Here is a 121,896-nt window from a genome sequence, read left to right on the forward strand (position 1 = left end):
GAGGAGGTTCTGGGCTCCTGACTTCAGATTGGCTCAGCTCTGGCCATTGTGGCCACTTGTGGAGTGAACCAGAGAACAGAAGATCTTTCTCTCTGTCTCTCCTTATTTCTATAAACCTGCCTTTCCAATTAAAGTAAATAAATCATTTTTAAAAAACCATAGATGTTGGGCCCGGCGGCATGGCTTAGCGGCTAAAGTCCTCGCCTTGAAAGCCCCGGGATCCCATATGGGCGCCGGTTCTAGTCCCGGCAACTCCACTTCCCATCCAGCTCCCTGCTTGTGGCCTGGGAAAGCAGGAGAGGACGGCCCAAAGCTTTGGGACCCTGCACCCGCGTGGGAGACCCGGAAGAGGTTCCTGGTCCCGGCATCGGGTTGGCGCGTACCGGCCGTTGCAGCTTACTTGGGGAGTGAATCATCGGATGGAAGATCTTCCTCTCTGTCTCTCCTCCTTTCTGTATATCCGGCTTTCCAATAACAATAAAATCTTAAAAAACAAAACAAAACAAAAAAACCTAGATGTTGCAGGATGAGGAAATTTGAGGTTAAAATTTCCAAAAGTTTCTCATTTGCAGAAAAGAAGACAAAGGTATTCCATGGAGAGCTGACTTGGGGAGGGAGGCACGATGAGTTATAAAAGACATCTTGGTAAGGGAATTAACTGGTATCTTATTTTCAGAAATGGTAGGGAAATGTGTATATAATTATGAGAAGCAAAAAATACATATACTGGAAAAGCATAGTACTTATCAAAGGAAAAAGAATGAATTGCAAGTCAATCAAATTTCACCAAAGAAGAAAAAAGAGAAAGCAACAATATTCAAAAATAACAAATAGAAAATCTAAGGAATGTAACATAATACATCGGTCATTACACTGCAAAGCAAATAATGTCTCATTAAGTTAGGAAATATCCTACTTCAGCCAAAGTGATAAAGAAATATTTGTCCTTATAAAGGTAGAGAAGTGCATCTAAATTTAATTTTTCCAAAAGCTACATCAAATAACTTTGCAATCAAATGTACACAGAGCCTTAAGAACATGGAGAACTGCACTTGAGGCAAAACAAAGTTTGGTTTTGGAAAAAAAGAATAACAGATGACTTAAGATACTTGAGGGCTCACCTCTTCAGTGAGGAAGCCCAGAAGACCAGGAACAAACATGATGTGCAAATACAGATTCCTTCCCAGGTTCAGGACTTAGGTCAGGATACCACTGGAAGTGATAGAAAAGTGAGAAGGTATAACAAGGATGTCTTTTTAATCTAACACACATGAAGACCTGATATCCCATTCTACCCCAGCCCTCTTTACTTGCCAGAGAAATAGGAGGTACTTTCTTCCCAGGACATAGGGAAAAACAGACTGTCTTCAAAGACCAGCCCAGCATCAAGAGGGATTAAGCAAAGCTAAATGGTCCTCTGTTTCCAGTATCGAAAATGTTGATAGTCAAGCCCTTACCCTTACTCCAGCCAAGAAGCTGAACACGTTTCTTAGGGCACATCTGTCAGAAACGCAGATCTGAAGATGCTGATGTGCTGAAGGCTCGGAGTCCACTGACAACTCTACAGAGATCACACTATTTTCAGAAGCCTACTAGTTCACTCAGAACTGCCGACCAGCATTCTGTCTTTTTACCGTTAATAAGCAGCTCACCCCCAAGATCACCAGGCACCCAAAGGAACAGAGAAAAGAGAAAGAAACAAAACAAGAGGTACTTAAGAAACCAAGTGTTTCACTTAGAAGTGAAGATACCTGCATCCCACGTTGGAGCGTTCAGGTTTTATTTTCAGTTCTGACTCCTGAATGCAACATTCCTATAATACAGTTTATCGAACCATGTACCACTTTGCCTAGGGCCAGTTTGAGATGAAACAATTTGTATACTTTTGTCCCCAAATGATGAGTAATTTTCTCTTATAGATAAATAAGGGAACTTCAGAAAGTACATGGAAAATGAAATTGAAACATACAAAAGCAAAATTTGTTTTTCCACATAATTTCTATCAAGTTCAAGACAGTTTTGAAAGCGATGATATCAAATATTTCACCCCTAAACAACTGAAAATACAAAGATGTGGCTATATCCATGGAAATTTTTTATACTGCTCACTCAAGTAAAATAGTGTCATTGAAAGATTTGCTAAGCTTATGAAACAAAAAAAATCAACACTCTGATGTGTATTTATATTGATTTCCTGTTGAAAGTTGCCAAATTTCCCATGCTTGATGAGAAGAATGGGCAGGAACATTGTGATGGAAAAGGACTGGTCGGTGAAGCCTTCTTAGTCTAAACTCTATGGTAACAAGCAAATGTTGTTCTTTGGCCTAATGGGAAATCAACAAGCATGATGACTTGAGCAATTAAGTTTCAGAAGTTGTCATCTCTGCTCTTGACTGCTTTTGGCTGCTCTTGCTTTGACTAGACCACTTTAACTTCTTAGCAGCCATTGCTTTATCTTCTGTCATCAGGATGGTACTGGGAGAGCCATTGTTTCCATTTCTGTGACAGTTCTTCAAAGAAATGCTTCAGGGTCCAGATTCTACCTGTCTAAAATATCCATTAAAAGCTCTGCTCTCATCTACAGCTGTTCTGAGAACCAGAGTTTTACAACCCAACAAGTGGAAAGTATGTTCAAGTTTAATTTTTCAGATAAAGTTGTATCTGCTGAACCAGCTGATGTATCTGTGTTGTTGATAACTACTTCTGTTGATTACTGGTTCTCCTCAATTAGGCCGCAATATTTATTTTTCTCCTCACGAATTGGTGTGGACAATCTGTGATCGCAGACTTCATCTTTAAGAGGAAGGGCTATGTTGTTCCTTCCGATAATTAGTTTTAATTTGTAAAGGGTTATTTTTGAGGGGGGGGGCGGGGAGACTTGTGCCCATAAACTTTTCATATAGCATCATTCTTCCCCCTCAATCTGTCCATTAATTTGGTGCTTGTTGTTCAATTTTAGAAAAATTTGAGTAGAACAAGTAAGGGGAAATTTCAAACCGGTGTCTTATTCTTCCTAGTGCTTCAAACTATATCATATTAAGACATGCTATAACAAATTAGTATTATCCTAGGAGTAAAAATAATTCAAAAATCATGCAGAATTTTTTCATTATATACACTTTGCACAAACTTGTTGAGGTCTCTCATACATTAGTGCTACTCCAACTTTGAGGAGTAAAAGAATGTCATTTAAATTAAGTATTTTTGATAAATACATAAAATGGATTTCAGTGAAGTAAAAGACCTGTGGAAATACCAGTCAGAACAGGTTCCTATATCTATGCTGACAATTATTGACAAAGAAAACAGCTAAATGGTGGTGCAAGATTTTGCCAAAAGTCTCACACTTACAAAAACCTTAACACCTTCTGGCCAAGTAATTTTTAAGCTCTGTCTGATTACAAGGGAAAATAGATTTAATCAATTTTCTTATTACTAATTAAACTTAGAATAATGACTAAAGACAATGGTGATAATTTATTAATGAAACACGCACTGTCTGTACATAATGAAAGCTCTTTTGCCTTGGCATCCTAGCATTTTATGCACATCCAGGTATCTCCCTGTGTCCACACCCCACAAGAGTTGACTAAAGAAATGGAAGTATGGAAATAACCAGGGTAAAGAGTTAGGGGAGGATTAGAGAAGCAAGATTTTCAGAGAAGGAAAGAAAAGAAGCAGCCTTTTCCAGGTCAGGACAATTCCCATCATTTGTAAATGTGATGATGAAGGCTCTGTGATTGGATGGAGGGAAGGTTAGAAACATCTGCCTTGCGACATCTCCATGCCCGAGTGCTGATACAGTGTGACAGCAAGGAGCAGTGCACTGAATCATTGATCTCGCCCTCCTTCCTCTTCAACCCCAACCCTCTCCAACCTAATCAGAAGCCCACATCGGTCTGTAACCCTCTCATTTTTATAATCAATATTAAAATAAAATTTTAAAAAAGGAAAAAGAAAAATCTACCTTGCAGGATGCTACAAAGGAATGTGATTCTTCAATAAAAAAAAAAAGAATAATTCATGGGCTCATTGGAACTACGTTTCTTAGAGTCAAAAACTGCCTCCCACACCCCTATACTGAATTAAGATTCAAGATGAACTTCGGGATTCTAACAAAAACATTCACATAATTTTTTTTTCACTGCTTTCTTACCATCTGAGTTGACTAAACATAGTGACTTTGGCTTCATTGGACCCCCTAAATATGATGTAGTTTGTCCTACTGAGATAATAAGATGAATAACACTAACACTGTGCTTTATTTTGTATTTTACAAAATAGCTCCTGCTCTCTTTGGCACTCTCAACAACCAAGAGGAAAGCCAGAGACATTGCAAAGATTACGATAATGATGCTAATTCAACAAGTAAGGCAACTGAGACTCAAGAGAGTGTTTTGTCCAAATATCCCAGGTGCTAAAAGGTACACTGCAATTCAAACTCAGTTTTTTAGAGTTACTTTCAGAATTGCTGAGGGCATCTGTGTGGGCTGCATAGTGGAGTTGGTTAGATGGAACAAAGCTTCAATATCCATTGACATGTACGAGAGTAGAATGGGGTGTGGGACAGACTGGACTACTGCTACACATACTGGCAAACCAGGGTAGGGGCGGGCCTGGTTGGGGTTATTGTGGGTCGCTCAACTAGGCTGCAGTTCCCACGGGTTTATGCGAGGGCTGAGTATGTGCTGGGCAGAACCAAGCTGGCCTGCAACACCCATTGGTTCCAGTGGAAGTCGGTGTTGAAAACAGAACCAAGCCAGCAGTTGCAACCACCAGCTGATCAGAGTGATGGACTGTGCTGGGCCCTCTAGTTGCTAGTACATACAAGAATCTGGTCTGAGAATACCTCAAAGTTTCTTTGGAGATCTTCCCAATTGAAATGCTGGACTCAGAACCCTAACCGAGAAAAGGCAGAAGACAGAACAGGTTAATCAACCATCTCAGCTATATGTTGGCAGTGAACTATGAGGCAAACGGAGACTCTATGATGGACTATGTCAATCAGTGGATTCTTCAAAGACCTCATCATGCTTGGACTGGCAAGATTGGCAGTGATTCATAATTGGTGAACCATCAAAGCCACTTGAGCAAGAACCTCGGAGCATGCCCTACATCCAGGACCTAGGAAGGGTGGGAAATTGGGTGGGCCTTCTCCTTTAATACCCCCCTTTAAACATGAAGGAAACAATATGGAAATAGTAGTCTTACCCACTTCTCTATACCCCTTTACCTTTTTTACCCTAATTAACTATGTAAAGATTGTAAAAATATATATTTAAAAATAAAAAATAAACATAAAAAAAAAACAGAACTGCTGTAGGAACAGGCAAATGGGAGGAGGGGCATAATATGCTACTGATGGGGGAGCTGATCGGTACTATTCCTAAAGTATGTGATTCGGTCATCTCAGGCTGCCATAACTGAATGACTTAACCAAGGAGGTTAAAAAAAAACAGAAGTTTATTTCTCCTAATTATGAACTGGGAAGTACATATCAGGATGCTAATTGATCTGGTGTTTGTTAAGGACCCTGTTCCTGCCCACTTTCTTGTTGCTTCCTCATAGAACCTCTTTGGGCACAGAGGAAGTAAACTCCCTGGTATTTGTTCTTATAAGGGAGCTTATCACGTTGGCTGTGATCTATCTCCAACCACAATCACAATTAGAAATAGCACTTTAGCATACAGATTGAGGAGGCGGGGGTGTATAAACCAACATTCAGATCATAAAATTTTCCAACCCTTTCGAATCAGCAATTACTACTCCGTCAACATACTAACTCAAGAAAATAACTAAATGTATTCACCACAATATATACACAAGAATGAAGCTTGAGCAAAAGAACTTACATTTCTAAACTTTGGTTTACCCAAATCTAGAAAAAAAAAGCAATAAAACAATATATGCTATATAGAGTTATTAAAAATATTGCAAAGATCTAGCACAGTGCCTAATAAATGTTTTCATACTAGTTAAAATATCATCATCCATGAAGATAATGCACATAAAAACAATTTAGAAAATATACATCATCCGTTTATGTAAGACTCATTAATTCAGAAGTTCAATAAAACCAGTGTGTGCTCTCAGCTTCCCTGTTGGTTTCACAGCTTAATTTCCTCATGCTCTCAAGATGGCTGCTTCAGCTCTACATATACCCTATGTCTGCATGACAACTTCCAAAGGCCACTCAAGCCGCTAGGGAAGCAAATACGTCCCAGAAGTCCTCAGCAGTCGTCCCCAGAGCTGGTCTGCATCTACTCTAAGTCACAGCCAAAAGAAATAAGATTATCATACTTAGCTCTTTCCCAATAGAAATGTTTAACATTTTTTAGTGGAACAAAATAGGAAAACAAGCAGGGAAATCACATTTAGCTAGCTGATGGGCAACATCCTTCTCCTAAGGTGTGGTCTTCCATCTCAGAATTTGAATGCCAGCCACCCTCCTCCTCCAGCAGTCCACCTTAAAGCCCTACATGGACCTAACTTCCTTCTGTTGGATTAGGTAAAGCAGAAGTGACTCCAGCACGCTGCCGAAGTCAAGCAGACACTCCCATCCAGGAATGTTTGGAATGCTGAATCACCCTAACCTTGTCGATGCGCACAAGAATAATTATCCCTCACTACGTATCATACGCAAGCGCAAGCCAAGGCTCGGCCGTCTTCTCGCATCCCCCACATGGACGGTGTGTATCAGCCCAGCGCTGCACACCCTGGGTGGCCATTGCCCTGGCATACTCGCTCTGTCCTGTGGAAGTGGCCCCAGGCTGTCTCCTACCGGCCAGCAGTAAGTCAGACTCTCTCCCTTGACTAGTGAAAAAACGCTTTAACTGAACTGGAACTCTTTCTCTTCCTCAATCGCCTCTTAGCTTAACACTTTGTTCCCCACACAAAGCCACAGCTTAAGTAGGACTGGATAAAGCAAGCATAAGGAGCAAGGTAGGATGCGCTGAGAACAAACAGAATAAAACACTTCTTTTAATGGGGTTCAAGAAGGAAAGATAGGGCCCGGTAAGGTAGCCTAATGGCTAAAGTCCCCACCTTGCACATGCCAGGATCACATATATGCGCCAAATCTAACCCCAGCGGCCCTGCTTCCCATCCAGCTCCCTGACTGTGGCCTGCGAAAGCAGTCCAGAATGGCCCAAAACCTTGGGACCCTGTACCCTCATGGGAGACCTGGAAGAGGTTCCTAGTTCGTGGCTTTGGATCGGTGTAGCACCAGCCATTGGGGCTACTTGGGCAGTAAATCAGCAGAGAGAAGATCTTCCTCTCTGTATATCTGAATTTCCAATAGAAATAAACAAATCTTAAAAAAAAAAAAAAAAAAAGAAAGATAGCAAGTTAGAAACCTGCTCAGAGTGGCCACCTGGTAGAGTCTAAGTCCCACTAACCATGTGATAGAATCAAAACAAGGCAAGGACTTAGCTGAGACACAGAACCAAAGCCTGTCAACCAGAGCTGGGCAGCGCATCACTGGACACCTGTGGCAGTAGAGAAGCGATTCTACATTTCGTAACACCAAACTCAAACCTGATCCTTAAAACTCCATATCCAGAGGTCATGCTACAAGGTTGCCACGCATGCTTGGCAGATGGGAAGCAATGCTGGGACCCTACACCCTACACCAAGGAGAGTAGGTGAGGCTCAAATCCAAGCTCAGCTCTGCTCTCCAGGCTATGACCTCACTTCTGAATGTGTCTGCCTTGTTAAAGAGATGTCCTTTTCTTTAGACATGCCACTTTTTTGGTTCACAAGGAAAGCTTTAGCCTTGCCAAATCCACGACTACTCAAAAACAGGTGCGTTTCCCTATTTGTGTGGTGATGCCGTATAGATTACTGGCTGTCAAGGCCAGCTTGATCCTAGCCAACGCTTTAGGGTCAGAGAGAACAACACACACAAGAAGACAGGATGGCTTATGGGACCCCAATTCTGAAGAGAAAAATTTGAGAAATAGGTAAGTCCTTCTTTAGATACTTTTGTTTTTATTTTCATTTCTTCCAAATGGTTTCTTCTCTCGTCAAATTCCTTGCTGGCTCATGGATTGCATAATGGTGTCATTTTACCCAAGAAGCCTTTGTGTTTTCTTTTTCATTTCTTCACCAATGTGTTGGTTATTGAGTGGCATGTTTTTAGACTCCATGGTGCTGTAAATTCTTTGTTTTAACTTCATACCTATTGTTAACCTTGCTTCGTGGCTTCTCATTTACGGGAATGTATAGTGATGAAGTAATAGAGACTACCATATCCAGATGTGAAGATACAATGCAGCATACATCTCTACTTCCAAATCAAAGATGGATTCCCAGTGAAACTGTTGGACATATCTAGACAATAGGATGCTGGACTGTGACATTGTCTGTACCAGCAATTTCAGCACACACTTAGGAAATGACTAATGGACTTATGACTGCTTATGAAGGACTATACTATTGTTATAATATAGGGAAAAATCAGTTCGGGGTGGGAACTTGGGGACAAGGTAGGGAAATCCCGACCCTATGAATTATGCCACAAAATTGAAAGTATTTTTTTAATTTTTAAAAAGAAATATTTCAGAGAATTTCTTGTGGTCCTACCTGAAAATAAAGTCTGTCTCCTTTTTGTCCTCACCTAATAGATGGCAGGATCATCCACATCCTATCTAACTCAGGAGTAGCCCTGAACAGGGTCCATCCTCAGCTGTAAGCAATATGGCTAGGCAATGCAACATGCACTCAGCCCTTACCACCCATCCCCACACTGGCTGCTCCGCACAGCACTTCCACCACAAGGTCTATGAAAAGGTAAGGAATCTCTTCCCAGGGCCATTTGGATATTTACATCATTCATGGGACACACAAAATTGTCAACTTAGAAATTAACCTACTATAGACCTATTTGATTTCAACTTCCACCTGTGAATGCCCTGGCAGGGCTAAGACCAAATGATTTTATGGACCTTGTATGGGCCATGGAACAGATGTTCCCCATCTGGTGAATTGGGCCTCTTTAAGCTCTTTCCCACATGATTTCATGCCCCTTGTGCCTCCAAATGTGATATTTGGTTCCACTGCCTGAACTCTCCTGCCTCTATCCTCCAGGCAAAGAATTAAATGCTCCTTTCCTGAGCTCCTATACCACTTAGATGTCCTTTAGACCAATAAGCCTGCCTCCCTGAGATTATCAGTTCATAATGATGATCCAACAACTAATGAACCCCCTCTGCTTCTTTCTGGAGACCTTGTGTGATCATCTTGGTTTACAGCTCAAAAGCTGAAGAAAGAGACACAGAATCTGATGTGTTGAAGGTGAATCATTAGCATGGTGTGGGAGTAGGATGGAAAAGAAGGGACCAAAACCTAGAGGAGTTGAGAGAGGTCATTGGAGAAAGACTGCCTTTAAACAAAGCTTTGGGGCAAGCTGGATGGTGGAACCTCAGAGTCAGAGACTGAAGAATAATTAGATCCAACACTAATCCAGAGCTAGATAAGTCGGTTAAAATCAAATGGCTCCTAGTGGCATAGGCTGCTTCCAAGGATAGCTTTGTCTCTGCTCAGGGAACTCTTGCTTTCCAATAGAAGAATCCCTTCTGTAGCTCTCCAACTCCTCATGCTGGACCAGCAATGGGATGCAGACTCTCATTGGAGAGAGCAAGTTGTGGATGAATAACTATTACATAGGTCTCAGAGAGAAGCAAGTCCAGACCGGTGAGGCATCAAGGCATGAAAAGACTGTGGTCTTGATGGCACGGTGGCCTACTGGCTAAAGTCCTCATCTTGCCTGCGCCAGAATCCCATATGGGCGCCGGTTCTAATCCTGGCAGCCCGACTTCCCATCCAGCTCCCTGCTTGTGGCCTGGGAAAGCAGTTGAGGGTGGCCCAAAGCCTTGGGATAATGCACCCGCGTGGGAGACCCAGAAGAGGCTCGGACTGCTGGCTTCTGGCTTTCAATCAGCTCAGCTCCAGCCATTGTGGCAACTTGGGGAGAGAATCAGTGGACAGAAGATCTTCCTCTTCGTCTCTCTCCCCCTCTATATATCTGACTTTCCAATGAAAATAAAATGAATCTTTTTTTTAACAAAAGGAAAAGACAAGACTGCAGGAAGGACACCATTTAGAAAGGGTGGTATGCACAGGAGGAGACGCTGCTATTCAGCTGATGAGGATTAGCTGGAGGACGTGCTATGGTTCATAGCAGTCGTACCTTATGGGTGATGCTTCCTGGAGTGGTGTAATTAGAGCTGGCTGCACACACATTCTACCAGTTAGGCAGCTCAACAAACACGCAACCCTTTCCTGTGTGTCATTCCAAATACTTCTGGCTCAGGGCAGTGTCAAGTTTCTGGGCAGGACCTTTCTCATCCAGACAGGCATTCCCTGCTCGAGCAAAGGAGAGTCTCAAATGTGTGGTCTGTGGGTCAGGTGGGGCTGCGCAGAGTTCAGAGCGCGGAACGTGCCTTCCTGTGGAGGATTAGCTTACTCTTCTCTGTCTCGTGCAGCTAGATATGACATAACCGCAGTAAACCCGACCCTTCCCTTTAAAGGGAATAATTGCTGGGGGCCAACAATTATTCACCTGTCTTGCAGAGCTGTTGCTGCAATGAGTGGAGAATATTTCTGAAAGCAGAAGAGAAAAAATTTCAACTGTCTGTTGTCATTACAGGGTGCTGATGCTGCTGACCCCAGTACTGCCCTTTGAGTCGTAGGACACTGAAGGACACAGGCCTGACTCTGGTTAGCAGCAAAATGTTTGCGTCAAGAATAAAGTAGAAATGAGCAGCCTGGTGGGACTTTGATGTGATAGGAACTCCTAACACGAGTTAAAACTGAGTGCGCACAAGAAGAGTACAGCTACGGATCCCCAATCTGGAAAACCTGCCAAAAATTCCCAAGGCAGACATATAGAAATACTCTTCCTAACTTGCCTTAACCATCCAGGACCATGGAATTCATGATCTGTTAGCAGGCAAGTCAGGAAGTGATGAAGTATACAAAAGCAAAATCTCAGAACTGTTTGTGTCAAAAGCTAACCCAAGCAATGAAGAGACAAAGTGCACATGGTTAGACTAAAGACCAGTACCTACAACAGCCCCTTTCCTTTTCCTTGCCCTCTCATGGTTTAAAACAAGGAACCACAGGAGCTCTGGACAGGCCACACACGCAAACACACACACAGCGCAATGTGTGTGCATTTGTCCCTCTTCCAGGTCACCAGTATGTTGTAAGTGGAGACACCACGAAGGCTAGTGCCCAACACACATGCTTTGACGCTTCTTCAGCTTGTACAATGTACCAGTTCCACTGACAGATTCCCCAGTTGCATATTTTTCACAGGAGTCTAGCTTCTTTTGCTTGCAGGGCTACTTTGTTCAAGTAGACAATCATATAATTACGATGATGTTTGCTATAAATGATCAAAACATTAACTCCAAGAAGCAAGGCAACAGGGAAACTGAATGTCTGGAGTGCTCCAAAAAGCAGATATAAGGAAGCTGCAGGGTTTATTAAGTCAGTTCAGGTGTCATAACTAGCTGTGAAAAAAATCAACATGCAGAACAAAGCAGCTATTCTTGCATGTTTCTCATAGAAACCTCTGGCACATTAGCAGATATCTATTTCAATGTAAATATACTTCCCACATGTTAGCATCCTAAAGAGAATTCACAAACTTTCTATAAGACAGAGCCCAATAGTAAAAATCTTAAGCTTTGTGAATCATGTAATCTACCACAATAATCCAACTCTGCTCTTAGGGTGGGAAAGCAATCGAAACAATATGGGAAGCAACAGACATGGCTGTGTTGCAGTAACACTTTATTTACAAAAATAGGAATCCGGTTGGAAATGAGTCTTTTCCATTGCACACTCAAGAGAAGGAGACTTTGCCCCATTGCTGGATGGGGAAAACACTGAAACAAGAAGGTGACAGAATCAAGTAAGTCTGATGCCCTGGTCAATGTGAACTCCATGATTTAACCTTATTCCTTTTCTAAAAGATGTATTTATCTTTATTGCAAAGTCAGATTTACAGAGAGGAGGCAAGACCAAGAAAAATATCTTCTGCCTGCTGTTTCATTCCTCAAGTGACCACTATGACCAGAGATGAGCGGGTCCAAAGCCAAGAGCCAGGAGCTTCTTCCAGGTTTCCCACATAGGTGCAGGGTCCCAAGGCTTTGGACTGTCCTCTACTACTTTCCCAGGCCACAGGCAGGGAGCTGAAAGGGAAATGCAGCAGCTGAGATAAGATCTGACATCCAGAGGGCATCCCAGCACATGCTAGACAAGGACTTTAGCCACTAGGCTACAGTGCCAGGCCCTAGCCTTATTCTTAAAAACCTGTTCCTATCATGGACTTGTTTTTGCTGTTCCTTAGCTCTCATGTAAGTCAATGAACCAGAAACTCCAAATATTCTCATTGCTACTAGGCAGTTACAGATCTGGCATGCATGATTGCATACTTTGTACATTATCCAGTGGGTATAGGAGAGAAGCACAACTCACTCTTAGTTCACCAAGTTTTGTTCCAGGACAAGGAGATAATGTTTGTCATTTTCCTTTCCAGATGCGGCATCTATTCAAGGATCTGCACAAGGTGACTTATGTGTCAGTGATAACTCTGGGATGTTCATTTTTTCCACCGATCGTGGGATATGGTTTAGGTCCTGACACTGACACCACCAAATTCTACACATCTCACTCACTTTCTCTCTCAGGAGAGTGTGTACGCCAAAGAGTATATAAGACAATCTTTTGAGACTCACAAGATAAAATAATGACACTAAGTATTTGTGACTTCTAGGAATTTAAAGCAAGAAAGATATTAAGCCTTATTATTGGTTAATAGATTAGTACTGTCCGCTGCCTGTAATTTTTTTAAAAGATTTATTCATTTTTATTACAAAGTCAGATATTCAGAGAGGAGGAGAGACAGAGAGGAAGATCTTCCATCTGATGATTCACTCCCCAAGTGAGCGCAATGGCCAGTGCTGCGCCGATCCGAAGCTGGGAACCAAGAACTTCTTCCGGGTCTCCCACACCAGTGCAGGGTCCCAGAGCATTGGGCCGTCCTCAACTGCTTTCCCAGGCCACAAGCAGGAAGCTGGATGGGAAGTGGAGCCGCTGGGACTAGAACCGGGGCACATATGGTATCCTGGGGCGTTCAAGGCGAGGACCTCAGTCGCCAGGCCACACTGCCAGGACCAGCTGCCTGTAATTTATAAATAAATACACATTCAGAAACTTTCCCAGATTCATGATCAAAAACACAGGAGCCAGCCTCATGGCCTTGTGGGTTAAGCTGCAGCCTGTGAAGCTACCATCCCATATGGGTGTCTCTTGGTGTCCACGCTGCTCCACATTCAATCCAGCTCTCTGCTAATAGCCTGGGGAAAACACTAAAAGATGGTCTGAGTGGTTGAGTCTCTGACATCCACTTGGCAGATTTAGAAGACGTTCCTGGTTCTTGCTATGCTCCAGCGCTGCCCTGACCATCGTGGCCATCTGGAGAGTGAACCATCAAATGGAAAACCTCTCTTTTCTGTATATGTGTGTGTGTGTACCCCTCTCCTTATCTTCCTCTTTCTGTGTCTCCTTACCTCTGTGTTTCTCTTCCAAATAAATAATAGGAAAAAAGAAACTATTGTTTTATATCTTCATCTTAATTTCTGATAAAAACTCCAGGAGAGGAGCAGGCATTTGGCATGTCCTGGGAATGCCCGCATCCCACATCAAAGTGCATGAACTGAGTCCCAGATCTGTTTCCAATTGCAGGTTGCTGTTAAAACACGTCCATGGAGATAGTGGGTAATGACCCCCGCCACTCACTGTGGGCAACTGAGATTGGGTTCTGACCTGTTGAGTCAACCCCAGTTCAGGCCCAGTTTTTCAGTACATTGAGATAGTAAACAGGTGGATGGGAGATTTCTGTCTGTCTACTTCTCTCTTCCTTTATCTTTTGGCACTGTTTCTTTTTTCTTTAATTTCTAAATGATACCAGGCTGAGAACAGAGCCTTTACGTGAGTGTCAATCCAATTTTCTTTCTGGATACCATGACAGTTAGACCCAGGAACTCCTCCTAAATCACTCACTGTGACCAGGTACTCTAAGCTAGACACCTGGAAAGGTGCTCTCCACTGATTCTGCCTTCTCCTTTTTCACACTCACATAAATGACATTTTGCATGAGGTGTCTCGGAGCTTGGTGACAGTTTCTGAGTCAGAGGTATGCAGCTAAACCATTTTCTGTGGGTTCCATGCCCACAGAAGCTATCAGATTCAAAACACTAGCTGTTTTACCAAGTTTGGGATAATTTGTTTCAAGGCAATAGATAGCTCTGCACTCTTCTAGGTCATGGGTAATATATACTTCAAAATTTGAAACAACCAGCAACTCTGAAACCCAGCTATTTTCAATCTCATTTCACAGATGAACAAACAAAGACTTGGAGTATTTAATGGATTTGCCAAGTTCGAAGCAGCTAATATATGATGGGATTAGAACTTTAAATCCAATTTGACTTCAATTCCACATTCTCTTCCACTCACAATAGAGTATTCCTGCGTCTAGCTATTATATGATATTACAACATTAAGCACATTGTTCCAACCCCTTAGCAGTCAAGTTCCCTCAGTAAAATTAGAAACCAAATTTTTTTATTCATCTTTTATTAAAGATTTGTTTATTTTTATTGCAAAGTCAAATATATATACAGATGAGGAGAGACAGAGAGGAAAATCTTCTGTCCGCTGACTCACTCCCTAAGTGACTGCAATGGCCGGAGCTGCGCCGATCCAAAGCCAGGAGCCAAGAGCTCTTCCGGGTCCCCCATACGGGTGCAGGGTCCCAAGGCTTTGGGCCATCCTTGACTGCTTTTCCAGGCCACAGTCAGGGAGCTGAATGGGAAGCGGGGCTTCCGGGATTAGCACCGGCGCCCATATGCAATCCCAGTGTGTTCAAGGTGAGGACTTTAGCTGTTAGGCCACCCTGCTGGGCCCTACTCATCTTTAATATTCTAATCTTTCATATACTCCCCCTACTTCATCTAAATCCCAGGAAACAAACTTAAATGATTTTGAAAGATAGAACAACAGAGAGAAGCAAAGAGATAAAGAGAGAGATCTTACACCTGCTAGTTTAGTCTAACTACCCAAGAAGCCAAGGCTAGCCGAGGCTGAAGCAAGGAGCCAGGAACTCAGGCCATTCTCCCAGGTGGGTAGCACTGAATTGAGCACAAGGGCGATTGTCGCACTGCCTTCCCAGGCCCATTAGCCAGAAAGTGGACTGGAAGTGGAATAGACAAAATTAAACCAGAAATCTGATATCAAATGTGGACATTTCAAGGGGAAGCTTAATCTTGCCCTTTAAATAGTTTTTGCACTGAGGAATTTTGCTAGCATTTGAAGAAAATTTGGTTTACCTGAAGTAATTCAGCCAAATTGGAACCCACTGAGACTTGTGTGAAATCACCATTATTTCAGGGAACATCAAAAAGTTCATGGACAGTATAAAGGTGGATTTTGAGCCCTGTAGTAAAGCCAGATACTGAGACAGTGTTCACAATAGCTAAGACATAGAGTCAGTCATTATGCCCATCGTCAGATGGGGGGATAAAAAAATTATCTCTGCACATAATGGGAAAACAAGTCAACCATTTTAATCAATGAAATCTTATCATTTGCATAAAATGGGTTGAACTGAAGAACATCGTGTTGAGTGAAATAAGCCACACAGAAAGACAAATACCATAGATTGCACCTCACGTGTGGCAGTTAGAATAGAATTTTAAAAATGTGCCTGGAAACAGCTGCTGATTACTAGAAGCTAGGAGACACGAGAAGGTTACAAGGAGTCTGGATGAAACAAAATAGGGGAAACTGGGTGTGTTTTGTTCATTGTGACAAATATATTACAATATGAGATGTTCCTAGGGAAATGGAGTGAAAGTATGCAGAAATTATTTGTGTTCCTAATTTAACAATTTTTGTTTTATAAGTTAAAACGTATTCCAAAATAAAATGTTAAATCTTTTGAGATGCCAGGACTGTGGTATAATACGTTAAGCTTCCAGCTGCGGCACCAGAATCCCATGGGGGTGCTAGTCTGAGTACCAGCTGCTCCACTTCCAATCCAGCTTCCTGCTGGTGGCCACGGAAGATGGGAGGATGGCCCAAGTGCTTGGGTCCCTTCAACCACATGGAGACTAGAAAAAAACTTTCATTCCTAGCTTTGGACCAGCCCAGATCCAGCCATTGCAGACATTTGGAGAGTGAGCCAGCAGATGGAAGATCTCTCTCTCCACGTCTGTCCTTCTCTAACTCTGATTTTCAAATACAATAAATAAATATTATTTAAAATGACTACAAAAATACGTTTGGAAATACTTGCATAGTTTTTTCATAATATACATTTTTCATGAGTGTTTTGAAAACCATTGTCTTTTTTTTAATTTCTTTATTTTTGACAATCTTTACATGGTTAATTAGGGCACAAAGATTCAAGGGCTACAGAAAAGTGGGTAAGACTATTATTTCCACATTCTCTTTTTTTCTATATCTGGGGTAAAGGGGGAGATAAACAGAGAAGCCCCCCCCCATTCTCCCACCCATCCCAGGTCCCCAATGTGGGGCATGCTCCGAGGGTCTTGCTCAAGTGGTTTTGATAGTTCAACAGTTAGGAATTACTGCCAATCTCGCCATTCCAAGCACAATGAAGTCACTTTAGAATCCACTGATGGATTCTAAAGTCCATCTTAGAGTCTCCGTTTGCCCAGTTTTTCACTGCTAACACATGGCTGGGGTAGTTGATTGATTTATTCTGTCCTCTGTTGTGGTACCAGGTATCCACTGCAGGTTTCAATAGACTGCCATATCCTCCATGGAAACCTGATTAGGCTGTCCTCTGCTCCATGTGAGCCTCTGAGGAGGCTCGGCTCTGGCATTTGCACACCATGGAAGTCCATGGAACCTGCACTTCTGAGAAGAGGAATATTTCATAGGGTTCTTTTTTTTAAATTTCCTTTATTGTATTAATTACATTGCATTATGTGACACAGTTTTATAGGCACTGGGATTCCCCCCACCCCTCCCCAAACCCTCCCCCCATGGTGGATTCCTCCACCTTGTTGCATTACCACAGTTCAAAGTCAGTTGAGATTCTTTCATTGGAAGCATTTACCAAGCATAAAGTCCAGCATCTTTTTGTCCTGGTAAGTTCAACAGTTTCTTGGAGAGACCATCTCTGGTCTGAAGGTAGAGCCGGTAGAGTATCATCCTGATCAATTAAAAGCCCCAACATAACATCAACAACAATTTACAATGTTGCGGCATTAATTGACATGGTATTGATTACCAGTATGTTAAAAGGAAAATGCAGGTTCTTAACCACATCCTGTGACTTCTTCACAGACATTTCAATTTTGGTTTATATACAACCGGGTTCTATACACCTTAAAATGACTATAGATTACTATTCAGCTGTCTTGTGTCTATTTTTATTTTAGTATTTAGCTGTTCATAGTGTTGAAGCATGATTTTGATGAACCTGGTTGTTTTTCGGGTGGTCTGAACTGGCTTATAGCTCTGACAAGACATGTGTCAACAGTTTAGGTGCAGAACATTTTTAGGGGGGGTGTGCAGAGAAATCCTCAATACCCCAGTGAAGAGTAACTAATCTTTGTGTCCCACCTAGTGAGGTATGAGTGAATCCACGCTGACCATTTCCTGTCTGATTCTAAGCTTTCCTTGTTGTTGTCTATCTATTCTAGGTTTTTTTGTTTGTTTGTACGGAAAACCATTTTCTTATGAATGGATTTCAAAAATTCTGCACCAAATTAAATTTGCCTTTTAATCCCATTTTCTATGAACTATTTGAAGCTCCTGTGTATATACAGTTAATGCCCGCAATTTCATATGTATTCAGTGCTGCCACTCACATGATAAAAGGGGGAAAATATTTGTTTGTTTTTTAATTATTATTTAAAAAATACATCAGAGGGAGGGGTTATAGCACAGAGGGGTACGCTGCCACCTGAAACACCTGTGTCCCATATTAGCATATCTGGGACTGAGTCCAACTGCTGCTCCTGAACCAGCCTCCTGCTCACGTAAATCCTAGGAGGCAGCTATTGTGGGTCTTTGCCACACATGTGGAAGATCAGGGGAAAAGCCCTGGCTCTTGACTTCAACAATGCTCAGCCCTAGCTGCTCTCTGGCATTTTGTGTGTGAGTTGTCTTCAATCTTTCAACTTTCCTTTCATTTAAACCTTCAACATCTGTACTTTTGAAATGGTGCCTCAAACCCCTTTCTCTGGGACAACACACCCACTTTAACACAAGTGAGAACCCTTTCCCTCTAGGCTGTGCCAAAATTCTGTCACTCTGTTATCAATGGGAGTTAAAGGAGCAGAGATCTTCAACCTCACCTAATAGAGAGATCATTATACCAGAGCTGAGGGTGTAAAGTCCAACCAAATCACCAGATAAGGCACATAAAAGTACAAAGGCATCCCAGCCTCCTCAGAAGAAAGAAGCCCGAGGCAGGCATCGTGGTGCACTGGGCCCAGTGCCCCTTGAGAGGCCCACAGTCCATATTGGAGTGCGGGTTCCAGTTCCAGCTGATCCACATGTCCGGTCCCAGTTCCTGCTAATACACAGAGAGTCAGTGTTGAGGGCATGAATGCTTAGGCTCCTGCTACCCATGTGGGAGACCCAGACAGATTCCAGCTGCTGGTTTTGGCTTGGCCAGCTGCAGCTGGTCATTTGGGCAGTGCACCAGCTACTGGAAATGTTCTCACCCTCTCCTCCCCTCTCCTCTTTTTCTCTCCCTCCCCCTCTCCTCTCTCTCCCCCTCTCCCTCTTTCTATCTTCCTTTCTCGGTCACTTTGCCTTTCCAATAACATCAAGTTGTCTTAAAACAATCCAAATAGTCCATCTCCACTAGGGCTTTTAATGTTTAGCAAGGCAACCAAGGTGAAAAATTAAGAAGTTGGATATCTGACCATTTGTTATTTTCTTCAACAGCTCTTACACTTACTAGCTAGATGAAAACAAATAAATCACTTACCTTCTCTGCTTTACAAAGAAGGAATTACTATTCCTCCCTCATACATTATTGTGAAAATTAAAAAGTTATCTTATTTGAAAGAACAGAGCGAAGTAGTACAAATAATGGTCATTTAAGAGATACTGGTTTTTTTAATTATGTTTTAATAATTTTATTTAGTTGTTTAGGGAACAAAGGGTCAAGGGCTACAGGGTGAAAGTGGGTAATACCATTGTTTCCACACCAATATTATTTTTCCCTGTATCTGGGGTCAGGGAAAAAAAACAAAGGGAAAAGCCCCACCCAACCTCCTACCCATCCCAGATCCCCAACGGGAGGCGCGCTCTGAGGGTCCTGCTCATACAGTCTTGATAGTTCATCAGTTCTGGATTGCTGCCAATCTCTCAGTTCCAATCTCAATGAACCCTATTCAGAATCCACTGGCTGACGGTCTCTTCATGGTTGGGGTTCTAAGATCAGCAGTTCAGTTGGAGGGATCGCCAAAGAAACTTCATCTGAGATGATCCCAGGCCTGATTCTTGCATGAGTTTGCTATTACAGAGTCCGGCACCATCCGTCACACCAATCAGCTTATGCACATGCTGCTCGTTGGGATTGCTGGGTGTGTTCTGTTTCCAGCCCTGTCTTCCTCTTGAACCAACGGGTGTTGTAGTCCAACTCGATCCTGCCCACTTCATACTTGGTCCTCATGCAAACCAGTTGGTGCTGCAGCCTAGTTGGGGCGACTCTCCATAACCCCCACCAGTTCTGCCCCTTTGCCTGGTTCCCATGCTTGCCAGTATGCACCGCAGGCTTGTCAAGTCTGTCCCACATCCTGTTTAGCTCTCGCACATGTTGATGGGCATTGAAGCCCAGTTCAACCCAACCAACCTACTATCCAGCCCACACACCTACTGGCAGGTGCCCTTTGTACAGCCACCCCTGCCCCCGTCCTGGTGTTCGTGCTGTCCAATGAGAGTGGTAGCCCCGAGGGAGGTGCCCACTATTTCCCTTCTAGGCCACACTCACTCCAAGAAATACTGTTTTTATCTTCTGTGTTTCTAATTTTTTTTCTCAGCTAGTACCAAAAAGGCAAATATCATGTTTTCACTAATTTGCAGTGATCACTATCACAAACAAATGTAATACAACTGAGCAAAATTGAAATTTGAAATTTGATGATTGTTTAGAGCCCTTGTCTATACTCTTAAGAAACAAAAGGTTTTCCACCTACTACTTGTTGAATTCTTTATCTGGCAGAGGATTAGGCTGCTGATTATAAAATAACCTGAGGGCCTGGCACAGCAGCCTAGTGGCTAGTCATTGCCTTGCACACACCAGGCAGGATCCCATATGGGTGCTGGTTCTAATCCCAGCAGCCCTGCTGCCCATCCAGCTCCCTGCTTATGACCTGGGAAAGTAGTCAAGGACAGCCCAAAGCCTTGAGATCCTGCACCTGCATGGAAGACCAGGAAGAGGCTCCTGGCTACTGGCTTCGGACTGGCACAGCTCCTGCCATTGTGGCTGCTTGGGGAGTGAATCAACGGATAGAAGATCTTCCTCTCTGTATCTCTTCCTCTCTGTATATCCAACTTTTCAGTAAAAATAAAATAAATCTTTTTTAAAAAATAATTTAAAAAACTGAAAGCATATCATAGTAAAAATTAAGAGAAAATAAGAAAGGAAGGATGGGGGAGGAGGGGAGCATGGGCAGAGAGAGGGCAGCATGGGAAGTATATTATATAAAAGGAACATTAATTTTAAAAAAATAAATGAGATGTCTGCCTTTTAAAAAATCACTTCAACTGGAGTTGAGTTGCCACTGCCAGGGTTAGTGTGTCACAACGGGATCTAGTAACTACCAGCCGACATCCACGGCCCCCAAACAGATGAACTTGGCGATTCAAACAGGCTCAGACTGAATCTGAACAATAGCGCTGTAGAGGAAGGAGGGCAGAAAAGGGGCAAAGACGTGCTGGCACTGGGAGTTCTGTGGCAAGTTGCTGCCAGGACATGAAGAAGGAGACCTGGGAGAAGAGCCTCCCGCAGACCTATTTCTGGCAGAACAATGGATGGATCCTCTGTCAGCCTCCATCTCTGTCATTCAGTCAGAGGCCGTAAAAACTACCACCTACTTGGATAGAATGGAGTGGCCTGTTTTACAGCTTGGCAGTTTTAATGTCTTCATGGAATTTGAAGAGTTAGAAGTTATAGCCTTATGAAAAAAAGTATTAAATAATTTCAGCATATTACAAAATAGGTCTGTCTCCTCAGTGGAAAAGCTGAAGGAAGCAGCGCAGAAATGGTACCTTGCCAGGGGAATTAAAAGAGGGAAGAACAGACCATCAGCCGTGGACCTCAGGTGAAGGCGAGAACGCCTTCGGTGTCTGCCACGTCTTCGTGCCCTTCCATGACTCCTTTGTCCACGTCACTGATTTTTCTGGTGAAGACTCTCTGTCAAGAGATGGGTAGCTTGAAGATGGAAGGCTGATGGAAAGGAATCCTCACCATGCCATGCGCTGCCAGGTTGGCTGCTCCAGATGTGGCCCTGAGGTACAATGAGCCAGACATCACTACCCTACACATCTGGGCCACAGAAGGAAATGGAACCAAGACACCTGGTGCTGGAGCCCAGTGATCTTTCAGAGCCCTTGTCCACCTGGGCATGCAAAGCTTGTGCACTGAGGATGCCCCCCTCAGCCCCTCTGGCAACACTCACAGGAGAGGAGTGTGAGCAGGCCTCCCCAGACCAGTTTCTGTTAATAAATGGCCATTATATAAAAAATAATAACCATAAAGTAGTTCTCATCACCTTTTGGACAGTAGCCAATCCAGTTGCCTTGTACAAACTTAGCTCTTTCCCCAGAGATTTCTTTTTTTAAAACTTCATTTTCTAAGAAAATTAATGAATATGTACTGTCTGTTTTCCTATGGATTTTAACCCCAAAAAAACTACAAATCAGTGTCGACTTTTTTCTTACAACTAGTAGGAAAACTAAAATAAGCTAGTTCTCAGAAGTAAAGATTAAATTTTTTCCCTCTTTTATATGTTTTTATGATCAAAGCGCCCTCAGATGCCTATGAAGAGTAGAAAATATTTATTTGCAACCTGTATGAAGGAGCTTCTAGCCTTAAAGTAGCCCATTTTCAGCTAACGGTCAGAACAATGAATACCAGTACATTGGTTTGGCTGTTTTTAGATCCTTATCAATGTCAGATGGTAGAATTTAAGAGCTTGTGGATGTAGCAAGAGTCATTTTAAAATAAAGATTTTTTTTGAGTGTGTTGACCTACATATTCAAAGAAATCACTCCAGCTTCTCAATAGAGAAGCAACAGTAATGCGAACAGTGAAAACAGAGTGATGAGTCAAGAGGCTAGTGAAGTTATCCAGATAGGAGATTATTAGTTCACTACCTGTTGCTGTAAAGAAGATGCCTCTCTATGGCAAGGCCAGACACTTTGTAAAGAAAAGAGGTTCCTTTTTTTTTTCCTTTCTCCCAAGCTAACATGTTTTTGAGTTTAACCTAAATCACAGTGGCACAGGAACAGTGGAAGCATCAACATGATGCTAAGTTGGTACTTAGCTGTTATATATATGATGGATGGAAAGAGGTTTCTTTGGCTCACATTTGCAGAGACTCAAGAGCCTGGTGCTAACATCTGCTCAACTCTGATTAGGCCCTTCTGCCTACCTCCTGGTTCTGCAGATGACATCACCAGGAAGTCCCATGGTGAGACAGGAACCAGAGGGATTCAGGAGCCCACCCTAGTCATTTTATGACAAGCTACCACTACAGGAAATAACTAGAGTCCTGCAAGAACTATATTAATTCATTCCAAGGGTGGCACCTCCCACTAGGCCCCGCCTCTTAAAGAGTACACTGCCTTCTTCGGGACTAGGGAGGGGAGCTTTCTCTGGTGCTTGCCCGGTTCCAACTTTGGGTCCCCACCCGCTCTCGCAATGACCTTCAGGATCGTTCCAGAAACCCCTCAAAACAAACAAACAAATAAACAAACAAATTTAGATTAGATAGAGAACAACAAGGAAAGTTTAGAATCAGACAGGAAACGGTCAGTGTGGATTCACTCATACCTCACTGGGTGGGACGCAAAGATTAGCTACTCCTCACTAGGGTATTGAAGATTTCTCTGCACACCCCTCCTCTGCACCTAAACTGTTGACACATGTCTTGTCAGAGCTATAAGCCAGTTCAGACCACCCGAAAAACAGCCAGGTTCAGCAAAATCATGCTTCAACACTATAAACTGCCAATTACTAAAATTAAAATAGACATGAGACAGCTGGATAGTAATCTATAGTCATTTTAAGGTGTATAGAACCTGGTTGTATATAAACTAATAATTGAAATGTCAATGAAGAAGTCACAGGATGTGGTTCAGAACTTGCATTTTTCTTTTTTTTTTAACATGTTGGTTACTCAATACCATGTCAATTAATTCCATAACGTTGTAAATTGTTGTTGATGTTATTTTGGGCTTTTAATTGATCAGGATGATACTCTGCTGGCTCTACCTTCAGACCAGAGATGGTCTCTCCAAGAAACTGTTGAACTTACCAGGACAATAAGATGCTGGGCTTTATGCTTGGTAAATGCTTCCAATGAAAGAATCTCAACTGAATTTAAACTGTGGTAATGCAACAAGGTGGAGGAATCCACCATGAGGGGAGGGATGGGGGGTATCCCAGTGCCTATAAAACTGTATCACATAATGCAATGTAATCAATAAAAAAAAAATAAAATAAAGAGTGCACTGCCTTCTGATATCACCGGTCTAGGACCAAGCCTCCATCACAGGACCCCATGGAGAACACACTCAGGCAATAGCCAAGCACTAGGAGGAATGAACATGGCTTACGTGTATAGAATAACAATGGAAAAGAAAGAAAGAAAGTGACTACACAGGCAGGCATCCTGAAGGCAGAGTTGACCGTTATTACTGTGATACACAAGGAAAGGAAAATTTCTGTTGAAGTTTTATTCAGCTTATTTTACTAGAAAGAGTATTGATGTAGCAACACTGTCTATAGCACCACTGTCCAATGAAAGTCTGGGATAACAGAAATGTCCATGACAGGAGCTATTCCACTTGAAAGACACTGGTCAAGTGTGCTTACTGAGCACTTGGCATGTGCCCAGCAGGAATATAACTGAGGGACTGGATTTTTAATTTTAGTTAATTTTAATTAACTGAAATTTTTGTAGTTACCATATCAGATAGCACAGTTCTATGCAATGCATGACCTAAATGCTTACTCCTATAATGCCTTCAACTGTAGACACTATAATTCACAGAACCCATGATGTGTTTCTGTGAAAGTTCTTACGATTTTCTCCAAGCTTAACTGCTTAATTTATGTTAACTGAGCTGCAATGTTAAAAAAAAAAAGATTCTTCCCACTTCTATTAATCCCAATATTATGACATTTGTGGATAATTCAATTTGGCCAATTGCAAACATTATATGAATTATATCCTTACATGTTTTAATTGAGTCAGAATACTGCTCTTCTGCCTAATTCATATGAAATGAATTGTAGTAGCCACATATCATGTTACTTGACCATAATGACTCGAGAAGAAAGGATTAATCACAAAAATACTCAGAAGAAAGCCTGTAACTGAAACAAACTAATCGTAAATCTATCTGCTAGCCTAGGAACTGAAGCTGTCATCGTGTTTCAGAGACTTACAGCTATCTCAAGGCCAGCTCAAGGGTAACGGCAGTGGCAGTAAAAACATCGAAAACACATTTTAATTGTGTTCTTCCTCCTTACGATTTAGACACGAGAGTGGCATTTTCAGTTGTAAAAGTACTTTCCCCTGTCTGTTTCTCTTCTCATTTCCCTTAAACAAATTCTGAATGTCTATCCATACTCAACAATGTATTCAGAACCGAGTTTATCACCTAAACTACAATCAAGAAAGAAGTCCATGATCTTACTGTGGCACATCTAATGTCTTAAAAATGTATATTTTTGGTTCTGCTTACCTAGCAACACTTTCCCCTCTTTTGGGGGGGTGGACCTGGTAACTGCAACTTTAGCCCCCTTTTGCTCCTGCTTTTAAGAGGACAGCCTACCGCAATACTCAGTCTTGAAGAATCATACCTGATGTTCATCATCTCAAGTCAAACCCACATTCTCTGTCAGAATTTTTACATTCACTTTGTAGGAAAGGCGTCCATACTTTCCTTTGCAATAGATAAACTAGGATACTGCAAACCCTACGCTTTCTGTAACCACACCCTGTCATTTCCCAACCACGTGGAGGAAGCTGTCCTATGACAGGAATGAATAAGAACTACACATACAGGGAAGTAGAGGAGAGGAAGAGAGCGAAGAGAGCCACGTGCTGATTTCATTTCACTATGCCTGAGGCCAGCTCCACCCATGAACTTCCCACTTCAGTCAGCCAACAGTTTCCCTTTTATACATAAACTCCTAGGAGCTGGCTTCTGCCACCAATAACAGTGTGTTCCTTTATGTATATTCCCAGTTCTCAGGGGACCACGCTTCCCTCAGTTTCAACGCCCAGCCATATTTTAACTCTTTGTGGTGATCATGCTTTTTCAACACTTTGACTTATCATGCCCTTGCCTGAACATCACTTCCTTGTTGAGGCCCTACCTCACTTTCAGACAACGATCATTCACTTGCTGTTAGCTCCCACAGAATTCTTTGTCTCCTTATAATAAGCCTCATTCTGAACATTATTGCATTTTTGATGTGTGTCTTTACCTCCAGACTCCAAGTTCCACGAGCCCAGGGAGCTGCTTCTGTCCTACTCATTGACGCGTCCCCAGAACACAGAACAGGGTGTGGCCAGGAGCAGGTATCTAATGAATATTTACAATGAGCACACAAGTAAATGAGGTTTTCTCTTGTCCTAGCTCATTCAGAATTGAAAATTCAAATTCTTTAACATCACTTTAAACCTTTTTGTTCAGAAAATGTGTGAGTGGAATTCAGCAGTTTGCACTGCGACTTTATTCTGCAAGGCGCTGTTCTGTGCATTTTGGGATGTTTAGAAAAGTTCCTGACCTCCACCTACTAGACTCTAGTACCATCTCACTAGTTGTTACCAGAAATGACCAGTGGGTTCTTTCATCAGCTTAGTATAGAAATAAAAAGCCGGGAATCTGTTGCAGACAGAAAAGCTTTTTTGTGAAGGGACCAGGTGAGCAGGGAAGGGAGGGAAGGGGAAAACACCCCTGGAGAGAAAGCCAGGAGATGGGGTGCCTCTCGAAAGAGGAGGGAGAGACACCAAAGGTTTGAGGAAAGGTCTTGGGATTTTAAACATTCCCTGACCCCTCCTTGTTGGGCGGGGCACCTACAGGTAAGATGTTCCCCAGTGGTGGTCTCTTAATCAGTTAGGAAATGGGTGGGCGTGCTGGTGCCGCCCATGAGAAGGTGTGGCCAAGACTTCAGCAGACCTGGATGGTCTCAATTGAGACTCTCCAAACTATCTCCAACCATTGTCAACTGTTCCGTGATTGTAGCAAAATTTTACAGATGAGAACAGTCCCTGAATAACAGCAGCCCTCATTGGCCCAAGCCCAGCTCACAATACACACAAAAAGGGCTAGCTTTTTTTAAATGTTCACAGCTATGAAACCATGAGACATAAACCAACAGTTGAGTGTTTAACTGTTCCCGGAGTGCTTTTGCAGAGACTTTTCTTTCCCTACAGTAATCCTATGAGAAGGCAAATATTGTCACAAGTGGGTTTTTTGGTTTTTTAGGTTTTTAGGTTTTCGGGTTTTTTTCTGTTTTTTTTTGTTTTTTTGTATTAAGCATGTGTTGTGTATCCCTGATTCAGGTAGCCTCATAGATGTTGGTGTAGGCTGTAATATGAGCTATTGTTTTTAATTGTCATTGTGAGCCTTAGATCTGTACTCAAATCGGAGATATATAAACAAAATGGACGGGCACGGCGGCGTGGCCTAGCGCCTAAAGTCCTCGCCTTGAACGTCCCGGGATCCCATGTGGGCGCCAGTTCTAGTCCCGGCAGCTCCACTTCCCATCCAGCTCCCTGCTTGTGGCCTGGGAAAGCAGTCGAGGACGGCCCAAACCTTTGGGACCCTGCACCCGCGTGGGAGACCCGGAAGAGGTTCCTGGTCCCGGCATGGGATTGGTGTGTACTGGCCCGTTGCGGCTCACTTGGGAAGTGAAACATCGGATGGAAGATCTTCCTCTCTGTCTCTCCTCCTCTCTGTATATCCGGCTTTCCAATAACAATAAAATCTTTAAAAAACAAAACAAAAAAAAATGTACAAACAAATTCGGAATCATCTTTCTCCTTCAAACCTCATCTCCTTGGTGGAACAGAAATCTACATGCAAGGCCTTGTTTGAATGAGAGCTATGGAGTACATCCGGGACATCGAGAGGCACTCTCTGCACTGAGCCAGGGCCCTGAAGAAGGAAGGCTTGACCAACCAGTGTAGGCTCCACTGGAGCAGTGGGTATAAATCTCCAAAGTCCCCAACTTGCAGAGGTGAGCCGGGGATTTCCACAGGCCCAGTAATAGACATTGGCTTCTGAGTGAGTCTCCGATCTCCAGGAGCCAACTTTCTGACCTTTGGATGGTCCTCCAACATGGCCAAACTTGTTACAGAACACAAAACCGAAATGCTAAATATAAAGACTAAGGCCAATTCAAGGTCATGATGAGACAAATGACCCCACATCAACCTTTTGGTGTCAGTTCTCCTTTTTTTCCTGGGAAGAATTTGAAACCTCCTGCCTCCTGCTTAGAGGGGGCTGTTGATGATCCTATAAACTAGAGTTTAAATCTAGCAACATTTCTATTAGAGGGAAAAAGCTCTGGGCTTGGAGTCAGGAACCTGGTGTCTCAATGGAAAAACCATTCAGCCTCCCTTAGCCTCAGCTTTGGGTTCTGCTTTTCCTTTAAAATAAAGATGTTAGGATTTCTACCACTTCCAAAATCTTACTCTTTAGTAGCATCTTAAATTTACAGTTGATATACATACTGCTTGGGAGATACCATGGGAAATGATTTTTTAAAATAGCCAAGATTCAGAGAGATATAAGCTCAGCTTGAATGCCTAGCTCTACAGTGTCGTGGCTGGCTCATGGAGGATAATACCTTGGATGATCCCCACCTCCATTTCTTCCTTTTGAAAAAGAGGTGAGCGGGTAGGCATCGTGGAGCTGCCACTGAGCATGTGCTTGGAACACCCCCATCCACTGTCATATGGACAGTGCATGCCTTGTTGGAGTCCTGGCTGCGCTGCTTCCCACCCCACCTTCTGCATGCACACCTTGGGAGGCAGAGCTGATGGCTCAAGTCCTTGAGTTCCTGTCATCCACATGGGAGATCTCAATGCAGGTCCAGGCCCAACTTGGCACCTGCACATGTCTGGGGAGTGAACCAGCAGATTAAAGATCAATCATTTTGTCTTTGTTTCTGTCATTCTATCTTTCAAACAGAAATGGAATAGAAAAGTTACTAATAAGGTCAGCATGGTGAGACAACACACTCATCCTCCATCCTGTGGTGCTGGCCTTCCATATGAGCACTGATTGGCATCCCAGCTGCTCCACTTCCCATTCAGCTCTCTGCCTGTGGCCGGGGAAAGCAATGGAGGATGGTTCAAGTCCTTGAGACCCTGCATGGGAAACCCAGAAGAACCTCCTGGCTTCAGATCAGCTGTATTGCAGCCACTTGGGGAGTGAACCAGCACACAGATCTTTCACCCTGTTTCTCCTTTTCTACATAAATCTGCCTCTCAAATAAAATTAAATAAATCTTTAAAAAGATATGAGAGAATAGGTAATAATAGTACCCAACTCCAAGGACTGTTGTGAATATTAAGTGGAATTACATGTATATCTCCTTCATATAGGAAGTACTGAAAGGGCAGTAGTTCTTATCACATATTTGTGAACAGAATAGACACTCAGAATATTGAAACTGGAGGCTTTTTAAAAATGAAATCCATACCTCATAGAGTGATAAGGGGATTTAGAGCCACTAAAAATTGAATGGCTATGACACAATTTTTGTCTGAGACCTGATAAATCCCTAAAGGAACACAGGCTATTTCTCATGTTCCCTACCTGATCCTAATTGGTAGATAACTAGACACAGCACCATTAGTTTGCTACTAATTTTGTTAGAAAAAGGGAAATCATGAATGGAAGTAAGAAGATATAGCACCACTAGTCCCATGCAGCTAAGAAGCACTTTGAAGTGTGGCCAGCCCACGTCCTGTAAGTATACATTACACCTGGCATTTTACAAACTTGGTCTTTGAAAACCAATGTGCCAGTCTACGGCCATACCACCCTGAACGCGCCCGATCTCGTCTGATCTCGGAAAACCAATGTGCCTCATTTATAGGCAACTGCCCAGCTTGTCTGACATGGACACTGCTGAGGGAAAGCAGCCTATAGTTAGCAGGGGTTCTAGGTGGGTCTGGTTAATGCCAAATCTGTGTTAACTGTACCAGTGTGCCAGCATAGCTGTCTGCTCTATTTTTTTAAGGATATGCTGGGTACTCTGTGCACCATGGCACAGGCTGGTCAAGGTAACAGCACACATTGGCATACATGTTTGCCAGATTTGGGGGCGGCTCAGGCTGAACTAAGTTGCAGCGCCCTATAGGTGTTCATGAGAGCAAGATGGGATGTGGGATAAGCTGGGCTAGGCCACAGCATGTGCCAGAACACACTAGGCCACAGCACAGGGGTCAGGTTGGGGTTGTTGGAAGTCACTCCGACTAGGCTGTAGCACCTGTTGGTGTGCATGAAGACCACCCTGTGGTAGACTGGGTGGGATAGCAGGCAGCACCTGTCAGTTCACATGAGAGATGTGGCTGGGGCAGACCTTACAAGGCAGCTGCAACTATTCACATAGGCACTGACTGGTGCAGGTGACAGACTGAACCTGACCCTACAAGCTGGCACACACAAGACTCACCCAGCAAAGGTTGTTGATTGGGGGACTCCTCAACTAGATCTTTAACTCAAGTCCCAGCCCAGCCACAGGGAAAGTCACAAGCTATGTGGTCCAACCTTGGAGTGCATGCATTGGGGCTGTGCCTCCTCAGCTGCTGATGCCTGTGTGGTGGGCAACTGGTCAAGAGGCACAATGTGGCACATGACAGCTAGATCACCCAGCCAGCAGAGGGTGCTGACGGCCTTGACAAAGGATGGAAAGCAGAACAGGTTGGACCCCTCTCCTGACCAGACTTGGCATCTTGTTCCTGGACCAGGGAGGCACTAAGGGGACTTGATCAGCCCATCAACCTTGGAATGATTTTCTCAACACTGTTGCAACAAAGCTGACAGTGTCTGGGAATTATCAAAACCACTCAAGGAACACCCTTGGAACATTCTTCCCCACATTGGGGTCCCTAAGGCATCACAGGTGACCATCCCCCAACCCCAGGAGCTGATGTGATTTGACTTCAAGGAGTGGCTGTCTCTCCTCTCTTCTGGGGACCCAGGAAGAAAAAAAAACAAACTGAAACATTTGTCCCCCCTCCAGCTTCCTCCATACCTCCATCTTCCCCACCTCAGTCGAAGGCCCGCATGGGCATGCATCCCTCTCAACTATGCAAACTGTATTACAGATAAAATAAAATGTGAAACACTTAATTTTTTTTTACCCTGAATATACATGGAAATGGCAAAATGTGAAGTAAAAAGTGTATTAAAATTAATTTCATCTGCCTTTTTACTGAGACTATTAAAAATTGTAAGTTATACTCACGGCTTTATTTATATTGTACAGTGCTGGTGTAGAACGGAAGAAGAATATGAGCACACATACATGTCCACACAGGTGTGTGACCACCTATACACACGCATACACACACACCCACAGAAGACAAAAAGGAACCCCTAGGAATGCAACGTTGAAACATCATCAGCTCACAAGGAACACAATAGACTTTGCTGGTATCTTTGTATGAGCTCTGCATAAAGAAAGGAAATCACCAAAATGCATTTCCGCTTGCAAAAAAGATAAAAATATATTGCATTCCTTATGCCCTTGACATGTTCTGTTTAGTAATACTTGATAGAGAAAAGAAGTTATACACATTTTATCTCTTTCCATTGAATTAATAATTTTTAATCTTAGAGAACATATTGTCCCTGTCTTCAGTAACCATCTGGGAAGACATAAAAATAAGGAACGGGCGCCCTCTGCTGGTTACTTAGTAATTATTTTCAAAGGAAAGAAAAGCGCAGCAAAGTTTCATAAAAAGTAATAATAATAATAGTAATAATAATGCAGAATTAATAAATACATAAACAAATAGTATTACCATATGTTTCATCTATTACTTTCAGCACTGACTCAATATTCATGAAAATGAAGCCCAAAAGCCGTGTTTAGTCATGTGGCACCTGCTGTTGGACCGTATCAGCCCTCCCTGCCTCCCTCCTGCGCTCTCCCTGCCTCCCTCCTGCGCTCTCCCTGCCTCCCTCCTGCGCTCTCCCTGCCTCCCTCCTGCGCTCTCCCTGCTGCTCCTTCCCTCTGCTGCCATCGCCTTCCTGCCTTTCTTGCACCTCCTTCCTCCCACTCACCCTTCCTCCATCTCTTCCATCCATATGCTTCATTTCTTCATTTTTTTCAACACCTTAAACACACCTTTCTGCCAAACTGATGAAGACAAACAGAAAAAACCTGTAGGTGGCTTATTTTTGTACAATATCTATATGAAGCTAATATTGCATTCAAGTATCTAAATCCAATTGATAAACTAAAGATAGAAAATGACCCTGCCACAAACATTTGCCAGCTACAAACTTAATGGTGTCAAATTTGAAATACATATATCCTTCAATTTAGGAATGAGTTATCTTCTCAAAGATAGTCAAAACGCTCATGTTTATACTTGGAAATCTTTTCTCTTTCTTGTTTTTTTAAAATTTTTATCTTTAATATTGTTATATAATGGGTAGGACCTCTAATCATAGTGAAGAGGGTCAAGGTATGGAGGCAAATGGGAGGGACAAATGTTTTAGTTTTATTTCCCCCGTGACACAGGGGTAAGATAGGGAGGCAGCCACTCCTTGATGGATGGTCACCTGTGATGCCTTAGGGACCCCAATGTTGGGAAGAATGTTCCAAGGGTGTTCCTTGAGTGGTTTTGATAATTCCCAGACACTGTCAGCTTCGTTGCAACAGGGTTGAGGCTCTTAGTGCCTCCCCTGGTCCAGGAACAAGATGCCAAGTCTGGTCAGGAGAGGGGTCCAACCTGTTCTGCTTTCCATCCTTTGTCAAGGCCGTCAGCACCCTCTGCTGGCTGGGTGACCTAGCTGTCATGTGCCACATGTGCCTCTTGACCAGTTGCCCACCACACAGGCATCAGCAGCTGAGGAGGCACAGCCCCAATGCATGCACTCCAAGGTTGGACCACATAGCTTGTGACTTTCCCTGTGGCTGGGCTGGGATTTGAGTTAAAGATCTAGTTGAGGAGTCCCCCAATCAACAACCTTTGCTGGGTGAGTCTTGTGTGTGCCAGCTTGTAGGGTCAGGTTCAGTCTGTCACCTGCACCAGTCAGTGCCTATGTGAATAGTTGCAGCTGCCTTGTAAGGTCTGCCCCAGCCACATCTCTCATGTGAACTGACAGGTGCTGCCTGCTATCCCACCCAGTCTACCACAGGGTAGTCTTCACGCACACCAACAGGTGCTACAGCCTAGTCGGAGTGACTTCCAACAACCCCAACCTGACCCCTATTCCAGGTTTATGCCAAAATGTGCTGTGGCCTTGTCTTGCCTGGCCTGCTCCTAACCCTAGCTTTCATCAGGTCCCAGATGGACCTGAAGCCTAGTAGGGGACTGCTCACAGCTCCCCTAGTAGGCCTGCTCCCAACCCCAAATCTTGCACTAGTCAGGGAGTACTGCAGTCCTATCTGATATGACTCATACCCAGTTCTAGCTCTTGCCAGCAGGTGTAGCAGTCTAGTCCAACCTGGCTCACCCTCAGACCAAGCCCACTTGCTGGCGGATGGCTGCTTCATCTCTTCCCTGACCATCCCATTCCCAGTCCCAGCTTTCATGCTCACCAGGAAAAACAGCAGCCCAGCTGCAGAGTCCCTGAAGTTCCCTTACCAGACCCGCTCCCAACCGTGGGCCTCATGTCCCAGCAGGTGCTGCGGCAAAATCTGTCATGGGGTACACTCAGTGTTGGCTTTCACCAGCATGTGCTGTACTCTGCTTCAGCCTGGCCCACTCCTAGTTCCAGTTCTCACTGGTGGTTGTAGCTGCTAAGTCCAGCATAGCCCACACCAGGCACAGCCCTCGTGTGAACCTGCAGGTGTTGCAGCCCAATCCCAGCCTGCACCTGAACCCCAGCCAGGCTCTCACTCATGCCAGTATGTGCTGTGGACTGGTCAATCTGGTCTGCCCCAGACCTGGCCTGCCATAGACCCAGCATGTATAACAGGTGCTGCAGTCCACCCTGACCTGGCCTCACCTGCTTCCCACCCCAGCTCACCAATGAGAGCTGCATCCTAGCAGCGGAGTTCCCCGTGCTTCCCTACCAGGCCTGCTCCTAAACTAGGATCTCACATGTAGCAGTGGGTGTTGCATCTAAACCTGACATGGTCTTTCCCCAGTCCTGGCATTCATCATCTACTGCTGCCTAACTCAACCAGCCTGCACCAATTCTGGCTTTCGCTGGGGGTGCTGCAAGCTAGCCTAGCCTAATCTACCCCAAGACCTGGCTCTCATGTGAACTGGTGGCTGCTGTAACTTAGCCTGGCCCGTCCCACATCAATTCTGGCTCTCATGAGTTCCAGCAGGTACTGGGGCCTAGCCCAGTCTGGCCTGCCCCCACATCCTGCTCATACGCATGCCAATGGGTATTGCAGTCTTGCCCAGCCTGATCCACTTCCAGCCCTAGCTCTGATGCTCACCAGTGGGAACTGCAACCTAGCAGAGTCCCCAAAGTTTCCCTACCAGACCAATTCCCAGGTGTCCCATCCTGTAGGACACGACACTCAAATCCTGAGGGTGGACTGGGAATGCCAGGCTGCTAGCCCCTGGGCTGCTGGCCCAAGAAATCCACGGACACACGTACTTGGTGAAAGAGTGTGTCAATGCCCTTTATTCTACTCCTCATATACATACCTTCTTCTCTAGGGGAGGAGGAGAAGGGGAGGGGTTTCCTTGAACTAATTATCTTCATTGAATCAGGGAGGAACTAATCATCTCTACTGAAACAAGGGAGGAACTAATTATTTGAACAGGAACAAGGGTGGAGGTTCTGTTCCGCTTGCTTTGAATGGAATATTCTGGCCACAATATCCTACTTGCTGTGGTCCTGTTTGCCCAAGGCAGGCTGTACAATGCAGCAGGCTGTCAGGTAGGCCAACAAGTCTAGGTCTGTAGCTCCTAACAGCCAGGCCCAGGTCTTGTGCATGCTGGTGGGTACTTTAACCCAACCTGACTTGGCCTGCCCTAAGTATCAGCTCTTCCCAGCACATATACACAGCCTGGCGTGGTAAATACTCCAACCTGGCTTTAACATGTGACAGAGAATGCTGTGGCCTGGCCCAGCCCAGCTTGGCCTGGCCTAGACCCATCCCACACACATGCTGTTGAATGCTGCAACCTTGCCTGGCCCAGCCCAGCCCAGCCCTAACCCCAGCTCTCATGCTCCCCAAAGGAACTATGGGCTAACAGGTGAATCACCCATGCTCCCCTACCAGAACCATCCCCATCCCCAGATCTCACAGGTGCTAGTGGGTGCTGCTGTCTGACCCAGCCTAGCCTCCTCACAGCCTCAGTTCCTGTGAATGTCAATGAATCCCTTGGTCAGCCTGGCTTGTTCTGTCACCAACCCCAGCTCTTGCATAAATCCTGAGGTGCTGTAATACTTCAGAATTAAGCCCACAAATTCCCTACAGAATACTTGATTGATTTCTCTCACATTCCAATGCATGCTATGGCCCAGCCTGACATGGCCTATCTCCTGCAACAACACTCACCGAAGGTTACTGAGGCCTAGCCCGGTCAGTCATGCCCCCCAGCCCCAGCTTCTGTGTGCACCAGCAAGTGCCAGGTGATGCTCCTTAGCCTACCCCAGGTCTCCCACGTGGGTGGGTGCCTCGGTGTGACCCAGACATGCCCTCTGGCTTTCCTCCTGTACACCACTCCATCTCAGCTCCCTCACTTACTTACAAGTGCAGTGGCCCAGTCCATAAAAGCTCCCAGAAGTCATTTCTCCCCGTTAAAGATGCCCTCAGTGGCTCTGACTCCAACACATCCCCAGACCACCTTATGACAATCTGCAGCTTCCTCATCATCCCTGGGGGTGAGACCAATGTGTCCTGGCCCCACACACCCCACTTTCCTAAACATCTTTTTAAAAAGTAGAATAATTTAATGCTGAGTCGAGTCTGTTGTCTATGAATATAAGATGCTGGACTCTATGCTTGGTATATGATTGCAACGAAAGAATCTAGACTTAATTTGAACTGTAATACTGCAACTAGGTGGAGGAATCCACCAAGGGGGGGGAGGACATGGGGAGGGGATGGGGGAGTCCCAGAGCCTATGAATCTGTCACATAATGCAATGTAATTAATAATAATAAAAAAAGTAGAATAGGCAACTATGCCAGCACACTGGTAGAGTTAACACTGATTTAACCCAGAATGCCCACCAGCTATTGGCTATCTTAGTCCCAGCAGTATAACTCTTGGCTAAGTACAAGACAACCTGGAAAATTGCCAACAGCTAGGGGAAATATACAAATATACAACTGCTAATACTAATATGGACCAATACCATATCTGAGGTAGATTACTAATAACATTATTATTTCTACTCTGTCCACTCATGATACTCATATGAAACAATATTATCATGGGAAAAGACAAATGTATGACCCACTTTGGGCTCCCAGGAGATGATTCTTCCTTCATGCAGTATGAGATGCTGTTGGAAGACCATGCCAGATACACCTAGGAGCAGTATCATGTGAGCTGTCTATGCTGCCAAAAAAAGGAATGCTACTGCCCTGGGACAGTCATGCTCGAGATTTCTGAACTGGCGAAAAGGTGATGCCAGAAAAGAGTGAGAGCGGGCTAGCCGGATGTTGCCAGTGTTCCTCACGCACACTCACACACTTTTCTGTGTCACCAAAACTCATTACAGGGGCTTAGTCCGAGGCTGTCTGTAGCAATAACAATAACAGTTCTTTAAATAGCCTCCCAAAATAAGGCGCTGTATTATGAAATATACTTTCTATTAGCACTTTAATTATTTGCAACATAATTTATTTTTAAACCAATTTAATTCATCTTAACCTATTAAGTAAAAGTAGTATGGCTAAATTAAGCTGTGTAATATGGGAAGAGTACTTAAGCAGAGCTTATGGGAAAGATTTTAGAAGCATCTGAAGATCGTGCTTATTTTTTCCTGCGTAACTCAAGTCATGACAAATATATAAGAAGCTTGTAAGCTTGTGTGCTGTGTGTCAAATATGGATTGCATATTCCAAAGTAAATCCTTAAAAGGAAAACATAGGATAAAACGATAGCATTTATTATTTACTTTTTCTATCTAGTCTATCCATGTAGACTAGGATGGAGTTCTAGCTCCTGGATTCAGCCAGGCCAAGAACCAGCTGCTGCAATCACTTGGTTTTGTTGGGTGCTATTCTTCTCTGTCAAGAGAACATCTTTAAGCATCCTTTGAAGGGCAAGTTTGGAAGAGGCATATTCTTTTCACTTTTCTTTACTGTGGAAGAATTTTATTTCATTGTCAAAGACAAAGGAAAGTTTTGCCGGATATGTTATACTGGGTTGGCAATTTTTTGCTTTTAGAATCTGGAATATGTCACTCCATTCTCTTCTGGTCTGTAGAGTTTCCTTTGAGAGGTCTCCTGTGAATTTATATGTACATTGAATTTCTTCACATGCACATTTCAGGATCATTTCCTTGTGTTCGACTGAAGAGAGCTTGATTATCATGTGTCATGGTGAAGATTGCTTCTGGTCAACCCTGTTGGGAGTTCTACGACCCTCCTGGATGTTGTTTCCCAGTTCTTTCTCCAGATTAGGGAAATTTTCCTTCTTTGTTTCATTGAATACACCTTTAATCCCAGTATCTCTCTCTGCACATTCTGGGACTCCCACAACTCTTATATTAGGCCTCTTGATAGTGTCTTTCAATTCTTGAATACTTTTTTTTTTAAAGATTTATTCAGTTTATTACAAAGTCAGATATACAGAGAGAAGGAGAGACAGAGAGGAAGATCTTCCATCCGATGATTCACTCCCCAAGTGAGCCTCAACGGCCGGTGCGCGCCGATCCGAAGCTGGGAACCTGGAACCTCTTCCGGGTCTCCCACGTGGGTGCAGGATCCCAATGCATTGGGCCGTCCTCGACTGCTTTCCCAGGCCACAAACAGGGAGCTGGATGAGAAGTGGAGCTGCTGGGATTAGAACCGGCGCCCATATGGGATCCCGGCGCGTTGAAGGCGAGGACTTTAGCCGCTAGGCCACTCTGCTGGGCCCGAATACTTTCTTTCTTTTTTAACTTAACCCAGATCTGTTTCCAGCTTTTTGTTTGCTTCCCCCTGGTAACAGGAAGTATCTTTCCAATTCTGAGATTCTTTCTTCTGCTTCATTCATTCTATTTTGGATACTCTCCACTGTACCTTTAATTTGCTCTACTGTATTCTTCATTTCTAATGTATCAGCTCATTTGATTCATGTCCAGTGTGACATATTTTTTAATCCCTTGAACACCTGCTTTACATGCTTCTTGTTGTTGATAAGAAGCACTTAATAACAAAACACTTTATAACAAGTGTTTTGAATTCTGTATCCCCCATTTTATTGATGTGTTCCTCAGTTAACTCTGAAGTTGGCAAAGGCTTTTGCTCCTTTGCAGGGAGTCTTCAGTAATATTCACTGTGCCTTTGTCTCTTCTTTTGCTCTTGGTCATTGTACTTCTGGTTATCAGAGTCTTCTCCTTAAGGCAAGTTTCTAAGCTGTGTCACTCATAGGTCTACAGTTCGATTTTACTTATTGTGCTTGGTATACTACTTTTTGTTTGCAGTCACTTGTGCCACTCCCTCCAGCAAGTTCCAGGTCTGGGGTTCTGATGTTAGACTTCTACCATGGTCTCCGTAGCCCCAGCTCCTGGCTCACCACTTTCCACCTCCTGTTGTACCATGCTACGGCTGCACCCTTGTCTGTACAACCTTTCTCCCACTTCTGGTTCAAGCAGTTCTCAGGATTAGGGAGATACCAGGTGACCTATATAGCTAGTAGTTGGTGGTGATGATCTTGCCAGAACCTGTTGGCTGTTAGGTCTGAGGACCATACAGACCTATTTAGACCTACATGATGCCAAAGTTGGTATTATTTTCCCTATGGGACCAGTGTAAAGTACTGAAATCAGTGTGTTTGCTTCCAGCTCAGCACATGCACAGCTCACTGTTGTCCCTGCAGTCTTAAAGCCTTTGCCTCACTGTACAAAATGGCACCCTATGTGCCACTGCTAGAGTTGTTGATCTACTGGCCTTCAGGTCTGAGGGCTACCTGGATCTGTCTTAGGTAGAAGTGTTTTGCTGGTGCAGGCCCGATCATTGCTCACTGAATTCTGCTGGGGCATCGGTCACTGCAACTCCGGTGTGTCCACTGCCAGCAACAGTTGTGTCCACTGACTTCCCTCATCTGTCAGTCTTCAAGTTCCCCTCTGCTTTCATTCTGTCCTCTCCCACTTCCTGGAATGTGCCCTCTCTGCTTCACATTGGCAAATGTTTGTCTGTTTAAACCAAAATTAAATCTGGAAGTAATACATAATTCTTGCACATTTTTAGGGCACAATGCAAACTTTCAACACATTTACTTGGGTTAAACTGCCTACAATAAGAACTGGGCTTGCCATTTCCTCATCTTTTCTTTGTAATTGGAGCCCACAATTTCCTCTGATTCTGTTTTTCATACATAGAAACCAAAAGACGCTGTGTAGAGATAATTACAGGGCCCAGGGTGATGGCCTAGCAGTTAAATCCTCATCTTCCACACACTGGGATACCATGTCGGCACTGGTTCATGTCCCAGCAGCTCCACTTCCCATCCAGCTCCCTGTTTGTGGCCTGGGGAAGCAGAAGAGGATGGCCCAAAGCCTTGGGACCCTGCAGACAGGTGTGGGAGACCCAGAAGAAAGTTTTGGTTCCTGGCTCCTGGCTCCTGGCTTCTGGCTCCTGGCTCCTGGCTCTTGGCTTCAGATCGGCTCCACTCTGGATGTTGCAGCATTTGGGGAGTGAATCAGTGCATGGAAGACCTTTCTCCCTGCCTCTTCTTCTCTATAAATCTGTCCTTCCAATAAAAATAAATAAAATATATTTTTTTAAAAAACTAGAATAATAAAAGAGACTATTACAACTGAATTCAGGGAGAGAATGGGGAAGGGACTATCATATTCTACAATTGTATCTATGAGCTATATTGAGTCTTTATATTTTGACCAAAATTTTAGAACATAAAAACCTTAAAATAAAAATATATCTGACATTGCATAATACAAAATGAGTACTCAAAAATTACTGACATTTTTATACACCAACAACAAACTCACTGAGAAAGAAATTTAACAGCAAGATCATTCACAATAGCTACAAAAATAAATTTGATGCTTTGGAATAAATTTAACAAAGAACACAAAATATCCTTCAAGTGAAAATTACAAACTGGGGCACGGTGAGGTGGCCTAGTGGCTAAAGTCCTCGCCTTGAATGCGTCAGGATCCCATACAGGTGCCATTCTAATCCCAGCAGCCCTGCTTCCCATCCAGCTCCCTGCTTGTGGCCTGGGAAAGCAGTCAAGGACAGCCCAAAGCCTTGGGACCCTGCACCCATGTGGGAGACCTGGAGGAAGCTTCTGGCTCCTGGTTCCGGATCGGCACAATGCCAGCCGTTGCGTTCACTTGGGGAGTGAATCATCAAACAGAAGATCTTCCTCTCTGTCTCTGCTCTTCTGTATATATCTGACTTTGCAATAAAAAAGTAAAATAAAAAAGTAAATAAATCTTAACAAAAATAAAATCACAAACTGGGAGGTCTGGGGCAACAGCACTGTGACATAAAAAGCTAATCCACTGTCTGTTGGTACCCGCATCACATATCATATGAGCAGTGATTCAAATCCCAGCTGCTCCACCTCCAATCTAGCTCCCTGCTTATGGTCTGAGAGAGCAGCAGAGCATGGCCCAAGTGCTTTAGTCTCTGCACCCACCTGGGAGACCCTGAGGAAGCTCCTGGCTTCCAGCTTCAAGCCATCCTAGCTCTGAACCAACCCTGAATGACTTGGTCATTTGAGGAATGAACCATAAAAGCGAAAATCATTCTTTCTTTGTCCCTCCTGTTCTCTCTATAACTCAGTCTTTCAAATAAAAATACATAAATCTTCTTAAAAACTACAAAAATGTTTATGAAAGAAATTAAGCAAGACCCCTCAAAATGGAAAAATCTCCCATTTTCATGGATTTATATTATTAAAATATTCATATTAGAAATGGCTGCTTTGATATATGATTGTCAGATTTAGCCCATGTTTGTATTCCAATGGAAATGTGGTCTTGTAGTCATCTAATGGTATTTTCTTCTTTAATATTATGATTAGTGGCAAATTAAGCCTGTTAATATACTGGGTCCAAATTCTGTCATCAAATTCTATTAAAAACAGAGAAGAGAGGGAGGAGTACTGGAACTTCATCTATGTTATACATAAAATCTGTTGCATCCTAGTGGCTAAATCCTCACCTTGCATGCACCGGGATGCCATATGAGTGCTGGTTCATTCCCTGGTTACTCCCCTTCCATCCAGCTCTCTCCTTGTGGCCTGGGAAAGCAGCAGAGAATGGCCCAGAGCCTTGAGACCTTATAGCCACATGGGAGACTCGGAAGAGGCTCCGGGCTCCTGGCTTTGGATCTGTTTAGCTTCGGTTCACCTCTGGCTGTTGAGGACACTTAGAAGTGAACCAGAAGATGGAAGATTTTTCTCTTCATATCTACTTCTCTCTATAAATCTGCCTTTCCAATAAAAATAAATAAATCATTTTTTTTAAATCTGTTCTCCTTATACTAATAAAAATATCCATACTACCCAAAGCAATTTATAGATTCAGAGCCATCTTCATGAAGATAACCAAAAATACTCACAGAACCAGAATAAAACCTGAAATTCATATAGAAACAAAAAAAAATCCCAATAACCAAAACATTCATAAAAAAACCCTCAGAGGCATCAGCATGCCAGGTTTCAAGACATACCACAGAGGTTTTGTAATGCAAACAGTTCGATTTTTATTTTATATATAATGCAAAGGTATTATGTAGTTTTCATTGGGTGGCTGTAAAAGTTAAATGGAATAATGTTCAGGAAGTGCGCACCATAATTTGCAAAAAATAAACACGCAGCAAGGGGTTTTAACAGTGTCAACATTTTAAACAAAAAAATATTATGAAAACTCAAAAATATTTATTGTTAAAAATTTAGGTCAAACCCAATATGGTAGCCTAGTGGCTAAATCCTCATTTTGCATGAACCGAGATCCCATATGAGTACCATTTCATGTCCTGACTGCCCCACTTCCTATCCAGCTCCCTGCATGTGGCCTGGGAAAGCAACAGAGGATGACCCAAAGCCTTGGGACCCTGCACCCACCTGGGAGACCCAGAAGAAGCTCCTGGCTTCAGGTTGGCTCAGCACCAGCTACTTGGGTATGAGTCAGCAGACAGAAGATCTCTCTCTCCTTCTATCACTTCTTGGCTTTTTGGGTAAAACCAATATAGTATCTCTCTCTCCTTCTCTCTGTAAATCTGACTTTCCAATAAAAATAAGTATGTCTTTAAAAAAAATTTAGGTCAAGTCATTGCATGGTTGATTGAATGAGGATAGGGGCTAGGCAGAGAATGGGAATCCATTGCCTACGCAATTGGTCAAGTTGTCATTATTGTGGAGCATGCATTACCGTATTGCATTTCTTGTCATTATTATTTTTACCAAAAGTAATATCATCAGTGAACTCTAAGTGAGATCTTAGGCCTGCACAATTCATCAAGAGAAGTCGTGACCTGCCAATAGCAAAATTAATCCAAAGGAACAATAATAAACGCTATGATCATTATAAAATGACATCAACATCCACTAATTTCCCAGAGTGTCATTGGGTAAGCAGCCTTCTCATTTGCCAAGTTGATTGAGAACTCTCCCACCCACTTTCCAGAGCAGGTGGGCTCTGAACATCAAGAAGTACACTTCAGGTGGGAGCTCTCGTGCATGTGCCAAGGGCTTTTCCTGGCCACGCATTATGATCTGCACCCCTCCCTCTGTAAGAGCACTATTTAAAGCGATTCTTACCCCACGGATCATCCAGTTTACTAAATCATGGTTTATTTTTTCCCGAGGATATCACACACTATTTCAGAGTTGCTTTTCAAAGGTCTTAAATGGCTTGGCTCAAAACTGGTTTTGTATTAAGGGAATGAAAAAATGTCCCAGAGTTTCAATCAGCACCTTAATAAATAGACTACTGACCTCCCACGGACCACTGGGAGTGCCCACAGCACCAGCTAGCCGAGAGAATTCCAAAGCCTGTTTCTCTCGGCTGCTTTTCCACATTTTTGCTACTCTGATTTCACTGAAAATGGGATGAAGGAGTACACGCATTGTCAGCTCCCCCGCCTCATCCCACATGACTTCCACAGGTGCAGAGAGCTGAAACATGTGAACCTTTGTCAGGGCAGTAATTTAACTATCCTGAGTTAGTCACAGGATGGATTAGAGTTGGGATTCTTATCAAAGTCCTTGCTGCATTGCTTCAAACACTAACCATGCATTCAATGAAAGTTAAAAGCAGTGAGATGTTATTCGTATACAAAGATACTTCCATAAACTCATGGAAAGGCACATTACCCTTTAATTCAATTTTCCACAAACCTTTTGAAATGTCTTTGCACAATATCTGAGGGAATGGGACCTTCTACAAAAAGGAATTTTCCAGATAATCAAAGCTCACTCCATCCAGAACCAAAAACTTTTAATCGTTGATAGAATTTAAATGTACTTTACATGTTTTATAGCTGCTGAAATTAGGTGGATGGGTCTTTATTTTCTCATTTACTGTGTTTATTCATAACTAATAATCTCTTCAAGTGTATTGCACTGGTGTTGACCAGAGCTTCCAACATAAATCAGCCCCACTCTGTCTTCAATCTCTGAGTGCTTGTGTTGGGCCCACGTCTTCCTGGTCCTTAGTTCTAATTCTCTCCTGTTGTGCAGAGGTCTGAGGGCTCCTAGCTGGTACATCCCACACCTCATTATTTGCTTGGTGTGAGAAGCCAGACAACGACATGTGTGAGAGGGAGTGGCACCATTTTTCAGTTTCCAGTTCAAAAAGCCCCAGTCATTACAGCCAAAAAGTGATTCCATATCTTACATTCACACGAAAAGAGCATGTGTTGGGCATGGCTTAGCGGCTAAAGTCCTCGCCTTGAAAGCCCCGGGATCCCATATGGGCGCCGGTTCTAATCCCGGCAGCTCCACTTCCCATCCAGCTCCCTGCTTGTGGCCTGGGAAAGCAGGAGAGGACGGCCCAAAGCTTTGGGACCCTGCACCCGCGTGGGAGACCCTGCACCCGCGTGGAAGACCCGTAAGAGGTTCCTGGTCCCGGCATCGGATCGGCACGCACCGGCCCGTTGCGGCTCACTTGGGGAGTGAATCATTGGATGGAAGATCTTCCTCTCTGTCTCTCCTCCTCTCTGTATATCCAGCTTTCCAATAATAATAAAAAAATCTTTAAAAAAAAAGCATGTATTGCTTTTTCTTTTGGTATTTTTTTCCTTTTTCACCTATAATTTTTGACAAAATGTGAGCATCATCTTGAGATAAATGGCTATGTATTATCACACAGTCTCAATGTACTCGTGCTCATCACTCATTTTCAAATCTGAAATAAAGTTTCTGTTCATCTCAGAAAATTGATTTCTGCTGCTGTTGTTGTATTTTCCTAAGTTGTCAAAAACATCACTCGAAGAGGAAAGGATGTAAAGCAGGGATGGGGTGCATCTGGCCCAGGGGCATGTATAAGCCCCACAAAATCATTCTGTCTTGGCTCTGCCAAGGCAACCACATGTAGGATTCAAAATCCAATAAACCTATAGAAAGCAGCCAATGCCAGCTGCCAACTAATATGCACCCTAGGAGAAAAGCAGCCAATAACTGGCAGGCTTTCTGGGCCTGATTAATGCCAACTTTGTATTAACTATACCAGTATGCCAGCATAGTTGCTGGCCCCCCACTGGCATGTGTGAGATCCAGGGCTAGGCTAGGCTGTAACACCCACCAGTAATAGCTGAGACCGCATATGTTAGGCTGGGTTGAAGTACCTTCCAGCATGCCATCAGCATATGTGTGAGCTGTCTGGAGGCAGGCCAAAGGCAGGGCTCCAGCACCTGCTGGTACTTGCAAGAGCCAAAATGGATGTGGGACAAGCGAGGCTAAGCCATGGCACCCACTGTATCATAGCAGAGTCAGGTCTTGGGGTGGACCAGGCTGGGGTAGGCTACAGCACTCACTGCTGCGAGCTGGGCCTTGGGGGCAAGCCAGGATGTAGCAATTGACGGCAAATGCCAAAACTGGGGCAGGCCATCTCAGACAGGGCCACAGCATGTGCTGGCACACACAGGGCTAGGAGCAGCCTGGTAGAGAACTTCAGGGACTCTGTTGCTGGGCTTCTGCTCCCACTGGTGAGCGTGAGAGCTGGGACCAGGGGGTGGCCCAATCGGTGCATGGGCCACGCTGGGTTAGGCTTCTGAACCCACTGGTACGCATGAGAGCCAGAACAGATGTGGGCCAGCTGAGCCAAGCCACAGCACCATCTGGCAATTGCCAGGACTGGGTGTGAGTCATGTAAGGCTGGATTCAATATACCCTGGCAGGCACAAGATCTGAGGTTGGAAACATGCTTGGAACTTTGGGCACTCCCCTGCCAGACTGTATCTATCACCTGTGAGCAAAAGAAACAGGGCTGGGGGTGGGCTAGGCTGGACAAGGTGGTAGCACCTGGTGGCATACTTGAGAACTGGGTCTAGTGCCAATCAGGATAAGCTAAGTTGCAGAACCTGTGGATGCGCATGAGCGCCAGATGGGGTGTGGGCTGGGCCAGGCTAGGCTGCAGCAGAGGCAGGCACAAAAAACAACCAGGTGGGGGCTATGGGGTTTGTCCCAGCTAAGCCATGGCACCTGCTGGAATGCATGAGGACCAACCCCGTGGCAGGCTGGCTGGTCTGGGCTGCAGCATCTGCCAATTCGTATAAGATATAGGGCTGAGGCAGAGCTGATCAAGCTGCTTCTGCCAGTATATGTGTTGGGTAGTGCAAGCTACAAATCATACCTGACCCTGCACTGGGTGTCACACGTAAGAGTCAAGTGTGAGGTCACCACAGGCAAGGTTTCTTGGGGGACTCACTGACTAGACTCAGACCCTGGCCACAGGAAAAATCACAGAATATGTAGTCTAACTTTGGAGTGCACATATTGGGACTTCGTCTCCTCAGTTGCTGATGCCTGTGCAGTGAACAGTATGTACAGATGCACATGGGAGACATGACAGCCAGCTCATCTGGGCCAAGAGACATCAACTGCCTCATTAGAGGACGGAAAACAATAGGTTGAACAATTCTCCTGGCCAAGCTTTGCAGCATGTTCCCAGGTCTGCAGATTCACTAGGGTGGACTTTGTCAACCAAGAGACCTTGGAAATATTTTCTCAACCCTGGAAACACAAAACCAACAACAACTCAGAGAGATTGAAATCATTCAAGTGGGCCCGGCGTGATAGCGTAATGGTTAAAGTCCTCGCCTTGACACTCCAGGATCCCATATGGCGCTAGTTCTAATCCCAGCAGCTCCATTTCCCATCCAGCTCCCTGCTTGCAGCCTGGGAAAACAGTCAAGGATGGTCCAAAGCTTTGGGACCCTGCACCCATGTGGGAGACCCACAAGAGGCTCCTGGCTTTGGGTTGGCTCAGCTACAGCCATTGTGGCCACCTGGGAGTGAACCATCTGATGGAAGATCTTCCTCTCTGTCTCTCCTCTCTGTATATCTCCCTTTCCAACAAAAGGCAAACATAAAGCAGAATGGGTAAGGGTTGGTTGGGCTTTGCCACAGCATCAGCTGGCAGATGCTGGCACCAGTGACTAATTGGTCAAGTTAAACTACAGAACCATCCAGAAAGTGCATGATCCAGGAGTGGGAGTGACCTAGGGGGGAAATAGTGGGCACCCCTCTTGGGTTACCACTCCCACTGGAGAGCATGAAAACCAGGACTGGGGTAGGAGTGGCTGGACAGAATGGCACCCACCAGCATGTGTGTGGACTGGATAGTGGAGCTGGTTGGGTTGAACTAGGCTTCAATGCCCATTGACATGTATGAGAACTGAATGTGGTATGGGACAGACTGGACCAATCTGCTGTACATACTGGCAAGCACGGGAATCAGGGCAGGGGGCGGGCCTGGTGGGATTTATTGTGGGTTGCTCCAACTAGGCTGTAGCTCCCACTGGTTTATGTGAGGCCCGACTGTGTGCTGGGCAGAATCAGGCTGGACTGCAACAGCCATTGGTTCCAGTGGAAGACAGGGCTGGAAACAGAACTGACCCAGCAATTGCAACCGTCAGTTGATTGGAGCGATGGACTGCGCTGGGCCCTGTACTTGCAAGTACACACAAGAATATGTTGTGGGATCGCCTCAGACCAAGTTTCTTTGGGGATCACCCCAATCGAACTGCCAGACTCAGAACCCCAACCATGAAGAGAAGTGCAGGTTACATGGTCTGACATGGAGTGCATGTGTCAAAGCTGAGCCTCCACAGAGGCTCAGATGGAGCAGTAGACAGCACAATCAGGTGCGCATGGAGGATATGGCAGTCTATCAGAACCTGCAGAGGATACCTGGCATCACAACAGAGGACAGAACAAATCAATCAACTACCCCACCCATATGTTGGCAGTGAAAAACTGGGCAAATGGAGACTCTAAAATGGACTATGTCAATCAGTGGATTCTAAAGCAACTTCATCGTGCTTGGAATGGCGAGATTGGCAGCAATTCATAACTGTTGAACTATCGAAACCACTTGAGCAAGATCCTTGGACCATGCCCCACATTGGGGACCTGGGATGGGTGGGAGGCTGGGTGGGACTTCTCCCTGTATCTCCCCCTTTACCCCAGACACAGAAAAAGAGAATTTGGAAATAATAGTCTTACCCACTTTCCTGTAGCCCTTGAATCTTTGTGCCCTAATTAACCATGTAAAGATTGTCAAAAATAAAGACATTTAAAAGAAAAAAGATCTCCGCTCAGAGGGCAACGTCTTAAAATACAAGTCAGTTACTTCCTCCAGTCTACACCCTGTGCCTCTTATTTAACAAAAAGAAAGAAAGAAATAAAGAAATCATTCAAGTAACATTCTTGGAATACTCTTCCACGCATCAGGGACTCTAGGGGGTCATCAAAGGATCGTCCCTATCCCTGGGTGCTGATGTAATGTGACAATAGGGAGCAGCCCTCTACCCCTCTTCCCTGCAGACACTGGAGGGGACAAAAAGACTGAAACATGTTCCATCTAGCTTCCACTGTACCTGACCTTCCCCACCCTAACCAGAACCCACAAATGCATGCATCTCTGTCAACTGTGCAAATAATACGAAAAATAAAATTTTTTAAAGTTAAAAAAAATCTTAATTTCAGTAATGTTTTGTCCTGGTGAATCTTGTAAAGTTTATTCCTTCCAATGTTCTCCTAAAGTAATTTTCTAAATGAAATTATTTGTGAACACAAAACAAGAGAATAGTGTAAAATTCTCATCAAACAAATGAGTGTGGTTTTATTGTGGCTTTGTAGACTGAACTCAATCTTTAAGTTTTATTTACAGTCTTTGGTACTGCACCCCTATCCCATCACTGATGCTTAGTTTGACCATGTGACTTATTTGTGCCAATGGAAGAGTAGCAAGTATGATACAACACTTGTACATTTCTGCTTGGTCCTTTGAAACCCTCCATTTTCATGAGAACAAGCCCATGTAGCCTGCTAAGGGATAAAATTGTGTAAGACAGAAGCAAATTATTCCAGTTAAAACCAACTGGCTGCTAAACAGAAACGCACATGCCAGTATTTATCTGGGCTGGGTAGAGGGCTGGTTGGGTCGAGCTGGGCTTCAAAATGCATCAGTAAGTTCCAGAGTTTAATGAGAGGTGGGACAGACTGAAGAAGACTGCGGTAACTCACTCACATGCATGGAAAGCAGGGACGGGAGTAGATTGGGTGGAGGTTGTGCGGAGTCGCCCCAACCGGGCTACAGCTCACGTTGATTTGTGTGGGGACTGAGTGTGAAGTCGGTAGAATCGAGCCAGAACACAATGCCTGTTGGTCCAGGTGGATGACAGAGCTGGAAACAGAACTGACCCAGCTGAGTCCGGTCACCTTAAGCAGGGCTATGACATTAACAACACGCTAGAGAAACATATCGGGGGAAGATTCAGTTGGGGAGGCGAGGGCCAAACCCTATGGAAATTCTAGCCCCACAGGTCACTTCTAGAGATGGAATGGTGATGGACTAAGCTAGGTGTGACTGGGAAGCATGCCTTTGACCACAGATTGGAGAACCGACGGCAATCTGGACTAGTTGGGGCAGCGGTGCTCGAGTGTGCATCCTGAGGGTGTGCGGGGTGGGCCAGACTACAACGTTCACCAGCTCAAGCAAGGCAAAGGGGAAGGCCGGATTGCACCGGCACTGGCCCAAAGCGCAGTGGCATGTAGGACAACGGGATCCGGAAGGGGCTCAAAGGGGAGAAACATGAGGTTCCCCAGGTGAATTATATCTCCCACTGGTGAACTGGGGGTCGGAAAGGCTGGGCAAAGCTGCATCAACAGCTGGTCAATGTATCAAAACGGCAATGGAATGGGCGCTCCGGGCAATACAGAGCACACCTTAGCCCACAATTACGATTGGTAACCAGGGTGGAGCACAGGACATGCCCAGCTAAGTTTTTATACCAACTGGTCTGCGTGAGCCACGGACGCTGAGCCACAGTGTCTAAGGCTAAGGTTGTGACAGGTGAAGGGCTATGCCAAGCTGAGTCAGAGCAACCACAGGCATGCAGATGAGGGGCTAAGAGAACACTGTAGCTGGGTGGAGGTTCCCACCAAGGGGCACATGAGCTGGAAAGGGGCTGCGTCTGGTCAGGATACAGTTGTCTCCCTTGGCACAAGTGTGGACTGGGACAAGACGCACAGGGCCGGGCCAGACTGCAACACTTCCTGATGCTGTGAAGGACCAGGTTGGATGAGGGACGGACTAGGCTACGTCTTAACCCCAACTGAGCCCTATATGTGGGTATGGACGAGCCGTGGCTGGGCTGAAACATCCAACAGCAAGAACCAGAATGGGTTGAAGGCCAGTGGGGAAAATCCACTAATCCTACTAGGAGAGGAAGTGAAATGAGCAGAGCAGGCTCATGGACCCACTGGTATGCGCAAAATCTGGTATTGGGAGGGGCTCTGATGGAGGAGCCTAGGCAGCTCCCCTGCAGGACACAGACCCTGCAGGTGGGCGCAGGAAGCATTGAGGGAAACAGCCAAGAGGTCATGGAAAGAATCCCACAGGCATACATTTGGCATGGGTTGGGGCAGACCAGGCTGAGCCACTTCACGTCATCCACTGGCAAATCTGAGTACCAGAACAGAGTGTGGGTCAATCCAGGTCCGGACGCTACAAAAGCAGTGAACAACTAGGAATGTCAAGTAGAAAACAGGGATGGAATACGGAACCAGCCCAGCAACTGCAACCACGAGCCGATAGGGGTGATGGACTGCCGGGCCCTGTGCCTGCTGGTGCATACAGGAATCTCACAAAGTTTCTTTTGGGATCCCCGCAATCGAGCCTTCGGTCTCTGGATGCTAAACATCAAACGACAGGACAGAACAAGTCTATCGACCACTTCAGCTATATATTGACAATGAAAAAATGACCCAACTGGAGACTATACGATGGACTATATCAATCAGTGGATTCTCCAATGACCGCGTCGTGCCTGGAGTGGTGAGACTGGCAGCAATACAGTTCTGTGAAAACTATCAAAACTGCTTTGCCGGCTCTACCTTTGGACCAGAGATGGCCTCCCCCAGAAACTGAAGAACTTCTCTAGACAATAAGATGCGGCACTTCTTGCCTGGTAGATGCATGCAATGAAAGAATCTCAACTGAATCTTGATCTGTGGTAATGTAACAAGGTGGAAGAATGCACTATGGTGGTGGGGGGGAGAATCACAGGGCCTATAAAACCATGACACATAATGCAATGTAATAAAAAAAAAACACAAAAATGTAATACAGCAACGGGGTGGAGCAATCCACCACGGGGGGAGGGTACAGGGAGGGGTTGGGGCATCCCCAGAGCCTATGAAACTGTCACATAATGAAATGTAATTAATAAAATTTATATTTAAAAAAAAACCAACTGGCTAAGACCAACACCATGGTATATCAAGTTAAACTTCCAACTGTAGGGTCAGCATCCCAAACCTGCCCTGGTTTGAGTACTAGCTGCTCCACTTCTGAGTCAGCTCCCTGCTAACACGCCTGGGAAAATACTACAAGATAGCCCAAATCCTTGGGTCCCTGAACTCACAGAAGAAGCTGCCAGCTCTTGGCTGATACCTGGCCCCTTCCCAGCCATTGCAGTCATTTGGGGATTGAACTAGCAGGTAGAAGATCTTTCTCTTTTTCTGTAACTCCTCCTTATAAATAAATAAATAAAATGTTTACCAAAAAAAATACTATCTGATCTGCCAGTGTACCCAGTCCAGCACCCACTTAACAGTGGATCCATATGCAATCATCATGGGACACAGCAGAGCTTGTTCAGATCAGGCAAATTACTCAGTCTTAAGAACATGAGAAATACTAAGCATTTCTTGTTTAAGCCATACAGTTTGGCACGGTTCCTTACACAGCAATGACAAATATATGCCTGAATTCAAGTCATTTCATGTTATAATATTTTTAAGGCCAAGAACTTTTAAAGTCATTTCTAAAGCTTGATAATATTATTCTGTTTATTCTCCATGGGAGTAGGATAAGACTCAATAGGCTCAACAAAAATTAATATTGAATATCACAGGTGAAAAGAAACAATGAGATGAAAACATCTCCTTTTTTACTCTTTCTGAAATTTTCATTTAATGACTTCTGTAAAATCCATATCTTTCCACTGATATAAGATGTAAAAACTACATAAGAATCAGGAGGTGGATGTTTACCTTAGTGGTTAAGACTTACCTGCCTTCCACATCAGACTGCCTGGGCTTCATTTCCATTTTGGCTCCTGACTCCACATTCCTGCCAGCGCAGATCCTGGAAGGCAGCAATGCCTCAGGGAATCAGGTCCCTGCTACCCACACATGAGATTCAGATGGGGTTCCCAATTACTAGCTTTAACTGGCTCACCCCCAGCCTCTGCAGGAATTTGAGGCGTCAATCAGTGGATGGGAACTCGTGTGTGTGTGTGTGTGTGTGTGTGTGTGTTCCAAACAACAAATCAGAAACTGGCGTTAATATTTCACATAAATGCACATGTGCATATGACTGTATCAGTAAAGGCTACAATCTTTTGTTGCTTTGTAAGATTTCTGCATGAAATATACAGGAAGGAAAGTGATTTACTGTGGCATAGACTTGCCAAAAGCCTATTCTTTGTTCAAAGATATTGGTCTGGAAAACCCAGACAAGTCAGTTATCATGGAAAACTGTCTAAAATATTAAAAAAGAATAATAAATATATAATTCCTCAATTTAAAAACCAGAGGTTTTTTTTTTTTTTTTTTTTTAACAACAGAAAGGATAGGGAATATGTTATATTTGGTCTATCAGAACAAGGTTGGAAAAGCCAGTTACCAGCAGACCATAAACACTTTTAATGGCAGTGGGCCTGGTGGCGTGGCCTAGCGGCTAAAGTCCTCGCCTTGAACGCCCCAAGATCCCATATGGGCGCTAGCTCTAATCCCAGCAGCTCCATTTCCCATCCAGCTCTCTACTTGTGGCCTGGGAAGGCAGTCAAGGACAGCCCAATGCATTGGGACACTGCACCCGCATGGGAGACCTGGAAGAGGTTCCTGGTTCCCGGCATCGGACTGGCACAGCACCTGCCGTTGCGGCTCACTTGGGGAGTGAACCATTGGACGGAAGATTTTCCTCTCTGTCTCTCCTCCTCTGTGTATATCTGACTTTGCAATAAAAAATAAATAAATCTTAAAAAAAATTAAAAACACTTTAAATGGCAGAAAATATTCACCAGTGTAACTTATTTAATTTGGCCTTTTTAACCAGCAAGAATCCTCTCCACTTTTACTAAAGAGAGACTCTTTTTTCTCAAAATAAAAGCTTGAGAAAAAGCATTGTTGTATAAATCGATATTGGGGCATCTTCAATTTTCTTCTTCAGGTTCATCTTAAAATCTTTCCTGATTCTCTGTTTCAACTTCCAAGTCTGAGCCAACCACAGGAATTGATTCTAAAAACAAGCACACACTTGTTTGTTGGCATTGTGGCATACAGGGTTAACATTGTGGGGTAACAAGAAAAGCCACTGCCGGTGATGCTGGCCTCCAATGTGGGTGTTGGCTTGAGTTCTGGCTGCTCCATTTCTGAAAAGCAGAAGATGGCCCATATCCAGAACCATATGTGCAAGGGGATCTGATTCAGCCACCCAGTCTCCCAGGACAGGACTGTGCACATGTGCTAATCTAGCACCGCCATTTGGGGAAACTATCAAAGTAAACTTTAACAATACTACTATAGGAACTGATTGGGGGGTTGAGGTTGTGGGAGAGCTAGCAAAGCCACTGCACGCAACTACTGACATCCCATATGGACACGAGTTCTTACCCTGGTTGCAGGACTCAAGAAATAATCATAGTTACCTGAAAAGTGAGATCTCTTCCAGGAAGAAACCATGGAAGTCTTCCTTCAACAGAGTGGTCAGGAAGAATCAGCACCCAAATGGTGGGATGGCAAGCTGAGCCTCAGGAAGGACATAGAATTAGCACAGAGCCAAGCTCTTTGGAGACAGCAGAGGAGATGCAGTGCCAAGATACAGGAGAGGCATGGCTCTGTCACATGGTGAGCTTGCATGTACCACGAAGGCTGCTCAGGCCAAGGCTTGTCTTTGAGTCTTGGCAGGACATATCTGTGAGTGTCCTGGCACTGTGAACAGCCTCTGCAAAGGTTATCTGAGGCCATCTCTTGTTCACCTCCTGCTCTCCCCCTGCAAAGCTGTCATGATGCGACTGTTCATCACTTTCAGGGTTCTGATGAGATATGAAACTTCCTGCCCCGTCTCGTCATAAAACAAGAATATAAAACCACTTAGCCGTAGCCTGGAGATAGCTCCTCAGCAGTGGATGACATGTGACTTGTGTTGCAATCTCCTAGTTCACTTGATTTCCAGTCTCATTCCTTTTCATATGTGGGACATGCCCTTGAGGAGCTGGCGCTGCTGGCTAATCTTCCTTTCATCATTTAGGTAAGTAATAAATCGTCTGGTACTAAAAGAGGCTCATTGTAACTTTACCAGCCAAATCAGTCAGGACTTGATCTTGACCTTGCCTTGTCTCACATGTGCTTGATGGCAACTAAGTGAAGCTGTGAGATCAACATGGTGTCTTGGGCCCGGCGGCGTGGCCTAGCGGCTAAAGTCCTCGCCTTGAAAGCCCCGGGATCCCATATGGGCGCTGGTTCTGATCCCGGCAGCTCCACTTCCCATCCAGCTCCCTGCTTGTGGCCTGGGAAAGCAGTCGAGAACGGCCCAATGCATTGGGACACTGCACCCGCGTGAGAGACCTGGAAGAGGTTCCTGGTTCCCGGCATCGGATTGGCCCAGCACCGGCCTTTGCAGCTCACTTGGGGAGTGAATCATCGGACGGAAGATCTTCCTCTCTGTCTCTCCTCCTCTGTGTGTATCTGGCTGTAATAAAAAATGAATAAATCTTTCAAAAAAGAAAAACATGGTGTCTAAAGGCAACCCTCCCTCCAACCCACCCCATTTCAAATATGATAGGCAAGGATTGGCATGATTATTGGAAGATTGAGAAAAAAATGTTAACAATTATATGGGGAGGAGAGTGCTTAGTCTTGCTGCTCTGGTTTCCACCAACTCTCTTGGCTTTCTGATCCACTCTTTCTCCTTGGAAAGGGTTATCTAATTGGTCAATTACTGACATGAGGACACATTTCCCAATTGCATGCAGCTAAATCATTATTAATCAGCTATGGAGCAGATGTTTGGGACAGCTGCTAAGATTCTGCTTGGGACAGCTACACCCCATATTAGAGTGCTTGGCTGAGTCAGTTCTAGGAGCTGGGAGGTCCAAAACCAAGGCATCAGCAAATGCAGTGTCTGGTGAGAGCCTAGTTCCTAGCTCATAGTTAGCACCTTCCAACTGCCTTGTTGAATGGTGGAAGAGTAAGTTCCCTTGGACCCCTTCTCCTTACGGGCTAAGATTTCATAATATGAATTTAGTGGGGATGAGCAGGGGACACACACACACACACACACACACACACCCCGACAGCATCTTAATTCTTTGATCTCCTCTTCCGGACACCTGCTTGGTTGCTCATTAATTTGACTAATACTTGTTGAGACCTTACTCTATGCAACATCCATTCATAACGGCGGTGACACATTATCTACGTACTGGTGGAAAAAGACTAGAAATAATTTTGCTGTAGTAATAGTGTAGCATAAAAGCATGATCATGAGGAACAAAGGACTTTTAGGGAATCATCACAGATGGCCTAATGAAAGTGCCTGTTTAGGGAAGCAGAACTTAGTCAAGAGGGATTGAAAGGACATTCTAAGCACAGAGTAAAGCAGAACAGGTGTTTCTGGCTATTGTGACAAGCAGAAGACAATAAGAGGGAGAAGCAGGGATGAGAACACAGGTCTTGAAGCAACAGTTAGAATTTGTGCGTTTCTTTTCTGACTGAAGGATGTTAGATCGATTGTTGGAACTCAGTGAAAATATTGTCTGGTATTTTGACTCTGTAATTATTAATATAGTATAACACAAATTATACAAATGAATCTTCAATAACATTAACAATTCAATCAATTAAATTTTTAAATAAATTACCAAGCAGAAGATCTAAGTTTCATTCTTTCTTTGAGCTCATGTTGTGGCATAGCTGGTTTAGCAGTTGCCAGCGATGTCAGCATTCACATATGGCAGCCAGTTTGAGACCTGGCTATTCCACCTCCACTGTAGTTCCCTGCTAATGCATCTAGAGAAGCAGGGGAAGATGGCCCAAGCACTTGGGCTCCTGCCATCCACGTGGGAAATTTGGAAGAAGCTCCTAGCTTCTGGTTTTGGCTTAGCACAGCTCAAGCCATTGTGGCCATTTGGAGATTGAATCAATAGATGAAGATTAGTATCTCTGTCTCTCCCTTTTTCTGTAACTTTTTCAAATAAAAAATTTTTGAATTTTTTTTAATTGGAAAATCAGATTTACAGAGAGAAGCAGAGATAGAAAGATCTTCTGTGTACTGGTTCATTCCCCAAGTGGCCACAGTGGAACTGGGCTGATCCGAACCCAGGAGCCAAGAGCTTCTTACTTTTATCTCACACAGGTGCAGGGTCCCTAGGCTTTGGGCTGTCCTCGATTGCTTTCCCAGGCCACAGCCAGGAAGCTAGATGGGAAGTAGATGCCAGGACAAGAACTGGCATCCATACAGGATCCTAGTGCATGCAAGGTGAGAATTTTAATCATTGAGCCATTGCACTGGGCCCCAAATGAATTGCTTTAAATAAATTCTTGCCATTTCTTGTCCACTAAGTCCAATGTTGTTTCTTATACTCGACAAGCAATATATCAATAAAAATTTGGTACAAGAGGTTTGACTTCCAGTTTTGTATTGTCATGGTTTTCTTACAAACCCTATCAACTAGATTCTTCAAGTATCTCTAAACAATCAGATTTTATCAACCCCTTTCAGTCTTGCTTTGTGTCAGCCAGAGGAATGAATTGTAATTAATACCTTGGCAAATCCTCAGGTCTGAAAAGATCTTCACTGATTCTCCAACTTTCCAGTCTTAAAACAACTTTAGATTCAATAATTATTAAGAACTTCAAAAACTTTTTGTGGGTTATAACTATCAACAATTGTAACAGAAAGTAAAAGTCACAAATTTTGAAACAGTTTTTTTTAAATCATCAGATGTTAACATGCTAAAAATAATGTTTTAGATGAGGAGAACAAGAGTTTAGGCCACATGTTAAGATGCCGGTAAAGACCACACATTCCAGGGCCCAGCGGTGTGGCCTAGCGGATAAAGTCCTCGCCTTGAAAGCCCCGGGATCCCATATGGGCGCTAGATCTAATCCCGGCAGCTCCACTTCCCATCCAGCTCCCTGCTTGTGGCCTGGGAAAGCAGTCGAGGACGGCCCAAGACTTTGGGACACTGCACCCGCGTGGGAGACCTGGAAGAGGTTCCTGGTTCCCAGCATCGTATCGGCGCGTACCGGCCTTTGCGGCTCACTTGGGGAGTGAATCATCGGACGGAAGATCTTCCTCTCTGTCTCTCATCCTCTCTGTATATCTGACTTTGTAATAAAAATAAAATCTTTAAAAAAAAAAAAAAGACCACCACGTTCCATACCTGAGCACCTCCCCGGGTGTGATATCTAACTCTTGCTCCTGACTTGAGCTTCCTGTTTGTACACATCCTCAAGGTCTAAGAGTATGTTTCTCAGTTTGCATTGCAGGTTCATGTCCTGTGTAAGAATTCAAAGCAAAGTACAATAATGAGAGTAGGGTTTGTTAAAGCAAACAACTGAGTGTAATTCAGGCAGGAGTGCAGACAAACCTACCACCTGTGGGAGTGCCAGAAAGATCTCCCCAGAAGAACATAGGAGCTGTCTGCAAAGAGAAGTTCTCATGTCCCCATTACGGGATACAAAGCAGTGTCTTAACTGCATATACAAGCAGGGTGGAGTTGGGGCAAGATTTAGGGTCCATGAGGTCCTTCAGGATAATTTTACATTCTCTTCCCGGGCTGGTCTGTCCACATGTGCTCACCATGGCACCTTCTGCTTCCTGGCCTGGGGGAGACCCCGAGTCTCCCTGGGAAAGCAGAAGCAAAAATACCATTAAAGAGGTGGGGTTAGACAGCAGTACCAAAGATAGAACTGCAAGCCTTCCCGCTTATTTTACCCTCACTGCTTGCACTTTCTGGGCCCCCATCACTGGTCAGCAACAGTAACAAGTCATTGGACCTGTCACCATTGGGAAACCCTGAATTGAGTTCCTAGTCCCATCCTGTGAGGAGTGATTCGAACATTCATCTTGGACACTGCACCATTTCATGCTCTCCCTTCTCCACAGTTTGCAAAATTTGCACCAGTTAGCCACCAATCAGATGTAACCTGATAGCCTTACCTGACAGTCCCATTCCCCAATCTCTGGCCCTTCCTCCTAGTCTCCAGCCACCTGCCTGTGGCTCAGATAACCTCAGTGCCCAGTCCCTGGGGCCAGCACACAGCCCACACGGCCCACACAGCCCCTCCCTTCTCCTTCCCCCTCGCTCTTCCCTTCCCTTCTCCTGACTCTTCCCCATCCCCTCCATCTTGCCCCTTCCCCTGTCTCTGGCAGCCCCCATCCTGCCACCATGGCACATGTGTCCCTTCCAGTTTTCTCCCCCTCCACCCCTGCTCCCGTTCCTACCCTGCTGGAATAAAGAACCTACTAAGCACCTTGCTGCATCTGGGGTTTTGGCTTGTGGTAAACATCGTGAATAGAGGACTTGGCTGCGGGAATTAGCTGCGCTTAACAGCATAAGAACTTTAGCTGCGCTTAACAGCATAAGAACTTTAGGTGCGCTTAACAGCATAAGAACTTTAGGTGCGCTTAACAGCATAAGAACTTTAGGAACTTAAAGTGTGCTTAAAACCTACCACATCCAATCCAGATATTAGGGAATTTGCGGGTGGGAGTGTTCTCTCTTCTTCTCAAGTAATTTTATTTTAATGAGAAGCATCCCATTATGTTACATTTTTGCTAATCTTTCATATGTCGCTTAGTGAATAATTGTCTTCATATTCCTTTCACATTCACACTGCTGCAACCTAACACATCATGTGGGCCTGTCTCTACTCAAAAAACCAGAAATGTCTTGTAAATGTCTTGTAACTGTTCAGCTCTTGCAATTTTTTCCAATGGGTGGATCACATTCCATTTGGTTTGACGTGGCAAAAAAAATCGTAATTATTTTAAATGCTTATTAGAAAAAATTTGATGCTACCCTTGATATACATCATGAAGGACGCTAAATCTACCCCAAGTTAAGATAAACGTAACTATATGCATCCAAGCCAAAGATTCCATGAGAATATTGCCGTAAGTTTCCTGTACTGTTTACAAGGTGGGTCCACAGCATGAAAAACATTTGTTTTTGTAGTCAGCCACGTGTTACAGTGGAAAGCCACGCAGGTCAGGTTTTAAAAGATGAAGACAAAAGGATTCCTATTCCCACGGACCACATAAAGCGGTGAAGAAGGTGCATTTCACAACACACCGGATCCGGTGGTAGTCCTCGCTGGAACGGCCTTTGCGACCTTCAGCAAATTACTCCTTGGGGAGTTCCACTTCCCTTCTTACAGACAGGTAACTGCAACGTGTAATGTCGGCAGTAAAGTACGTGTGAGCACCCTACCCGTTGCTATCCCTACGAACCATTTTAGAATCATCACCATCATATCCCCAGCACGTCCCCGTGGGTACTCTAAAGGACGGCTTAGGGGATGAAAGCAAAAAACCTATGCTGGGAACGAAGACGACGACGCCCCTCTAGATACCGGTGTGTGCCTCTGGAGCCTTCGGTGGAAAACAAATTCTAGAAATGTGGCCAGTCCCAAACGCCGCAGCCCACCAGCACCGACAGCGGAGCGAGTTAGCTCGGCCCGGGAGCCTGCGTGCGTGCGCATGCGCCTGCGCCTGCGCCTGCGGACGACCGAGGGCGTGCGTCCTACGCCCGGCCCGATCGATCCGATCGGGGATCGTCAGCTAGGCTCCAGGCGACGGGGGCGGGGAGGGGGCGTGCCATCCGTGAAAGGGGCGGAGTGGGCGCGAAGCTGGACCTGAAGCGGCCGGGGGCAGGGCAGGGGCGGGGCCTCCGTGAGAGGGGCGGAGCGCGCGGGAGCGTGCGCAACGGCCGCACGCTGCGTTCCCAGCAGCCCTTGCGCTCCTCTCGCGGCCTTCTTGAGCCCGCGGCTTCCGGGAGCTCCTGACCGAGCGCGTGAACGGTTCGCTGCATCCTGGTCATGGCGCATCACGTCCCCAAAGCTCCGGGCTTTGCCCAGATGCTGAAGGAAGGAGCCAAAGTAAGGCAGGGAGGAAGGTGGTGAGGTGGGCGGGGCGGCGTGCGGGCCGGGGGGCCGCAGCGACGGAGATGGGCGCAGGAGACGGGCCGGGCGTGTGCGGCCAGGGCGAGGAGAAGCTTCCAGAAGGGGAGGCTGTTCTCCGGGCGCGCCCCGGGGTCTAGGCGGCCGCGCAGCCGCTCGTGCGTGCGCCTCGGTGGGCGGCGGGGCGGCCGGCGCTCGCCTCGCGTGTCCCCGCGTGTCCTGGCCCCGAGGGCCGGCGCCGGCCGCGCGTTAGCCGCGTGGGGCGCAGGGCGGGGCGCAGAGCCTGCCTCGGGGAGAACGGGGAAGGGAGCTGCTTTGTGGGATGGATCGCCACGGAACGTGAGTGTCCTCAAGAAACGTTGGCCAGTTTCAGTGTTGGTGAAAAAATGGCTCTGCTCATCGTGGCGTTATTTATTCCCCTAAATTCGTGGCTTCTGGTTTGAAACACACCACTCCCTCCCTCCCGCCCCCCCCCCTCTCTCTCTCTCTTTTTTGTCTTGGCTGTCCTGGAGAGAATTTGAAATAATAATGTAAAGGCAGTAAGCAGTCCTGATCATAATAATGAATGATGTAAGAAAGGCGTCTCAAAAAACAACAAATATATATTTTTTCTAAAAATTGTAGAGAACACTAGAGCAAGTTGAGAACATAGAGAACATATTGAGAGCAATAGAGAACATACAGCAAGTTGAGAATGGTGTTCAACGGACGCTGAGCTGATTCCAGGGGGAAAGGGGAAGGGTCGGGGAGAGACCCCGAGTGCGCCCCGGGACCGGCCTTGATCTGCCCTTTTTGCAGGGAAGGTGATGAGGGAATGGTGAGAGGTGAGCTCGGCGACTTGGCTGCAGAGAGGTGGAGAACCTTCGGAGGAGCCTTCCTCCTCCTTGCCCGCCTGGTTTCCTCTCTGCATGCCAAGTGCTGATGGTTTTGAAAGGTCAGTCCCCAGACGACAATGGCAGTGGCTTGGGGCATTCCCAGGCAGCTGCACTGCAGGTGGGGGCCGCAGAGCAGCCGGGACGCCCACCGGTACTTGGAGGGTGCTGATGCTGTTCTGGTGGGAGGCTCTGTAAAGCGCTAGGGTCTGTTCCCCGGGGGTAAGCACATGGGGCTTCTGTAAACTAATGAAAGGTCCAGTCATGCCTGTATTTGGGAGTGGGACTGTCCACAGAGCAATCCGTTATAATGTCTGCTGTGTGTTTGAACTGTGGCTAGTGCAATTGAGCAACTGAGTTTTTATTTAAACAGCCACATGTGTTTAGTGGACATGGTGTTAGACAGACGTTCCTGGACGGCAGCCCGAGAAGGCCGAAAGGGCAGGTGCTGGATTTGAGGATTTCCGTATTGTGGGCAATTAGGACTTCAAAGTGTACCTTTGGAATTGTGTTGCAAGTCGAAGGAGCATTCCACAGTCTGTGCTCCAGTCTGAACGTTTTAGGACAGATGTCTTCCATTGGAATTCCCGGTGAGCAGAGACTCGCTTAGCACAGTCCAGGAAACTCATCACATGCATTTCCAGCTTTTAGTTAGAAAAGACTGATAAATTTGGAAAAGTATTTTACCTGAAACGAATCATACTGCTTTAGTAATTACCTCTTGAGAAGTGCCTTAGCAACAAGCTTTGCAGTCCAGCAGTAACATTTACCTCATGACTTATCTTCTTGCCTTTTCCCTCAATCTTAGTATTCTTTATTCCTTTACCCTTCGCTGCTTTTCTTTTTTTAAGTTTTTTTTTTTTTTAATTGGAAAATCAGATATACAGAGAGACGAGACAGGAACATCTTCCATCTGCTGATTCACTCCACAAGGGGCCGGAGCTGAGCTGATCTGAAGCCAGGAGCCTTTTCCAGGTCTCCCACACGGGTGCAGGGTCCTAAGGCTTTGGGCCGTCCTCGACTGCTTTCTCAGGCCACAAGCAGGGAGCTGGATGGGAAGCAGGGCTTCCTGGATTAGAACCGATGCCCATATGGGATCCTGGCACATGCAACTCGAGACCTTGAGCTGCTAGCTACCGTGCCGGGCCATCGCTGTGTTTTAATGATGTCAGGTAGTGCACAGCAGTTAACTCAAAGCTTCTATGGCCTGTGTCCATGTCAGGGTGCCTGATTTGAGTACCTACTGCTCCACTTGAGTTTCCTGTGTATGTGTGTATGGACCCTGCGGGGCGGCAGGTGTGAGCTCAAGTGCTTGGGTCCCTGATGCCACCCTTGTGAAGGGCCGGAGTACAATTCCTGGCTCCTGCTTTGCTCAGCCCAGTGCAGCTCTGGCTCTTGTAGACAGTTGAGAAGTGGACAGGCCACTGCCTGGAAGATTTCTCCTCTGACTCCTCTGTCTTTCAAGTAAAATGAAATGGAGTTTTTTTCCATGTTGAGAGGTGTAGGATTCAGGGTGTAGATAGTAGGTACCCTGTGATCTGTAAAAATATCATACATTACTTTCCAGCTGATGAGGAAGCTAATGATTTATAATTATCAAGCAACATGTTTATGCTACTTGTTTGCCTCAGTAATCCTGTGAGGTATAGGTGCTGCCATGCCATGTTAGAAGAAGAAATTTGAGAATTATCCAAGGTCATAAGTTAATTAGCCACAGAAGTGTAACTCACAGGTGAAATTGTAAACCCTGTGTCCCAAATGTCAGAGCTAAACTGCCTTTTTATTGGAAGTATCGTAAACAAGAGCTTCGTGTTGGAAAATTCTTGTTTGGCTGTCGTGTCTTATCAGGTCTTTTTTTTTACAGCATTTTTCGGGATTGGAAGAGGCTGTGTACAGAAACATACAAGCTTGCAAAGAACTTGCCCAGACTACACGTACTACGTATGGACCAAATGGTAATTTATGAATTCATGTTTTAGAAGACATAGTAATAGTGCTTTGTGTACTGTTTTCTTGTGCATAGTTTGGAAGGTATTACTTTTCTAGTTGAGCATTGAAAGATTTTGTAAGTCAGTGAGACAAGTATAGATCTGCAATTCAGATCTCAAAAAACAGATGTTAGAATGTTATTTGTTAATGTTATGGAAGTGGTAAAATTTAGCGTTTACGCCATTGAGACAAAACCTGGTATTTTTTATAAAAAATCATATAATTTCATTGAGAAAAATTGCTGTTCATATTTTATCACTAGTTGAATTTAATTGATAGAGGTTTATAAAATAGGTATAAAGCTAAAGATATTTTTTCATGAATATTTTTCAGTCTTTGCATACCTCAACATAATTTCTTTTCGCACCTGCAGCGTGCTAACCATGTTACAAGAAAAATAAAGGTCACCAACATGTGATAAAGTCTCCCGTCCTCCTTAGTAGAGACAGGTGTTGAAAGAAGGAAAGACTAGAGGTGTGAGTTGTGGAAAGCCATGGGGCTTTGACATGGGCTTACAGAGTAGGTACTGAATGTGGGATTTTTACAGTTATTTAAGAAGTAAATGCTGATATTTTCCTTAACTAGGTTTTCTGGATATTTTGGAAAGCTTCTGAATAACAACGTATTTTTCCCCTTTTTAAACTGCTCTTCTTAAGGAATGAACAAAATGGTTATCAACCATCTAGAGAAGTTGTTTGTGACAAATGATGCGGCAACTATTTTAAAAGAACTAGAAGTAAGTCATTTCTTTAAAAACAGTCCAGATTCGTTCTGGTGACATCGAAGTTAAATGTATTTTGACATATATATAGAAAAAACCTCCAGCATACTTCAGGTTGGATAATAAGGCACTGCTTTTCCAACTTTGTTTTCCTAACTTAACATGTTTTTAAGAATATATTGATTAGAATTGAACAAGTTTAATTCCACAAAATATTTATAGAGGGGCTTCTCATTGTGGGTGTTGATATTATACAGTATGGTGTTCTTAGGACTTAACTGTAATCCCCACAGATATCAAAACAGTAATTACAGATGGACTGGGAAGGCTTTTCTGCTACAGTTTGCTTATTTCTATAAAGGCATCCAAAACTGACTCCTAAATACGAAATCCATGTTCATTTTCTACCCCATTTTCAAAATCACAAGTGATAGCACTTAAACAAGAACTTAAATTGTAAAATGGATTTTGAGACACATTATCAGGTTAGTTAAAAATATGTGGGTTTTGATTGAGATTCTTTTATCTTAAATTTAGTAAGCAGTGGTCAGCTCGTTCTTTTGTGGCCCTGAGGGTAACAGATGACTGGACTCAGAAGAGGAATGCATTTGAAGCTCTTCTCATTCAGTGATGTGTTTGTGTTGCTAGGCTGAGAGATCCTCAGCTGGTCTTACCGGTCTTGTGACCACAGAGTATTACCATGTAACAGTGTGCGCAAAACCTGGGCCGTGGATAAATACATGTTATGTTGTCTTTAATGCCAGGTACAGCATCCTGCTGCAAAAATGGTTGTGATGGCCTCTCACATGCAAGAGCAAGAGGTGGGAGATGGCACAAACTTCGTTCTTATATTTGCTGGAGCTCTTCTGGAGCTAGCTGAAGAGCTTCTGAGGAACGGGCTGTCGGTTTCAGAGGCGAGTGTGCATTCTACCATCTGCTGCTGTTTGTTCGTGTATATGTCTCCTGCTGTTTGAAATACACTTCAGATATGGTACCCAATAGGACTGTTCTTAATGAGGTGGTTACTCCATGGGTGTTTTGTTTTTTGTGAGCAAAGTGAGACAATGGCAGACTTTTTTTTTTTTAAAGATTTACTTGTTTTTATTGGAAAGGCAGATTTCCAGAGAGAAGGAGAAACAGAAGGATCTTCCATCTGCTGGTTCACTCTCCAAATGGCCACAGTGGTCAGAGCTGATCCAATCCAAAGCCAGGAGCCTCCTTCAGGTCCCCTGTGCAGGTGCAGGGTTCCATGGTCTTGGACCATCCTCTTCTGCTTTCCCAGGCTATAAACAGGAGGCTGGATGCGAAGTGGAACAGCCGAGACATGAACCACCATCCATATGTGTTCCCAGTGCTTGCAAGGGGAGGATTAGCCAGTTAAGCCATCATGCCAGGCCCACATTAGCAGTCTCTTACCCAAGGTCTTGCAGCTGGTGAGGGGTGAAGTTAGAATTCATTTGGGCTGTCATTAGAACCTATACTCATAGACAGTAGGCTCTTTCACACATAGATGTAAGTCTCGAATTTTTGATTTTTTTTTTTCAAAAAATTCTGTGTGCTTTACATTCTAGGTCATAGAAGGTTACGAGATAGCTTGCAAAAAAGCTCATGAGATCCTTCCTGATTTAGTGTGTTGTTCTGCTAAAAACCTTCGCAATGTCGATGAAGTGTCATCTTTACTTCGTACCTCCATCATGAGTAAACAGTACGGCAATGAAGGGTTTCTGGCCAAGCTCATTGCTCAGGCGTGTGGTAAGTAAATACCAGTAAATGAAGAGATGCGGAATAGAAATGTCTTTACTGTAGCTGAGACAGCTCTGTTGACAAGCTGTGTACTGATGTCTTTCATTTTCTTAACAGTGTCTATTTTTCCTGATTCTGGCCATTTCAATGTTGATAACATCAGAGTTTGTAAAATCCTGGTAAGTTTAGAGATTACCTGAATACGCCAGTTGTTTTTTGTCAAAAAGGATTTTATTAGTTTAAGGTTGAAATTTCACCTATTTTATTTATGCATTAACTTCCTCTTATGGCATCACTTCATATTTTCATATGGCTAGATTGAAGTCTTACTGTCTTACATTTAAAAGTGCATCATCATATTATCTCAATAAAATTCTTTTTCCATAAATCTTGCGGGTTGAGAATAGTGTATGAAGAAAATACTGACCTGTTTTCAAATTAAATAAAAACAAGCATAGAAGGTGATTTTAAGTGGTAGAGGAGTTGTCTTGCTGCTCCACAGTGTGAAACGGGCTTCAGAACAACATTTCATTCTAATTAGGGTTAAAAGATAGTTATTGTACAGAATCTGTGTTTGAATCAGAATAAAATCAATGGTCACTGTTGCTGTGGGTGCAAGGGGCAGCTTTCTTTTGGCCAGAAGTACTCTTTCTAGAATTTATTTTATTGGAAAAGCAAATCCTCAATCCACTACTTCACTCCTCAGATGGCCGCCATGGCCAGAACTGAGCCTGTGTATAAAGCTGGGAGTCAGGAGCTCCTAGGTCACCCACGCAGGTGCAGGGACCCAGAGACTGGATCCATCCTCTTCGGGCCAGAAGCAGGAAGTGAATTGGAATGGAGTGGGATGCCTGTGCAGTGGTGGAGTATTAGCTTGCTACGCTTCTAAGCCAGCCCCTTGCCACATTTCCCAGTTGCCCCATGGCCAGGTTGTCTTTCCCACAGTCTGCATTTTGCTCAAGTTTCTGTTGCTCTGTTTTTTTTTCCTTCCTCATCTCAGGCTTTATTCTTTGGTTCTTTCAGGGATTTCCTGAAACAACATGGCATCTCTGAAGTGTATTCTTAATAAAAATTTTCTGTGCCTGAGTAATTCCTGTAGATTGGTTTTGCACATAGGCATACTGACTGTGAATATAGTTGAATTTAGCTTTCATGCTACGTGTGTGCACTTTCTGCAAGAGATTTTCAAAAAGTTCAAGAAAAACTTGTATTACAAAGAAACTGCATGGGCTTCAGAGTGATTCTTGCTTTTGCTTAATTCTTAATTATTTGAGTAGAGCTCCCATGTGTTTGTTCACTCCCCAGATACCTGGAGGAGCCCGGGCGTCAAAGCCAGCAATCAGAAACTCAGTTCAGGTCTCCCAAGTGGGTGACAGGACCCAGTTCCTTGAGCCATCCCTGCTATTTTCCCTGTCCACATCAACACAATCTGGAGTCACATTTGGAACCAGGCATCAGACTGAGGCACTCCCGTGTCCTGAGCAGTGTCTTGACCATGAGGCAAAAGGCCTGCGCCTCACATATTTGGCGCCATAGTAAACTTGCCTTTTAATTCAGTGTGTACCCTCGTGAACGTACACATGTGCTGTGTGCTTTGTCGCCTTCCATGTACTGTCCGTTTTCTCCACTAAATTGTAAGTTTGTGAAAGCCACCTTTGTTTACCTGCACCTGGCTGCTGTTCTGTTTCGGGTTACGATAATTATGACTGAGGTGATAATGAGTACTTGAATGTTGAATGAGGAAGTGGTTAGTTGTGTTATATTGAAGAACCTCCTCGGTAGCAGTGGCTCATTCCCACAGTGATGGCTCCCTTGACCTGGTGTGTTTGCTCTTCGCCCATCACCTAATCCCATGTTATCCAGGAGCCATTGCATTAGCCTGGTACTTTGTTTTAGAAAATACTACTTTTGGTACATGTAGAGTCAGCAGCTAACAGTGGTTTTGGTGTTCACTCCTCAGGGATCTGGGATCTATTCCTCCTCAGTTTTACATGGCATGGTTTTTAAGAAAGAAACAGAAGGTGATGTAACATCTGTCAAAGATGCAAAAATAGCAGTATACTCTTGTCCTTTTGATGGCATGATAACAGAAACCAAGGTATGTGGATTGCAAACCTCTGTTAGGTTGGGTTGCTGTTTTAACTTAGTATCTTGTTTTGACATTGAAATTGCTGTTAAGTTAGTATTTCATAAGTATTTTGAAGTGTGCCATCAAATGCATTTCTAAGTCAAATTTGTGTATATTTGAATAATTCAACTATTAAGTAATTTTGAGACTTTAGGTAGTGGCAGTTTTGTTTATATTCTAACCTATAATCATGGACATTTCAGCAACTGAAAGAGTACTTCGCTTTGCCTGAAGACTAAAATGTTGACACACTACAGTGTCCTGGAACAAAATACACCAATCTAAAAATTGTTTTTAAAATACGTGTTACAAAGTTTGTGTCGTCACCAGGAACTGTTATCAATAGAATTTTTGAAATCTGAAAAGTTCTGCAGGTTTGATGTGGGAGCACATTTGGCTAACACAGGAGAAGCGTGAGGACTGTGACTTGGCAGTTCTCTACTTGACCTCTAGCAGAAGACAGGTCCCAGCACATCCGCCCACATGTCTAACTTCCACAAGACCTCTGTGCGGTGGGGTAGGTTCTTGGAGCAAACTGAGTGTGTAGTACTTTTTTAAAAAACAAGGATTTTGAAAACCAGATTTAGAGATATCTTCCAGTTACTGGTTCACTCCCCAGATGGCCACAACAGCTGGTGCTAGGCCAGAGCTAAGTCCAAAGCTTCACCTGGGTCTCTCACTTATGTAGCCGGGAGCCAAGGACTTGGGCTGTATACAGCGGCTTTTTTTCAGGCCATTAGAAGGGGACTGGGTTTGAAATAGAACAGCCAAGACAGTAATTGGCACCCTGACGGGATGCTGGCAGTACAGATGGCAGTTTAACTTGCTGTGCCACAACACTGGCCCCTGTTAATTTCATATGGACTCTTAGTCTGGAAGCTTATATTTTGTATTTTCTTTATTCTATGTAAAGTGTCATTCTATATCTTTGAGAACTAAACTAGTGAAAATGGCTTTTGTTTTATCAGGGAACTGTATTGATAAAGACTGCTGAGGAATTGATGAATTTTAGTAAGGGAGAAGAAAATCTCATGGATACACAAGTCAAAGCTATTGCTGCTACTGGTGCAAATGTAATAGTGACTGGTGGCAAAGTGGCAGACATGGCTCTTCATTATGCAAATAAATACAATATTATGTTGGTAAGGTAAGAAAATTGCATTCTGCAAGTTGTTTTTTTGGTGGGGGTGGATAATGAAATCTGAAACAAATCGTAACTGTGAAGGCGGTTAAAGGAAATTTGTAAGGTATCAGATCAAATAGCATGGGGAGTTAAAACAGGGCATTCATGGGATACATCCAGCACTTGGACCGTCTGAAGCCTGCAAAGTCATTTGGTCTGACACTGCCGAGGGAGCCCCAGACAGAATTTAAAATTCAATAACTGTATAGCTGACAGATTTTTAAGTCGATAATTTTGTGTGGCCCTTGAGTGATACTTGTATCCTAATGGCCCTTGGCAGGAAAAGGTTCTTGCCTCCCCCCAGTCTAAAGAATAGAAAATATTTATGAGAAAACTTGCATTTAGGCTAAAGGTCTAATCAGCAGATGTTATTTGAAAAGAGAAGGAAAGGATATTTCTAGCCAGTATTTCAGCTTGTTTGGAGACCAGATACAAGTCTGATGCATCTTCCCTCACCTGGGATGCCCTGTTTTAATTTTTTGCAGAAACAGAAGCAGAGATATCTTCCATTTGCTGATTTAGTCACTGAAGCCTGGGCTGTGCTAGGCTGAAGCCAGGAGCCTAGAGTTCACTCTGAGTCTCCACATGGGAGCAGAGGCCCGATTACTTGAACCTTCACCTCTGTCTCCCAGTGTGTACATTGGGAATTGGCTGGAACTGGAAGTAGAGCCCAGACTCAAACCTGTGAACTCCAGTACAGGATGTGGGCTTCAAACAGCTGCCTAAACATTGTGCTACATACGTGCTCAGAAAATACCCTAGCATTCATGAGCAAGGTTATGAGGGCATTTCAGAAATTTGCAGAACATAAAATTGAGTTATAAGTTGTTTTGGTACAGAAATTTTTTTTTAAAGATTTATTCATTTTATTACAGCCAGATATACACAGAGGAGGAGAGACAGAGAGGAAGATCTTCCATCCGATGTTTCACTCCCCAAGTGAGCCACAACGGCCGGTGCTGTGCCAATCCGATGCTGGGAACCAGGAACCTCTTCCAGGTCTCCCACGCGGGTACAGGGTCCCAAAGCTTTGGGCCGTCCTCAACTGCTTTCCCAGGCCACAAGTAGGGAGCTGGATGGGAAGTGGAGCTGCCGGGATTAGAACCGGCGCCCATATGGGATCCCGGAGCGTTCAAGGCGAGGACTTTAGCCGCTAGGCCACGCCGCCGGGCCCTTGGTACAGAAATTTTTTAAATGCATATATTCAAAGACTCTGTGCAAGGAATAAGTAGAAAAATGTTTTGGTGATGGGGCTTGATGTGATGGCCTAGTGGCCAATCTTCGCCTGTTATCTGCCGGGATCCCATATGGGTGCCGGTTCATGTCCTGGCTGCTTCCCAACCAGCTTCCTGCTTGTGGCCTGGGAAAGCAGTCAAGGACAGCCCAAAGCCCTGGGACCCTGTATCCACATGTGGGAGACCTGGAGGAAGATCCTGGCTCCTAGTTTTGGATTGGTTCAGTTCTGGCCATTGCAGCTACTCGGAGAATGAACCAGCAGATGGAGGATTTTTCTTTCTGTCTTTCATTCTCTCTGTAAATCTGCCTTTACAGTTAAAATAAATAAATCTTAAAATATTTTAATGGAAAAATCAGTATGAATTCCAGAAAGTTTTTGCCACCACAATAGTTCTACCCTCCTATAAAATTTATTATGGGCACACAAGACATCTTTCCCATCCATTTCTGCTTGCCACCATTTTTAGCAGCTGATCAAATGTACAGAGCAATTCACTTCACTGTTTTAACAGAGCACAGGACTGTACAAAGTAAAGCAAAAATTTTCTGTATGTAAATACATACATATATATGAGTCCTATGGTGTTGCATACTGTAAACCCCACACATCCTAAACTGGTTTCAAGTTTCCCAGTTCTAGAATAATGCTGTGTAACGCAGGGTTGTAATGTGGCATTGCTGGCAAATTGGGTTCACTTAGCAGGGTCGGGAATCTGCTTCTGGACTGCAGCATTCAGCTTGAAAAAAATCTTCTGAGCTTGAATCCAGAACTTACAGACTGACTTGGGAGTTGGTGGTTGGTATCCCATTTCCTCTCTGCAGTTTAAGTGCTATGTGTCTCATGGAATTACACCCTCATGAAGATCTTTTTTTTTCTTTCTTTTTTTTTTTTTTATTAAGGCTGAACTCTAAATGGGATCTCAGACGACTTTGTAAAACAGTTGGTGCTACGGCTCTTCCCAGATTGGTATGTATATTTGAAAAACACAAAGATACTTCAGATGAATTGCAGTTTTAGCCTAACAGTCGGTTTCTTACAGACTCCTCCTGTCCTTGAAGAAATGGGACATTGTGATAGTGTTTACCTCTCAGAAGTTGGAGACACACAAGTGGTGGTTTTTAAGCATGGTATGTGGTCAGATCAAAATAGGTTTATATAAGAATGTGTTCATTTTCTTTTACTCAATCACCAAATGTATTTATTAACAGAAAAGGAAGATGTTGCCATTTCCACTATAGTACTTCGAGGCTCCACGGACAACTTGATGGACGATATAGAAAGGGCAGTAGATGATGGTGTTAATACTTTCAAAGTTCTTACAAGGGTCAGTATTAACAGTGATCTTCTTGAATAATTTGTAAGTTCTTAAAAACATGGTTGGCAGAATCCTGAATGTTTGAGAAGCACAGTGTTTGCAGGCTGAGTAGATGGTTGTTTCTGTCAGTGACCGGCAGCCGTTTGGTGTGCTCCCATTCTTCCGTCCCCCCTTTTCACTGTACAGTAGGAAAATTGGTTCTGACCAGTCGTTTTTACCAAGTTTGTGAATAGATTTTTAAGTAATGGCATCTGGTCAAGAGTGCTGGTATATGAAAAGAATAGAAACCAACAGACTGTTCTTTTTTAATGATATTTTTGGTTGGTTGGTTTGAACTACTTAATAGGATAAACGTCTTGTACCTGGAGGTGGAGCAACAGAAATTGAATTGGCCAAACAGATCACATCATATGGAGAGGTAAGGCATTCTCTATATATTTTTTACTAACTTTCTGTTGCCTAAATACAATGAAATAATAAACACATTTTGTTTTAGACATGTCCTGGCCTGGAACAGTATGCTATTAAGAAGTTTGCTGAGGCATTCGAAGCTATTCCCCGGGCACTGGCAGAAAACTCTGGTGTTAAGGCCAATGAAGTAATCTCTAAACTTTATGCAGTACATCAAGAAGGAAATAAGAATGTTGGATTGGACATTGAGGTATTTGGGGAAAAGGGGGGACATGAACTTAAATTGCTTTATTTTTTGTATAACTTAAAAATGGAAAAAGGGAAAGTCAGTAAGAAATGGTGTTATGATAACGTGAGCAAATTTTGTTCTGTGTAGTGGAGATTTTAGTTTTTCTTCTATTTTATTGATACTTTTCTATCTGAAAAAGAGATATTTTATCCACTGGTTATTTCTCCCAACGCCCACAATAACCAGATTGGCCTGGCAGAAGTTAGGAGTCCAGGATTTAATCCACATTACTGGTAGGGCCCCAAGTACTTTTACTGCCTCTGAGGTGAGCTGGGTCAGAAGCGGAGTAGCTGGGACTCAAACCAGACTATCCAGTGTGTAATGTACAATGTATTATACACTTACGTGTTTATTTTTTTACTCACATTCACTTAATTAGGAAAACACTCAAATCCAAATGCTCCTACATAAGGAGGCAGGAGGTCTCAAGCTATAGGCTAGAAGCCCACCCTGGTGATACTTGATTTGGTTTGGTGGTGGTTTGTTTTTTGGTATGATTTGCAGAGCTATGAGGTGGTTTGATGTAACTAGTTGTTTCATGTAAACAGTTCCACTTAATTTGTGAAGAAGTATGGAAATTGTTCTATGTTGACAGGCTGAAGTTCCTGCTGTAAAGGACATGTTGGAAGCTGGTGTTCTAGATACTTACCTAGGAAAGTACTGGGCTATCAAACTGGCCACAAATGCTGCAGTCACTGTGCTTAGAGTCGATCAGGTGAGCAGAACTTGAATCTTAGATAAACTAATTTTCATAAGATTTGAGAATATTTGCAAGGGAGTGTTTATTATCAGATCTTACACATGTTAAAGTACTGTGAGAAATATGACTTCTTTCCTCTTGAAGTGTAGTGAACATGTTACAACTGAGTGAAAAGGACAGTAACCCTTTGTGCAAGTAATTTAGAAAGTTTAAAAAGAGAGTATGGACACATGTGCATTTTGAGGAATTACAAAAGACTTAAGGGTACAGAGATAAGCCAGAACTCATTATTTTTCAGAAAGGTGTTTTCTAATCATTTGTAAGTACTTAAGAGAGTTTATCATTGCGGGCATAGTGTATGTCTTAAGAACTATGTTAATCAGTTTGTCTTGGTATCTCTTTGAAGGTGATTATATCTGATTTTGTGCAGTATATATTCTGGAAAGGGATTTGTAAAGCAAGTTTTAAGCATTGGGTGGTATAGTAGAGTCTGAGTTGATCTTTATTGTCTATTTCACCAATTTATTTGGTCACCAGTTGATGACTTCAATATCACCTGTAAAATCTCAGACCTCTCCAGATCCCTTGAGTCAGAAACTGGAGAAAGCTCAGCATGAGTTTTATGTGTGTGTGTTTACAATTTATTTTTTGTTTGAGTTATAGAGAGGGACAGACAGAGCGCTTCTATCCACTGGCTTACTCACCAAATGGCTGCAGCTGAGCCCTCCAGCCTTCCCCATGTGGGTGCAGGAGCCCTGGGGACTTGAGCCAGCCTCTGCTGTTTTTTTTCAGGCCATAAGCAGAGAGCTGAATGGGAAGTGAAGCAGCTGGAATTGGAACCCATGCCTGTACAGGCTGCTTATGCTGCAGGTGGAGCCTGTTGAGTAACTGTGCAATAGGCCCTCCAGTTTATTACGAGGCCTACTGGAGTTTGAGGGAGCCACTCAACGTAGGCACCATGTATTATTAGTGGAATGGCTCAACTGTTTTACAATAAAGAAAGCTAATTATTTACTTTTGCTTCTCACAGATTAATATGAGCCCAAAACCAATAGCATTTTTAACACAGATCCTTTGAAAATGTTGAAATTGTTACATTGTACTTGGGAAATGCAAGATTAGCACATTTTGGATAAACCAGGAGAGGCTTGTAACAGATAAAGTTACTGTGGGAGCCAAGTTGCTTGGGTTTTGTTCATGAACAAATATTTCCTGTTACTTAAATGGTCCTTATTTATAGGTATTAGAAAATGTCAGTGTTGAGATTGATATATACATTAATGTATTGATTACTTTAGATTATAATGGCAAAACTGGCAGGTGGACTTAAAGTTCCTAGACCACAAGGAAATTGGCATGCAGATGCTTGGCGAGATGAACCTCACATATAATTGGCAATCAAGTGCCAAACTGATACCATGATGCATGCAGCTGCTCTCACCTTCAGCCTACTGCGCTGTTAAAGGGCATGTCTTAGAAGGTCTTTCACTAACGTGTGTAGGTGTTGCTGCTGTTATAAAGGCCAGAAGTTTACTCACAATGCTGTAACTTAACAGTTTAATTTCTAATAAGGAAGTTATTTGATATTTGTGCTATAATGTTTTCATTTGCAGTATACAATTGATTGCCTAATTTTAAATCAGGTTGTTTATATAGACATAACTTTGGGGGGGGGGGTTTCTTTTGTTAATGCAGATCATCATGGCAAAACCAGCCGGTGGACCCAAGCCTCCTGGTGGGAAGAAAGACTGGGATGATGACCAAAATGATTGAATGGCCTCATTTTTACTGTAGGTCAAGGTTGTATTTGTAGTAATGCTCTAGGAATTGCCTGATGTTTTCTTAGTTCCTTAAATTAAGTGTTTTGTGTTTCTGTCATCTGGATGATGTAATAAAAGTGTTACTAGCAAAGCCTTGCTGCCTGTGACCAGTTAATGGATCCAAGTGACTTCTGTTCCCACCTTGGCAATTGCATTATTTGTGGGGTTCCCAGCAAGTCAGGTGAGGTGAGCATTCCCCACGTGTATGTAGTCTTCTGCTTGTTGCTGTGTACATCTTGCACAGTTACGACATAATGGCTGCTTTCTACGTGATACCATGGAATAGTTTCGACAGAGACCATAAAGCTTAAAAATAAATCTCTGGCTCCTTGAACCACATTTTCATAGCTTTGGAAATTCAAAGGCTTTATGACACGAACCAGTAAGGAGTAATGAAATGCTGAATGCAAAACATTCTAGTAACACAGTGTAAGAGATAGGGTAGAGTCTTAAAAAAATAGAAATGTACAAATGAGTTCCTGTGCTGGCGATCTGCCTGTTGGGGATGATGGAGAGGCCTTGGGGTCCTATGAATTCAGGCTTGGGTTAGAGAGTCGCTAAGGGCATAGCACCAGTGAGCATGTGGGGACATGGGACCTTACCTCTAGGCAGGTGGAGTGAATATGGGGATTTCCTCATGAGCTTGGTCCTGGGCAGGGAGAACCCAAGGTCAGCACGCAGCCCTGGTGTGCCACTAGGCCTGTCCACTAGTACCAGGCCTGGAAAACATCAATGGACCTGATCTAGGTTAAGGCACCAGGCCAACCCATGTGCCAGGAGCTTAGGACTCTGGTGGTGGGGTGAGCTTTGGATCAGCACACCACCCGCTGGACTTCTGAAGACTGGGCTGAAGAACCATGCCCTCCTGTGCACAAGGATTGTGGATTGATTAGGGGAAGGAGCAAGGGGATGTGGGGGAGGGAGGACTTCCATGCAAGTGTCTTGCAGGTGGGGAATGACTCCTGAGGGACTCCCAGTGAGAGAGCCACTGTATTTGGCAGGTAAGCGAGGGGACTGAGACCTGGTGTTTTGGAGGGGACAGATCAGAAGACCTTTATGGGTCAGCCCAGATTGGAGACCTAAGCTGGATCATTGCTGACCACCACACACCAGCCCACACAAAAGCTAGAGCTGGGTTCCTATCTGGCCCAGCATGTGACAGTGTTATAACGGGATGGATCACATTAGCCTGGGCCATGATGCTAACCACCATGCAAGACAACCAGGTCCGGGTAAACTCTGGGGGGGATGTGTGGGCCTAACCCTGTGGAACTGCAATTCCCACTGATTAGCTTAAGAGTTGGGGTGGTGATGGGCTGAGCTAGGCATGGCCGTGGAACCCATAACCACCCAGATACTGGTGCTAGAAATAGGCTGGGCAGGTCCAGGCTGCAGCACCCGCATGTGCACCCTAAAACTGTGGGGCAGGTCAGGCCCTATCAACCAGCTCATGCAAAGGTCAGAATGGACGGGGCAGGTTATGCCAGGTAAGAGCCTAGCACCCACCGGCATTCGTGAAATCTGGGAGTGGGCCAGAAGGGGGAACTTGGGAAACTCCCTTGGTGGGCCACAGCACCCACTGGTGAGCACAATGTCCAGGCCTGGGTGTTGGGCAGGCTGAGCAAGGTAGCTCCATCTGCTGGCAAGTGTGTAGGTTAGTTTTGGAAGGGGTGGATTAGACAGGGCTGAGCAAACCTTAGCCCATTGGCTAGTGCAAAAACAAGGCTGGAGTAGAGGTCATGCTGGAATCGGTTATGATACCTACTGGTTTACGTGAGCCAGGGATGGGAACAAACATCAGAGCTGTGTTGCAGCACCTGCCAGCTAGAGTTGGGATTGGGGGTGGGCTGGGCTGGTTTAGGCCATAGCCCCCACCAGTATGAGCTGGAATTGAGACTGGGCTAGACTACAGCACCCACTGGCAAATGCCAAGGTGAGGTAAGCCATACCAAACTGGGCTGCAGCACCCAACCAACACTTGAGACCCAGCGGGGGTCCACCCTTCTGGGCCACTACTCCCACTGGTGAGCATGAGAGCTGGGACCAGGGACTGATCAGGCCAGGCAGGGTGACATCACCTGTTGGCTTGCATGTGAGCTGGATCAGGGCAAAGCCAGGCTGGGCTAACTGTACCTTTTGGTGCATGCATATACCAGAGTGGGTGTGCGTTGAGTTGGGCTTTGTCACAGCATCAGCTGGCAGATGCTGGCATGGGGGTCAAGTTCTGTTAAGCTGAACTGCAAAAACACCTGATGGCAAGATCTGGGAGTGGGAGTGAATGCATAAAGGAAACAGTGGGCACCTCTTGGGTTGCCACTCCCACTGGTAAGCATGAGAACCAGGACTAGGAGCAGGCTTGGCTAGAGGGTGGAACCCACCAACACCAGTGTGGACTGGATAGTGGGGCTGGTTGGGTTCAACCAGGTTTCAGTGCCCATTGACATGTATGAGAGCTGAATGGGATTTGGGACATATTGGGCCAGTCTGTTGTACATATTGGCAAGAACAGGAACCAGGGCAAGGGAGCAGTCTGGCAGGAGTTATTGGGGGTCATTCTGACTAGGGTGCAACTCTTACTGGTTTGTGTGTGGTGGGCAGGCTCAAGCTGGACTGCAACACCCATTAGTTCCTGTAAAAGACAGGGCTGAAAACAGAACTGAACCAGCAGTTGCAACTACCAGCAAATGCATAAGTTAACTGGGGCCATGGACTGTGTCAGACCTTGTATTGGCAAGCACACACAAGAATCAGGTCTGGGATCAGCTCAGATGAGGTTTCTTTGGGGATTGCTGCCCCCCACCCTCCAATGAATGAACCCCATTCATGGAAAGAACTGCAGGTTCCATGGTCTGACTGTGGAATGCATGTGTCAGAGCTGGGCAGCACAGCCAGCTGCACACAGGATATGGCGGCAGATTAAAACCTGCAGAGGACACCTGGAACCACAACAGAGGACAAAACAATGGCCAACTACCCCAGCCAGTGCAGAATCCAAGGTGGCCTATCTCAACCACTAGAGTCTGGAGAGATTTCCCTGTGATTGGAGTGGAGGGATCGACAGCAATTCAGAACTGTTGAACTATCAAAATCACTTGAGCAGGACACTTGGAACATGCTCCACTTCAGGGACCCTGGGATGACAACAGGTGGATGGGAGGCCGGGTGTGGCTTCTCCCCTTATCTCCTCCCTTCTAGCCCTCGACCCTTGGCACCCTAATCAACTATGTAAAAATCATCAAAAGAAATATATCTAGAAATATACAAATGAATTACACAGATCCTCTCAAATCTGTTGGAAAACTAAAGGACAACGTATCAATGATTCAGTAGACATGCATACAGTATTTGTTACTAATACAAGGTCCCTGAATTATGTTTGAAATTATTTTTAAAAAAAGATTTTTATCAGAAAGATTTACAGAGGACATACAGAAAGATCTTCCATCTGCTGATTGACTCCCCAAGTGGCTGCAAGGGCCTGAGCTAAGCCGATCTGAAGCCAGGAGCCAGGAGATTCTTCTGGGTCTCCCATGAGCGTGCAGGGTCCCAAGGCTTTGGGTTGTCCTTGACTGCTTTCCCAGGCCACAAGCAGGGAGCTGGATGGGAAGTGGAGCAGCTGGGACACAAACGTGCCTGTATGGGATGCTGGTGCTTGCAAGGCAAGGACTTAGCCATTTGCCTACCACACCTGGCCCTAAAAGGAAATTTATAATATGGCTGATGGAGTCTTTCTGACTACTGCTGCACCAAAGGTGCATTAAGAAAAGTTTGATTTATTTTTTCAGAACGCCAGCCTTACAGAGATAAGACAGAAAGATCTTCTGTCCACTGTTTCACTCTCTAGTGGCCACAATAGTTGGAACTGAGCTGATCCAAAGTCTGCAGCCAGAATCTTCTAGGTCTCCCACTTGGGTGCAGGGTCACCCTATGTTTTCCCAGGCTACACACACCTGGATGGGAAGTGGAGCAGATAGCCGGGCGTGAAATGACGTGCAGGGCAAGGTTTTAGCCACTGAGCCATCACACTGGGTCCTCATCAAAAAATCTTAGGAAGACTCAAGAATGAGACAAATACTATATGATTTGAGTGAGTACAGACAGTCCTTAGGCTCTGGCATGCTGGCAGTAAGGAATCCTTGGTACCAGTTATAGACCCAGAAGCCTGGCTCTGCGTTGAGTCAGCTGACAGTCTGCACAGGAGCAAGTAGGCAGTGGGGCCTATGTCCCACGCCATGCACACTGTAAGACAGTAGAAGGATGCAGTTACGTTCTGCTGCCAGCTTCTGTGTTCTAAAATAGTATGGTTTCATTGGCAAGGCTGAAACAAAAGTCAATGCAACTTAAAATCTTACAAATAATAAAGCAAATTGTGGGGTCAGTCAGTTTATTGATGCATTGCAACCTACTGCCCAGACATGCTAAGCATAGAAGATTTCAAGTAATTGAGAATTTCCTTCTAGGAAATAGAAGCAGGAATAAAAACCACTGTGACAATACAAAACCATTGTAAATCTTTGTAGTTATTTTTCCCTTCAATATTCAAACATGATTTCTTCTGTCATGTAGTTAATGTTAAGTAAACATGATTTATTATAGTCCTTTTTTATTGTTATACAGCCACTGTAAAAACCAGTTTTTTTTTTTTTTTCAGTTTGTTTTTTTTATAATATTCTTTCATAAAATAGGAGGTATGCTTGTGAGTTTAGGACTTTAGTGGTAGGCACAGCTTGCACGTGTGTATCACTGATGTGAAACCACTGCCCTTTGGTTGATTCCATTTCTAAACCTGTCAAGAGGAAATTGAAAATTAAATGTAAATAGATATTTTTTAGTCCTGCTATCATCAGTTTAAAATCCCAAAGTTTTCAGGACCTCTTACCTTGTAGAATATCACCGTGAAGAACGAGATTAGAGAGGCGACTACTGGCAGTTCTTGCCTTGGCATAGGCAGTGTAATGTCCTGACCGCATTGTACCACTGTGTTCAACAATCCCGTACAAGGAATACAGTACTCTCGTATTTTCTTCAGCAACATTCTTTAAAAATAAAATCTAAAAGTTAGTTCTGTTCCTATTTCACAGAGGTCATTGGCAAAACAAGCCTGCACTTCTTAACCTTTACTTTCTGAAGATCAAAACTGTTCATGAATCCAAACCTATTTCTCCCTCCCTCTTCTCTGCCTACTGAGATGTTTCTTGTTATTCAGCTGCTTCTGTGGGAAAACCATAAACCCCAGGCCACTTATAACTGATTACATGGTCTGGATAACTGAAGGGTTTCTCTAGGAGATATAAGATCATTTCAACCCTGGATATCATTCTATTACATGCCCAAAATGTAATCCTTAAGTGGAAACAGACATTAGGTTGTCAAAAATAACCCCTACTCAGCATTGTGGTGTAGTGAGGAAATTGTGACCTGTTGTGCCAGTGCCACATGAGGGGCATCGATTTCGTGCTTGTCAACTTTGATCCAGCTCCCCTACTAACAGCCTGGGCGTGGGCCCCGCCACCTGAGTGGAACACCCAGAAACTATTGTTTTTGTACCACCTGGGGAGAAAAGCAGCAGATGGTAGATTTCAGTGGTGTAGCTATTGACATTGAAAAAACAATCATATTGCGAAAAAGAAAATAGGGCAGGTGCTATGACTGGTGGATCTCAAAGGTACCTGACGCTCAGTAAATCCCAAAGGGGAACTCACCATGCTTTTCTACCTCCCACCCCTGCTCCTCTAGTTTTTTGTTTTTGTTTTTCAAGACCTATTTATTTCCTTGAAAGGCAGATCTCCAGAGAGAAGGAGATACATAGAGAAAGATCTTCTGTCTGCTGATTCACTCCCCAGATGGCCGCAAAGGTTGAAGCTGAGCCAATCCGAAGTTGGGAGCTTCTTCCAGGTCTCCCATGTGGGTTCTGGGTCCCAAGGCTGTGGGCCATCCTTGATGGCCTTTCCAGGCCACAAGCAGGCAGCTGGATAGGACGTGGAGCTGCTGGGATACAAACCAGCGCCCATATGGCATCCTGGTGCTTGCAAGGCAAGGATTCAGCCACTGGGCTTACTACACTGGGCCCCTACCCTTTAGTTTTTAACTGTTTAATATGACTGTTGAGACTGGTATACACAAACCAGGGTGATACAAAGTAACCCAGCATATTGGTGGTTCAGGGAACACTATAAAACACACTGTGCCCCATGTAATTCTCATAGAGTAAAAGTGACAAATCAAGATGAAACAAGTTTTTCAGGCAAAAACAGCTGGACGAAAGGCATGGCTGTGCAAACTAGGGCTATGCTGGGAGCTGGCAGTATAAACAGGTTAGATGTCATCATCAAAGACCCACTCAACTCGATAATTCTTACCTACTTCTTATGTGAGTTATTGATGCATCCAATCTTTGCAAGCTATGATTTGCCCTTCAAGGGATTTTTCTAACAAACAAAAAAGATAGAGTATTTCTTTCACATACCTTACATTTAAGGGTACAAAAAGGAGCCAAATCTAAGATTTCTGGAAACTTTATGTGTTTGTTAACTTTGCGCAGGGTAAAACCAGCCTAAAAGAAGGAAAGCAAACTGAGTTATTTTCCTAGAAAAGCTGTAGACATTAAGAAATCTCTAGGCTCCCTCCAGTACCCAAAGCACTACCACCAACATCTAGTCCTAGTTCAGTCTTAGGGAAATGTATTGTTCTGGGCTGCTGATTGAGTCCATGTTAGGTTTTGCTCAGTGAACACATACCACAAGCATACCACAAAACACATTAAGATGGTAGTTCCACAATAAAGTTTATAATATTTCTGTTTTAGCCAGCCAGATTTGATTATTCCAGAGTGTGAGGCACTGAAAACTTTCTAAATAGCAGAATTCTTTCTGTGAAACACATACTGTCGATATTACCTTCCAGTCCAGTACAACACATTAAGTAAAGAACCACTCAGCTGCCCCACCTGTGTAACAACCATAAGAAGCAGAGTGTTCCGAACATCCTGGAAATACGGTCTGAAGCTGCCCAAAATCTGAACATCCTGATGCTTACTGCAAAGTCTTCCAGATAAGATGCAGTCGCCAAAGAGATAAAAGTAAAAGGCACAAATGTGCTCTTACCAAAGGTCAGTACCATTAAGGTACCACATACAAAAATGAGAAACACTACTCAGACTCCTAGATATGAAACATAAGCAGGAAAGCTGGGTATTTTTTCCAACATGCAATTTTGCTAAGTCACTAAGAACAGTATGATTTCTAACAAATGGGAGGAAGGAATGTGCCTATACCGCTCCCTCTACCTTGATATGTGATCTTTCTTGCCCATAGATTTATTGCTCCATTTCTTTAAAGTTAGAAATAAAATATAACAGAAAACTGAAACAAACACTATAGTAATGGACTTGAACAATAATACAGTAGGTTAAATATTTAAACATTTGGAGTGACAAGGAGTACCTGCTGAAATCTCTTTAAATGAAGAGTGAGAACAGGAGGAGCAAGAGAAATCAGCATTTGCTTTTTAGCATTGGTGTAAACGTGTTTCCTTTCACCTGCAAAAAGGAGGAAATATTTAGCAACGTGGAAATCAGATCCCCCAAGGCATAAATATTTGCTGGGAAATAATTTCAAATAGGTAAAGCAAGGATCACCAAACTTTTCTCTATAAAGAAGCAGGTAATGAATATTTTAAATTTTGGAGCATAAGGAAAAATCACGATTGTTTTTCAAGCATTTATATGCCTGCAGGTATCTAAGTTGAAGGAGGTATATCGAACTGGAAGGAGACTGTAACGAAGCCCTTGTCTTGCCGGCACCTGGAGCTGCGCATGTCATGTGAGTATCCTGATCGCGTAAAACGTGGCTTCTTAAGGACAGGAGAACGAGAGCCACCACAAATGCTGGCAGGGAACTGAGGATGCAAAGAAATAGCACTATCTGTAAAATGCTCTTGGGAAAGTATTCTTTCTTTAAATAAGTTATTATTTACTTGAAAGGCAGAATTAGGGCCCAGCGGCGTGGCCTAGCGGCTAAAGTCCTCACCTTGAAAGCCCCGGGATCCTATATGGGCACCGGTTCTAATCCCGGCAGCTCCACTTCCCATCCAGCTCTCTGCTTGTGGCCTGGGAAAGCAGTCGAGGACAGGCTAATGCATTGGGACCCTGCACCCACGTGGGAGACCCGGAAGAGGTTCCAGGTTCCCAGCTTCGGATCGGCGCGCACCGGCCGTTGTGGCTCACTTGGGGAGTGAATCATCGGACGGAAGATCTTCCTCTCTGTCTCTCCTCCTCTCTGTATATCTGACTTTGTAATAAACTGAATAAATCTTAAAAAAAAAAAAAGAAAAGAAAGGCAGAATTATAGAGGGAGAGACAGAGATCTTCTACCCACTGTTTCACTCCCAAAATGGCCACAATGGTTGGAACTGGACTGGCTGGAAGCCAGGAGCCAGCAGCTTCTTCTGGCCTCCCACGTAAGTGCAAGGGTCCAAAGATTTGAGCCATCCTCCACTGATTTCCCAGGCACATCAGCAGCAGGGAGCCGGGTCAAAAGTAGAGCAGCCACGACTCAAACCAGCACCCATGTTATGCTGGTACAGTGGGCAGCAGCTTTACCCACCACGTCGCAGTGCCAGCCCCTGGGGGGAGCATTCCAATGGGACGACTCACACGTTGAGAGGTGCAGGAAATCACACCTTTAACTGCTGCTGGAGTACCAGCCACTCCAGTGAGGTTCTGCTTCCATCCTGATGACCAGATTTACTCGGGAACTTGATGTGAAGTAAGCATCCCACTTGAGCACTTTGAACACTGGCTCGTCCTAGCTCCCGGGCTTCCAATCCAGCTTCCTGCTAATGGATCTAGGAGGGCCGCAGGTGATTTCCCAGGTGCTTTGTGCCCTGTCACTTATGGTGGAGACCTGGAAGATGGCACTCCTGGCTCCTGCTTCTGACTGGCCTAGCCCCAGATGGTGTAGCCATTAGGGGAGTCGGTCAGCAGATGAAAAATCTCCCCTCTGTCTCTTTGCCTTTCAAAAAGATAAGATCTTTAAAATAATTTTTAAAGTCTTTATAAAAGTGATGACCTTCAATAATGCCCCCTAAAACCTGATATAGTTATGAAAGGAGTACTCCATACGTTGCAAAATGTGCCCCAGAATATCAACTTTATTTATAGCGACAGAATCTAAATACCTTTTATATTTGCCTTTGGTCCATTATACTGTCTCCTTGTGCACACTTCACAAAGCAGTTTATTTGCATCTTGCAACTTCTCATTGCGTGTAAACTGATACAAACAATGCTGGATTGAACACTCATCGGTGCTGAAAGCATCCCTGTTTGCGAGAGTGCAGAAAGCAGTTTCTGGATCTTCATTTACAACCTCATATACCTTTGTCTCAGATGTATGGCTGTCATTCACAATCTCTATATTTATTTCATCAGGTTCAACAGTCACATTCAAGTTAAGGTTTTTGAAATCATTGGAAATGTCTACTTCTCCATTGCTTTTGTCTTGCAGCTGGGCACCATTTAAATTTCCACTACATTCAGTGGGAGAAGATGCCAAAACTTCCAGATCATTACCCATGTTGACATTTTGCGTATCTACTTCCTCAGCGGTGTCATGACTATCAGTTACACTCTCTTTTATTTCTTCTCGGTCATTCAAATCTTTCTGATTAACACAAGACTCCTCACGTGTAACTTCCTCTTGTGAACTATGGTCGGACTTCACGTCCACATCTCCCTGAGGTGACATGTCAGCCTCACGTTCGTTATCTTCAGAATGGTCAATAGTGTAGATATCGTTTAAATGAAGAACCTTTCCTTGAATTTTCTGTTGTCTTCGTTGGTTCTACGCAAAATAAAGACATAAAATACAACTATAAAATATTAGAAAATAAAGGAAAAAAAAAAGTACAATCTTTTCTCATACACATCCAAAGCAACTTCTCTGCAAACAGTCATCATGAATTTTGTAATTCCCAAGTGAAAATATCAGGCATGTTTACCAATATCACACTACAAGCTCAATAGTTCAGAATGTGGCTTTACAGAGACGCAGCTGTTCCTGTGATGCTGGCACTGCCTACGGGTGCCCAGTGGGGCCCGATCCAGCTTCGTGCGAATTTCCTGGGGAGAACAGCAGACACAACACAGGTGCTGGCACCTCTGCTCTCACATGGAGACCCGGATTAAGCTCCTGGTGTCAGCTGGCCAGCTGCTCTCGAGTAAATAAATATACTCTCTTAAAAACAAACAAACAAAACAAATTAAATTTAGAAAAAGATTATTTTTGTCGTAACTGCCCACCTTGGCTTGCTTTTTGGCTTGCTTCTTGGCCTTTTTCTGCAAGTGTTTACTTGTTCCTGAAGGAATATCATTTCTCTCTTTTATGTAACTGTCATTATCTTTTTCTTCCTCACTGTCTTTATCTTCATCTTCCATGGTTTTCTTCAGATTTTTATCATTTATACTTTTCTTACCACTCTTAAATATGGAGACAATATGAGTCAGAAACTTTGAAAAAAGAAGAATTTGCAAAATATTATAACTACCAATTGTTTGAAAGAAAAATCATGGTTAATAGGTGAAATTAGGATGAAAGCAGGAATGAGGTGCCTCCTAGATGCTGAGACAGGCAAAGCAGCCGACTCTCCCTCAGAGACTCCAGAATGAACACAGCCTGCTGACATGCTCACACTAGCCTACAAGAACCACTCTGGATTTCTAACACCTCTAGCATTGCTCACTTCTAAAGTATCTGCAAACACATTCTGACATGTTTTCAGTCGAAGTTGTGGCACAGCAAGTTAAGCTACCACCTGATACAGCTTAACTTGATGTAGTACTGACATTGCATAGCGCAGTACTAGGCTGAGTCCTGGCTGCTCGGTTGCAAATTTAACTCTCAACCAATGTGCCTGAGAAGGGCGTAGAAGATGCTCCACGTGTCTGGGTTCCTGCCAGTCACTTGGGAGATCTGGACAGACCTCTGGGCTACTGGCTTTACTGTGGCCTAGACCCAGCCCTTGCAGGCATTTGGGAAATGAACCAGTGGAATGGAAAAACAAAGTTTTAAAATTTTTTAAGAAATTTAAAAATTGGGACCAGCTTCATTGCATAATAGGTTACAGTGGTACTGGTTTGAGTCCTGGCTGTTTCACTTCTGATTCAGCTCGTGCTAACATGCCTGGGAAAGTAAGAAAAGACAGCCTGAGTGCCTGGGCCTTTGCACCCATGTGAGAGGCCCAGCCCAGCGACAACTGCAGTGGCCATTGGGAAGGGAACCCGCAGAAGCAAGATCTCTCTCGGACTCCCATTCTCTGTTTGCAAATTAAAATGAGTTAAATTTTTTTTTTAATTAGGAAAATTCATATACCTAAAATTTTTTTCTAACCCTATTTTCTGTTTTTATTTTCCATTAATGTTAAAATATATCAAGAACAAAATTCATTCATCTATTCGAAAGATTTCTTCACAAATGAAAAGAAAAAAGATAACTCCACATGCAAGGGTAATAGAAGGAATGTAATGAATTTTATTAGATACATGCTGTAAATAGTCCATTTCTAAATGCGTCTTCTGTTTACAAGCGACTTCTGGTATCATACCATAGGTATCACCTCTTATTCTTTCCTTCCTTTGCATGTAAATGGTAGTTTTAAAGAAAGAGAAAATAAAATAAGTTTGGCAAGACTCCTAATACTACAAGCCAAGGGATTCTAATTTGTGAGAAGTTGAATAATGATTTATCTAGTATTCATAAATTTGTTCAATTGTTTCCTAATACAAAGAATTACACTAACATGGCTTACAAAGATACTATTCTCCATTTAGTGAGAAAGTAAAGATTTGCCATCAATCTTAAATAATGACAATAGTAATCAACATGAAAATATTTTCATAAAACTCAGTCACCTATAAAGCTCTATACATATCATGTGGTTGTTTTTTTTTTTGAAAGAAGTGCCTCATTCCTCATTTAAATCCTAAAAATCATTTTATCTCAACCAGCACAAAAAAAACTTCTCCATGGGCTAGTAATGTACAATTGAAAAAGCTCATGAAGCTTCCCTTGCATCTAAGAGGGAAAAATTAAAGGTCTAATACAATAAATTCAATAATCTTACCTGGTCATCTAAAACTGGGAGAGACAAATCAAGGAAAGATTCATGAACCAAGGAGACCTTAATCAAACAAAGCAAAAAAAAGAAAATGTAAAAAGAAAGCAGAGACAATATAAATTCTAATTACAAAATAGTAATCCCCTTCCCTGAGGTAGGAGATGAGGAAGGGGTGGGTTAAAATAAACAAAGGCCTAAGAAAATCTGAAATGAAAAATACACAATATTGAGAACTCTATCTTAGAAAAAAGCAAATTAAAATGTTGAACTTCTTGAAGATGTAAGGAGTGAGGGGTGTTCAGCCTATTCCACACTGGAGTACACAGGTTCAACACCTAGGTGAATCCAAAGTAGACCCTGGGAGCGGGTAATGATGGCTCAATGAGGTCTCGCCACCCATGAGGGAGATTTGGATTCAAATTCTAGCTCCCAACTTCAGCCCAGGTTCAACTCTAAGTGATGCTATGCTCTGGAGTGAACCTCTCCTCCCTCTCTCTCTCATAATAGTGCATTCTCTCTCTCTCTCTCTCTCTCTCTCTCTCTCTCTCTCTCTCTCTCTCTCTCTCTCTCTCTCTCAAACATATAAAAAATATTGGGGGGAAAATTTAAGGAATATTGGTATTTCCAGCAGCAATGAATGTGATACATTTGGATAATTCAACAAACTATCCATGAATGTAAGATCCTACTGGTGATTTAGATGCATTTATTTGTTTGAAAGGCAGAGTTATATGAACAGAGGAACAGAGAGAGGAGAGAGAGTCTGCTGTCCTCTGCTACACTCTGCACATGGCTGCCATGCACAGTGGCCAGGACAGGATGCAGTCAAAGCCAGGAGCCTGGAACTTCATCCAGATCTCCCAGGTGGGTGGTGCGCCCTAAGCACTTGAGCCATCTCTGCTATCCCAAGCACATGAGCTGGAGTTGGATGGGCTGGACAACAGCTAAGATTCAAGCCAGAGCTCATGAGGGATGCTGGGGTTGCAGGCAGTGGCTTGATCCACAGTGCCAGCCACTGCCATTCACTGCCCACTCCTTTTTTTTAAAGAAACTGATAAGCCATACTCCATGAATATTAAATCCAGCCCACGTATGTACTTACAGTTCTGCATTCATCACACATGATTGTACTAGTTAGTTCTCCACCAAAGATGCGATCCACAAAACTTGGTGCTGATTTTTTCTTTTCATAATCTACAAAGAACAAAATGTTTATCAACTGACTTTATAAGATTAACTGAGTTAAAAGCCCTTACTTACCTATCTAATCCTAAAACTATTTTTAATTTCCTGCCCCACAGACTTTCCTAACCATAATTACCTAATTTCATTTTTATGGTACAGAAGCTAGGAGCACAGATTCAACCTCTGAGCATTACAAATTTAACATGATCACCTTTTACGAATAAGAAAACTAGGTTTCATCCAAGATCTAGTTACTGTGAAACTGTACAGGTCAGAGATATTTCCGAAAGACCAAAAGCTCCGTTAGTAAACTGAGCAGACTGAACCAGGCTGAATGATTTTAGCTCTAACATTCAGTATTGATAAAACACCATAGGGTCAAGCTTGAAGAAAAGCATCTTCCAACTTTGATTTTTATCAGAAGCTGACCTCGTATTATAGTTTTAATTAACTAATTACAGCATTTCAGGGGCAAGCATTTGTAATGCAATGCACTAAGATACCACTCAGGACACTAGCGTCCCATACTGAATGGCCAGTGCAAACCCTGTGTGCTCTGCTTTGAATGCGGCCCCTTGATAATACCCCTAAAAAAGGCAGCAGGAGATGCTCCAAGTGCTTGGGCCCTGTCAGCTGAGTGTGACCAGGACAGAATCCTGTGTTCCTGCTTTCAGCCAGAACACCATGCCATTCACGGAGCAAACCATTTCAGACAAATCCAGCTTTTATTTTCCTATGTTTGCAGAAATAATCTTGCTATGTTTAACATAAGGTGACAAAATTTTATTTCCTGCTCCCGTAATTTTTCAAATGCATACAATGTGTATAAGTATTATTATAATGATAGGTATGCATCGACGTGGACACCTTAGGACAGATAGTGCCAGAAGGCAGTATGCTGCTTCCCGTGAGGCTCTCAAAGGCCCAAGGGGGCAGCGCGACTATGAGCTTGGTCCACCTGTGTCTTGTAATACAGTAACTTTCAGGCACGTCAGCCAAAATTTTGTAAAAAGAAAAATGTGCTTCCTTGGTCTCACCAGCCTAGCAGCCATACAGCTAGCAGCCTCCAGCACACTGTAGATGTGGAAGAGTCCCATCATCACAGCTGGAGCCCTGCTGCACAGATCTGCCCGCAGGCCTCACGGGCCACAGAGGGTAACCCTGTGCTGGCTCCACCATCAGTGAACCAGACACCGACAACCCACGGTGAACAGCGTGATTCAGAGATCACTGCTAATGACAATCTCAATGCTTTCAGAAAACTATGGTGTAATCTTAGCTCTTTAAAATTTCCACTGTAAAAGGAATAAGAACAGCCATTGCGGTCACTGAGGGAGTGAATCACTGGACCGAAGATCTTCCTCTCTCTGTCTCTCCTCCTCTCTGTATATCTGACTTTGTAATAGAATAAATAAATCTTAGAAAAAAAAAAAAAAAGAACATACAAGTTAAAATTTTTCTAAAATATTTTTAGGAGTCCAGAATTTTTTTTCTAAAATCAATGATTATATAGAAATGTTAATAATTGTGGATTTGAAATACACAAGCCAGCAATTTTGTCCTAAGATACAGAGGAATTCTACTATAATGGTTTAGTTCAAAAAATCAGACATTACCTTTAACTTTATTTTTTAGTTCTTCATCCAATTTTTCAGTAGAATTAGCAAATGCTTTAAGAATTCCTTTACTCACTCTCTAAAAGTAATAAAATGGATATATATATACTATTAAACTTAAATTTTAAATTATTTTCCCTAGAAAATAGGTAATCAGGATGTAGCTCTCCAGACTGAGGTAAAAATTAATATTTCTAAAATCACATTTCCAAAATTAATTCAAAGAGCTAAAAAGAATTACATCTATAAAGCAATCACTAATTCCTAAATAAATGTACTTTCTTATCATTCCAAAATCTTAAACCAAACTTTTCAGAATATAACTCTTTTAGAATCCACTGAAATGTCTTGCCCTAGAAGTAGAGGGGTTAACAAGAACATTATAGCAAGATTCCAAAACTCAAAGCAGCCCATATTACTGGGTGAATCTGAGCCTGAACTTCTCTACCTAGAACTTCAGTCTATGCTATGAAAAAAACAATAATAGCATCTACCTTTAGAACATGAAAACTAAATAAAGGTAATTCATAACATAGAGCAAAATATAGAAAAATAAATACCGTTATCACTGTCACTACAATTAATTATATTGACATACCCAAATACATTATCTTATATCCTAGACATCAACACAAATTTTATGTCATAATGTTTTCTGACTCTAGCAAAATGAAAAACTGCCACACCATATTCAAAGTAACGGCACACTACAACCAAGAATTGTTTGGGCACAAATATTTTCCAATACTTTGTAGTTTTCTTGGAAGAGACTAATACAATCAAACCTATTTAGGAACAATCTGCTGGGGCTGGCACGTGGTGCAGCAAGTTCAGCTACCACCAGGAGCACCAAATTACATACAGGACTCAAGTTCAGGTCCTGGCTGCTCTACTTCCACCCCAGCTCTGTTACTGTACATGGGAAAGCAGCAGATGGCCTATGGACTTGGGCCCTGCCTCCCACGTGGGAGACGTAGATGGAATTCTTGGCTCTTAGTTTTTGCCTGATCTAGTCAAAGCCAGTGTGCTCATGTGGGCTGTGAACTGGCCGGTGAGAGTTCTTCCTCTTTCTGTATTGCCCTCTCTGTGCATGTATCTGCCTTCATCATAAAAAAGATAAATCTAAAATAATAATAATATTGATACTGCTGTAACCACCAAGTAACCAAAAGCACGAGGTAAAAACAGAATCACTTCAAATTATCTTACATACTAAAGATGGTGTAGAAAAAAAACTAAAGCACAATGCCCTCAATAACTAGCCTTCAGTTCTTAATAACCCTTAGGAATCACATGACAATCACGTTCACGAAGATGAGTTTACAAAATACGATGGTCAGAATATGCTAACTTGGTATTCTTCTGCTCTCATCCCATCCAATAAATAGCGAAGCAGCTCCTGGCTGTCCTGCTGCTGATAGCCTTTAAACCGCACTGCTCTACAGAAAAACAAAGGAAGAAAAGCAACGATGAGTCTGTTTTAATCAAAGTGCTCTAGCTTCAAAATTAGTCAGGTAAAATGCTATTATCTTAGCCACTATTAAATACCATTATATACATAAATAGTACATACATACACACTACAGTAGTTCTAATGCTATTAGCTTTTATATATTATTTCTCAGCACTTTATGATACACAAGAAACACAACCAAAATGGATACTTACTTTTTACAGACCTGGGAAAAGAGTTCTTTAGGAGTCACAATTCCCTTCTTGGTCTCTTGCATCTCATTAAGAAACTGGCTCAGGGCTAAAGTAAGAGGGCCTGGAGGTTCAAGGTTTATTTCTAAGGGTTCCTGAATGTAAGGATAAAAATTACTTTCTTCAGTCAGATTTTGGAATCATTTACTTTACCAAACTGTAACTATTTAACATGTGTTGCCGATGTGGCTGGTAAGTTTCCCTTTGAGAAGGCTAGAATGAATACGCAGAGACCTCTGTTCACAGACTGCCTACTGAAGAGCTTATTTCCTCATTTGGCAGTTTTAGGTATCAGGAACCAATAAGTTCATAAACAAGAAAAAATAAATTAATGCAAATAATAAAGATGGCCAAAATAAAATTTACTTGTCTACGTAGTTACATCACTTTATGAAATATCAGAAGCAGGGCACACTGGATTTAGCCACCATGCACAACACCAGCATCCCACAGGAACACCAGTGAGTCCTGGTTGCTCCACTTCCGATCCAGCGCCCTGCTGCCCTGCCTGGGGAAGCAATGGAAGACAGCGCAGGTGCATGGCCCCTGCCACCCATTCGAGACACAGATGGAGCTCCAGGTTCCTGGCTTCACCAGCAGACTCAACTACTTTAATCATTTGGGCCATTTTAGGAGGGAACCACTGCATGGAAGCTCTTTGCCAGTTGCTCTGCCCTTCAAATAAATAAATAAATCCTTTGTTAAGTAAGGGCAGGTAGTAAAATTAATAAGGCAAACCTAAGACCAGGCCATGAATATCAACAACTTCCCCAAAAAGAAAATCAAATGCTATCTTACAGAAAAACAGGGCAACCTAAGTGGCCAGTGAGTGAATGTTTCCTTCTAATTTCTGTTAGCCTGAAAGCTAACTTGGTAGCTAAAATAAAAACAACCAAAACCAAAACATAAAAAAGACAGAAATGAATGTCAACACCCTATAGCTACCTATTATAAAAGAAAAAAATGTAAGTACATACTGTTAGTGCAAAATCAGGTGGTTCAATCTTTACAACTGTCCCAGACATCTTCACCTCTTTCAGTAGCTCTCGAAGCACTGGTGTTTGTGATAAATTCTGGAATACAGTATGGAAAGGAAAAGTAAAGCTCTTTAATGGCCTATTAATTTATTCCAATTTCTTTAGATTCTATTCTATCAGAGCACAGGATCACATGGTTTTTATAAACCTAAGTCCTGAGCTAATTCCTCACGTTAGCCAGCACCCTGAGAAGCACCCGTCCGAGCCCTCAGCTCTCTCACCAGCACTCCTCCTTGTAACTAACGTGTCTATGCTGACCTTGTCCTGTGCTTTGCTCCATCCGAGGGCAAGCCCCAAGGGACTGCTGGAAGACCCACCGCACCCAGGCTCCCTGCAATGTCTTACTGACTTACAGTAAGCATTTCCTCGATTCTTCTTCGAATACATGGAAGTACCCTGGCCGGGGGTGGGGGCAGGGAGAAGGAAGGGAGCAGAGAACAGCTGCAGGAAGCAGGTCTTCAGAACAAAGTGAGAAAATTGACATTGGCACCTGCATAACTGCATTGAAGAAACAGGTGTTTCCCAAATTACTAAGTCCTTTCACAGAGATCTGCGAAGCTGAATTCATGGAAGCCTTTTCTTTTGGCAGGTTTTCTGTTCTTTCTCTTTCTTGTTCATTTTTACTCTCTTTTTCTAATTTCTTATTTTCAAGTTCAATGTTACCATTATCTTGCTCTGCTTCAAGAAAAAAAGATTAAGCAAAATTTACAAATACAGCCAAACCAAATGTAAAGTTATATTCTAGGCATAATACTCATATATGTGATTTTTCACCTAACATAATTTACCATGAGTTTGAGTGTAAATGTTATCAACAAATAAATGCAAATTATAACAGCAAGAACCAATAAACCAAAAATGTTCAGAATTGATAAGTATTACTTTCTCAAACTAATCAAAGAATAAACCTTTGATATAATTCTCTTTGGGTCCAGCACAGTAGCATAGACGTCAAAGTCCTCACCTTGCATGTGCCAGGATCCCATATGGGTGCCAGTTCTAATCCTGGCAGCCCTGCTTCCCATCCAGCTCCCTGCCTGCAGCCTGGGAAAGCAGTCAAGGACAACCCAAAGCCTTGGGACCCTGCACCCATATGGCAGACCCAGAAGAGGCTCCTGGCTCCTGGGTTCGGATCGGTGCAGCACCAGCTATCTTGAGCACTTGGGGGATTGAATCAATGGATGGAAGATCTTCCTCTCTGTCTCTCTTTTTCTCTGTATATCTGACTTCCCAACAACAATAAAATAAGTCTTTTTAAAAAAATACTTCCCTTTTTTATTGCACAGAAATTCTGCACAAGTGAGCTTATCGTTATGAAACAAAAATATAAAAACATGAATGTGAAATAAATTTTTAAATGGATTTTGTTCATCAAAAACCCATTTGTAAATAAACAGCAAATAATTCTGGCTCTGGCAAAGACACTTGTGAAGGTTAAAAATGGAAAGATTACCTTAAAGCAAATACTGTAGGTTAACCCAACTAGCTTAGTTATACTGTAGGTTAACCCAACTAGCTTAGTTACGCTTGGAAAGAGCCTGAGACATATCTAACCATGCGCAGCAAGGACATCCAGCAGCCAGCCTCCAATCCTTCCAAGGCAAATGCATCACAGGGACACCAGCACGACTCCCCATGGCCTCAGCGCAGCCCCCCCACCTCCGTTAGACGGCTTCCTTACAACCGAACGCATCTTTACTGCTTCGTATTCTGAGTCAAATGTAGCTTCACTATTTGAGAGCAATCATAAATCACGTCATTTAGCTACATGTAATTCCAAGTCGTACAACAGATATTAGTATCAGCAGATACACAATCAACATTACAATACAGATCAAGAAAGAAAGTCTTTTTTACCTGGTTTTGGAGCTGGATTACCAGCCTGTTTCCTAACATAATCAACTGCTTGGCCCAATCGGTTGGAGCTACAGTACTGGACTTCCTCATCACAAATGTAACACCTATGAGCCAGAAGGATAATAGAGAGAGGCGATAAACATACAACTTTTTTTAAACTAAGCAAATTATGATACCTGGAACCTAAAGTATGTAAATACCAATATTCCAACAGAAAAACTACAAATAAAACTCTAGTTTCTTAATGACTATTATTAATATTCACTCTGAAATAGTTAGCTAGAATTATGACTACATATAAATACTGCAAAAAAACTCTAAACATTTTACTTGAATGGTTCGGGTATTACAGTAAAGTCTTTTTCACACATATTTCAAAATACCAAGACACCAACAAAATTTAAAATTTTATAACTGACAGGTGTTGCTCACTGAACACTGTGATGAAAGGATTTTTATTACATTGTCATGAGAACTAGATATTAAAATATAGTAAAACAACCTATCAGACTTTTTCCTCTCACAAATCCACTGCCAAAATTTTATTATATTCATTTATCTGAAATTTATTCCTAGTGCCTCAATTGTTTTTAAGATTTATTTACTTATTTGAAAGTTACGTTACAGACAGAAAAAGCTCTTCCATCCACAGGTCTCTATCCCAGCGTGCCCCACTGACCAGGGCTGAGTCAGGCCGAAGAACAGAGCCAGAAGCCTCAGCTGGGCCTGTGAGCGGCAGGAGCTTTGCTCTGCAGCTGTTCAGCGGCCATGGGCAGGGCTGTGGGTCAGAAGTGGAGCAGCTGGGACTCCAAAGGGCACCCATGAGGACATCAGCGTCACAGGGGTGGCTTTACACTCTGCACAACGCACGCCCCGCATTCCAATTCTTTTTTTTTTTTTTTTTTTTTTTTAGAATTTATTTTTATTGGAAAGGCAGATTTACAGAGAGAATAGAGAGAGATCTTCCATCCACTGTTTTACTCCCCAAATGGCCTTTAGGCCAGGGCTGGTATGGTATGAAGGCAAGACGCAGCAGCCTCTTCCAGGTCTTCCATATGGATGCAGGGCTTGAGCCTTCCTCCACTGCTTTTCCAGGCATAAGCAGAGAGCTGGAAAGGAAGTGGAGCAGGTGGGACATCATCTGACACCCATATGAAAGGCTGACACTAGCAGGTGGAGGATTAGCCAGTGAGCCATCACGACAGCCTACCTTCATCTCAATCTTCAAACTAAAATAATTTACCACTTTTTTTTTACAACATCATAAGCAAGAAAAACAAGAAGATTCCTAAGTTGTCTACAGCAAGCGATTTTTCTGTAATAGTGAGAATATTTTTTAAAATGGCAATCTCTGGGTTTTGGAAAATGCTGGGGTTTCATTAAGTATTTAAAAATTTTTAAACTTTGTTCCTTCTTAAATATTTTTGAAAACCCTCAGCTTCTAACATTTCTTAGTTTTTTTAAAAGATTTATTTTTACTGGAAAGTCAGATTTACAGAGAGGAGGAGAGACAGGGAGAAAGATCTTCCATCCGATGATTCCCTCCCCAAGTGGCCGCAACGGCTGGAGCTGCGCCGATCTGGTGCCAGGAGCTTCTTCTGGATCTCCCACGTGGGTGCAGGGTGCCAAGGCTTTGGGCCGTCCTCGCTGCTTTCCCAGGCCACAAACAGGGAGCTGGATGGAAAGCAGGGCTGCCAGGATTAGAACTGGCACCCATATGGAATCCCGGCGCGTGCAAGGCAGGGACTTTAGGCACTAGGCTACTGCGCCAGGCCCATCTTCTGACATTTCAAGCACTTTTTCGCATAATGGGCATAGGGAGTAAAACTCACCATACACTCCAGTTCACCAAACTGAGAACCAGACAGTGAGGTTCAGATCGTGGTGTCAGGTAGTGCTTCAAGGCATGCTGCTCCTCAGAGTCTCTGCCACAGCCCTGGAGAAAAAGAGTCATCAACCTCAAAGCCACAGAAATCCATCATCATCTAGCGTAAGCAAGTGAGCCGATCACAATTGGAACATAAAATGTTAGACTCTGGAACCTCGGCCTTGTTAACACTAGATACCCACAGGCAACCAGACACTCAAGGAGGCAGATGCTTAACAAGCCAGGCACACAAGTGCCCTTCCTCTCCCTGTCCTCCCCACTGAAGTCACAGCTGTGCGGTTCTCACTCCTCCCGACTTGGCACCCTCATCACCCTCCTGAATACACTCTGAACTTCAGTCTCCTACATGCACATCTGCTTTCCAGTTTAATGGTCCTAAAACAAAGCTCTACTCACATAAAGTAAAAATTCTACTCACCCTCCGTTTATGAACTCTTTTCTGATGAACAAATCTAACATCCTCTTCTGGTATATTCTCCACCTCACATACCAACTATTAGCTAAAATTATGTAACACTTCCACAACTATATAGTTTGTTTCTTGTAATTCTATCTGCCCTTGAATCCTGTATAATCATTGCCACTTGAACAAATCCCACCCACTCTTCACAATCTTGTTCAAAAGCTTACACTGCTCAGATGCCAATGGTTATCCTTCCAGGAGAAAATTTACTATAAGCATCCCATAAAAAAAAATCCTATAGAACAGTGCCAGTGTTGGCATCCCATATACGCACTGGTTCAAGTCTCATAATTTCATTTTCGAGCCGGCTCCCAGCTAACGTGCTGGGCAAAACAGTGGTGGATGGCCCAAGTCCATAGGCCCCTGTAGTCATGTGGGAAACCAGAAATAAGCTCCTGGTTTGGACCAGCCCAGCTCTGGCTGTTGTGGCCATTTGGGGAATGAACCAGCACATGGAAGATCTCTATCTCTCGCTCTCAGTTTCTCTGTAAATCTGCCTTTCAAATAAATACACAGATCTTTAAAAAAAGAATCATTTCCTGAGCCTATGCAACTGTATCATGAAAAATAAAATAATCTGAAAATCCCTGCGCATTATATATATATGAGAAACCCTTCACAGTGTGGGGATGGATAAGTTGCTGCTTGAAATGCTCATTTTCCAGAAGCCAAGTGCCTGTTTCAAGTTTCAAATTTCATCTACACAGCATGCCCAAATGCACATGGAAGACAATAAGCACAGCAGCCCATCTAGGCCAGCAGAGGACGCCAAATGCCTCTTCAGAAGATGGAAAGCAGGCCAGGTTGCACAACTCTCCTGGCCAAGCTTTGTGGCAAGTGTCTGTGTCTGTGTCTGTGGAGGCACTAAGGTGGACCTGGTCAGCCAACAGACCTTGGAAAGATTTTCTCAACCCTGGTGCAACAAAGCTAACGATGTTTCAGAACCATCAAAATCACTAAAGTAACACTCTCTGAACATTCTTTCTCACTTCAGGATCTCTAAGGCTTCATCAAATGACTGTCCCCTGTCCCCGCGTGCCAACACAGCTTGAAAGCAAAGAGAGCAGCCTCTTGCCTTTCCGTCCCTGCAGACCCAGGAGAAAAAAACAGAACAAAAACATCTGTCCCACACCTTGACCCTCCCCACGAAACCTGAAGGTCCCCATAATGAGCACGCATCTCTCAGCCATGTAAAACAATATTAAAAATAAAATCAAACATTTTTAAAATTTTTCCTTTTTTAAAAAATTTATTTATTTCTCTTGGAAGTACAGATATGCAAAGAGAAGGATCTTTCATCTACTGGTTTACTCCCCAAATAAAGGCCGGAGCTGAGCTGATCCAAAGTCAGGAGCCAGAAGCTTCCTCCAGGTCTCCCATGTGGGTGCAGGGTCCCAAGGACTTGCATCATCCTCTGCTGCACTAGCAGGGAGCTAGATGGCAAGTGCAACAGCCGGGACACAGCCAGTACCCATTTGGGATGCTTGTATTTGCAGGCAGAGGATTAGCCTGTTGACTCAAGGCGTAATACCCCCGCCCCAGTAAAATTTCACCTACTCTTTCTGATTCAGCTTCCTGATAACGTGCACTCGGAAGGCAGTGAATAATGGCCAAAGTACTTGGGTCCCTGCCAGTCCCATGGGAGACTTGGATACAGTCCTAGGCTCCCAGCTTGGACCTGGCTCAGTTCTGCCTGTTGCAGCAGGCATTTGGGGTTGGGTGTGCTAGAGTATTGTGAATCAGCACATGGAAAATCTCTCTTTGTCTCTCTTAAATCTTTTTCTCAGTCTTTCAGAAAAAAAAAAAAATGAAAGCATGCAAACGTGGTAGGTTAAGCCTCCACCTGTGGTGCCAACTTCTCATAAGAGACCCAGGACCCATGTGGCAGACTCCTTAGACGCCCCGGCGCCTGACTACAGGCTCCGGACTGGCCCAGCTTTGGTACTGTGGCCCTCTGGGGTGTCTTTCCTTCTCTCTCCATAACTGCCGTTCAAATAAAACCAGATGTTTAAAAAAAATGTTACCTACTTAAAAGAGAAAAATTCCTGGTCGCATTTCTTATTTTTTACCTTGTATTTAAAGTTATCAATAGGTATATCCTTCTCCTTGCATTCTACATTCCAACAGCTCAAGTTGACAGAAAAATTTTCAAATATCCAAACACCTAGCACATGAGAAATAACTAGTAAGCACCGACTGAACAAATAAATAAGAGTCTTTAACTTAAAAAACAGACAGGCTTATTTATAACAGGTTCTGCCTCCAGCTAGTCAGATCACTGTTAGGAAACACAGCTCCACTATGTCCCTTTCTGAACTGCCCACAACTTCTAGAATGCACTGTAATAGTTGGTCCCGTTGCTACTATATAATTAAATGCATGCTTTGGAGAACAGTGTGTATCAGCAGCTTCTAATTCTTTATGATATCAAACAGCAATGACTTAATTTATTCCACTCAACATCTACCTCCAAAAAAGAATTAAAATTTGATAACAGGGCCCGGCACAGTAGTCTAGCAGCTAAAGTCCTTGCCTTAAACGTGCTAGGATACCATATGAGCACCGGTTCTAATCCTGGCAGCCCCGCCTCCCATCCAGCTCCCTGCTTGTGGCCTTGGAAAGCAGTAGAGGACAGCCCAAAATCTTGAGATCCTGCATCCCCATGGGAGACCCAGAAGAGGTTCCTGGCTCCTGGCTTCGGATCAGCTCGGCTCCAGCCATTTCAGTCACTTGGGGAGTGAATCATCGGACAGAAGATTTTCCTCTCTGTCTCTACTCCTCTTTGTATATCTGACTTTCCAATAAAAATAAACAAATTTTATTTTAAAATTTGATATGAATTTTGAGAATATAGTACCACTTGAGATCAGTAAAAATACAAGCAGTCATTTTGAGACAACAGTTAAGAATCACTAACAATGGAGAAGCCAACTAACGAATGAGCATTAACACTTCAAACTGAAGCTGTCTTATCCTGCAGAATTTGAAACGAGGCAGAATAAAATTTACAACAGAAAATACAGTCTGCAAATTTGAAATGGCAAAATAGTCATATTTATCACATGCATGCAGGAGGCTAATTTGCAAATACAAATAAGCAGCAGATAGTTTTTTTCTAGCACCAATTTATTTCTCCCTTTTCCCCCCTTGTATCTGGAAGGCAGAAATAGCCTGATCCCCCGTCCACAGTACTGGGTCTTTGACCAGGCCAAAAATCAAGAGCCAAGAATTCTCCCACATGTAGCTGGGAGACTGCTACTCCAAGCCATCACGTGCTGCCGCCCAGGGTCTTTGACAGAGAGAGCTGCAGAGTCCAGAACAGCATCCAAGCATTCCAGCAAGCAGCACAGGCATCTTAACCAGCATCAGACCAAACACTTGCCCCTAACAATTAGCTCTCACTATATACCATTACAACGGCTAAAATAGCAATTGTGACAATACAACAAATGCTGGCTAGTTCATTACTGGAATGGCTGTAATGGCCAGGGCTTGGCTAGGTCAGGAGGCAGAAAACAGAAATACAACCCAGGTCTGCCATGCAGGTAACAGGAACTCAAGAATTGCCTCCCAGGGAAAGCACCAGCAAGAAGCTGCAATCAGGAACCGGACCTTGGCATCAAACTCCTTTACTCTGATGTGGGAAGCAGGTGTCTTTATATTAGTCTAAATGTCTGCTCCCTATTCAGGATTCTGACTGTAGTGATGGCCATACAAATTCATGGTGATAAAAGTTTACAGAACACAATACACAAATAATGACAGATAATACTACAGGAATCTGAAAGAGATCAGAAGACTATATTATGTCTGTTCTTGCGGGTTTTTCTGCCACTGAGGGGGGTGAGGTGACAGTGTCCTGCAGCCACAAGAACCAACGGAGACATTCTGGGCAACCATGTGCTTTTATTGCAATGCAAGCACAAGCTTCTATTGACTTAAAAGGGGAATGGCAGGAGACATCCCCCGACAGTCCTCCCACCCAACAACGGCAGAAGGCACGTCTATCCCTTTAGACCCTCCAATCATGTACACAGGTCATGTACAACACTCATGGCTGGCAGGTAAGCTGTAAGTCATGCCCACCAGAGCTCCAGGGGCAATCTCCCCCAGTCTGTAACATTTTATCAAGCTATATACACAGTGTTAACAATAAGCAAAAAAAACCCCTCTGTATTATTTTTCAGAACCACATGAGAATTTAAGATTTTTTTCAATGAAATTTTTGACCAAAATTTATTTTTTAAAGTGTATCTGCCCTATCTTGAAAATTCATTATAGGATTGTCTAGTAGCCCAGTGTCCTAACATTTAGAGTTGTCATTGTCATCACTAAGGGTGACTGAAAGGTTCTGACTTAGTAACTCGGCAGTTGCTGTGAGCTGGTTTAGCGGACACTGTGATGTACCAGCCAAATACCTTCTCCTTGATATTCCTTACCCAAGTGCTATGAAGGTGGCTAGCTGAGAGATCAAAGCTCAATCTATCCATCCCCAAGAATTACTCTCACAGAAGGGTGCTGCTTTGCCCAAGGTCCCTACAGCATTTGAGGGGCAGGCTACATCCAATGGCTTATCTACACACAGGTACAAGACTTGGTCTCTTGACTCAATTTGGGACTTATCTAAAGGATCTGGGTTACATGTCGGGCTGGCTGAGGCCCTACCACAAGTACCTCTTCAACCAGATTCTTCCTCTGCCTCAAACTGCCTCCCTCTCTTACTTGTGTGGTACCTGAGCACACTTACTGATTCAGCACCTGTATTAAAAACTCCAGTCTCAGAACCAGCTCCCTTGAAAACATGATCAATACCGCCCAGTAACGTGGTTATCCATACCAGGTCTACAGGAAATACCTTCTCAAGCAAGTCCACAAAGTTTTTTAAAACCCCTTGTTGATGAAAATACAGGCATACCTGATGGCCACATTTAAGACACAGCCAAACTGAAGGGTTTTCTTCTGCTTCTTCTTCAGATTTATCTTTTATCTTATTGTCTGCCTTACAGTCTTGGCAAATATTCCAGTCCACATTCACTAGAGCCCTTTTCAAATTATTTTGTTCCAGTCCTTTCCTAAGGTGTTTGCACACAGACTCTATGAAAATAAAAAGTAAAAAGTAAAGAAACACACAAAGTTAAAAAAAAATATATAGCCTTTTCAATTTACCGCAAAATTTAATCTTTACCAAACTTCAAAAGTAAGTTTACTACATAGACAGACAATGTGAAAGCTTAAAACTTTCTTTGGGTGCCAGTGTTGTCATGTAGCATGTTAAGCCTCTGCTTATGACATCCAATAGGGCAACTAGTTCATGTCCCAGCCGCTCGACTATTGATCTGCTCCCTGCTAATGGTACCTGGGAAAGCAGTGGAACATGGCCCAAAGCTTTGGGCCCCTACACCCACATAGGAGACCCAGAAGAAACTCCTGGATCCTGGCTTCAAACTGTCTCAACCTCAGCCATTGCGGTCATTTGGGAAATGAACCAACTAATGGAAGATTCTTTCTCTGTCTCTCTTCTTCTCTTTGCAATTCTGCCTTTCAAATAAAAAATAAATCTTGAAAAATTTTTTTCTTTGATATTTGAGCATTAGGGGATTGACAGAAAGGAATCTTGCACAAATTTAAGTTTGTTTTTTTTTTTTTTTGAAATCACTATACTTCATACATCTTTATAAATATTTTCTATGCTTATACAGAAATATACCTATTTTCTTAACGTTATGGTCCTTTATCATATCTCTCACTGTCCTTATCATAAAAGGTTTCTGAAGAATATTTCTGTTTCAAAGGCCAACACTCTTCTGCTTCACCAGGGACCTGAACTGGAGCTGCAGTGAAATCTCTGCAGTTGACCAGATGCAATCTTTCAGTTCCTTAAAGCATGACTGGTGGGGGAAGGGCACACGAAACTAACACTGCGATTCTGGAACACAAGAGTGAATGAAGTTTGCTTTCTAGTCATTGTTGGTTAAAAAGAACAACCAAATAATTCCCGCCAACCCCTGCTGCAGCTGCTGTGAATGCCGGGCTCTGTGAGCACGAGCATATGGATGAGAAGGGCAGGGAACAAAAGTCTAGAATCCCTCTCACCTGTTTACAACAATGTGCACAAAGCAACGCTCTTTTGTAAGAAATGTTTTATCATTCCAAAAATAAGGTCAGTGGGCCAGTAAAAAAAATTTATACAGCTGGTCCTTGATTCTTTCAGAAATATGCCTGCTGCTAGCCACCCTGCTGCCAAATGCCAGTGAACACACAAGCAACCATTGTAGTTATTCCTGTTTGCTAAAAAAATACACATTTATTTATTGGAAGAGAAAGCAACCATCAACTGGCTTACTTCCTCAACAGCTGCAACACCTGGGGCTTGGACGAGCCAAACGTACCAGCCAGAAACTTCATCTATAGTCTCAAACACGAGTGACAGGGTCCGAGCTCTTGGGAGACTAATTGCTGCCTTTCCAGCATATTACTAAGAGGCTAGAATGAAGGCAGTTGGCAGCTGAACCAGCACTGATACGAGATGCAGCAATGCAAACAGCAGCTTAACGCACTATGCTACGTCAGTCCCCCCCACACACACACACACATTTTCTTTTTAAGTAGCTAATGCTCTGGGAACAAACAAGACAGCTAAATCATGTGTAAGACATATGCTTCTACAGCATAAGAGAAGGCTAAGGTTCCTAACAGTTTCACAGGGAAGTTAACATGTAGAGTCCTGGAACATTATATTTCTGATACTGCCTGCACACTTCATATTAGCTGGGCTAAACACTCTGCATTAAATTACATCATTTCAACCTCAAATTCACCTGAAGAGAAAGACACTGTTGTTCCCAAAGACAAACAGGGTGGCTAAGATACGGCGTCCAACATTATACAACTACTGAGTGGTTACACCACAGAGGGCGTTCCGATCTTTCTGACGTTACACTTCCAGTGTAAACAATGTCCCCTGCAAAGCAGAGCTACCCCAGAGGGCCAGTCCCATGAAGAAAGGCACCAAGCAGGCACACTGCACTCCTGGATGGCAGACCCACTCATGTGTAAAAACTCTGCAACTGCATCTGAGCCAGTAACATTTCTCACTGCTCAATTCATAACAAAGTCTGTAACACTAGGAAATTAGCTAAACAGATCACAAAACATGTGCTCCCAGACTTCACAGAATGGTGTAACAAGCTATTAAAAATGCTGTTGAAGACCACTGAGTGAAATGTAGATAGAAACAGTAAGTGAAAATGTACTTGACTTAATGATAAACACTTTGAGCCCACTTGAAAATATTAAAATACACCCCTTTCAGGGATTTAAACAAAACTTTTAATACTCAAAAATGAAATTTACCCGCGGATTCAGAGGAGTCATCAACCGCAACAGGTTTTCCCTTTGGGCGTTTCTTCCCCATGTTGGCACTTCACGGGTTACTTACTGACACAAGACACAACCTAGAAACCAAGATGAACATGAGCTTGACCGGAAAGAAAATACACTGCGTACTTCTCCTTAAGACAGAAATAAAACAAAGTACATATTTTTTGCATAATTTATCATGGATAACTTCCCAAGCTCATTTACACATATAATCTGGCTTTCACTGGCAGCCCTCAGGTAGGTAGCACAGTATCACCCTATTTCTCATGTGTTGCAAAACTGACTCGCAGTGTGATTAAGAGGCTTTCAATCAATGTAAAAGGTCAGGGCAGAACCACAGTGTTGTTCCTCAGATCTCATGGGACATCTAAGCACTTAACACGGTCAAGGATTCGATGCCTTGCTACCACAGTGGGAAGCATGGGGCACTTTTTTTTTTAAGATTTATTTACTTTTATTGCGAAGTCAGATATAGAGAGGAGGAGAGACAGAGAGGAAGATCTTCTGTCCAATGATTCACTCCCCAAGTGACCACAACGGCTGGTGCTGAGCTGATATGGAGCCAGGGGCTCCCCCAGGTCTCCCACGTGAGTGCAGGGGCCCAAGGCTTCGGGCCGTCCTTGCCTGCCTTCCCAGGTCACAAGCAGGGAGCTGGATGGGAAGTGGAGCTGCCGGGATTAGAACCAGTGCCCATATGGAATCCAGGCATGCTCCGGGCGAGGACCTTAGCCGCCAGGCCACAGCACCTGGCCCAGGATGGGGCACTTTTAAACAACAGACTGATTTCCTTTCCTTCTAAATGAACTTTTTTAGTTTCGCAGCCTGTGCAAATTGAACTGATGATATCTTTAAGAAAAAATTAATAGGGGCTGGTGCGAAGGCTCAACTTGCTAATCCTCTGCTTGCAACTGCCTGCATCTCATATGGGTACCAGCTTGTGTCCCAGCTGCTTCAGTTCCCATCCAGCTCCCTACCTGTGGCTGAGAAAGCAGCAGAGATGGCCCAAAGCCTTGGGACTCTGCACCCACATGGGAGACCTGGAGGAAGCTCCTGGCCCCTGATTGGCTAAGCTCCAGCTATTGTGGCCACTTGGAGAATGAGCGCACAGATCTTTCTCTCTGTCTCTTCTCTCTGTAAATCTGCCTTTCCAATATTAACGATAATAATAATACTAAAATCCTAAAAAAATAAAGAAAGCGAGCTAAATGTGTAGAGATCACCAATATTCACTGCAGTAGCCAGTTTGGAAAGCTATGCCAAACCTTGGTAACATATCACATCTATACCTCTCTAGCAAACAATTCAACATTAGAAAACAAAAACTGCTAAAAGGACATACACATTTATTCTTAACAGTAACAATTTCAGTAACTTGTGCTTCTATATGTAGAAGAACTTGTTAGCATCGAAATCTCTTGAGTGACCATAACAGCTATTTTACCTCGGGTTATCTTTAAAATTTTGATTTTATAACAGTAAAGAAGGGCTTGGAAAATGTGTTTTGCAAACAGGTGAGTTCTGACCTATGGTTGCCATTCCTGCCTTAACCTAAAACCTTGGACATACTCATATTTCTATTGATGAGTCAGTGTAATTAAAGGTACTGCACACAGGTTCATGGGAAAAAAACAAACCAGTGCCACATCCAGTAACCATTAAGACTGCGTTTTCCAAGAACTATTCACAAAGGAACACGAAGTAATTGGCTGTACACAAAACAAGGTACGTTTTTACATGCTTCTCCCCACCGATCATTTCATATAATGTATCTTTCTAGAAGCACAGACTTTAGAAACAAACACAAAATAGTACCCAGATGCTTGGAATGAAGCAAGGAAGCTCTGGTGGAAAAGAAAAGGATGAAGAAGGAGGAATTCGGAAGGCTGCGGTAGGGGCGCCAGCTATAAGGATGCCAGCAGCTCAGACTCCGAAGGAATACTTGACAGATGAACTGTAATTGCTGCAGGTGGAGGACAGACAGTCACTTCATAGCTGCGGGAAGAACTCCAAGAAAAAACAACTTTGGACAACTATAAAGGCCCCTAACGAGACGCCAGAAGAGGCCTGTGGGTGCCATCACCCAGAAGCACATCATTAAACGATTAGACAATTTTGCGGGTGGTGGAGGGTCAGGTGCGTCTGAGATGACAATCTAAACTTCAGGCGCATCAACACACAACACGTAAAGCAGCGCCAGTCCCAGTCCGGCCGGCTCCCCATTCCCTCGCTGCCCGCCCGGTCTCCCCCTGCCCATCCACCCCATCAGAACTGCTGCGGGGGCAGCCTGTCAGCAGGTGTGACACGTGTCTCGGGAGTGCCGCGGGACCGCCTTTCTCCCGGGAGCACTCCATGGGACGGGTGACAGCACCCTGCTCCTTTTCCCAGGCTCACGGGGCCGCCAGCCCAAGCCCCAACCCGGGGGGCGCGCCCGCCGCCCGGTCCACTGCTCCGCACTCACGGGGCGCCCCCGGCCCGGGGGATCCAGGAGGGCGCCATCGCCGCCCATTCATTGGCCAGTTGCCGGGATTGACAGAAACGGCGGCCAATGAGAACGGCGTGCCGGGAAGAGAGTAACGTGCACCCCGAAGACAAGGGGCCTGCGAGCTACGAAGCAGGTCGGGGCTGACGCGGCCAGGGCAGTCGGCAAGTCCCAACCAGGGTCGGCGGCCACAGAACTCACCCGCGGAGGCAGCACCCATAACTGCATCCCCTAGTGGGTGTCTGGGCCGGACTGCCAGCGCCGTCTTCCTCCCGGTGACGAATAGAGAGCGACAGGGTCGAAGCCAGAGTCAACCCGGGCAGGCTGCGGCTTCCGGAACGCGGCATTGTGGGAAGCGGCCTGGCCCCGGGGCCCGCGGGTCTGAGGCGGTTTGCAGGGCGCCTGCGCGCCGTCGCCGGAAGTTCGAGAACAGAGCGCCGCTACCCGCGGCTGAGGCGGAAGTGGCCACGTCGGTCAGTTCCCCAGATGCTCACCTGCCCGTTGGAAACCTGAGTGCCCAGGTTACCTCGAGTAACCTCACCCACACCGCGTCAGAAAAAAAAAGATAAAGCGGCGACAGTGACAAACGAACACCTGTCATACTGCCACGATAAAAAAAACAGAGGATTTAATAAAGGAGCGGACTTTTTTAAGTTTTTTTTTTCCTGTGCTGTCACATAGGTTTTTTTTTTTTCTGTTTTGTTTTTTCTTTTCCTAAACAGAACCTCACACCTGTTCCCTCAGCATGAAATGCTCTCCTGATCTTCCGTGGTTGGGGTCTGTGAGAAAGGAATGGAGAATCAGGTAAGATCGAGGCTGCCTTGTCCGGAGCCCTTGGAGCCGCCTGACTGTAAGCTTGGGTATCGGGGCTCTGAAAGTGCAGATCCTTGACGGGATCATTGTCGCCCACCGGCTGAGGTCATTGAAATGCTTGTTCCTGTTTGTTGCCCTTTTCTGTGTGGGTTTTCCAGCATAAAGTAGGCAGTAGCTGATGAGCAGCCTGTACTGCTCGTGTGAACCGGTATCATTGTAGCATCTGCCGTAGCCCTCGCTTTGTCCCTGCTTACTGTCTCCAAGCCACCCTCAGGACCACTTACCCCATCGCTCCAGTAAGCTCTGTCGTCGTCACTGTGCCTCAGTTTGCTTTTTTAGGCTGGCCGTTGCCTCACAAACTAGGGAATATGATCACTGGTCAACTCACATCGCACTGGTTTGCTTCCACAAACATCGCTCTGTTATTTTTCTTTCCTTTTTACCTCTATACTTATCGCTGTCCTTCATACACAGTCATGTGGAAACATAAGCTCTTGGAGAGGTAGGTACCTTTGTCTTGCTCATGGCTGTAACTTTACTAATCTGGAAGTGCGTGGAGGATAGTGTTTAATAATGTGTTGAAATGTTATCAGAAATGAAACACCATACAAGAATCCTCACAGCAGCTTCATTCATAATAGTCAAAAAACTGCTTGTCTTTGCTCCCATAGATCCCCTCCTGAGCCCCTCCAGCTCAGTTTTCCATCAAAACAGGGAATACAGAAACGTTCCTGCCCAACGAAATACAAGAAAAAAAAAGACTGATACAAGAATAGGGGTCGATGTTTAGAATATACTAAGTGAAAACCCTACACAGAAGCACCTACTGTTGTGTTTCCGGCTATAACAGATTCTAGAATAGGCAAAACTATGGTGGGGAAGAATGGGACATTTGTTGCCTCTTGAGGGAGTTGCTTAGGAACTCAGCCGTACAAAGGAACTTGCAGGTTGAGTGGGACTCCTTGGTCTCAGGAGGTTCTTAGTTACACAGTTGGAGACACCTTTCAAACTCGTAAGCACACAGTTAACATGGATTTCATTCTTACCTCAAAAGAAAATTTAATTGGCACTCTCATGATTGGTATCATATACTGGCAAGAAAAGTATATGAATGTCAGCAAACTACTTGACAATCTATCAGAGGGGCTGGTATTGTGGATAAGCTGCTCCCTGCAAGGCAGGCATCCCATATGAGTATTACCTTGAGTCCCAGCTGCTCTACTTGCAGGCCAGCTCCCTGCTAATGTGCCAGGGCAGACAGCACAAGACAGGTGAGGTGTGTGTGCCTCTGCCACCCGTGTGGGAGATGACGACAAAGTTCTGGCTCCTGGCTTCAGCCTCACTCAGCCCTAGCCGTTGCAGTCATTTGGGGAGCCACCCAGCAGATAAAAGATCTTTTCCTCCCTCTCTTTCTGTCACTACCTTTTCTTTTTTATTTTTTTTAAAGATTTATTCATTTTTATTACAGCCAGATATACACAGAGGAGGAGAGACAGAGAGGAAGATCTTCCGTCCGATGATTCACTCCCCAAGTGAGCCGCAAAGGCCGGTGCTGGGCCAATCCGATGCCGGGAACCAGGAACCTCTTCCAGGTCTCCCACGCGGGTGCAGGGTCCCAGTGCATTGGGCCGTCCTTGATTGCCTTTCCCAGGCCACAAGCAGGGAGCTGGATGCGAAGTGGAGCTGCCGGGATTAGAACTGGCGCCCATATGGGATCCCGGGGCTTTCAAGGTGCGGACTTAAGCTGCTAGGCCACACCACCGGGCCCCTCTCACTACCTTTTAAAGAAACAAATAAAAATCTTTAGAATAAATAAAAAGGGTCAAAAATTGATTTGTAAGGGGCAAAGCAGGTAATGTAAAAATGTTCTGATAGGGTCTGTGTCAGTTGTGAACCTCAGAGCTGGCGCTTGGCACAGCACATCAGGCCCTGTTTGGGACACTCACATGCCATTCTGAGTGTGTGTGTGTGTTGCTGCTGCCTGCCGATAACACACTGTGAGAGGCCACAGGACATGGCTCAGGGACTTGGGTTCCTGTTACCCACATGGGAGACCCATATTGAGTTCCAGGTACCTGGCTTTGGCACCTGGTCTCACTGCACCTATTTGGGGCATTTGGGAAGTGAGCCAGGAGTTGGAAGATCTCTGTGTATGCCCACCACGTAAATAATGAAAATAAGCAGATTTTAAATATCCTAACACAAGTTCCTTAAAAAAATATCAACATTTTTGACTAGCAAGTTCTTAGTTGTAGAGGCACATTCTTTGTGTTGTGAACAATTGAGTAGCATCCCTGGGCTCCACCCGCTTGATGCCCGCAGCATCCTTCCAGCTATGACAACTGAAATTTCTCCTAACATTATTAACGTCCTTCCTTCTTAGAATGCTCTGCTGCCTCACTGTGACATTCACTCTGCTTTGGGTTTTGTATAAACACAGCTTGAGGAAAAAGAACTCTTTAGGTCACTGAAAACTGTGGACAAATGAGCCAGCACTGTGGCTTAGCAGTCTGAGCTGCAGCCTGCAGTATCAGTATCATGTAAAGGCACCAGGTACTGCAGTTCCAAACCTACTCCGTGCTGATGCACCTGAGAAAACAGCAGACAGCCCCAGCTTTGGTGGCCTTTTAGGGAGTGAATCAAGCTAATGAAAAACCTCTCTTAACTCTGCCTTTCAGGAAAAAAAAAAAAGAGAAAAAAACCACAAACAGCTAGGAAAACCAATCTTTTTTGTTGTGAAGAAAGGGTTGTGGAGTTAGCATTGTAAGGTCTGTTGGTGAGTATCAGTACCTAGAAACATTGTGTATTCCTAAAGTAAACATGTAACACTCAAAGTGTGTTACGGATAGCATGGGCAGGAACACATATATGATTATTCCGTGTTGGAATCTCATTCTACATTTTTTCCTAACAGGGATAAATCCTTGCATTCCCACGGTCCATCTTGGCTGAAGGACACTGGCCACCTCCCTAATATCTTGCTCCTCTGTGGTTCACGGTCAAGAGTGAGCCCCACCGTGAGGAAAGAGAGGAGAAACACCAATAGGGACCCCAGCCCTACATATCCAATACCCGGCTATACTGCTGCAGGATCCGCCAGACGATTTCTAGCCATGTTCAAGTGGGAGGAGCCTATCTTTAGTGAACTAATCCTTGTCGGAACTAACAGCAATTGCTGTACTGTAGCAGCTAGCTGCTGGGCTGGGGACGAGTGTCAAGGGGAAGACACAGCAATTGAAAAACACTCAGTTGGGCCACGTAATACCTTCTTTTGGTCCAAGTTCTGAGGAAAACCCAAGCTGGTGCTGAGTCAAAGCCACAGGTCTGGGCAACCTAGCTTGCACGCAAGTGCAAGTCAGCTAGACAAGCACTTGCTTCCCCAAGGCCACCTGGCTGGAGTGATAAGAAGGCTAGGGTGGCCATATCCCAGGATTTCTGAGACTGCCCCCAGGAAGAACCGAGCCATCCATGCACCAAGGGAGCCTGGGGTTAAAAGTGTGGAATCTGCTGGGGATGAATCATGTTTCATGAGTGGGGCCCAGCCAGGTCGGTCCTAGGGCCTCCCCAGGTGTGATGACAGTGCCTGGAACTGTCCACCTTGGCACCACCGACCCCCATGCTGTGCATCCTTTCTTTGATTGTGGCCGACTGGCAGGAGATGAGCTTTATGGGGCCAGAAAGGTCGGCTGCAACCAGGGATGGGCTTTCTGCAGATCTGTGGTGGTCTGGGTTCCCAGCCCTCATTTTCTGAATCCCACCAAACCGGGGAAGGAGTAGTTAAGAAAGACTGGACTGTTTCTCAAATTCTCTCATTTCATTCCTGAACCACAAGAGTTGAGTGCTTTGAGCCAGAGGTCAGCTCTCCAGAACAGAGCAAAGAAGGGTCAGGAATAGGTTTAGGGTATTGTCAACTATTCATTCCTACAGTGAAACATGTATGAAGAAAATGGAGTTATTTTGGCTCATGGTTTTGAAGTTGTGCTGTCCGGGACTGGGTGTCCCCCTTATTTTGGCATCTAATTGTCATCTTCATGTTAGCTGGATGTTAAGTTGGTGCAGAACATCACACGGCAAGGGGGAAAGGTGTGGAGGAAGGATCTCAGAACAAGCCAGGAAGCAAAGACTTTGCCTTAGCAAACAATACTCTGGAGAGGACCACATGTGCCCATTAACCTAGACCTTCCCATTAGGCACACCCCCTGAATGCCATGGTTGGGTTAAGTTTGTGCCCTCTTAGTGCCATCAACTTAGTGAGTTCAGAACACTTTACTCAGACTGTATCGGGGACAAACAGATCAACCAGCTTGAGGGAAAATGGACCAAATGGAGGAATCCCAGGCTGAGTCAGTCCTTGATGGTTGGGATTGTCAAGAAGGGCAGATGCAGGTCTGTACTGTTTTTCTTGTGCTTATAGAGGCAGAGCCCACAACGAAGTTATAACACTTTCCTGCCTCCAATGCTTTCTACCAGGCACTGTTCCCGCTGTGCCTCTTCCCCTGCTCATCTGCTCTTTACGCTTGCTTCCAAGCTCAGCTCCAGTCCTGCCTCCTTCTGCAAATATTTCCTGGTGACCCATTTTATTGATTTGGCTCTCATCTTAACAAGACTGTTACATCTTCATACCTTCACCTGGAAGTCAGCACTTTGGTTTTTATTGTTGCTATTATATCTCTTATTAGATATATGGCCCAATCTTCAAACTAAATACAAAGGCATGAAGAAAGAAGCTGTATGTACAGTAGCTCTTCAATCAACCTGTATCAAAGGGGAAAAAACAGGAATATCATGAAGCAGTGCTGACTTTAATAATTGTGTGTGGTTACGTAAACACTCTGTGAAAAGGTAAGAAAATGTCTTCCGTTGTAACCGTGAGATTGAGCTTTGTTTTTTTGCCAAAAGTGTAACCCCCTTTTTTTTCTACTGAATTTAGAGGTACTACGGATGAGTCCTGAGATGGCAAATGATATAAAGTGATACAAATTAGAAAGTGAAAGCCTTTTCATTCTTCCGTTATCCCATGTTAGCTCAGCTGACTCCCTTTGTGCATGTGTTGTCATGTAAAGATAATATAGTACAAATGGTTGTTTGATGGTTTGGCCTAAAAAAATTTCTACTTTATATGTACAGAAAGCAGTATGTGTTCAGTAAAACACACATTTGAAATTTTGAATTTTGATCATTGATTTTTTTTTCCCCCAAAGCTTGGGATATGCAGTGTAATACTACTCTCCTGTGGTAGCGGGCGGTCACAGAGGTAAACTAATATCTTCAGTGTACTATATGGCTAAGCCATGATGTTTGGCAGGTGCTGTAAATACATTTCTGACATAATTTTTTTCAGCTTAACTATGGGTTATCAGGTCAAGGAGGATCTCTGTTTATAGTGTTTTCAGTACTTCTCTACTCTTTTTATACTCATATTTTTGAAGTAACTTTATATCATAAACATCAATAACAATGTACCTTTTTTGAAAGAAGATTTATTTATTTTACTTGAAAGAGTTATAGAGAGTAAGAGTCAGAGAGAGAGATCTTCAATCCACTGCTTCACTCCCCACATGATCACAATGAGCATATTTACAAATACATTTTTACATAATATGTGATTTATTCCTTAGGTAACTTTCACAGGGCTGGAATTTTTATTTTTTTATTTATTTTTTAATTTTTATTATAAAGTCAGATATGCAGAGAGGAGGAGAGACAGAGAGGAAGATCTTTCATCTGATGATTCACTTCCCAAGTGAGCGCAACAGCCAGTGCTGTGCTGATCCAAAGCCAGGAGTCAGGAACTTCCTCCAGGTCTCCCACGCGGGTGCGGGGTCCCAAAGCTTTGGGCCGTCCTTGACTGCTTTCCCAGGCCACGAGCAGGGAGCAGGATGGGAAGTGGAGCTGCTGGGACTAGAACCGGTTCCCACATGGATCCCGGCGTGTTCAAGGCGAAGACGTTAGCTGCTAGCCCACGCTGCCGGGCCCGGGGCTGGAATTTTTGGAACAACTTTCTATTTTATCAGTTTTCCTCTTTATAGCAATTACTAGACCTTAACCATTCTTTTTTGTTCTTTTGCCAATGTGTTCAAATTTTTTTAACTTTTTTTTTTAAGATTTATTTTTATTTTTATTGCAAAGTCAGATATACGGACAGGAGAGAGACAGGAAGATCTTTCGTCCGATGATTCATTCTCCAAGTGACCGCAACAGCCGGTGCTGCACCGATCCTAAGCCAGGAGCCAGGAACCTCCTCCAGGTCTCCCATGCAGTGCAGAATCCCATGGATTGGGGCCATCCTCGACTACTTTCCCAGGCCTCAAGTAGGGAGCTGGATGGGAAGTGGAGCTGCCGGGATTAGAACCAGCGTCCATATATGGGATCCTGGTGTGTTCAAGGCGAGGACTCTAGCCGCTAGGCCACCACTCCAGGCCCTGGTTTTATTTTTGATGACATTTACAAAGCTGAGAAGGATGCATGCCCATGTAGACAAATGATTAGGGTTGGAATGGTCGAGCATTAGAAGAAAGTGGATGAGACCATTTTTTCCAAATTTTTTTCTTTTTCCTGTATCCATGCGAAGGGGAAAGAAAAGAGGAAAAGCTGCACCCAGCATTCTAATCACATCAATACCCATGGGATGGGGAATGGCTTCCCAGTGTCATCCTAGGCTCCCCGATGTGGCACAAGCTCCAAGGGTTCTACTCAGATGGTTTTGATAGTTCTGAAATGCTGTCAATATCACCAATCCAAGGATGAGGAAATCCTTCCAAGGTCCATTGGCTGACATGGTCCACCTTAGAGTCTCCATTCACTCAGATACTTGCTGTCAACTCCTGGCTGGGGTAGTTCTCCAATTTGCTCTGCCCTCCTTCTGCTGGTTTAGTACTAGATGTCTTCTGTAGGCCCCAATGGACTGCCATATTCTCCGTGTACATTTGAGCATGCCTTCCACTGCTCTGAATTAGCATCTGAAGAGGCCTGGTTCTGACACATGCATTGCATGGCCAAACCACTGAACCTGCTGTTTTCTCTATGGTTGGAGTTCTGAGTCCAGCAGTTCAGATGGGGGAAGGAGATCCTGAAAGAAACTTCATCTGAGGTGACCCTAGACCTGACTCTTGTTTGTGGAGACAGTACAGGTGTGATTCAGTCCAATACCCACATTAGCCTATGCACACTGGTAGTTGCAGTTGCTGGATCAGTTCTGTCTCTAGCCTCATCTCTTATGCAAACCAATGGATGCTGCAGCCCAGCCCAACCAAGCCCACCACCACACACTCAGCCCTCACATACACCAATGGGAACTGCCACCCAGTCAGAGTGATACTCATTAACCCCCAAGAAGCCCGTGCCCTAGCCCTGGTTCCTGCGCATGCAGCAAGTGCAGCAGACTTGTCCGGTCTGTTCCACATTCCGTTCGACTTTTATACACACCAGTGGCTAATGCAGCTTAGCTCCACCCAGCTGACCCCACTGTCCATCTGACACTTATGCTGCTGAGTACTACTGCCTGTCTAGCCAGGTGTACCCCCAGCTGTGATCTCATGCTCACTTATGGGAGCAGCAGCCCATTAGAGAGGTGTCCACAGTTCCCCTACAAGGCCCACTCCCACTCGTAGATCCTGCCCTTTCCAGATGGTTCTGCAATCTAGCTTAACAGGACTTTCCCCCAGTCCCAGCATTTGCCAGTTGGTGCTGTGGCAAAGCCTGACCAGCCTGTACTTACTCTGGCTCATGCCTGCACCAGGGGAAACAGTTGATTAATCCAGCCTTACTCTCCCCCAAGCCTCTTCATATTCATGCCAACAGGTGTTGTAAGCCTGCCTAAGTAGGGTTCTTGTGCTCATCTGCAGGGTCTGCATCCTGACAAAATAGTTCCCCAAGCTCCTCTGTCGGGTCTCCTCCCAGTGGCAGATCTCACACACACTAGTGGCACACAAGTGGATCTTTGGCTCAGCCTGACTTGGTCCACCTCCTGTCCTGGCAGGCAAAGTGGCCCTGTCCAACCAGCCCATACTCATTCTGGTTGTTACTGTTGGGTACCACGCCCAGCCATACCTGGCAACTTGTCAAAATTTTAAATATTGTTTTAGGGACTGCCACTTTGACACAAAATGGAGTGAATATATTTCTATTTTTCCATTAAGCATAACCAAGAATCCTGATGCTGTCTGCAAAGCATATGTAGACAGCCTGTGAAAGATAGAAAGAAGGCAGACTGGCCAGGGACCTTGAGAACCAAGCAAAGAAGTGAGAGTGACTTCCCTGGGTGTGTATTTTCTTTACCTCAGATATCTCAAACATGATGAAAAATGTAGACACCCAGAAACATCAGTGGTGCAGGTGCACACCAAAACAAGCAAAAAGCACTAACAGAAACCTGGTCATTGCAATTGAAGAACCGGGAAGGCGGCAGCCTAGCAAAATAGAAAACCTATAGATAATCAGTGTTCTGTCCTGGCAACTCTAACAGAGGACACCATGATCCTGTCTGTATCCATAACAGAATAGGGATCCGAGGCTTCACCCTCACTGTGCTGTAAAAAGCTACTTAAATCCCTACATCTTATGGGTATTATGTCAGAAAAGTCCAAGATCCAGGACTTTCCTCCCTGCAAGCTCTAACAGGGAGGAACCCACTGGTGTCAGTCTCAGATGCATGTCAGGTTCATACCAGACCACATGGGAAACCTCTGCTTCCACCCTGGTGCGGCAATAACAGTGGACCCTTCCTGCATCCTGCTAGGGCAAGGTCAGAGGAGCTGAGGTGCAGAATCAGGGCTCTGACCGCATCCTGGCATTAGCAAGGCCACATGCCACATGTGTCAGTGGATGTTGCATGGGAGAGATCATAGCTTGAAAGGTATCATTAACAGCAAATAGTGGAGCCAGAACACATATCCTTTGGGCAATCATGAAGAGCTTCCTGTCCCAACCTCAGATGTCAAGGAGGCTAAGTAAGGATCCTGGACTTTTACTCCATTTGGCAGTGGTATAGTAGCACCCCCTCTTTCTTTGCTACTGCAGTATAAAAAAGTTGATACAACAGGAGATTTAATAATATCCATAGGGACTGGCATTGTGGTATAATAGGTTAAACCTTCAAGTGCAACACCAGCATCTCATGTGAGCACCAGTTTTACTCCTGGCTGCTACACTTGCATTCCAACTCCCTGCTGGTGTACTTGGGAAGGCAGCCAAGGATACCCCAGATGCTTGAGCCCATGCACCTATGTGGGAGACCTGTCTTCAGCCTGGGGCAGGTCTAGCCCATCCTGCCAGTTACAGAACCAGTTAAACACAATCGATATGGCCTGGCACAGTGGCCTAGTGGCTGAAGTCCTTGCCTTTAACTTGCCAGGATCCCATATGGGTACCAGTTCTAGTCCCGGCAGCTCGACTTCTATTTTGCTCCCTGCTTGTGGCCTGGGAAAGCAGTTGAGGACGGCCCAAAGCTTTGGGACCCTGCACCTGTGTGGAAGACCTGGAGGAAGTTCCTGGATCCTGGCTTAGGATAGGCTCAGCTCCAGCCGTTGCGGCCACTTGGGGAGTGAATCATCAGATGAAAGATCTTTCTCTCTGTCTCTCCTCCTCTTTGTGTATCTGACTTTCCAATCAAAATAATTAAATCTTAGAAAAAAAAACAATCGATAAATGCCAACGCCATTATTGACAATGTAGAATTATCTAGCAAAGAATTTAAAACTACTATCACAAATTATTTCAGTGAACAATTACAAAAACACTTGAAGCAAATGAAGAAATAGAAAGAGGCCAGCGCTGCTCCTGGTTTCAGATCATCTTATCTCCAGTCAGTGCAGACATTTGGGAAGTGAACCAGCGGGTGGAAGATCTAACATTTTTTGTCTCTTCTTTTCTTTGTAGATCTGCCTTTCCAATAAAAATAAATAAATCTTAAAAAAAATAGATACAGTGAAGAAACAGAAGATATAAACAAGAATGAAATGGAAATGTTAGAATCAAAAAATAAAATAACCCAAATTAAAAATTCAATAAATAGACTCTACAACAAAAGAAAATGGCTAGAGAAGAGGATCAGTAAGCTGGAACTGAATGGATCACAAGCTTGATAAGGCCAAAGAACATCTATGTCCACGGCCAATGTGGCATAGTGAGTAGAGCCTCCTCCTGTGATGACAGCATACGTTATGGGCACCAGTTTGAATCCCCACTGTTCATTTCCAGCAGATCTCCTTGATAATGTGCCTGGGAAAGCAGTGTAGGATGGCCCAAGTGCTAGGAGCCCTGCACCCGTGTGGGAAACCCAAAAGAAGCTCCTGGTTCCTAGCTTTAATCTGGCTAAGCCTTAGTTTTTGCAGCCATTTAGGGAATCAGCCAACAGATAGAAGACCTCTCTCTCTTTCCCTCTCACTGTAACAATCCCTTTCCAATTTAAAAAAATAACAATTATTTATTTATTTATTTTTTTAAAGATTTTATTATTATTGGAAAGCCGGACATACGGAGAGGAGGAGAGACAGAGAGGAAGATCTTCCATCCGATGTTTCACTCCCAAAGTGAGCTGCAACGGGCCGGTGCGCGCCAATCCGATGCCGGGAACCAGGAACCTCTTCCGGGTCTCCCACGCAGGTGCAGGGTCCCAAAGCTTTGGGCTGTCCTCGACTGCTTTCCCAGGCCACAAGCAGGGAGCTGGATGGGAAGTGGAGCTTCTGGGATTAGAACCAGCGCCCATATGGGATCCGGGGCCTTTCAAGGGGAGGACTTCAGCCGCTAGGCCACATCGCCGGGCCCTATTTTTTTATTTTTTAAAGATTTATTTTATTACAAAGTCAGATATACAGAGAGGAGGAGAGACAGAGAGGAAGATCTTCCATCCGATGTTTCACTCCCCAAGTGAGCCGCAACGGGCCGATGCGCGCCGATCTGAAGCCGGGAACCAGGAACCTCTTCCAGGTCTCCCACGCGGGTGCAGGGTCCCAAGGCTTTGGACCATCCTCGGCTGCCTTCCCAGGCCACAAGCAGAGAGCAGGAAGGGAAGCTGGGCTGCCGGGATTAGAACCAGCACTCATATGGAATCCCAGCACGTTCAGGGCGAAGACTTTAGCTGCTAGGCCACCACACTGGGCCCAAAATAAAATAAATCTTTAAAAAATTATTATTTTTGGGGGGGCCCGGCACAGTGGCCTAGCAGCTTAAGTCCTCACCTTAAAGGCCCCGGGATCCCATATGGGCGCCGGTTCTGGTCCCGGCAGCTCCACTTCCCATCCTGCTCTCTGCTTGTGGCCTGAGAAAGCAGTCAAGGATGGCCCAAAGCCTTGAGACCCTGTACCCGCATGGGAGACCTAGAGGAAGTTCCTGGATCCTGGTGTTCAGATCGGCACAGCACTGGCCATTGCAGTCACTTGGGGAGTGAATCATCCCTTGGGGATGGAAGATCTTCCTCTCTGTCTTTCCTCCTCTCTGTATATCTGCCTTTCCAATAAAAAATAAAATACAGGGCCCGGCGATGTGGCCTAGCTGCTAAGGTCCTCGCCTTGAATGCCCCGGGATCCCATATGGGCGCCGGTTCTAATCCCAGAAGCTCCACTTCCCATCCAGCTCCCTGCTTGTGGCCTGGGAAAGCAGTTGAGGATGGCCCAATGCTTTGGGACCCTGCACCCGCATGGGAGACCCGGAAAGAGGTTCCAGGTTCCCGGCTTCGGATCGGCACGCACCGGCCCGTTGCAGCTCACTTGGGGAGTGAAACATTGGATGGAAGGTATTCCTCTCTGTCTCTCCTCCTCTCTGTATATCCAACTTTCCAATAATAATAAAAAATCTTTAAAAAAAAAATTAAAAAATAAATAAAATACATCTTTTAAAAAAAGATTTACTTATTTGTATTGCAAAGGCAGATATACAGAGAGGAGGAGAGACAGAAAGATTTATCCACTGACTCATAAGAGCCAAAGCTGAGCCAATCTGAAGCCAGGAGCCAGGAACTTTTTCCAGGTCTCACAGGTGGAGGGGGAGTCTCAAGGCTTTGGGCCATCCTCCATTGCCTTTCCAGGTCAGAAGCAGGGAGCTGGGTGGGAAGTGGAACAGCTGGTACATGAACTGGCACTCATATCGGATCTCAGCACATGCAGGGTAAGGATTCAGCCACTGGGCTACTGCACCAGGCCTTAAGATAATAAACATTTTTTTTTTTTAAAGAAACCATGTCAGTAAACATTGTAAGCAAACTTCTGAAAACAGAAGAAGGCTTGAGGCCTGTGTTGTGCTGTAATGAGTTAAGCCGTTGCCTGTGATGCTGACACCCCGTGTGAACATCAGTGTTACTCTTGGCTGCTCTACTTCTGATCCAGCTCCCATGTGCAGTAGCACAGAAGTAGGAACTTGGGTTCCTCTTCCCCTCGGATGGAGTCCTCGTGGCTCCTGGCTTCAGCCTTGCCTGACTGCCTGCACCAGGGAGTAGACCAGCAGAAGGAAGATATTCTCTGTGCGTGTGTGGTTTGGGCCAGTGTTGGGACTTAGCCAGCAAAGTGGCTGCCTGCAGCACTGGCATCCTATTTGGGTGCTACTGCAAGTCCTGGCTGCTCCACTTCTGTTCGAGCTTCCTGCTAATGCATTCCAGAAAGCAGTAGAAGTTGGAAACATGTTATAGATTTGTTTGAAAGACAAGAGTGACAGATATCTTCTATTGGATAACCCCTCAAAGGCCCACAACAGGTGGGAATGAGTTAGTCTAAATCTAGGAATCAGGAACTCTATCCTCATCTCCCACACAAGGCAGGGGGGCAAGGACTTGGACCATCATCCACACCCACACAGATACATTAGCAGGAGCCAAGGATCAATCTGGATCTTCCATGTGCATGGTAATACTCCAGCCACTTGAGCCATCACCTGTCTCCTCCCAGGGTTTGCAGAAGCAGCGCTGGTACTTGAACTTAGATACTCATAGTATGCAGGCTTCTCCACTGGTGTCTTCATGCTTGGCAGAATGCCTGCTCTCAAATTTCATATTTTCTGAAGAAGTCAAATGCATATTTTTAAAGTGCCGTGTTGATCTATTGAATTTGCCCAAAGTTGTAAATGTTAATTGCCTATCTTCACCTGTTTAGAAACTCACGGCTATCCAAGAGTGGCTGCTATGGAACAGGCGGAGGCCCAGCTCTCTGAGCTGGATCTGCTGGTCAGTATGTTCCCTGGTGAAAATGAGCTCATAGTGAATGACCAGCTGGCTTTGGCAGAACTGAAAGACTGCATTGAAAAGAGAACAATGGAGGGGCGATCTTCAAACGTTTACTTTACTATCAATTTGAACCTGGATGTACATGAAGAAGCAATGGTAATATTTTATAAAACATTAAAACATGACAAGTCTTTAAAAAGTGCTTAGAGTATTTACTGTGTTTCTTTCTTTTTTTAATCAGGCAGTGTTTTCTCTGGCTTGTGTTCTTCCCTTTAAATACCCTGCGGTTCTGCCTGAAATTACAGTCAGGTATGTTACAGAAACTCTGGCCAACTTTGGAGATTAGAATGAATCTGACAGTGAAAGTACTTCCCTGGCTATAGACTGTTCTAAGAAAAATGATACATTTTTCCCATATCTTTTCCATCAGATCAGTGCTATTAAGTAGATCACAGCAGACTCAATTGAACATGGATCTGACTGCATACCTACAAAAGAATTGCCTTGGAGATGTCTGTGTGTTGAATGCCACGGAGTGGGTTAGAGAACATGCCTCTGGCTACATTACCAGAGATGTTCCATCTCCTTCTACCACCGGAAGCACAGTACAGTCTGTCGATCTAATTCTCACAAGACTTTGGATTTATAGCCATCACATCTACAACAAATACAAGAGGAAGAATATTCTAGAGTGGGCAAAGGAGCTTTCCCTGTCTGGGTTTAGCATGCCTGGAAAACCTGGCGTTGTTTGTGTAGAAGGCTCGCAAAGTGCCTGCGAAGAATTCTGGTCAAGGTTTGCTTTCACATATCTTATATAATCACATTTAATAACCAATCAGATGCTAGAGATGTGAAAATATGGCCCTGGGGTTGTATCTTGGAGATTCAGGGTTGACACAGAAGATAAGGCAGAAATCACACAAAGTCAGCATAATCCCCTTCAACCAGCGCACTGCATACAGCAGACCTAATCTAAATAGACACTGGAGGAATTGAGCTCCTGACAAGACGTTGTCTGGGATCCCATTCATTTCAGTGGATCTCAGCCCTTCTCATCTTTGTGATGCTGTACCTTGTAATATCTTGTGAAACAAGGGACTCTGTAGAAACAATCAGAAGTACTCCCACTGTTCTCACTTCCCTGCTGACTTTGTGGGTTTCGGAGAAGTTATTTCAGTGAGATTTAGTCATCACCTTGTATCTATAGAAGGGAATGATTTGGGCAATTGATGGGTTTAGGGATGGGCGTTATGGTGAGAAAACTAGGTAAGTCTTGGTGATGCAGCAGTGAATTATGTCGCAAGAGAGGCATGGATAACTGTCTTAGAGCTTCTGTTGTCGGTGCTGCGGATGAAAATACACGTTGTGAAAAGTTCTACTTTGAAAATGTCTTTTCAGACTCAGAAAGTTAAACTGGAAAAGGATCTTAATTCGCCATCGAGAAGACACTCCTTTTGATGGTACGAATGATGAAATGCAAAGGCAAAGGAAATTTTCCATTTTTGAAGAGAAAGTGTTCAATGTTAGTGGAGCCAGAGGAAACCATATGGACTTTGGGCAGCTCTTTCAGTTCTTAAATGCCAAAGGCTGTGGAGATGTCTTCCAGATGTTCTTTGGTGTAGAAGGACAGTAACTGAGCAAAACAGTGATTGCGAATAGTTTATTACTACTGGCCTTTTGATTGTTTCCCACTGTTTACTGATAGTCCCACTGTAATTTAATCACAGTTCTATTGTAGAATGTTGAAGGGAAGAAAACCAAACAAAAACATCAGTATAGCTGAAATACATTTGTTAAAAATGTCATGATTGAGAGTGGGTGATCATCCTAGCAACTGAGATGACCGGATCTCACATGAACTGCCTGGGTTACAGTCCCAGCTCGGGCTCCTGCTGCAGCTTGCCACCGGCGCTGACTCCAGAGGGCAGTGGTTAAGGCTCAGGCAGTGGGTTCCTGCCCCTCCTGGATACACTCCCATCTTTCCACCGGCGCTGACTCCAGAGGGCAGTGCTTAGGGCTCAGGGTGGGGTTCCTGCCACCTCCTAGGAGACCTGGATTGTGTTCCCATCCCATGCTTCCAGGCCCAGCCATTGCAGATATTTGAGGTGTGGATCAAGATGACAACTATTTCAAATCAATTTTTGAAAACTGCATGATTAAATTTCAAGTTACCTTAGAATTTTTGTTAGAACCTTTTTTTTTCTTACAAACTACTCATTTTGAAAGAAAATGAATATGGATGGAGTATGGATGGTGGTAATATTGGTGATCTAACTTTCCAGCAATACCAC

The 121,896-nt window shown here is 44.1% G+C and overlaps 3 protein-coding genes across 6 annotated transcripts; 2 read left to right on the top strand and 1 right to left on the bottom strand.

The window, feature by feature from the left end:
• The first annotated feature begins 59,326 nt into the window (after positions 1-59,326).
• CCT8 (chaperonin containing TCP1 subunit 8) lies at positions 59,327-74,048 on the top strand. Its single transcript, XM_058661727.1, has 15 exons — positions 59,327-59,491; positions 62,249-62,339; positions 63,030-63,109; positions 63,859-64,008; positions 64,666-64,846; positions 64,955-65,016; positions 66,798-66,935; positions 67,934-68,112; positions 70,285-70,351; positions 70,425-70,512; positions 70,594-70,709; positions 71,047-71,118; positions 71,197-71,361; positions 71,996-72,115; positions 73,796-74,048. Exons 1-15 carry the CDS (start codon positions 59,432-59,434, stop codon positions 73,871-73,873), a joined length of 1,647 nt encoding a protein of 548 aa, XP_058517710.1. The 5' UTR covers positions 59,327-59,431; the 3' UTR covers positions 73,874-74,048.
• A 4,238-nt stretch (positions 74,049-78,286) lies between these two features.
• USP16 (ubiquitin specific peptidase 16) lies at positions 78,287-106,118 on the bottom strand. 4 transcript variants are annotated; one of them, XM_058661725.1, is made up of 18 exons: positions 105,844-106,118; positions 103,137-103,237; positions 100,699-100,877; positions 95,265-95,368; positions 93,433-93,536; positions 92,066-92,250; positions 91,516-91,611; positions 90,503-90,633; positions 90,186-90,273; positions 88,835-88,913; positions 87,136-87,227; positions 86,040-86,096; positions 84,220-84,396; positions 83,098-83,761; positions 81,363-81,457; positions 80,387-80,473; positions 78,800-78,956; positions 78,287-78,706 (listed from the first exon to the last, which is right to left on the bottom strand). In XM_058661725.1, exons 2-18 carry the CDS (start codon positions 103,195-103,197, stop codon positions 78,582-78,584), a joined length of 2,481 nt encoding a protein of 826 aa, XP_058517708.1. In that variant the 5' UTR covers positions 103,198-103,237; positions 105,844-106,118; the 3' UTR covers positions 78,287-78,581. The 4 variants fall into 4 exon arrangements, with proteins under 4 accessions (XP_058517708.1, XP_058517706.1, XP_058517707.1 ...); XM_058661723.1 differs by having other exon boundaries at positions 84,220-84,426; XM_058661724.1 differs by having other exon boundaries at positions 92,066-92,253.
• A 4,527-nt stretch (positions 106,119-110,645) lies between these two features.
• Positions 110,646-121,609, top strand: RWDD2B (RWD domain containing 2B). Its single transcript, XM_058661728.1, has 5 exons — positions 110,646-111,297; positions 119,535-119,761; positions 119,847-119,914; positions 120,036-120,398; positions 121,004-121,609. The coding sequence occupies exons 2-5, from the start codon at positions 119,564-119,566 to the stop codon at positions 121,236-121,238; spliced, it is 864 nt and encodes a 287-aa protein (XP_058517711.1). The 5' UTR covers positions 110,646-111,297; positions 119,535-119,563; the 3' UTR covers positions 121,239-121,609.
• The last annotated feature ends 287 nt before the right edge of the window (positions 121,610-121,896 follow it).

Source organism: Ochotona princeps, chromosome 3, assembly GCF_030435755.1.
Source record: "Ochotona princeps isolate mOchPri1 chromosome 3, mOchPri1.hap1, whole genome shotgun sequence".
In the NCBI taxonomy this organism is placed as follows: Eukaryota; Metazoa; Chordata; class Mammalia; order Lagomorpha; family Ochotonidae; genus Ochotona; species Ochotona princeps.

What these genes read in the sequence shown, in the direction of transcription:
- CCT8 (XM_058661727.1), top strand. Translation starts at nt 59,432, where the DNA reads ATGGCGCATCACGTCCCCAAAGCTCCGGGCTTTGCCCAGATGCTGAAG. An exon ending in TACTACGTATGGACCAAATG is followed by an intron (nt 62,340 to 63,029) that starts GTAATTTATGAA and finishes GCTCTTCTTAAG; the next exon opens with GAATGAACAAAATGGTTATC. An exon ending in CTGTGCTTAGAGTCGATCAG is followed by an intron (nt 72,116 to 73,795) that starts GTGAGCAGAACT and finishes TTGTTAATGCAG; the next exon opens with ATCATCATGGCAAAACCAGC.
- RWDD2B (XM_058661728.1), top strand. Translation starts at nt 119,564, where the DNA reads ATGGAACAGGCGGAGGCCCAGCTCTCTGAGCTGGATCTGCTGGTCAGT. An exon ending in CTGCCTGAAATTACAGTCAG is followed by an intron (nt 119,915 to 120,035) that starts GTATGTTACAGA and finishes CTTTTCCATCAG; the next exon opens with ATCAGTGCTATTAAGTAGAT. An exon ending in TGCGAAGAATTCTGGTCAAG is followed by an intron (nt 120,399 to 121,003) that starts GTTTGCTTTCAC and finishes ATGTCTTTTCAG; the next exon opens with ACTCAGAAAGTTAAACTGGA.
- USP16 (XM_058661722.1), bottom strand. Translation starts at nt 103,197, where the DNA reads ATGGGGAAGAAACGCCCAAAGGGAAAACCTGTTGCGGTTGATGACTCC. An exon ending in TTTTCCCAGGTCTGTAAAAA is followed by an intron (nt 90,274 to 90,502) that starts GTAAGTATCCAT and finishes GTTTTTCTGTAG; the next exon opens with AGCAGTGCGGTTTAAAGGCT. An exon ending in TTTGTACCCTTAAATGTAAG is followed by an intron (nt 78,957 to 80,386) that starts GTATGTGAAAGA and finishes TTATTTTTAAAG; the next exon opens with AATGTTGCTGAAGAAAATAC.